Source organism: Lissotriton helveticus, chromosome 1_1 (assembly GCF_964261635.1).
Source record: "Lissotriton helveticus chromosome 1_1, aLisHel1.1, whole genome shotgun sequence".
NCBI lineage: Eukaryota > Metazoa > Chordata > Amphibia > Caudata > Salamandridae > Lissotriton > Lissotriton helveticus.
In genome coordinates this window covers 508,618,168-508,762,346 of record NC_136057.1, presented here as the reverse complement: position 1 = coordinate 508,762,346, position 144,179 = coordinate 508,618,168, and positions in this window count along the sequence as shown.

Below are 144,179 nucleotides of genomic sequence, written 5' to 3'. Positions count from 1 at the left end.
GCTTTATCGGCCGAAAACGGCCGATAAAGTGGCGATAATGGGCTTGATAATATGCTCTATGGATTTCCAATCGAAGCCCATGTTAGATGTCTTCACATCTAACATGGGCTTCGATTGGAATTCCATAGAGCATATTATCAAGCCCATTATCGCCGCTTTATCGGCCGTTTTCGGCCGATAAAGCTGCGATAATTTTATCGCACAGGCTTGATAATATGCCCCAGAGTTACTACTTAACATGGATAATGCAAGAACATTCCAAATCCAAACAAATAGTATGTGGCAGTGGAGGAATAAATCATTGCACGCTTAGATCAGTTCAAACATAATAAACAACCAACCCTTGGAAACACATTCTGGCACCACAAGGACAGGGGGCCATGTCCGAAGGAAACCAGAGAACAATATCTCAGTTCTCACGCCTGAATATATCTCCCATGGAAGCACGAATATATCTTAAACAGAGCAAATATTCTACAAATACTCCACTACATTCCAGAGCTAACACACCTCAAGACAGAAGATCTAAAACGAGTACAATTTAAGGCCATGAGCAAAAATACTACAAGCAAATCAACAATAGCTAAATGGATAACCAGCACTTTAGCACAAATGATCGGGCAAAAAGGACCCATTTTGCGAACTGGGGTATCAACGTACATGATCCAGAAGAGGAAAAATACCCATATAGGCTATGGGGACAACTCAGTGAAAGAACAACACAGATGCAGAGAAAGTCCATCCTAAAAGGTACAACTCCAGCAGCTCCCCCTAAAACATTTTCCAATTTGAGAATACATTTTACACCCACAAATTCTATAATAGGATTTAGAATTACTGAAAGAGTAAAAGTCGAGCAGCGCCCAAATGACCGGGACGGGGTGGTGATGAACCCAGTAGGATGGCAAGCAAACTGCTCCTAGCACAAAGGGACTAAATAGGCCACCGAGCAGAATGGATAAGGCCTTAAAAGTAATATCCTGGAATGTGTATGGGCTTAAAACAACGCTAAATAACAGGGCTGCCTTTTAATTTCTATAGACAGGGATCTAATATGTCTCCAGGAAACCTGGCTACTGTCACCATTGTTAATCCTAGGATTCGAGGAGTTACAATAGCCAGCAAAAAAGCACAATTTGTTTGGAAGGACATTTGGGGGACTATCCTTATATGTGTAAGCCTCGGTATACGAATACAGTCAGCAAAATCCCCCATGATTACGGATATGGTCCAGGCCGGGCATGTACGGGGCCTAAAATGAATGGGTCCCCAAAAGTGATTTTATTGCTGAATGTATATTTCAATTGTAAGGACACAGCCCTCGAAACAGTAAGATGGGGGAACTAGTTGATACACTAGAAGAACTACTCAGTAATTACCCAAACTGCTGGATAATAATGGCTGGTGACTTTAACACCCACAACCTGGCAATGGAAAATGAAGTCACACTACCCAGGGACCGAGCTGGTAACTCGCTAAATTCATTTTTAAATATTCTTATCTTATCTTAAGTGCAATTTGTATAGCGCACTAACACCAAAGGCTTCTTGGCGCTTTAAGACAGAGTGAGTGAGGGTGAAGCGTGAGTGGCGGGGTTTTAACCAAGGGGAGGGAAAAGGTGAGTTTTAAGCAATTTTCTGAAGTTCAGGAGGGAAGGGGTGGATTTGATGGAGAGAGGGAGGAGATTCCAAAGCCCGGGAGCTAGGTGGGAGAAGCGGCGACCACCGAATTTCTTGGTTTTGGCTTTGGGGGTGACTAGTAGATGACGGTGGGCTGATCGGAGGTTGCGCGTTGGTCGATGAGGAATGGTTAGAGATTTGAGAAAAGCGGGACCGGAGCAGTGGAGAGCCTTGAACGTGAGGCAAGCCACCTTGAAAGCTGCCCTTTGGCCTATTGGTAGCCAGTGCAGTCTGTAGAGTAGGGGTTTTGCCGATTGCCATCTAGGAGTTTTATGAATGAGGCGGACCGCTTGGTTCTGGATGACCTGAAGGCTGTCCAACAGGGTTTGTGGGAGACCGTAGTAGAGGGAGTTGGAAAAGTCCAGACGGGAAAGTACAAGTGAGATGACAACCTGGGTAAGTGCAGCGGGCGGGAGTAGGTGACGAACTTTACGGATCTTCCGGAGCTGGTACATACAAGATGAGATTACCGCACCCACTTGAGCTTTGAGGGACAGTTCGATGTCGATAATCACTCCCAGACTCTTCACTGATTTGACCGGGACTGGGGGGGACCTAGCTCAGAGGGCCAGAACTGCGGACCCCAGTGAACATGGCTGAGTCCAGGGAGGAGGAGCTCAGTTTTCCCGGGGTTTAGCTTCAGTTGATTCTGGTTCATCCAATGTTGGATGTGGATCATGACTGCGTGAAACGTATTGATGGCATGAGGTGAATTGAGAGGGAGGACAATCTGTAAGTCGTCGGCATAGTTGTAGACAATAATGTCCCATTTCTGAAGTGAATGGATTAAGGGCCGGAGGTATAGGTTGAACAGAAGCGGAGACAGAGAGGAGCCCTGAGGGACTCCACAAGTCGTGGGGGTTTTTGTTGCGGTATAGGGGCCCAGGCGGACAGCCTGTGTTCTTCCAGTCAGGAAGGACTCGACCCTCTTAAGGGCGGTACCCTGGATGCCTGCCTGTCCGACACGGTGAAGAAGGATGTTATGGTCCACCGTGTCGAACGCGGCCGACAGATCCAGGAGTAGGAGGGCATGGGGGAGCCCCGCATCCGCGTTGCTCCTAAGTGTGTCCAGGACTGCCAGAATGACGGCATCAGTAGAGTGGGCGGGTCTGAAGCCGGCTTGGTTGGGCTCAAGGTGGCAAGAGGATTCAATGAAATTTGACAGACAACGGGTGACGTGGGCCTCCATTAATTTGGAGAAGTAGGGAAGGAGGGAGATGGGACGATAGTTGGATGGTTCCACTGGGTCGGCGCCAGGTTTCTTGAGGAGGGGAACCAGGATGGCCTCCTTGAGGGAGCTGGGAACGATGCCACTGCTGAGTGAGCCATTCAGCAGGGGTAGAATACAATCAGGTAGATTGAGGCAGATATTCCGTAAGACAGATGGCGGACAGCAGTCATTAGGGGAGCCAGATTTAACACGAGTAGCGAGTTCCCCTAATGAGATAGGGTTCAGAGCAGGGAAGGTAGTAAGGGTCAGGGGGTTATTAGAGGAGGTATCCGAGGGGTGTGGGTGGGGTGAGGTCACCGACTGAGGTCCACACAAGATGTACAAGACGTCACCCACGCCAGAATAAAACACCCCCTGCACAACCATGAATCAACTATTGATTATGTCTTAATGAGCAATGTTCTCTATGAACAAGTGGTTGAGTTCTCAAAAAAAGAGCAGCCGACTAGTGACCATCGTCCTCTGCTCATGGCAATCTCTCTGCAAGCATGCAGCCCCAAGTGCATAAACCCCCTGGGTTCATCCACCAGGGAAGAAATTCACACACTATTAAGATGACTAAAGTGGAATAAAATCGACACTTCTGGTTTGGCAGCCTGGAAAACAATTGGCAATCTAACAGCACCACACAGAGGGGAACACATTTTTATAATGGCTAAATGTGGTGTCGGAGTTGGACCATCTACAGTTGGGCAAGTCAGCAAACTTTCGGCTGGGGTCCAAAGAAAGGGCGTGTTGCCAACACCAACCAGACTACACTAAGATCCTGAAAAGTAAGAGAACACTGAGACAAGCTAATCGTAATTATAAACGAACGGATGATGAAGTGCCACATAAACAAGTGGATCTCAGCCAGGAACAAGCACAAGAGAAAAATATGGAATTTTAAAAAATAACACAAAGAATCCCAATGGCTACATGTCTACAGTCTTCTGATTCCAAGCAGACAGGCAGAATTTTGGCAATACAACATCACACTGGCAGGGCATGGCCACGACCAACGAAACAGAGTTTCAAGCAAGACATGATCAATCATGTGAAAACATTGTACTGCAAACCGACCACCAGAACCCTTCCAGACAATCAATCACTCACATCAAGCAGTAGTCAGCAGAACGTCACCGGAATGAAAATTGGGGCAAGGCAAATAACTATTGAAGAAGCAAGCAAACATGATGTGCACAAACGTGTGCTAACAACATTAAAGAACATCAGAAGTAATGGCATCCTGGGTCCCAACGGTCTACCAGGACAACTATTCAAAGAAGACTGTGAGATCTGGGCAACTACACGTACCCTGCTATATCAGTTTTGCATGATCAACGCAACAATTCACGAATACTCGAAAGGTTCTCTACTACATTCTATTCACAAAAAAGGTGGCACTGCAGACCCCACCAATTACAGGATGATAACTCTTTGGGATATTGAGCAAAGGCATATACAAGTCTCCTTTTACAAAAATTACATCACTGGGTTAGTGACTGTTAGGCCTGACATCATTGGCGTGAGTCTCCCTTCCATTTTTGACGGATTGCCTCCTCTGTTTTGACATATTTTTGCTGGTTGTATGTTTTGGGCCCTGTGCCACTGCTAATCAGTGCCACAGTGCAAGTGCTCCCTATGTTAAACTGATATACTGATTGGATTCCATGATTGGCTTATTTGATCTACTGTCAGCCCCTAGGACAGTGCACCATGTGTGCCCAGGGCTTGTAGAGCAAATGCTGCTGGTGGGCTTGCAGCACTGGTTGTGCCACCCACAGAAGCAGCTTGTAAAGTGTGTCTCAGTCCTGCCATTGCAAGGCCTGTGTGTGACTACCATGTCGACTTGGTCAAGTGCACCCACTTGCAGTCCCTAAACCTTCCCTTTGCTTCATATTAGACACCCCTATGGTAGGCCCCAGGGCAGGGTGCATTGTAAGTATAAGGTAGGAAATGCTCTGATGTGTGTAGCATGTTCTAGTAGTGAATGACAGCCATTTTCGTTTTTCACTATTGAAGGCTACCTGTTCTCATAGATTAGAATGGGCAGTGAAGATTGTTACATCCCTACAATCCTAATTGGCTCAGGGAATATGGTAGAAATTCGAGTTTAGTATGCCTGAACTCAGAATAATAAAATACATCTTTTAGCAAAGTTTATTTTAATATTCTGTGTTTGCAAATACCACTTTTAGAAAGTAGGTATTTGCTTGCCTAACGATTTGAGCCCACCTCTGCTGACTTGTGTATTCCTTGTCTGGGTTTGTGTGTGACAGGGCTGGGGAAATTCCAGGAGACAGTCTGGGACAGCCCAGTGGTGATTAGGGAGATTTACCTCCAGATGGGAGGGGGGGAGTGCACCTGGGACCTGAATAGGGCTGGGCCTTCCCTCCACAATGCTGGCTCCACCCCCTGTGGCTTGTCTGATGTCTCTGCCCTGCACAGTGAAAGGAGAAGGGGAATCCTGTCAACAGAGTACTCCAGAGCTGCATCTTCCCTCCCCTGTGCTGGCTCCACCTCCTGTGGGGCGTCTGATGTTTCTGCCCTGCACAGTGAAAGGAAGAGAAGAGTCATGTAAACACAGTGCTCAGGAACTGGTTTAAACTAGGCAGAGGCCTCTCTGCCTTCAGAGAACAAAGGATTTTTGGGTATAAATATTGGGACCCTGTCCCACAGACTTTAGATCACATCTGGAACAAGAAACCTTTCTGCCAAGGAGAAGAACCAAGGAAGCTGCAGGAGTTTGGACTGCCCCTCTGCCAGTGTGCTGTTAGCTGGGTTGGCCTGCAGTGGTTGCTTCATTGCCAAGGGAAAGGAGAAGGAACTTTGTAAGGACTTTCATCTACAGAATATTCTCCAAGGGCTTGAACTGTGCTTGCCTCCTGCTGAAGTCTCAGGGCCAAAAGACTTCATCTCCAGCTCCCTCCTGAATTTCCTTGCTGGGAATTCTGACTCCAGTCACTTGCGTGCCGCTGGGAGCTGGAAGCGCGACACATCGAGAAGAAGCGTGTCGCCGCCGCAGCTGAAATCATCGCAACGCCGGAGAAGCGAGAGTTCGTCGCATCTCCCTGGAAGCGTGGGTTCATCGAAGTTGTCTGCTGTCGCATCGCCGGAGAAGCGCGACGCATCGAGAGAGCTGTCATCGCATCGCCGGAGAAGCGCATCGCAGGGCCTGTCGCAGCTCCAAAGAGCAGAGTCGTCGCAAGGCTCCCAGGGCGTCATCGCATCGTCATCGCATCGCCGCATCAAGGGCGCCATCTTCTCGCATCACAACTGGATCATCGCATCGGCATCGCATCGCATCGCATCAAGGCACCATCTTGCGTACCGCAACAGGTCGAGAATCTACGCATCACCTCCGCACTGGTAAGGCTCACGACGAGTCCCCTACTCTGCGCAAGCATTGAGGAAGGACGCAACCGTTGCCCCAGGTCACGGAACCGACGCATTTCCCCTTTTGCGAGCCTTTTGTTCACTTTGCGTGCCGCATCCAAGAACTTTGTTGAGAACTTTGTCGCATTTACCATCAACTTGAATTAAGAGACTTTTATCATCTTTTAAGTAACCTTTAGTAAAGTATTGTGGATTTTTGTCGTTTGTGGTCTTGTGTTTAAGTCTATATAAAGAATACCTATTTTTATAAAACCTGTGTTGTGTCCATCTGTAGTGCTATCACTGTATTACTGTGTATATTCACAAATGCTTAACACACTGCCTCTGAGATAAGCCTGTCTGCTCATGCCAAGCTACCAAGGGGGTGAGCAGGGGTTATTAAAGAGAGTAATCCCCTTGTCCTGACTTAGAAGTAAGGGTCCCTATTCGGACAAAGGTGATAACCATTGCCAACTAGAGACCCTCAGATCTAACATTGTTGGTCAGCGGTGAGGATTTAGACTTTGCATTTGTGTTTTATATACAGTAATTGGTGTACACTACTAGTGAGTGCAGACCAAAACGCGACCACATACTTTTTTTTTTATAGAATCCTTTTTCCTTGGAACTGTTATTTTTCCTAACAACTCCCAATTCTTACTACCATGAGTAAAGCAGCATCTGTTGCATCTATGGATCTTGATTTTGAGAAAGAGAGGTTGGAAACCTACACTGTGAAACAGTTCAAGTATCTCTGCAGGAAATTGAAAGTTGCTACACCAGGCATTTCTAAAAAGGAAGACTACCAAAAGGCGCTGAGGGCCTGGGTAGAAGCCAGAAATGTCCCAGATCTTGTTGTGGAGCCTGTTGGGCATGCAGATGGGCAAATTGATGGGCTAGAATTACCAGCCAGGGGAGGGGTGCCGTCCCCGCCTGGCAGCAGCATCTCTTCCAAAGACCTGTCCCCCAGAGAACTGGAAGACAGGGAGAGAAATAGAGCACTGAAGCTGGAGTTGGCTAAGCTTAAGATGGAGGGTCAGAGGGAAGCAGAGAATAACAGGTTGTCTTTGGAAAGAGAGAGAATGAGAATGGAGCATGAGAGAATGTTGAGGGAGTTAGAGATCAAGGCCAAGGGCTTAGAGATAAACTCCTCTGGTGGCAGCGCACCATCTGTCCTTCAGAAGGCAGGGTACATATTCCCAAGGATGTCATCAAAGATTTTCACAAAGGTGAAGATATTGGTCAGTGGTTTGCAGCCTATGAGATAGCAATGTTGGCCCACCGGGTCCCTGAGAAGAATTGGGGAGCGGGGTTGTGGGGCCGCTTTGTCACTGAAGGTAGGGACACCTTGTTAGGCCTGCCCAAAGTGCATAGGATGTCTTATAGCCACATGAAGGAAGCACTGATGACAATGTATGGGTTAACTCCAGAGCTCTATAGACAGAGGTTCAGGAATTGTAGGAAACTGGAGGGAACCACTTGGGTAGAATATGTGTCTTTCTTTTGCAGAGCCATGGATGGTTGGGTGAGGGGTAGCAATGTTGATAATTTTTCAGCTCTCTATGATTTGATTGCCAGGGAGCACTTATCTGCTAATTGTTTTCCAGAGCTACGCCAGCACCTTGTTGATAGCAAGTTGACTAATCCTAGAAAGCTTGCTGAGGAGGCGGACCGCTGGGTCAGTACCAGGGTCCACAAGGGTCTTGTGGGAGACTCCGCCAAAGGTAGGCAGGGTCCCCAGCAGAAGAGTGGGGGGGACAAGGGCAAACAGAGGGAGTTCCAAAAAGGTCCCAAAAGTAATTCCCAAGGGAACCAGGGTAAGGGTTCCCAGCCTCCCCCTGAAAAGAAGTCAGGACCTCCAACAGGTAAACCTGTTCATAGGGGGCCTGTTACCTGCTTTCAGTGTAAGCAGGTGGGACACCGTTGGTATGATCCCCAGTGTCCTCAGAAAGGACAGTATGTGCCACCCCGTGCACCACCCCGTCAGATGGCCAGTGTAGCCCTGGGTGGGGAGGAGATGGGTGCCCAAGGTGGGTGAGGTCCCGCAGAAATGTCCCTTGTCTCATTAGGGGATTTTGAGATGGTCTCAAAAACTCAACTGCCTGATAACACTAAAAAATACATGCAGTGGGTGACCATCAATGATCATAGAGTGGAGGCTCTCAGAGACACAGGCGCAAGTGTGACAGCTGTCAAGTGTCACTTGGTCTCTGAGGAGCAGGTAGTCCCTCATGCATTCTTCCCAGTTGTTACCGCTGACAACACAGAGAGCCATTGCAAGGTGGCTCAAGTTCCCTTTGAGTGGGGGGGGTCTCTGGTACTCTTCAAGTAGCTGTGAGGCAGTCCATGCCTGTTGATTGTCTGTTAGGCAATGATTTAGAAAGCTCCCCTTGGGCTAAGGTGGAGAGGAAGGCGCATTTGGAGATGTTGGGTCTGCCTAAGTGGGCATGTGTGACCACTCGGTCTATGGCAGCTAAGGGTGTTCAAGAGACCCTGGAGCCTGAAAGTATGGCCCAGGGATCTGCCTTAAAGAGAAGAGTAATAAAGGTAAAGAATAGCTACAAGGGATTTAGTTTATCTATTGACTTGTGATAAATTTGTGAGTTAGTTAGCAAAAATCTAACTCAAAAGTATCCATAGGATAACATCAGAACTTTTCTAAGATAGAAACAGTTAATGTTACGTAAGGAATGAGGAAAGAACAAGCACACGGAAAAGTAATTTTGTCTGAAAAATATTGTATTGAATCAAACAGCACATAAATGTATCTACGGGGATATAATAAAACAAATCAAATTGATTATATGCAAAAAGCTGTTATGGACAGAGGTATACACAAGACAACAGATCAGTTCATAACAGTTCATCAGCTCCTGTAAATTATAAGCAGTAGCCAAGTCAAATAATGTACAATGGTTAATTCTTGGTGCAAATGAATTGCTTATGGAGGTGATGAAGAGGTCGACGTTTCGGTCTTGGTTGCAGGTGTCTGTAAGACCATCATCAGGACAGAAATGTTTTTTGCAATATGAAGTCTCTGTGGAAGGAGTGTGGTGTTACCTACAAGTTCACCACTCCTTACCACCCACAAGGTAATGGGCTGGTTGAGAGAGTAACCGGACCCTCAAGGGCATGATCATGGGTCTTGAAGAACCAATGAGGTGTAAGTGGGACATCTTCTTGCCATGCCTTCTGTTTGCCTACCGAGAGGTGCCGCAAAAGTCTCTAGGGTTCAGCCCCTTTGAGCTTTTGTATGGTCACCCGGTAAGAGGACCTTTGAGTTTGGTAAAGGAAGGCCGGGAGCAATCTCCCAGGAAACCTCCCCAGGATGCATATAGCTACATGCTGGCCTTCAGAAACCAAACCAGGCGTTTCAGGGCTCTATCTCAGGCGAATCTGAGAGCCAGCCAGGAAGAGATGAAGCGGTGGTACGATCAGAATGCCACTCTGATTGAGCTTCAGCCTGGACAGAAAGTTTGGGTCATGGCTCCTGTGGAGCCTTGTGCGCTCCAAGACAGGTGGACTGGTCCTTATGAGGTGGTGGAGCGTAAGAGTGATGTCACCTATCTGGTGAACTTGCGGTCTCCAAGGAACCCTTTGAGGGTCCTTCATGTTAACCGCCTGAAGCCCCACTTAGAAAGGTCCGAAGTGGGCATGCTCCTAGCAACAGATGATGGAATGGAGGAGGAGACCGAGCCACTTCCTGACCTCCTGTCTGCAGCAGAGCAAGATGGGTCAGTGGATGGTGTCAGCCTCTCTGCCACACTGACCCCTGATCAGCAGCAAGATTGTCACCAACTGTTGGGGCAATTCTCTGATCTATTTTCCTTGGTTCCTGGTGTCACAGATTGGTGCGTCCATGATGTGGACACTCGTGACAGTCTTCCTGTGAAGCACAAGGCTTACAGAGTGACTGACAAGGTTAGGGCTTACATCAAGGAGGAAATCTCCAAGATGTTTGCTTTAGGGGTCATTGAGTCTTCAAACAGTCCTTGGGCCAGCCCAGTGGTCTTGGTCCCAAAGGTTGCCTCGCCGGGTGCCACACCTGAACTCCGGTTCTGTGTGGACTACAGAGGGCTCAATGCAGTCGCCAGGACTGACGCACACCCCATCCCCAGAGCTGATGAGTTCATTGATCGGCTAGGCGCTGCACGGTACCTCAGCACGTTTGATTTAACGTCTGGGTACTGGCAGATCACCATGACCGATGGGGCTAAGGAGAGGTCAGCATTCTCCACACCAGGTGGGCACTACCAATTTCGGGTTATGCCCTTTAGGATGAAGAATGCCCCTGCCACCTTTCAGAGGTTGGTCAACCAGGTGATGGCTGGAGTGGAGGATTTCAGTGCCGCCTACCTGGATGACATTGCAGTGTTCAGTGCCAGTTGGGAGGAACACTTACAGCACCTCTGGGAAGTGTTGATGGCACTGCGCAAGGCAGGCCTCACGATCAAGGCAAGTAAGTGTCAGATCGGGCAGGGCTCCGTTGTGTACTTGGGTCATCAGGTAGGAAGCGGTCAGGTGGCGTCCCTACAACACAAGGTTGATACCATCCCGGCATGGGAACCCCCAAACACTCAGACACAGGTGAGAGCCTTTTTAGGACTCACGGGGTACTACAGGAGGTTTGTCAAAGGGTATGGCAACATTGTTACACCTTTGACTGAGCTGACTTCCAGGAAGCAGCCCATGAAAGTGAACTGGACTGATACCTGTCAGAAAGCTTTTGATGCCCTGAAGACTGCCATGTGCACAGCACCCGTGCTTCAGGCACCCAACTTCTCAAAAGAATTCATTGTACAGACAGACGCTTCAGGACGTGTTAGACCTAACATCATTGGCGTGAGTCTCCCTTCCATTTTTGACGGATTGCCTCCTCTGTTTTGACATATTTTTGCTGGTTGTATGTTTTGGGCCCTGTGCCACTGCTAATCAGTGCCACAGTGCAAGTGCTCCCTATGTTAAACTGATATACTGATTGGATCCCATGATTGGCTTATTTGATCTACTGTCAGCCCCTAGTACAGTGCACCATGTGTGCCCAGGGCTTGCAGAGCAAATGCTGCTGGTGCGCTTGCAGCACTGGTTGTGCCACCCACAGAAGCAGCTTGTAAAGTGTGTCTCAGGCCTGCCATTGCAAGGCCTGTGTGTAGTCTGTGATTACCATGTCGACTTGGCCAAGTGCACCCACTTGCCAGTCCCTAAACCTTCCCTTTGCTTCATATTAGACACCCCTATGGTAGGCCCCAGGGCAGGGTGCATTGTAAGTATACGGTAGGACATGCTCTGATGTGTGTAGCATGTTCTAGTAGTGAATGACAGCCATTTTCGTTTTTCACTATTGAAGGCTACCTGTTCTCATAGATTAGAATGGGCAGTGAAGATTGTTACATCCCTACAATCCTAACTGGCTCAGGGAATATGGTAGAAATTAGAGTTTAGTATGCCTGAACTCAGAATAATAAAATACATCTTTTAGTAAAGTTTATTTTAATATTCTGTGTTTGCAAATACCACTTTTAGAAAGTAGGTATTTGCTTGCCTAACCATTTGAGCCCACCTCTGCTGACTTGTGAATTCCTTGTCTGGGTTTGTGTGTGACAGGGCTGTGGAAATTCCAGGAGACAATCTGGGACACCCCTCCACAATGCTGGCTCCACCCCCTGTGGCTTGTCTGATGTCTCTGCCCTGCACAGTGAAAGGAGAAGGGCAATCCTGTCAACAGAGTACTCCAGAGCTGCATCTTCCCTCCCCTGTGCTGTCTCCACCTCCTGTGGGGTGCCTGATGTTTCTGCCCTGCACAGTGAAAGGAAGAGAAGAGTCATGTAAACACAGTGCTCAGGAACTGGTTTAAACTAGGCAGAGGCCTCTCTGCCTTCAGAGAACAAAGGATTTTTTGGTATAAATATTGGGACCCTGTCCCACAGACTTTAGATCATTTCAGGAACAAGAAACCTTTCTGCCAAGGAGAAGAACCAAGGAAGCTGCAGGAGTTTGGACTGCCCCTCTGCCAGTGTGCTGTTTGATGGGTTGGCCTGCAGTGGTTGCTTCATTGCCAATGGAAAGGAGAAGGAACTTTGTAAGGACTTTCAACTACAGAATATTCTCCAAGGGCTTGAACTATGCTTGCCTCCTGCTGAAGTCTCAGGGCCAAAAGACTTCATCTCCAGCTCCCTCCTGAATTTCCTTGCTGGGAATTCTGACTCCAGTCACTTGCGTGCCGCTAGGAGCTGGAAGCGCGATGCATCGAGAAGAAGCGTGTCGCCGCCGCAGCTGAAATCATCGCAACGCCGGAGAAGCGAGAGTTTGTCGCATCTCCCTGGAAGCGTGGGTTATTCAAAGCTGTCTGCTGTCGCATCGCCGGAGAAGCGCGACGTATCGAGAGAGCTGTCATCGCATCGCCGGAGAAGCGCATCGCAGGGCCTGTCGCGGCTCCAAAGTACAGAGTCGTCGCAAGGCTGCCAGGGCGTCATCGCATCGTCAGCGCATCGCCGCATCAAGGGTGCCATCTTCTCGTATCGCAACTGGATCATCGCATCGGCATCGCCTCGCATCAAGGCGCCATCTTGCTGAAGAACCAGGCCTTATGGGCCTGGCGGCGCAGGGCACGCCTTAAATCTCCGAGTTCCCCTGCCTTGTCGGACAGAGACACGAGACACTCTGTTAAGCGTAGAAAACAAGGTTTATTAGCTGCAGCTAATCACAGTTGTCCCAGAAGTACAAAGTAGGTTCTCAGGAGACTGCCACTTCAACTGTGTGGCTCACAATCTTTTATAACACACATATTTACGACATATACTCCCAATACATACAAAGCTAACCAATAGGAGAAGTTGGAAAACAAGCTATCGAATGTCCCAAATACGCCCTTCTTTCAGACCCTGTGTGTTACCCCTCCCCACAAGTTAATCAATGCTAGTGCCATAATCTAATTTGCAGGTGGCAGGACGTATTTGTGTGCCTCAAAGGATAGTTGTGTTAAAAGAGAATACAAGAAGAGAATAGCGAATGCCAGACGGATAAGATAAAGTGAGGAAAGAATAGGGAGAGCCAAACAGTCAGTCGAGACAGGGATCAATCAGCCCAGACATGGATTAGTAGACTCGGCCAGACCCTGACATCGGCTTCGTAAACAAGGGCAGGGGGTTACTTTTTTTAAAAAAAGAGACACGTAGCAGCTGGAAACGACAAAAACACGCCGATCGCCGTGCTGCCTGAGTGAAGGCAATACAAAATGACGACGGGACACAAAATGGCGGCAAAATGCGGAACGAAGTCGGAAACCAAAGAACCTCAGCCCTCCTTTTGCCATTACTCAGGCAAAACACAAAAGACTCAAGTTAATCTGAGTCAATGTCAATGGCCATGAGGTCGTCAAGCTGTTGCTGCAACATCATTTTAATGTGCTCTGTTCTCTGTGACACAGGTCTTGGGACGCACATGGTGGTACAAAGACCTCAGATGGCAGGACCACATTGTTCACACAGACAACAAGAGAAAATGATGGCCAAAACCATTCCAAGGAAGGTTAATACCTTCCATCCCCATGTGGACAGTAGTCCCCAAAACCATCCCATCACCGACCAATCTCCTACATCCTGGTGAATTGACTCGGAAATTATGTGCAATTTAGAGATGGCTTGGTATACTGTAGGAGCATTATCAGGAATATAAATGCAGCAACTAGACCCGATCAATTTACAGACTCCTCCGCGATCTGCAAGAATAATGTCTAGAACCATCCGGTTCTGCAAAGTCCGCCTCAAGTTCGGCTGTTAAATTACTCAAGGCTCCAGAAGTCACATTTATGGTAGCCTCAACAACACAAACTAACTGTCTAATATTTCTGCTATTGACCATTGGGCCCCAGAAAGGAAGGAATCCTTTGAAAAAGTCCCCTCCCTCTTGTCCTGCGGTGTCTTTAGTATCAATAACCCCTCTGCCATATCTATTTCTATGATGACCTGAAGGAGCAGTGTATGTCGGAGGGAGAAGAAAAGCCACATAACATGTTCCTGAAAAGTTGGTGGGGAGCCACGTGTAGGCTCTGTCGTGGCAGACAAAATAGGTGCCTTGAGATGGTACTAATGGTGAAGAAATCTGTGATGAATAGATGTATGTACGGGAACAAACACTCTTTTCCTGTTGGTTTTTAATATTTTTACCATTTATCTGTAAATACAAATTTCCTCGATGAGATATGGTCCAGATTGGCGGTGATATTCCTTGTTTAGCCTTATCTGTGAGGCTAGTAACATAACGAGTCCCATTCCAACCATCATACACTCATTTCTCATCGACGGGAATCTTACCACTTTCGGCAACTCTAGCCATAGCCACTATTCCCTTTATCACAGAACTATAACTAAAATCTGCTCCACCACCATATGGACCAACAAGAGGATGTCGAAGTTGATTCCGGTATGCATTGGAAAACATAGCCAGATAGGCCCAGGCAGAACCTTCTTAAGAGAACGGAAGGACTAAATATGGCATCCCTTTCTCTGTGTTATGGGGCATGAGTCCACAAACCCAACAGTCAGTTGTATTGACTGGCAGTTGATGCTGATGCAACAGCTGGATAAATGAATTGTTAAAATATTCTGTTCTCCTAGTTTGTTCGTGTTCTGGGAGTGTATGAAACTGATGCGGATAGACAGTAGTGGAAAAAGACAAAGAAACAGAAGTAGGAACAGGTGCTTGCTGCATAGTGTGAACAACCCAACCCACACAAGCCAATAAAATACATGAACATATTAAAACGCACAAAGTTATGCCACATGGACTAAACAACAATTTCTCACATTTACTGTTCATTTTTTGCTTTTTATCATTCTTTCCAAATTCAATATCTATTCTCTAAAGCGTTGCTCACGGTAATCTTCCTAGATCACTTAGTTGTGGTTATTAGCCGTCCTATGACACTGCAAGTCCTGCAGACCTATGTCACTACTCAGGTCACAGCCTAAGACTCCTACCGTGACCCTGCAACTTGATGGATGGTAAAAAAGAATGTCTCTTAAAAGTATAACCGAAAATAGTTCAATTGTTCTTTATCAATCTCGGTCTCAGATTGTACCAAGCCTTGTCAGGTACCGTTTGTGCTCGAAACAAAGTCTCTGGGTTTGTTGTGTTCAACCGCAGATGTGATGGTACAGCTTCTTGCAACACATCGTCATCTTCTTTCTCAGATCTCATCCGATCCAGACGTGCAGTACTGAAAGGTACCAACCGAGGGACCCTTTCGCCTTCACTATCACCTATACCCTTGCGGACCCACTGGTCAAAAGGCAAAGGCAAAGGTACCATTTTACAGTGCACGCCGTGGATCCAATTCTTCTTTCCGACGACCTTTACTGCTGTACGTGTCACCAGAAGAACTTGTCGAGGCGGCCCCCAGCGAGGTTCCAGATTCTTCTTCTGCTGAAAATTCTTCAGACAGACCCAGTCTCCGGGTTGGATGGAGTGGCCTGGGTGTGTGGAAGCCTCTGGCAAAGCGTTTTGTACCTGCTTATGAAGAACACGCAATTTAGTGGTGAGGTCATGCAAGTAGTCAATCAACATAGGATACAGAATATCAGAGTACTTTTTAGGTCGTGGGACTCCCCAGATGTTAGCTGGGCGCCCAAAAACAACCTCGTATGGGCTGAGTCCCAAGCGAGAATGTACAGTTGTTCTCGTAGATATGAGTGCCAAAGGTAAATCATCGGGCCAGGAAAGACCAGTGCTGGCCTGAATGTTTGCCAGTTTGAGCTTGAGAGTGCCATTATAGCATTCTACCAAACCTACTGACTGAGGGTGGTTTGCCGCATGGAATTTTTCCCTAATACCAAGGCCTGCACACACCTTCTGCATAATTTGGCCTATAAATTCACTTCCATTGTCACTCCAGACAACTCGCGGCAAACCAAATCTCAGGAAGAATTCCTTCAAGAGGACTTTGGCAGTGGACAAAGCAGTATTATCCTTTAGGGGGTAGGCCTCTATCCATCTGGAAAAGGCACACACCACCACCAGAAAATACTTTTAAATTATTACAACGTTCCATATGAATGTAATCGATTTGTAATGCCTCAAAAGGATACGTAGGGGGAGCAAAATGACCTGCCGGAGTTGGGGTTCCCTTTCCTGGATTATGCATCAAACAAACGATACAATGTTTCACCACATTTTCCGCACATTTAGGGATTCCTTCATTCTGCCATACTGGAGCCAGAAGTTTGCATATCCCTTTCGCACTGATGTGGGCTGGACCATGCACCATAGTAACCACAGGCAATACATAAGCATCTGATAACAGCCAACGCTGGTGTTCTGACAATTCCGTCCAACACCCTGTCACGTCCAACATTCCCGTACTTTCTCTCTACTTACTCAATTCCTTCTCTGTAGCCTCTTCTTGAATCATTCTCACACTTTCTGTTGTGTCATCACACATTCCTCCTTCTCTTACCCATTTTGCAGGGCCTGCAACATACATATGACTTGTAGGATTTCTCGCTGTTTCTTTCGTTACTTGGTCCGCAAAAGCATTCCCGCGACCCACATCATCAGTGATCCCTTTATGTGCATTACACTTCACAATTGCTATCTGGGTAGGCAAGATAAGTGATTCCAAAAGATCATTCAGTAACTGACCATGCTGTATTTTAGTACCATGTGAAGTAAAGAATCCTCTTTCTTTCCAAAGGCAGCCAAAACTGTGGGCCACCCCGAATGCATATTGGCTGTCGGTCAACACATTTACTCTCTTCCCTTCAGCCAATACACAAGCTCTAGTCAAAGCCATCAATTCAGCTGCTTGGGCTGAATTCTGCCTAATACGTGCTGTCTCTACAACTGTATGCAAAGTAGTAACAGCATAGGCTGCAGCCGTTTCACCATTGGGGAGCTTAAAACAAGACCCATCCACCCATAGGATCCCATCCGGGTCCACGAGTGGTGTATCTTTTAAGTCTATTCTGCCTTTCGTTTCCTCCTCTGTACGGAGAAAACAATCATGCTGTTCTTGGGTATCTTTCCCTTCTGTAATGGGTAACAGTGTTGCTGGATTCAAAGTATTACATCGCTTGATGTGTATATGACTAGCCAAAAGCGTCAGCTCATACCCAGACAAGCGGGCACACGTGAGATGTTGTGTTTTCGTTCTGTTCAAAAGAGTATCCACTGAATGTGGTACCATAACCACGAGGGTGTTATCCAGTACCAATCCAGAAGATTGACGAATGGAGATCGCTGCTGCTGCTGTAGCTCTAAGACAACTAGGTAGTGCCTTGGCTACTGGATCCAATGTAGCCGAAAAATAGGCACATGGCCGCTGTTTGTCTCCAAATTGTTGGGTTAAAACTGACAACGCACAACCTTCTCTTTCATGAACATAGAGTGTGAAAGGCTTACTTTAATCCAGAGTACCTAACACAGGGGCAGAACACAAGGCAGTACGTAAGTCAGAAAAACTCTTCTGACATTCATCAGTCCAGGGAAGAGGTTGGGGCGTGTCTTTCAAAGTAAGTGCCAGCAGAGGTTTAGCCAACAAAGAAAAATTTGGGATCCACTGCCTACAATAAGTGGTAATGCCCAAAAAGGCACGCACCTCCCTTTGTGTGGATGGTACAGACATTCGTGCAATTGCTTTAATACGTCCTGGCGTCAATCGCCTTCCCTCCTTTGACAAGAGATGACCTAAGTAGGTAACCTCTTGGCGACAATATTGTAGTTTAGAGGGTGACACTTTGTGATGCATGTCAGACAAATAACGCAACAATGCAACAGTCACATGCTTACAAACATCCTCCGAATCAGCAGCAATCAACAAATCATCCACATACTGAATACGAGTGGCACCTAGGGGCAAAGTGAAAGCATCAAGCTGAGATTTCAAAGCCTGACTATAAATGGAAGGACTCTCACAATAGCCTTGGGGTGCACATTTAAACCGGAAACTTCGGCCACCGAGAGAGAAGCCAAAAATATCTCTACTCTCCTCAGCAATAGGAATGCTGAAGAAAGCGTTCTTGAGATCGATCACTGAAAACCAGGCAGCCGAAGCAGGTATAATTGTAAGCAAAGCAGTGATATCTGGGACGACAGGAAACTGGGGTATAACAATCTTGTTCACCTCCCGAAGAACGATCACAAATCGATATACAGGAGGCTGAGAAGAAGCAGTACGTTTAAGAACAGGTAGAACAGGACTATTGTAAACATTTCCTCTTGTTTCTTCAACCACACCCTTCTGAACCAAATCATAAATAATAGCCAACAGAGCTCTTTTTCCGTCGCTAGAAATTTTATACTGAGGAATGCGTGGTAACTTAACATTAGGCTTGACAGTGACCACGTAAGGTGGAATTCGGAGCAGACCAACATCATTCGGACCTACAGCCCAAAGCGTAGCAGGAAGGGAATGCAATTCAGGTGGGAATTGGTCTTTGGACAAATAAATAGGAGAAACCGATTTCTCACCTAAAGTAAGATGTATACCAGAGGGGGAACAGTACAATGTTGCATGAAGACGTTTTAATAAGTCCAAACCCAACAAATTCTCGCCGCAACCAGTCGTCAAAATGAGCGGGGCCTCCAAGTCATAAGGACTAATTGAGATAGGCAAAGGGCAAGAAACCGGGTTACGAACTGGGGCGCCAGAGAATCCTACAGAAACATTTGTGCAGCCAGACAAAGGTGCCCCCGGGAGTTTGGAGTGAATAATAGAACTTCTCATTGCACCAGTATACAAAAGAAATGGCTCTGAAACACCCAATGCAACAACTTCAACATAAGGCCCATTCTGATCCACTGGAACTGATACGACTCCCTTACTTAGTCCATGGCTGTCCTAGCTAGAGTGAAAATCCTGATTCTCACTCTCAACACAATAGTCGTCATTATAATATTGAGCAGATTAAGTATTCTGTTGGTCAAAATAGTTCAAAGAATTCTGAGGGGGAGAAGAACGCTGTGTCTGAGACAATGCACCTCGCCCTCTACTCCTGGATGCTGACTGAAAACTACCACGGCCTCGCAGCCCTGGCAATCCACCATTACGCTCAGTAAAACCGGACAACTATTCTTAAAATGACCTTCCTCACTACAATAGGCACATTGATTAGGACATAGCAAAGGTCGCGGAACAAAATATTCAGGTTTTTGTAACAACCTCTGAAACTGAGCAGGCTGTTGAAATTGGCGATCAGCAGAACGAGGAGGATAAGCCTGTTGCAAAAGAACCTTCGTTTTAAATTCTTTAGTCTTTTTCTCGAGTTTATCCTTTTCCTCCTTATCCCTATTCTCGTAATACTGAGCAGTGGCTAATATCTGGGCAGACGAAGAAACAGCCCACGAACTCTCGGAGTCTTTGAATTTATGTGACAATTCTGGAAGTAATTTAAATACGAATTTGTCCACAAATAATCGCTGTCCACCCTCAGTACTCATATCTTGACCACTGTGGTCGATAAACGTCTCCTCGAAACGGGTAAAGAAATCGGAGACACTCTCATCTTTCTTCTGTTTGCACGCAGCTAATTTATCCCAGTTATCACGTAAGGCAGGCATCATCGTTTTCATTAAAGTAATGATCCTACTGGGCAATTCTGTAATCAAAGCATCGGGTTTAGCACCACCTACTTGTGCTGCATCTGCGGCAGTTATAGCAGCCCAAGCACCATCTAAAGCTTGATCGTGGTCCTCCCTACGAATCCGAGCCCATAATACTTGTGGGACTACATTTCCCATCAGCATATCAATATCGGCCAAATACATGACGCACGCATCAACAGTCTGGGACAGCTCTTTATAATACCCAGCAGGATTTTTACGAGGGTCCGGTAAAGACTGTTTAAGCGCCAAAACTTCAGATCGTTTCCAGGGGACATGTACCCATATATGCTGAAAATGAGCAGGGACAGGCTGATTACCACCCAGAGCTGGAACCGCATCTCTCCATATTGGAGGAACTTCTCTCATAGGATAATGTTTCACTTTTTGACTAACTGCAGGATCAGGTTCAAGAGAAGCCTGAGAAGAAAATGAAGACTTAAAGGTGACAAGTGTCCTTACGGCGTTCTCAACCTCAGAACCCACAATAAGTCCTTTATCAAATGTAGCCTGTACATCTAACAGACCCTTGGGAGCTAAACCCAATTCCATATCCTCCCAACCTTTAACAAGAGTGTCACACATAATATTAAAAAACATATCTCTGTCTGGGCGCATCCCACTGGTGAAAGGTGCTCATAATATCCTGCACACCATACTGTGGACCACTCATAATCCATTTGTGGGCAAGATTATCCAACACAATTCGCTCATCGGGACCTGGGAGTTGACTACGGGATTGCCTTCGAGAAAGAGCAGGAGTCAAGTTAAAAGATCCAAAGAGGGGGGAGAAAAGGCCAGAAACAGTATCTACTAATCGTTGACGAGTTGTGGGAGAATCAGACAGTAAAACGGGAGACAAGGTATTAGGCAAAGCAGAAGAGGGACTGTCAGTTACAAGAGGAACCGGGCGCAAAGGAGACTGAAGTACAGGAGTCCGAGGAACGGGAGTCGGTGGCAAAGGAGGCGGGGGTGGCAATACTGGAAGAGGCAATTGTGGAAGAGCCGGAACAAATGGTGGAACGACAGGTGGCTGGACAAGTGGCAACAATGGGGGTGAATTAGCACCTTGTACATAGGGTGGAGGCAATCTCAACAAATGGGACATTAAGGGATCTTCGTCAAGATCCCTGCTCTGTGGGGAAGTAGGCAACACAGGGTAACATTTTTTGATTGCCATACAATGCTCTCTGTCAGAGACTTCAATCGCCTGATCAATCTCATTATTTTTAAACTGTTGGGCAGCCTGTATAATCATCAGACCTTTCTCTTTCTTGTCTCTTTTCGCCTGCTTAATTTCTCTCTGTTTGGCTTCCTTACGCCAGAGGCGGAAAGAGTCAAACATTGCCGGCCGGGCTTTTCTTTTGAACAAAATTGCTTCTAGATTATCTAATATGTCAGACTCAAAGCTACCATTTCGTGGCCACTGCAAAACACCATCTTTTTTTGTGTATCGATCCTAGCTTCGTTAAAGACAATGAGGCCAACACCATGTTTTGAGTAGAGCTCATAAGTGGGAGTTCCAACTGGAGGAATTGGACACGAATCCTCCAACCGGGAATCCTGATTATAATCAAAACAACAACACTTCCTAAATTTGCTAAAACCAGGCATGTTTAAGTCACTGGTCTATTTACGAACTTCAAGGGGATTTAGAGCAAATCACACAGCACAAACGTACTTACCCCTTGGCTTCGGCTATTGCAATAGTCGAATAACAAAACCAAAGAAAAACAAAGAAGCGGGCGCTACCCACAAATACTTAACTAAATGTTCTCTCACGCCAACAGAGGTCCGTCTAACGTCTCGCAATACCAATCGTCACCAAAGGGGCCAAGGCATGGCGGAAGTCAGGGCAGCAGTCGTCAGCAGCCGTCGAGAAGGAGTAGCCGCGCTGCAAAAGACCTTCGCTCCACTTCGACATACAGGGGTCGCTTGACGTGGTTCGCGAATCCTCCAGAATTTTCCTGCAAGGCTCCTCACGACCCTCGGGCTGAACCGCTACCACTGATCCCGCCACATGGGCGCCAGTTGAAGAACCGGGCCTTATCGACCTGGCGGCACAGGGCACGCCTTAAATCTCTGAGTTCACCTGCTTTGTCGGACAGAGACACGAGACACTCTGTTAAGTGTAGAAAACAAGGGTTATTAGCTGCAGCTAAGCACAGTTGTCCCAGAAGTACAAAGTAGGTTCTCAGGAGACTGCCACTTCAACTCCGTGGCGCACAATATTTTATAACACACATATTTACGACATATACTCCCAATACATACAAAGCTAACCAATAGGAGAAGTTGGAAAACAAGCTATCGAATGTCCCAAAAACGCCCTTCTTTCAAACCCTGTGTGTTACTCCTCCCCACAAGTTAATCAATGATAGTGCCATAATCTAATTTGCAGGTGGCAGGACGTATTTGTGTGCCTCAAAGGATAGTTGTGTAACAAGAGAATACAAGAAGAGAATAGCGAATGCCAGTTGGATAAGATAAAGTGAGGAAAGAATAGGGAGAGCCAAACAGTCAGTCGAGACAGGGATCAATCAGCCCAGACATGGAATAGTAAACTCGGCCAGACCCTGACATCGGCTTCGTAAACAAGGGCAGGGGGTTACTTTTTTAACAAAAAGAGACACGTAGCAGCTGGAAACGACAAAAACACTCCGATCGCCGTGCTGCATGAGTAAAGGCAATACAAAATGGCGACGGGACACAAAATGGCGGCCAAATGCGGAACGAAGTCGGAAACCAAAGAACCTCATTGCGCACCGCAACAGGTCGAGAATCTACGCATCACCCCGCACCGGTAAGGCTCACGACGAGTCCCCTACTCTGCATAAGCATTGAGGAAGGACGCAGCCGTTCCCCCGGGTCACGGAACCGACGCATCTCAATCAATCAATCAATCAATCAAGCATTTATATAGCGCACTACTCACCCGGAGGGTCTCAAGGCGCTTGGGGAGGGGGTCCGCTACTGCTCGAACAGCCAGGTCTTGAGTTGCTTCCTGAAGGCGAGGTGGTCTTGGGTCAGGCGGAGGTGTGTCGGGAGGGAGTTCCAAGTCTTGGCGGCCAGGTAGGAGAAGGACCTTCCTCCTGTGTTGACTCTTCGGATGCGGGGGACGGCGGCGAGGGCATGGCTGGTCGATCGAAGCTGATGTGTGGGAGTGTAGAGGTTGAGGCGGCTGTTGAGGTATCTTGGGCCTTGGTTGTGTAGGGCTTTGTGTGCGTGGGTGAGGAGACGGAAGGTGATTCTCTTGTTGACCGGGAGCCAGTGCAGGTCTCTCAGGTGTCCGGAGATGTGGCTGTGTCGGGGATGTCGAGGATGAGTCTTGCTGAGGTGTTCTGGATCCGCTGGAGTCTCTTCTGGAGTTTGGCAGTGGTACCGGCGTAGTGGGAGTTGCTGTAGTCCAGTCGGCTGGTGACGAGGGCCTGGGTAACCGTCTTTCTGGTCTCGGTGGGGGATCCACCGGAAGATCTTACGTAGCATGCGGAGGATGTTGAAGCACGACGAGGAGACGGCAATAACTTGTCTGGTCATGGAGAGGGAGGAGTCCAGGATGAAGCCCAGGTTGCGTGCGTGGTCTGTCGGTTTGGGTGCGCTGCCCAGGGCAGGGGGCCACCAGGAGTCGTCCCAGGCGGAGGGCGAGGAGCCCAGGATGAGGACCTCCGTCTTGTCCGAGTTCAGCTTCAGGCGGCTGTTCGTCATCCACTCGGCTACATCTGTCATCCCTTCGTGTAGGTTGGCTCTGGCGGTGGTGGGGTCGTTGGTGAGGGAGAGGATCAGCTGGGTGTCGTCGGCATAAGAGATGATGTTGAGGTTGTGTTGGCGTGCGATGGCCGCAAGGGGGCTCATGTAGACATTGAAGAGGGTGGGGCTGAGCGAGGAGCCTTGAGGAACGCCGCAGATGACTTCGGTGGCTTCTGATCTGAACGGGGGGAGGCGGACTCTCTGAGTTCTTCCGGCGAGGAAGGAGATGATCCACTCTAGTGCCTTCTCCTGGATTCCGACGTTGCAGAGGCGCTGCACTAGGGTGCGGTGGCAGACAGTGTCGAAAGCCGCAGAGAGGTCCAAGAGGATGAGGGCCGCTGTTTCCCCGTTGTCGAGCAGGGTTCGGATGTCATCAGTGGCGGCGATGAGGGCGGTCTCGGTGCTGTGGTTGGCCCGGAAGCCAGACTGCGAGCGGTCGAGGGATCCGTTCGTCTCGAGGAAGGCGGCCAGCTGCTTGTTGATGGTCTTCTCGATGACTTTGGCCGGAAACGGGAGGAGCGAGATGGGGCGGTAGTTTTTGAGTTCGGAGGGGTCCGCTGATGGTTTCTTCAGTAGAGCGCTGAGTTCGGCGTGCTTCCAGCTCTCCGGGAAGGTGGCGGTGTCGAAGGAGGTGTTGATGATGTCCCGTAGGTGGGGTGCGATGACAGCGTCGGCCTTGTTGAAGACGTGGTGCGGGCAGGGGTCGGTAGGAGATCCGGAGTGGATGGAGTTCATCGTGCGGCGGGTTTCTTCGGTGTTGATCGGGGTCCAGGCGCGGAGGGTGGTGGCGGGGGGTGCAGGTGCGGACGTGGGGTGCGTTGGCTGTGTGATGAAGCTGTTGTGTATGTCTGCGATCTTGTTGTGGAAGTAGGAGGCGAGGGAGTTGCAGAGGTCTTGCGATGGGGTGATGTCGTTGTTTCCGGCATTGGGGTTGGAGAGCTCTTTGACGATGTTGAAGAGTTCCTTGCTGTTGTGTGCGTTGTTGTCCAGTCGTTCCTTGAATGTGGTTTTCTTGGTGGTGCGGATCAGTTGGTGGTGTTTTCGAGTTGCGAGCTTGAGGGTGGTCATGTTGTCTGGTGTTGGGTCTCTGCGCCAGGCTCTCTCGAGGGCTCGGCAGTTCTTCTTGGAGCTCTTGAGTTCGTCGGTGAACCATGGTGCTTTCTTACTGCCGGGTCTGCTGGGCGGGGTCCTCAGGGGAGCGAGGTCGTCTGCGCAGTTGCTGATCCACCTCATGAGGTTGTTGGCGGCCTAGCTGGGGTTCGCTGAGCTGGCAGGGGGGTCCTGGCTCAGGGATGCGGTGATCTGGTCGGCTGTGATCCTGTTCCAGCTTCTGCGTGCAACCTGTTGCTGGTGGTGGTGGATCGTGTTCTTTTTGAAGCTGAAGTGGACGCAGCTGTGGTCCGTCCAGTGGAATCCTGTGGCGTGGCTGAAGGCGATGTCCTTGCTGGCTGAGAAGACGGGGTCGAGTGTGTGTCCGGCGTAGTGGGTGGGGGTGGTCACCAGCTGCTTGAGACCGAGGTTGACGAGGTTGTCCAGCAGGGTGGTGGTGTTGCAGTCGTTGTTGCTCTCCAGGTGGAAGTTGAGGTCCCCGAGGAGGATGTAGTCAGCGGAGGGGAGGGCGTGCGGGCTGATGAAGTCAGCAATGTCTTCGCTGAATTGTGTGCGTGGTCCCGGGGGTCTGTAGATGAGGGTGCCTCTGAGGGTTGTCTTGGGGTCGGTGTGGATCTGGAAGTGCAGGTGTTCGGCGGCTGCGAGGATGGGGGTGTCGTCGGTGTTGGTCGTGATGCGGATGGTGTTCCTGTGGATGATGGCGATGCCTCCTCCGGTCTGATTGCCGCGGTCCCTCCGGGTGATCTTGTATCCGTCCAGGATGGCGATGGCGATGTCGGGTGCTGAGGAGGCGTTCATCCATGTTTCCGTGAGGAAGGCGACGTCTGGTGATGTTGTGTCGAGTAGGTTCCAGAGCTCTACGGCGTGTCTGTGGACGGAGCGGGTGTTGAGCAGGATGCACTTCAGGTGGTTGCTGCTGGTCCTCGGTTTGGTGGGTGCGGGTGCCGTGCAGGAACGGATGCAGGAGAACTTGCAGGAGTGGCAGCTGAAGGGTCCGTAGGTGCGTCTCGGGGTGGCTCGGTAGCATCCGGGGATGCGGCCGACGTTGAGTGCGTAGAGGTCGGTGGCGTCGTAGGTCCGGCGGGTGGGCTGGTGTCTGCGGGGGCCAGGGGTCCTGGCGCTGGGCGCGGTCCAGGCGTGGAGAGCGCAGACGGGCTTACCTTTGGCACGCCTTCGGCGCACAATCGGCGCTCCCGCTGCGCGTGCGCACGGTCTCCATTTATGGCGAAGTGCGAGGGAGGGAGGAGGAGCTGGGAGGCGGGAGCGGGGAGGGCACAGAAGGAAAAGGGGGCGTGTCCGCTCTCACGGCGGCGGGAAGCGGGGCGGGTGGTCAGGTACGGGCACAGCAGCACAGGGGGCCACACAATGACAGCAAAAGGGACAAAAGGTTAAATAACTACAGAAGAAGCTAGATAACAATGAAAAATAAAACACAGGCTGAGGGCAGCGGCAGGCGGGGAGCACACGCTACAGCTGGTGGCCGTGCGGCGCGGGGGTGTCCTAAGAATAGGTCACACTCACCTGTGCCTGTCTCCCCTTTTGTAAGCCTTTTGTTCACTTTGCGTGCCGCATCCAAGAACTTTGTTGAGAATTTTGTCGCATTTACCATCAACTTGAATTAAGAGACTTTTATCATCTTTTAAGTAACCTTTAGTATAGTATTGTGGATTTTTGTTGTTTGTGGTCTTGTTTTTAAGACTATATAAAGAATACCTATTTTTATAAAACCTGTGTTGTGTCCATCTGTAGTGCTATCACTGTATTACTTTGTATATTCACAAATGCTTAACACGCTGCCTCTGAGATAAGCCTGTCTGCTTGTGCCAAGCTACCAAGGGGGTGAGCAGGGGTTATTAACCCCTTCCATGCTGGTGACGAACCCCAGCCGTCACGCTCCACGGTGCTCATGTGCTGATGACGGCTGGGGTTCGTCACGGCCCCGCCCTGTTCGTGCGGCTGCCGCACACGGGGGGAATCGCGGCCGCAAGGAAGGGGATAAAGAGAGTAATCCCCTTGTCCTGACTTAGAAGTAAAGGTCCCTATTTGGACAAAGGTGATAACCATTGCCAACTAGAGACCCCCAGATCTAACAATGAAGAAGGAATACTACCAGAGTCCAATCAGGCTACTGGGCCGGAGCCTCAACACTAGACAACATTCTAGCCCTAACTTACCTGGTCGAACAGGGAACCGAGGAAAAACAGCGTCCTCTTTTTGCCTGCTTCGTGGACTATTCTGCGGGGTTCGACTTCATTATCAGGAACTTACTTTGGCAAAAACGGGGGATCCCGTATGCTGCTGAATGCCATTATCGCTCTTTACACCAAAACCTGAGTATGTATCAAATTAACCCAGAACGCAGCAAAAAAGAAGGTGTACTCGGACAGAGGGCTGAAGCAAGGCTGAATTTTGGCACCTTTGCTTTTTCATTTATATACTGCAGACCTTGGAAATTCAATATCAAAAGCTAACCTGTTAGTGCCAAAAATTGGACAGACTAGATTGCTTTTAATACAGTACGCAGATGATATGGTGTTAATGGACCATAGAAAAACGGGGCTGCAAAGAAAATTGGATACATTAAGCATTTATAACAACGCCAATGAACTAACAGCCAACACTAATAAAACAAAGGTAGTGATCTTTGGAAAATATACCAACAAACTTAAACATCATTGGAGATTGGCCAAGCTGAAAATAATCACTACACACAAATACTATTATTTGGGGGTCTGGATTATGAGCAATGGCAAGCCCACCATACCCATTTTGTCTACAGCTGCAAAAGCTAAGGTGGTGACGTATGCCTTTGTGCAAACTTAACTCCAAATTATATAGTCCATTTACTGAGCCAATCCGAAAGGTTATAAAAGCTAAGCTACTGCCCTCAATCTCCTATAAGCAACTAGTCTTTTCTGGGGCACTGGTCAATATCATGGAGTCTGCCCACTGCTGTACTTTTAAACTGATTTTTCAAATTCCTGCCCATTCATGGAATGCCTTGGTACAGTTGGAGTTCCTACTATTGAGAAATATGTGCAGCGCCTCCAAACTCTGTGAAAGCAACCCTGAAATAACGTTTTATAAAAGGCAAAAACCCTAAGGCAGATTTTCTATCCACCACCTGTACTAAACTAAATCTTGACGTGTCCAACTGTGGAAATTTTATCAAGCAACCGGGTATTTTAAAAACATTATTAAGGAAACAAGTAAGACTTTTATCTAGGCAAGAAGATCTGGGGCTAATAGAGACTTCTAGAAGGAATATTCGGGCCCATCAGCCCTACAAGCACACATTAAGCCAGCCGTATCTAAACTCTGCACTGAATAAATCATTTTTAAAACAAAGTTTGTCAGTCAGACTTATGGTTTTGCCAATAAAAGGTATAAATGCCTGCTGGAAATCCCTCAAGACTGTCACCTCTTGTAGACTGTGCCACTGGTATGAGGAATATTCGGCTCACCTAGTCTGCATCTGCCCACATCGGATGTATGCATGTTGCACTTTATTAAAACCACTGTTTCTAAAATATGACATTATCACTTGCGCAGAAGCAATGGCACTTCTTTTTAATCTGGAATCAATGGAACTGGCAAGGCTAGCAAAATTTGCATGACAACTTCAAGGACTCAAAAGCAAAGACCCAGCTCTGGTCTAAAGGCAGACCTAAAGTTAAATATTGTGGTCATATATCAAACCTGAACAATTTTAATTTTTTCCTTGTTTAATTGTATTATTTCAAAATCAACTAAATGAAATGACACGTTGATGTTTTAACTAAGAACTAATAAGGTTCCTGAAAGGATATACTGTACGGTTTTTATAACAATTTTTATTAATTGAAACAAATACATTAATGTATTCATTCATTCATTCAATCTATGTCTTCAATTGCCCAAGAGAGTGTGCATGCAGAATGCGGAAAAGCTCTTTAAATCCCCCCTGTTGGCAGGCTGCAACAGCTTAGAAGCCATGCCCGGGACTTGACCAATTATTGTTTTGCACCAGATGATTCACTACAGGAAAGAAGTGCTATTACTATTGTGCACTTTCAATCCACAATATTATTTTGCAAGCAGAGGTTACTTCGGAGGGGTTATATGCTTCTCTTTCATATAACACTTCATTTACCAAGATCTCGCAATAGTCCTTAACCCCTTAACTGATAGACCTATCCCTCTCCCCAGTGCTGAGCCCTTTATTTGGCCATTTGGGATAGTTCACACTTATGACTAAATAACTTTTTTCCCAACATCCTTGGGATTCTAAAGGTACCCAGGGTTTGTGAATTCCCATGGAGAGACTGAGAAATAGGCAAAATATAGCTACATTTGAGTTTTGGGGGAAATCGGAAAAACGTGCTCCAAATAATAAAGTATCACACAAAAATTGCCAGTACTGCTGATTGAATTCTGAAGTATTATTTCATTCTATACATACGAACAAAACACTATGTAAGAGGAATTTTTCCTAGAATCAATCTTTTTCAATTTTGCATTTTATTTGCACATTTCTGATTTCAAACATTTAAATATTTTCACAGAATATTTCGAAACACATCACAAAAACAAACATAAATTGAATTCTATCTTCATACCTCATTCCTACTCATCATCTGAGGGACTTATCTATACATACTCAATGCATTCATCCAACTAGCAATCTAAAATGACAGGGTGTTATATTTATACAATTTATATACAATTTTTTTTAAACGAAACCATAGAATATCATTAAAGATATAAATCGCTATCATCAGATTGTTGTTTCTGTTCTCTTATGGTTTCAGTGTGACGACGTTACAAAGGAAGGTCTACGCGTTTCGAACTCTTTAAGTCTAGAGTTCTCATCAGGACCATAGACTGTGAATGGAAAAACAGGGGAACCTCTGTTAGAATGCGTCATTTTATGTCACAGAAGCTGATTTTAGCTCAACACCCGGTTCTCTGCCTCTTACCTCTCCGAGTGCCAAATGGGATTTGTTTCCTAGGTTTGCCAACGTCCGCGGAGAGGGACCACCTACATGATAAATGCACACGCTATTGAAAATGACTAACAACAAGTATTCAATATCAGGCACGCTCTAGGGCATACTTACTTAGAGATAATGCCTTTTCATTTCTTTTCTGTGGACAACAAGGATAAACATGTATAAGGAGATTGATCTCTTTTGTTACTCCCTACGTGATCTTATTATGGCGATTTGGAAATCTTACCGGGTTGATTTGATAGTATTCTTTAAACGCTGTGCGTAGAAAATTCTGCAGATTCGTTACCAGATTTCACAATGCACTTGGGGAGGATGAATACACCTCAAATTATCTGTTTCGAAAATATAGGGGCTTGTAGGTTGATTGTGGACCATTTAGACTATCTAATATGTCATACCTTTCAATTGTGGCGTGTTGTCGCTGGGTCCCGGCTCACGATCTGAGGCATACGGCTGAAAGACGCTGTATTCAATGTGTTTGTGTGTCACATGACATCATGTCGAAACGCGGGCGCCATCTTAGCATGGTCCTTGTTGCTATCATTTCTTTGGGCGTGTATTACAATCACTTGATGGTGTGATGTTTAGGAATTACATATATTCGATATTTCGAACGTTTGGTCATTAGGATGAATGCTGTGGACTTTGGGACATTTCTTCCGTCGTGTGGTAAATTATCTTCTGGGATTCTTCTGCGGCGGCCATCTTTGATAGGGGACTCTCCAATCGTTCGTGTGCTGAATTGAGTGCCTGTCTCAATGTAGAATTATAATTTGAGAGTTATAATTTAAACATCTCAGAAAGTTCGTTTAATCCATTTGTTGCTGTGTTAAATCTTACAATCATCATTGCTTCTTATTTTGAAAGTTTTTCATCAAGATCTCCTCCTCTTGGATCTTGTTCAATTTTTGTGATCACAGTCCAGCGTAGTTCGTTATCACCATGGTTCTTTTGTTGCCAATGGTTGACCAATGGGGCATTTGGTACCTTTCGCTTTATCCTTGATTTATGCTGCTGGATTCTTAAGCGGATCTCTTGGTTAGTTTTGCCAATATACAAAGAATTGCAAGGACACCTGATCCCATAGATAACATATCGTGTTTTGCAGTTTGTAAACATGTCATGTCTCCAAGTTATTTCTTTATGTTTGAAAATTGAACCCTCTTCAGTGGAATCGCAACAATTACACCCTCCACATCTGTGGTGTCCCACAACTGGGGGTAATCCCATCATGCTTCTCAAATTAGATTGTGGTTTCATTGGTAAGGCGGCTCTCACTAGTTTATTGGCCAGCTTGATTCTTTTCTGAAAGCGAATAGTGGGGGTTTCTTCAATTCTTCGCTTAAATTTTTTACCAAGTGCCAGTTGTTGTTGACCACCTTTTTAACATGTTAGAATTAGGGCAGTATGTGGTGACTAATACTGTTCGGTCCAATTTCTTTTTCACTTTTTTCTCCAAAGGATGTTCTCGTGGTGTCCACCACGCTTGTTTTTTTGAACGGCGTAAAAGTTTTTGGGGATATCCACGGTCAATAAGATTGATGGTCAATTTTTCGGCATGTTTTTCGTATTCCTGTTTATCTTGGCAATTTCTCCGGATCCTTAGGTATTGCCCATATGGCAAATTCTCCTTTAAGCTACGCGGGTGGTTACTTGTAAAGTGTAAGGATCTATTCCGGTCAGTTTCTTTCTTGTATAAAGTTGTCATCAAACCTCCTTCATCCGAAGGGTATATCTCTACATCGAGGAATGGTATTTTGTTTTTAGAATACATTAGACTGAATTTTATTTCTTGTGTTCTACTGTTGAGCCACTGGTTGAACTGTTTCAGTTCTTCTTCAGAGCCAGACCATACAAAGAAAACGTTGTCGATGTAACAACTCCAGTGACTAATTGAGTGTCCAAAGGGATTATCTTGGTAAATGAATTTCTCCTCATAGCCTGACATAAAGAGGACAGCTAATTCCGGGGCAAAAGGACACCCCAATAATAAAGTGTCCGTTGTTTTCTCTAAAAATGGCATCGCCAAACAGTTTGCTGTGATAAAGTCCCCATCTTCACAGCGTTCACGAACATGCATAGCTGAATGAATAAAACAATATTTTTACTCCAGTTTTGGCATTTGTAATTATTTTGTTTTTTGTGCTTTTAACCTACTTCCAGTGTGTGGTGGAAACTAGTGTTAAACACATAGGTGATCCAAGAAAGCTATACATTTCTGAAAAGTTGACACAATTCCAAATTTAGCAAAATGAGTAGGAACTGGCATCTCTTCTGGGTGGGGAGCCAGTGGAGGTCTCTCAGGTGAGGGGTGATGCAGGTTCATTTTGGGAGGTCCAAGATGAGTCTGGTTGCAGTGTTCTGTATGGTCTGGCGTCTTCTCAGAAGCTGGGTGGAGATGTCGCCGTAGAGGGCATTGTCGTAGGCTAGGCAGCTGGTAATAAGTGCCAGAGTGATAGTCTTTCTCGGGTTAGTTAGGATCCATCTGAAGATTCTGCAGAGCATGCGAAGTGCATGGAAGCAGGAGGAGGCGACAACGTTGACTTGTCATTTCATGGCCTGTTCACTGTCGAGGATGATCCGTGCATGGTCCGTTACTGAGGGGGTTGGTCCAAGCTGAGTTGGCCAACAGCTGTGGTCACAGGCGGAGGGGTTGTTCCTATGGATCAGTGCTTCAGTTTTTTGGGAATTGAGTTTGAGGTAGTGGTCTCTCATCCAATTGGCTACATTGGTCATGGCGTTAGAGAAGTTGGTTTTGCCATTAGCGGGGTCATTGATGAGTGAGATGATTAGTTGAGTGTCATCTGCATAGGAGGTTATGTTAAGGCTGTGTTATCTGACGACGTCTGCGAGGGGGGTCATGTAGGTCTTGAACAGGGTGGGGCTGAGGGATGATCCTTGGGGTACGCTGCATATGATGTCCTTGGGTGGGGAGTTGAAGGAGGGCAGCCAGATTCTCTATCTGTGACCTGTGACGAAGCAGCTGATGCACTTGAGGGCGTCCTGCTGTATGCCCATGTTGTAGGGTCAGTTGATGAGGGTGTTGTGGGAGAAGGTGTCTAAAGCTGAGGAGAGGTCACAGAGGATAAGTGGCACAGTTTCTCTACAGTTTCTCGACAGTCGAGGAGTATTCTGATGTAATCTGTGGCAGCAATTAGTACAGTTTCAGTGCTGTGGCTGGCACGGAATCCTGATTGTGACTCATCCAGTAGGTGGGTTTGTTCCTGAAATTTGGTGAGCTGCTGGCTGATGGCTTTCTTGAGTATTTTGGCTGGGTAGGGGAGCAGGGAGATCAGCCAGTAATTTTTGAGATCGCTGGGGTCGGCGGAGGGTTTCTTTAGGAAGGGTCTGACATTTTGGTTTCTATCTGTCTGGGCTGGTTCCTGTGGAGATGGAGGTGTTTAGGATGCTGGTGAGTTGTGTGCTTATTGGGTTTGTTGCGAGGTTGTAGAGGTGGTGGGGGCAGGAGTTGGTGGGTGCCCCAGAGTGGATGGAAGACATGATGGCTGAGGTGATCACGGCGGTGGTAAGGGTTTGACTGATGCTCGCTCTTGGTAGAGGTCGTTGGGGTTGAGGGTGCAGGGTTGGATGTTGAAGGTGTTGTAGATGTTGGTGATCTTGCTGTGGAAGTAGTCGGAGAGGGTGTCACAGAGTTCTTGGTAAGGGTGGATGGTGCTCTCTATGGCTGTTAGCTTGGAGAATTGTTTGACTTTTTTGTAGAGTTCCTTTGTGTGGATAGCCGCAGAATCAATGCGGGTGGTGGTGGCTGTTTTCTTGGCTTTTATGTGCTGGTGATAGTTGCTGAGGGCAGCTTTGTGAGCTGCTCTGTCTGCGGGGTTCTTGGTGATGCGCCATAGTTTCTCAAGTTGGTGGCAGTTGCGCTTTGTGGTCCTGACTTTCAAAATAGACACAAGGGTGTATTTCACACAAAATATAACACACAAAATATAGCACTATTTAGGTAATTACACAAACGGAAAATATCTTAATTTTACATAGCCTTAATTTTACATAGCCTGAATTTTACATAGCCTATATCAAACACAACAAAGACATTATGGTGGGATTTGTGAATTGAAAGAATTCCAAGTATTGAATAATCAGTTGATAGTAATTGTGATATACATATACTGACTTTCAGACATATTGCTTAGTATGTTGTTTGCATGCCTATTTTCATGCCAAGCAGTGTAAAAGCCTATCAGCTTCATATTTTCACTAACCAAGTCTGGGAAATATCATGAGATTTTTATTGTTTCACTTTTGTTCAAGGCATACACAAACGATGGTACATAAAAGGTGTTCCACATTGTGTTTTTACAAGAAATATTATGTTTATTAGGCAAATTCTTGTGTTGACAATCTATTGGTGTTCATGTTTAACCAGAAAACAGTGTAATATCAGCTGCTATCACAAACGCTTGCAATGTTTGACCTGGATATTTCTATCAATGTACTGGAATTATATTTTCTTTATCAGAGTGAAACACACATTCTTAGCAACTCTGCCATCAAAGTTCATAGCTTTCTAAATTAAATTCTGCCGGTGCATGGCCGACATTATAAGACTTTGCTTACATTAGCAGTATTGCATGACCAAAAAAAACAACCATTGGCAAAACCAGCACGTCTAGATTCAATGTGCCAACACATTTGAACGCAGGCATTTCACAAAGGCTTATCATATGCTATTCATGACATTAGACGCTGTTGTACTGGCTTTGCTATTTTGAGAAAAAAGTAGCAAAATGTGATTTTTTTTCCTCTATAAAATGCATGCAGGCGATAAAGTATATAAAACAACAAACAGTGTAATGATTGAGCATATTTTTCAGATTGAGTGTTTTAAACAATTCTATGGAAGCATTTCCCGAAAAGCAGAAAAGTACAAAAAATACACATAGCATGAGGTGAGGACGTGATCCTCCTATGGATGGGCAAAATCCCGCTCTGTGTACACTTTAAAGAATTAGTAACATTAGGTATAGAGACAGACTCTCAAATAGACCCAAGAAACAGACCCCATGGCTTTGCCAGTGCTGATTTATCTCAGTGAGGCAAGGTGATTGTCTCGCGTGAGTTATCCGACTACATACTATCTGAAACCGTGTCCTATTCTCTACTGAAAAATAAAGATCTGAGTGCAGTTTGTTTCGGCGATCAGCAGATGTCGACACAGTTCATATAATAATGTATCATGTATGCTTTCAAATGAACTTTTCTGTACATTGCACATTTATTCGAAACTGCAAAAAACACATTATGTACAAGTGAGTATTAGCAGTAGAAAATGAAAGGACGGTTTGTCAAAACAGGGTCCAAATAATGATATTTTCAGCTTTTTTATGTAACTAGAAAATTACGTTTTCCTTGCCCGTCTATCTCAATGCGACTACTGATATGACAGCCTTAGAAAACACGTTTTTGTTTGTGGGTTATTTGCTTCCATGTTTTTAATTAAACATAGGGCGACATCTGTTCAATACACAGTATTAGATTACAGTAAAGCATCCATTAAGAAAGATACTTCCCGGTGGCTTATGCTTGAATTGTCATAAACGAATGATTGTGAACCATGGCAGATTACGCGGTCCACTTTCACCAAATACAAGGTTTACAGTAGCAGTCTGTACAGTACATACCGATGAATAACTCTCACACACTAGTGAACCCTATGAATACATGCTGACTCACTAAGATAATGGTATGGACCTAGGCATAAAACATGGGGTACTCCTTTTACTGACATCTGTCACCTACGATGGAGCTGGATATTTTGCCCATTTGTGCTGTATTGACTGTTGCGTTTACACTTCCCGTGCGTGGCTTGTATATTTTTTTAAATAGACGAGTCCATTAGACACGCATCGTTAACATGATTATATTTCTAATGCGTTATTTTTTGTGGCCACTGGGACTTGATTTATTGAATTAAAATAAAGCATGAGGAATTTGATATATTATTCAAGGCTGTGTGAACATGTGACTTTATTTATCACTGGTATTGCATATTTTGGCATTTGCTCTAAATGGCTTGATGTATTTCGTCCATATCTATGCAGAGTCAAGTGATTTTGTTTATGTAAAAGGCTTATAATAAACATGACGGGCAACGGAAGCAAAGATCATGAAGCCGAGATTCATTGTCTTGTTTCATGTTCGCCGGAATACACCTCGGTACAGGACGGCATCACCTCTCAAATGTCAGCACTATGTCACCTGTATGATCGTAGGTGACAGGCGCTGCCGCGGAATCTACTGCATAGAGGGCCCGTGTTTGCCTTTGGAGTAGGGCTATACAACAAGCAAAGTGATTGTTTTATGGACATGACTAAAGTGAACTTATTGAAAGGAATTATAAGAACTCTGATTTTTATACCTAAAGATGTATTCCAGTTGGATTGCTGTTTATGAAAACATGATTGTATTGATTTTCTATTAAGACCATAATGCATCATTTGTAACTCCAATTAGATGGCGTCTCAGAAGTGCCTTTGGTATAAAGGACAGCAGTCATGTGATATGTTTATTCACCTGCCACACCCATGAGTAAGGTCAGGAGACCGAAACGTGTAGGGGAGGCACTCATTGTGTTATGTCCTAACAAAAATAAATAGATTGCATGCTTGCAGTCGAGTGTCTCCCTCTTTTTCTGTGGGTATTGGGGAAGTGGTATGTGTACATATATATATTCACTGAAAAAACCATAGGTTATAGACCATATATAGTTAGGAATTAGCATTTAAAAAACCTTATTTTACTCACACAAAACCATTGAAATTCCATATATAGTTAGTTGCACTAACTATATATCGCGCACCCGCAATCCACTGCTGATCATGTCACATATTACATCATTCATGACATGGTCAGTGACATCACTGATGACATCTCAAATGACATCACTGATGACATCACTGATGACAACATCCAGTGACTGTATGTTTCTGTAAAGTTAAAATATGTCTTACATATTGAAGAATGAGTGGATGTATAAGTGTCTGGATGAAGGATTTAGTAGGTGCGTGACTGACTGTATGAGTGAGTGATTAAATGTGTCTCACTGAATGCATGGGTTAGTGACTAAACTGTCTTAATTTGTGCATCATTATGTCTGTTGTTCTGTAAACTGCTGCATGTGTTGATCATTAGCTATACGAGAGGCAATATGTGTTATTAATTGGTTGCCCAAGTATTTCTATGGGAGATTGAGTTTGTGTGGGGGTGGCTGGAAGGTGTGTGACTCTATGCATAGATGTGTGAGCAGTTTATTCACTAGGTGTATGAGTTCAAGAGTGCATGTGGAAACAGCTACATGGGCAGTTGACTGTGTGCATGAGTGTATTGATGAGTGAATGGATATCTCAATGCTACATGTCATAGTAACTACATATGTAAAACACAGTACATGTGAGAGTTGGCATATATAAATAACTGTGCATGAGAGCCACTGAATGAGTGAGTGGTTGTATCGATCATTGTGAACTTGTATCAGGGATTGTATAAGAGAGTAAATATGTGTTAGTATATGTTTCAATAAGTAAGGTGTGTTTAACTGTATAGTTGAAGAAATGGAGGTGAGATTATTTCTTTGCATGACTGACTGGGTGTGTGAGTAACTCCATGGATGAGTGGCAGTGTGTGAGTGTCTGTATACACTGAGTGTATCTAAGGTTATATTAGAGTCTGAAGAGGTTTATCGTATTAGCACAAGAATGATGTCAAATGAGATGTCATCAGTGATGTCATCAGTGATGTCATTTGAGATGTCATCAGTGATGTCATCAGTGATGTCACTGACCATGTCATGAATGATGTAATATGTGACATGATCAGCAGTGGATTGCGGGTGCGCGATATATAGTTAGTGCAACTAACTATATATGGAATTTCAATGGTTTTGTGTGAGTAAAATAAGGTTTTTTAAATGCTAATTCCTAACTATATATGGTCTATAACCTATGGTTTTTTCAGTGAATTTTCAAGGTTTTGTAAATGCTAATTCCTAACTATATATGGTCTATAACCTATGGTTTTTTCAGTGAATTTCAATGGTTTTTTAATAGCAAATATCATAAGCTGTCGAATGTCAAGTACGTGGTAAGTGAAAACATTTTCGTGTTTATGCACACTGATCTGCTTTGAATGGTGCCCCCCCCCCTCATTTCTATTAGGAGTACTCTCTCTTTGCAGATAGTGAAAGGTAGTTAACGCAGGCCTTTGCCCCCGTTGTAATCCGTCGTGCCTGCTTCTCTCTCCATTTGATTGATTGTTATCCAAGTATTTACTATTTTAGAATTAGTTCTCTTTGGTTCATTCTCTATTTACAAACAAACACAGAGTCGCAAAACTCTGTTTAGTCTTTGCAGATAACGAAAAATCGTGTAAAAAAAAAGAAAAGGAATCGAGCAAAATCAGTAGGCCACTAATGGGATCTCTTTTTGACCTCGCTAAAATAGAAACATTAGGAACAACCCCTCATGACAAATACAAAACTAGTGAGATGAACTGAACTCCACACAATGATGGCTGCAAAACAGCTCGGCTCCGCCACCCACCCCGCCCAAAATAACGATAAAGAGCGGCTGCCATGATTGGTTGCGGAATGGCCACGACGGAGCTACGAAATGGTGCTGCTCTCATGCTAACCCCAGCTTCAGTCTGAAACATCCAGAAACACTGTAGACTACCAATTCGATCAGTTCCGGTAGCGCCCCAATGTAACCCGGTAGAGAAGAACTAGCCCTCCCCTCTTTGACTGATGGTTCTTGTTGCCTGTCCCTTCTGTTGTCATTTAACAGAACTATTTAGCCTGCTGAAAGGGGTTGTGTTTCGACCGCTGGTTGGTGGAGACATTTTGACTATATTCTGGACCTGCGTTGTCGCGTAATGCGTCATATGACGCGCCGCGTTAGCGCATCCGGAAGTCATCCGGGGCGCGCAGCGCGTAACGTAAGCATAACAAGTCATGTGACTTGTTAATAAAACTTTTCATTGGTTCATTTTACTTTTCTTATTCTAATGATGAAAGCCTTGGTCATATCACCTAAAAATTACGCTTTTAATTACTTCCGAACATTATTTTTTCTTAAATATATGTTATAATGTTCCAGGCTAATGTACTTTCCCGGAAATTTTACAACTGTCCTGCAAGTAAAATATATTCTTTTTTCGAGAAAAAGAGCGTTTCTTCGTCCCATGACGGAGCCGTTGAGCAAAAGAGGGTCGACCTGCTGTCTTAGTCGCCGATACGCCTGAATATGAGATTCTTATCGATCACTTTATGTTGCAGGAATAGAAAACACAACAGCCCTTGACCATTTATCTTTACTGCGTTCCTTCGTATTATACCTTTTACCCTTCATGTAATTGGTCTGCTTTATTTCACTTGCCTTTTAATGATTCTAAAACAGTGACTATTATTAAAAACTTTACCAATGTATATACTACTACCATGTTTTCTTTTAAAAACCTTTATTGTGAAAATTTCATTATACAAATACGAGCCTATAACCACGTGGGCCTGCCACGGAGCAAACTGTAATCGTATATGATGAATAGACATTTACACTGTAGAGGAACGTAACGGGCGGGCCATTAGGTTGCAAGAACTAAGGTGTCTAACAGTTACGGAATCGGTGGACGTACATTTTATAATTAAAATACGACAGGGCCAGTTACAATAAAATTATCTAGATATACATTTGCGGGCAAGTACCATGGGTGACGTTAATTCGAACTTTCAACAGTACAGTAATCAATAACACATCAGAACTTAATATCAATAGGGATGTCGAAATATTCAATCAATTCTCGTCCCCGCCCGCCATGTGCTTCAAAACTGCATACGTATCTCGTGATTTCAAGATTCTGCAACCAGTACACAACAAGGAGTTACGAGTCCCATTTATTCTGGCGCCATTTTGGGCGAGGACGGGCAGGTCCAGGATATAGTCAAAATGTCTCTACCAACCATCGACTATGATGATGTTCATATGCTGTATTTATTAGAGTAACACTCATCTGTCCACATGAAATTAATTTACCACAATCTAAACATGTCATTTTAATCTTTCCAAAGTTCTTCTAAATATTTGGGACCGTTTCCCTTGCCTCTGAAGCTCTCAGTGCCACTTCTTTGATGAATGTACTAGCAGGTCAGGGGTTCTCCTCCAAATCTCTCTTTTATGCAGCACTATAATTAATTGGTGCCACCTCTCCATATGACGATGCATGGTATAGTTACCACAACTATATTTTTTTTCGGTTCCTCTGGAGAGTTCATCGTGGCAGATGAAGCGTGTAACGTACCGGGCATTTACCTTTTTTTGCATGTACAGGAAAGGAAAAAAAAATCGAGCGTCCAAGTTCTAAGGTGTCCCAGGGCCATTTTAGTGGACCAGGCCCAAATCCAAAGAACAGGCCGCCATTTTGAGAGTCCTCTTGCAGCCGCCTGTCGCTGTAGCATCAAGAGCAGCCGAAACTCAGCTGAATGGCAACTGAAACGGTAAATGGGCGCCCCACTACATTTCAGCATTGTAGGATGACCACACCAGTACAGCAACTTGCTAGACATCACCTCGGTGCCATCCGGATCTCGGCGCCCCACTGCAGATGAAGAGCCTCTCAACTATGAAACCACCACGGTGACATCCGGATCTTGGCGCGTTGTGCTGCCTTCGGCCTATTCGCACATCGGTCCGCTACTGACGCCATCTCACAGGCTAATGGGGTGACCCACGCCGAGTTTCAGCATTGTAGGATGACCACACCAACTTGCTAGACATCACCTCGGTGCCATCCGAATCTTGGCATCTCAACGCCTAGTGGTATCTTCCATACAGAAAATATTGTTACGCTGCCTTTGGCCCCATTCGCACATCAGTCCGCAACTTAGACATCACCTCGGTGCCATCCGGATCTTGGCATCTCAGCGCCTTGTGGTGTCAGTCAGAAAATATTGTTGCGCTGCCTTTGGCCCCATTCGCACATCAGTCCGCTACTGACACCATCTCACAGGCCAATAGGGCGCCCCACGCCGACTTTTACCATTGTACGATGGCCACACCAGTGGCACAACTTGCTAGACATCACCTCGGTGCCATCCGAATCTTGGCATCTCAACGCCTAGTGGTATCTTCCATACAGAAAATCTTGTTACGCTACCTTTGGCCCCATTCGCACATCGGTCCGCAACTTAGACATCACCTCGGTGCCATCCGGATCTTGGCATCTCAGCGCCTTGTGGTGTCTTCTACTCCGAAAATATTGTAGAAAATATTGTTGCGCTGCCTTTGGCCCCATTCACACATCAGTCCGCTACTGACACCATCTCACAGGCCAACAGGGCGCCCCACGCCGACTTTTACCATTGTACGATGGCCACACCAGTGCCACAACTTGCTAGACACCACCTCGGTGCCATCCGGATCTTGGCATCTCAGCGCCTTGTGGTGTCTTCAAATCAGAAAATATTGTTGCGCTGCCTTTGGCCCCATTCGCACATCGGTCCGCTACTGACGCCATCTCACAGGCCAACGGGGCGCCCCACGCCGACTTTCAACATTGTAGGATGGCCACAGAAGTGCGACAACTTACTAGACACCACCTCGGTGCCATCCGGATCTTGGCATCTCAGCGCCTTGTGGTGTCTTCTATTCAGAAAATATTGTTGCGCTGCCTTTGGCCCCATTCGCACATCGGTCCGCTACTGACGCCATCTCACAGGCCAACGGGGCGCCCCACGCCGACTTTCAACATTGTAGGATGGCCACACCAGTGCGGCAACTTACTAGACACCACCTCGGTGCCATCCGGATCTTGGCGCGTTGTGCTGCCTTCGGCCTATTCGCACATCGGTCCGCTACTGACGCAAACTCACAGGCCAACGGGGCGCCCCACGCCGACTTTCAGCATTGTTGGATGGCCACACCAGTGCGGCAACTTACTAGACACCACCTCGGTGCCATCCGGATCTTGGCGCGTTGTGCTGCCTTCGGCCTATTCGCACATCGGTCCGCTACTGACGCAAACTCACAGGCCAACGGGGCGCCCCACGCCGACTTTCAGCATTGTAGGATGGCCACACCAGTGCTGCAACTTGCTGGACACCACCTCGGTGCCATCCGGATCTTGGCGCATTGTGTTGCCTTCGGCCTATTCGCACATCGGTCCGCTACTGACGCCGCCTCACGTGCCAACGGGGCGCCCCACGCCGACTTTCAGCATTGTAGGATGGCCACACCAGTGCTGCAACTTGCTGGACACCACCTCGGTGCCATCCGGATCTTGGCGCGTTGTGTTGCCTTCGGCCTATTCGCACATCGGTCCGCTACTGACGCCGCCTCACGTGCCAACGGGGCGCCCCACGCCGACTTTCAGCATTGTAGGATGGCCACACCAGTGCTGCAACTTGCTGGACACCACCTCGGTGCCATCCGGATCTTAGCGCGTTGTGTTGCCTTCGGCCTATTCGCACATCGGTCCGCTACTGACGCCGCCTCACGTGCCAACGGGGCGCCCCACGCCGACTTTCAGCATTGTAGGATGGCCACACCAGTGCTGCAACTTGCTGGACACCACCTCGGTGCCATCCGGATCTTGGCGCGTTGTGTTGCCTTCGGCCTATTCGCACATCGGTCCGCTACTGACGCCGCCTCACGTGCCAACGTATTTTCTCCGCATTTTACACCCTATGCCGCATAACAGGTCATGTGACTTGTTTATAAAACTTTTCATTGGGTCATTTTACTTTTGGTTTCCTAATGATGGAAGGCTTGATCATGTGACCTAAAAACAACACTTTTCATTGGATGAAAACTTTTTTTTTTTTCCCAAACGATGAAAGCCCCACCTTGTTTCTGGATGTTTCAGACTGAAGCTGGCGTCAGCATGAGAGCACCACCATCTCGTAGCTCAGTCGTGGTCATTCCGCGAGCAATCATGGCAGCCGCTCCCCACCAGAAGCCTGCAGGAGTCGGAGCCCCCAAAACTTTTGATGAATTCTCAAGGCGGAGGGGACGCTTTCGAGAATGGGGTCCAAGACCTAGCAGACAAGCGTCCGATTTCCAAGGTGTCCCAGGGCCATTTCAGTGGACCAGGCCCAAAAAGGAAACAGCCTGCCGCCATTTTGAGAGTCCTGTGACAGCCGCCTATCGCTGCACCGCAAGAGTGGGCGCAACTCAGCTGAATTGCGGCTTTTGACACAGTGGACCAAAAACGGACGGAATGGCAACTGAAACGGTAAAGGGGCGCCCCACTACAACAGATGACACTCCACCTGGACAGGCCCGTTCACCGCCTCCCCCGGGGCGCCCCGCGCCGTTATTCGGAGCAGCATTGTAGGATACCAAAACCAGTGCGGCAACTTACTGGACATCACCTTGGTGCCATCGTTCTGCTGCCTTGGAACTATTCGCGCAACAGTTTGCTACTGATGACCCACCCCCCGCGACGCCCCATGCCGTTATTTGCTGGGTGGCAACTTACTAGACATCACTTTAGTGTCATCTAGATTTCAGCGCGTTCTGCTGCCTTGGAACTATTCGCACAACAGTTTGCTACTGATGACCCACCCCCCGCGACGCCCCACGCCGGAAATCTGGACGTTGTGCTGCGTTGGGACTATTCGCACAGCCGACCGCTACTTCGTTGTTTTTCCCTAAAAATGTTTATATGTTATTACTATTTTTGTTTTCTTGTATATATTTATAAATTATTAAAGTTTTATAATCTTACTACTTTGTCGGAGTGCTATATATTTTTAATGTGACACATAATTGTAAAAACTTTGATGTACAAAGAGTCATCCCTGGAATCTTCCGCTTCAGGCTCGGTCCCCTCCCCAATCACAATACAGGATGGTTTTCAGATAATAGCAACGCTTCTGCTGTGACGGATCTCATCGAGTGTGGGCCTTGATCTACTATAACTCCTTTGAAGAGGGGTGATTCTTTACAGCTGTGGCCATAAACTACATCTGCAGGGCTAGCTGATACCCTAGGACCAGCCTGGACAATCGGACACAGAGGAAAAGGAGTATCAGAGGGTGAGGTAGTGAATAGGGCGAAAGGGAGGTGTCGGGCGGGCACAGGGTGTGATTCTCAGGGAAGAGCAGCGCAGATGGGGGGAGGTTTATTACCCATGCATAAGACAGAGAGCGGGGGTGACCACTGCCTGGGGGAGATGCTTGCGAGGGTGGGGAGCCATGCTAAGGATCGACAGCGTGCACAGAGTGGGTCTGGTCAAGGCATCTAAAATGGCTGCCGTGCACGACAAAAGTGTGGCATTTGAAAAAAGACAAGATGGCGCAGACAATGTTTTTCAACACTTCCTGATTTCCTTCGAATCGAACGTTAACAGACGTTGGGGCATATTACCAAAGTTAAGCGATATTTATCCCTAACGATGCTTAGCAACGATTTTTTTACCGTCAGAAATTATCGCAGATAAACCTTGCTATTATCAAGGTTTATCGGAAATACGATAAAAAACGACCGCAATGCATTAATATCGCTGAAAACTCAGCGATATTCATGCATTACCGAGCTAATGCTCTTAGCCATGTTATCCACCTCCCATTGGATAACATGGCTAAGAACTGCTCAGGGCAGGTGGTAGCTTTTGGAGATATTCGCGCTTATCTCGAATATTTCCAAAAGTTGATAATAGGAGATAGCGATGTTAGCGACTGTTTCCAGTCGCTAACATCTTGGCATGCCCACTTTGCATGTCATTAGTGATAAATATCACTCACATGCAAAGTGGGGCCCAAGATGGTCGCTATCTTCTACTAGCCGTCGCTAACTGGTGTTAGCAACAGCTAGGTAATACACATATAATTTTATCTCCGCGAAGCGGAGCGCTGTTACAGATATATATCTTGTTTCTGAACGTTAATTTCTCAAAATGCACTGAAGCACATATATTGAGACCTAGCAAAGGCACATCGGGCTACCAGTCCCTACAATTTTGCCAAGTTTCGTGCAAATCCATTCAGCTGTTCGATCCTACCGAGAGACAAGATGGCGGCCGCTACGGACTGTTTGGAATGTTTACAGACACCGGAGAGCCAATCAGCTTCGCTTCGCAAAGCTCCGTAACGCGAAAAGTACGCAAAGCGGTGCGCTGTTACAGATATATATCTTTTTTTGAACGTTAATTTCTCAAAATCCACTGGAGCACATATATTGAGATCTAGCAAAGGCACATCGGGCTACCAGTCCCTACAATTTTGCCAAGTTTCGTGCAAATCCATTCAGCTGTTCGATTATTATTATTTTTATTTTTTTTTGCCCCGCGGGGCCCTTTTAAAACCTCCACATCAAACCTAGGGGGTGAGCGAATGTAGCCCAATGAAGCCCAATGTAGCCCAATGTAGCCCAAAGATGGCCGCCAGACACACAAAAAAACAAATGTAGCCCAAATATCAGCCAGATGTAGCCCAACTATAGCCCAGTGACAGAATGACCAATCAGCTTCGCAAACCTCCGTTACGCGAAGCGGAGCGCTGTTACAGATATATATCTTTTTTTGAACGTTAATTTCTCAAAATCCACTGGAGCACATATATTGAGACCTAGCAAAGGCACATCGGGCTACCAGTCCCTAATATTTTGCCAAGTTTCGTGCAAATCCATTCAGCCGTTCAATTATTATTTTTATTATTTTTTTTTGCCCCGCGGGGCCCTTTTAAAACCTCCACATCAAACCTAGGGGGTGAGCGACAATGTACTATGCCCCCTTATGGTCATTTGCCCCTTCGCTTTGGCCTCCTCTTGTCTCTCGATCCTACCGAGAGACAAGATGGCGGCCGCTACGGACTGTTTGGAATGTTGACAGACGCCGGAGAACCAATCAGCTTCGCTTCACAAAGCTCCGTTGCGCGTAAAGTACGCGTCCTGGGACGCTGCCAGGTCCGCTGTTACAGATATATATATATATCTCCAAAAGCACGAAGAGGTCCAACACGCTCTCAGAATCCAACAAGAAAACACCATATGCCAAGTCTAAGGGTGTTTATTCACACAAACTACATGTTTCGGCCTGACAAAGGCCTTGTTCACGTTAGTGCAAAGATTGCATGCTTGCAGTCGAGTGTCTCCCTCTTTTTCTGTGGGTATTGGGGAAGTGGTATGTGTATATATATATATATATATATATATATATATATATATATATATATATATATATATATATATTACCTACTGGCGGTCGCCAGTAGGTATATATAGTTAGGATTTTTTCCCTATGGGATTTCTGAAAATTCTATGTCTAATAACTTTGGCGTTTGTGGACGGAATTGGCTGAAATTTTCAGGAAAATGGCACATTTTGTTTCTGAGCAGCCCCTGAAAATTTTGGGGGGGTTCGTCAAGGGGGGGCCGAGAAAAAAGGGGGGTCCCAAAACGCGTTTTTCCCATGTTAATTTCCATAGGGCGGTTGGCCTCACTTTTAGCCCGAACGGCTGAATGGATTTGCACGAAACTTGGCAAAATTGTAGGGACTGGTAGCCCGATGTGCCTTTTGTAGGTCTCAATATATGTGCTCCAGTGGATTTTGAGAAATTAACGTTTAAAAAAAGATATATATCTGTAACAGCGGACCGGTTAGCGCTCTGGTTCGCGGACTTTTCGCGCAACGGAGCTTTGTGAAGCGAAGCTGATTGGTTCTCCGGCGTCTGTCAACATTCCAAACAGTCCGTAGCGGCCGCCATCTTGTCTCTCGGTAGGATCGAGAGACAAGAGGAGGTCAAAACAAAGGGGGAAATAACTATAAGGGGGCATAGTAGATCCTCGCTGACCCCCTAGGTTTGATGTGGAGGTTTTAAAAGGGCCCCGCGGGGCAAAAAAAAATAATAAAAATAATAATTGAACGGCTGAATGGATTTGCACGAAACTTGGCAAAATATTAGGGACTGGTAGCCCGATGTGCCTTTGCTAGGTCTCAATATATGTGCTCCAGTGGATTTTGAGAAATTAACGTTCAAAAAAAGATATATATCTGTAACAGCGCTCCGCTTCGCGTAACGGAGGTTTGCGAAGCTGATTGGTCATTCTGTCACTGGGCTATAGTTGGGCTACATCTGGCTGATATTTGGGCTACATTTGTTTTTTTGTGTGTCTGGCGGCCATCTTTGGGCTACATTGGGCTACATTGGGCTTCATTGGGCTACATTCGGCTAATTAGCAAATAGCTCATCGCAAACTAGGAATGGTAAAGAATCGCTATTTATTCCTTAAAGTTCGCTATTAAGGAAATGCAAATAACTTTGATGATACATATGGCGGTTCATCTCTAACAAGATAAGAAGCATAGGGATAGATTTATGATGACTGGCGCATCACCAGGGATGTGTTAGTCATTCTGTGCCGCTGTTCCGTCACCTATGGTGTGCTGCATTTACAATGCGGCGCATCATGGGGCAAAAACAGCACAGATGCGTGATGTATCTGTGCCGTAAAGGTGGCGCATTGCTGGAGTTGTATCGCAAGTGTGATGAAGCTTCAGCAAGGGTCGGGGGTGCCCCTGTCGCAGGGTTTCTGTTCTCACACAGAACTGTGGACAGAGGATTGGAACCTCGGCGAATTAGGGTGTCCCAAAACTCACGTTAGTAATCAAAAACTATTTAGCAAGCTAGGTACAGTGTCACATTGGATATAACAAACTCTCAATGTTTAGACAATCCAGAATATGAACTTATAGTACCTCAGGATACGTGGAACTCATGAACAGTCGGTCGTTATAGATTTCTTAGAAACCAGAACATGGAGTTAAGAAGAACAGATGTGTATTTGAAATGTTTATTTACTAATGCCGTCTTCTCAGGCGTAGTACCTTAGATAATAAAAGTACACATATTATCAGTAGCAAAATTACCAGCATAGTTACTAGTACATAAAAAGCGAATGGTGACAGTATGTTAACATGCTGTAAATGAATAAGAGTTAGCAACACTTATAAGCAGCCGCGGGCCGTGGAGGGAGTTACGGTGGGGCAGGGAGGCGGGGAGGGGGAGGGGCAAGGTAGAGAGGGCTCCACCCTGCTTCTCCCCCTCCCCGCCTCCCTGCCCCATCGTAACTCCCTCCACGGCCCGCGGCTGCTTATATCTCACCCTCCCTAATACACATATTATATTATTTGCTAAGAAGGTCTCTTTGTGTTGGTTTAGGGCGTGTCCATACTTTAGTGTCTTAGATTTGAAGAAATCACATCAGCATACACCAGCTCTCTCTTCATGTGAACCGCATCAACTGTTGTGTATGTGTGTTCGGCAAAGCAATATAAAACCCGCCTCATGCCCAGAATTGGCAGAAGTTGCACTTATGTTATGAGTATGAAGTCGTGGAGATCAGACCTCATAAAAATTCTGTATCGTGTTGTTCTTGAAACTTTAGCACTCGCTGTACAGATATAGTTTAACAAGTAAAGCAGATAGTAGACCAATAACATATTATCCTCATGTAAACCACGATGAACTACTAGGTGGAAAGCTAAAGCAACAACTAAGTGTCGTGTGCAGAAGTTGCAAAAAAGGAAAAATGGCGTTTAAACCGGTAATGAGCCCATGCTAACTTAACACGGTGTAAAGATATCCAGGACCTAGATGACACCTCCTCATGATCCGGAAACGAACTGAATAAGATAATAGAAGTGCCATCTCATGAGAGCAGATTGCAAGTTTATATGTGGACGGTCCGCAAGGTAAAGCATTAAAAACTAGGAAAATTCAATGCTAAAGAAAAATAAACAGCCAAGTACTTTATCGAGTCTTAAGCCAATAGGCAAGGTAAATAATAAAAACTTGACAAATAAGTCAATGAATTGTCAATGAAATGCTAGTACTCAGCATATCAAACATGAAAAAGGTCTATGACATAACTGTGTATGCAAAATAAGCTGCAACAGCCTCCAATAGGAAGTCACCGTCTTCATCCGAAAACAGTTCAGCCATCCAATTTAAAAGCGGAAAAGAACATACGTGCTCTCCCAGCACCGGATCCTCTATCACCATCAGAGGACAGCTCGGTGGGTTTTCAAGAAAGCTGTGTTCCAAGAAAGACTGTGCTGCCGCCAGTAAATTCCAGGGACCAAGTAGTCCATGCATCAATGCCACAGCCATAATCCTTTCGCCAGGACAAACCAACTCGTGAGTAATGATAGGAGTCATCAGCTGATTAAAGTCGACGTCAGGAGAAACCGGTCCGCAGAGACACAAATCAATGGCCCAATCGAAATCACAGGTCAGGCAGTGAAATACAGGCTGGACACAGGTGAAGTAGGAGAATCGAAAAGATAATCCATATGCCGTGCTTAATATCGCCAACGGCATTTTGCCATAATATTCTAGCATGCGATTGCGGAACAGTGTCAGCAGCTGCAGGGTCGGAGGTTGCATAGGAGGGACATCCATATTTAAAAATGTAAAAAAGCACAAGAGCGTCCGCTGGTAATGCAAGTAAAAATGCCAATCCACGAACCAGAGTGCAGAAAATACAATGAAAGGGAGCAGGGATGACTCCAAAGATTTTCTCAAATGAAGTCACGAGACCACTGGTAACAACTTTAAAAAAGTGTGCCAGGGATTTTGTGGAGGATGCGTTAAAGATAGTCGGAAACATGTTGCTGAAATTGAAAGGCAAACCTGTGTACGGGTGTTCGCTATGTGAAGTACGAAAGTTTCACGGGCCGAACTCAAGGCCACCTCTCTCTGAGACAAAAGAGCTCTTATTCTTGTCATGCCGTTGAAACGTGTCCCAAGGTTGGTATTTTTGGCCAGATTGAAAACTCCCTATGTTCATGTGTGGGAGGAAATAGAACATTTCTGCAGCAAATAACCCGTTCACTTACTGTTACGATAAAAGGAATACTTTTAATTAACTCAGAACAATCTTCATTATTGAGCATCAAATAACTACCATTTTCCAACAACTTGAACGTGGGGATGATAGCAGGAACTGGCGTGCCTTGCAACACGCAAGCCATATTTGGTCGGTGTTTGTTGCATGAATCGTGTAACTGTATGTGCCTACACATTAGTGAATGATCTGGCGTCTCAGTGCATTCCTCTCCATTCAGATAAACTTCTTGATCATCTTTGAAGCATCTGTATGTGTATGGAAGCGACCAGACCTCATGAACAAAAGCACTACCTAAAGGTTCATAAAGACCTATTGGTATATATTTCATACAATTTGAAAACTTATATAAAGCAAAAGGCAGCGTTATTAAACCGTGGATAAGGCATGTTGCCAAAAAACCCGCAATCCTCTGCTGATGATGTCACTGAGCATGTCATGAATGATGTAATATGTGACATCATCAGTAGTGGATTATGGGTAATAGTATCTCTAGTTTACTCCCCTATAGCTGTCTTTCTTTTAACATAAGTGTGTGTTTCCTTCCCTTATACTTACTGTTTTTGGTTCGCTTCAAGTTCGCGTACCAGCGAGCGAACTAGGAAGCGAACTAAGAGAAATAGAGGTTGGCACAGTTCCAAATATTGTACCAATTTTTTAATAACGGGGAGGTAGTTCTGAAAAGAACTTTTTTTTTTATTTTTCTGAACATTTTTTTACTGTTTTTGAATTTTTCGGAACAGTTTTATATTTTTTGGGGTTTTTCTTGGAGGGGGCAATGAAAACGATTCATTGTAAAGGGCTCAACAGGAGCAACAAAACAAAAAAAAGAAGTATTTATTATTTTGGGCGTTTCGGACAAACTTGCATATGATAGTCAATAGCTCTGTTGATCAGAGTGATGCTTCTTTCTCCGTAGGAAATGAATCCATCGCAAAATACGCAGGTGTGTTTTACTTCACCAAATCTCATTTGTATATTTGGCACCATCTCCCTGCCCTCTGGTCCCGTTACTTCCGGTACAACAGATCTTCTGGCCATAATAGGGAGATTATCTAGGTCGTTCCGAAACTGTGCAGCACTGTAGTTGTTAGGATGCCACCTAGTCATATGGCGATGCATTGTGTAGTTTCCGAAACTGTATTTTTTGTCGGTCCCTCTGGACAGTCTATCTTGACATATAAGGCAAGTTACGTATCTTGCATTTACTTTTTTCTGACCTTTGGGAATTTTAAAAAATTGCCAAATGAAGTTTTCTTTCCGGTGAGACGTCTTGGGCTGCTCAGGCAAAAACTGCCTCTCTTCGTGCTCGTCCTCCTGTTCCTCTTCTTCTTCTTCTTGTTGAATTACAACTTGAGCAGGTGGTCCACTCTTCCTTGGATGTGGTGGAGGTGGTGGGGAAGCACCAGCTGAAGCTACTAAAGAAGCCATTGCTCAGTGATCACAAAGGGTCTTTCTCTCACAATGATGAAAGTCAGAGTGAGGAAAGAAGGAGGGATTTTCATCATTTGGGAAAAACAAGAGTTCTCAACCAATCAAAAGTGTTCATTTTAGATTATATGACCTAGTCTTACATCATTAGGAAACCAAAAGTGAAATGAACCAATGAAAAGTGTTATTACCAAGTCACATGACTTGCTGTGTTTACGTTAAGCGCTTTGCAGGGCCTCCCGGTTTGCTTCCAGAAACCTGCGCTTTGGCACTCGCTTCGCGTACCAGTTCGCTAACGTAGCACGTCATATGACGTATCACGCGACAACGTGGAACGTCATGCGGACGGGAGGCGTCACGATGTTGTTTTCTAACGCGGCACTTGCGGTAAAGAAACGTTTACCGGCTCGCGGTCTATTTCGCGGCATCAAGGTCAGCTAACGGGAAGCTTCCCGATTCGCGAAGCGGGAACGAAGAAAAAAAATTATTTTAAAAAAAAATTATTCATAAACATATAAAATATATTTTTGGATTTAAAGAAGAATACATTTTACAGCTACAGATATTAGCTGTTAAAAAACCAATGAAATTCACAGAAAAAACCATAGGTTATAGACCATATATAGTTAGGAATTAGCATTTACAAAACCTTGAAAATTCACTGAAAAAACCATAGGTTATAGACCATATATAGTTAGGAATTAGCATTTAGAAAACCTTATTTTACTCACACAAAACCATTGAAATTCCATATATAGTTAGTTGCACTAACTATATATCGCGCACCCGCAATCCACTGCTGATGATGTCACATATTACATCATTCATGACATGGTCAGTGACATCACTGATGACATCACTGATGACATCTCAAATGACATCACTGATGACATCACTGATGACAACATCCAGTGACTGTATGCTTCTGTAAAGTTAAAATATGTCTTACATATTGAAGAATGAGTGGATGTATAAGTGTCTGGATGAAGGATTTAGTAGGTGCATGACTGACTGTATAAGTGAGTGATTAAATGTGTCTCACTGAGTGCATGGGTTAGTGACTAAACTGTTTTAAATTGTGCATCATTGTGTCTGTTGTTTTGTAATCTGATGCATGTGTTGATCATTAGCTATATGACTAACTATATGGGTTATTGATTAGTTGCCCAAGTATTTGTATGGGAGACTGAGTGTGTGTGTGGGTGTCTGGGAGGTGTATGACTCTGTGCATAGATGTGTGAGCAGTTGATTCACTAGATGTATGGGTTCAAAAGTGCATGTGGAAACATCTGTATGGGCGGTTGACTGTGTGCATGAGTGTATTGGTGAGTGAATGGATATCTCAGTGCTACATGTCAAAGTAAGTACATATGTAAAACACAGTACATGTGATAGTTGACATATATAAATAACTGTGCATAAGAGCCAGTGAATGTGTGAGTGGCTGTATGGATTATTGTGAACTTGTATCAGGGATTGTATAACAGAGTAAATATGTGTTATTATATGTTCCAATAAGTAAGGTGTGTATAACTATATAGTTGAGGAAATCGAGGTGTGATTGATTCTTTGCAAGACTGACTAGGTGTGTGAGTAACTCCATGGATGAGTGACAGTCTGTGAGTGTCTGTTTACACTGAGTGTATCTAAGGTTATATTAGAGTCTGAAGAGGTTCATTGTATCATCACATGAATGATGTCATCAGTGATGTGATCAGTAATGTCAAATGAGATGTCATCAGTGATGTCATCAGTGATGTCATTTGAGATGTCATCAGTGATGTCATCAGTGATGTCACTGACCATGTCATGAATGATGTAATATGTGACATCATCAGCAGTGGATTGCGGGTGCGCGATATATAGTTAGTGCAACTAACTATATATGGAATTTCAATGGTTTTGTGTGAGTAAAATAAGGTTTTCTAAATGCTAATTCCTAACTATATATGGTCTATAACCTATGGTTTTTTCAGTGAATATATATATATATATATATATATATAAATATATATATATATATATATATATATCTCCAAAAGCACGAAGAGGTCCAACACGCTCTCAGAATCCAACAAGAAAACACCATATGCCAAGTCTAAGGGTGTTTATTCACACAAACTACATGTTTCGGCCTGACAAAGGCCTTGTTCACGTTAGTGCAAAGAATCGTGCATACAGAATAAATAAAGTTGCAACAAGAAGGTATGGACATAGAAAGTGGACTGGGACAAAAATAACGGCAGCCATGTTGGAACAGTAAATAAACAGGTACATCACAATAAATTTGATGGAAAATACAAGAGCATAATTGCAAAACGCGCCGCAAATCAGACAAAAATCATAATGCAAGATCGTAAAGCAAAGAAATGTCAGAACCGTGAAAATCCAAGGTATATGAGACGTGTAAAGAAACTGATATGCAAGTTGCAGTAAACAGTCATGCTGTCACACAAGGTTTACACGTAAGAAAACCAGCCACAGAACTAAATGGCCGGACTCAAACCCACACTCAGAAATGAACCTCACAAGGGACACGAGCACCTTCAATCCAAGGAGAGTGTCCAAAGGGGAATAGTGACACAGTAACCAGGTAAAATACCACTATGGCCACAACATGGTGAGACACCTACAGTGAAATACACTGAATGAGAGCCTCGGTACAGACGTGCTAAAAATTGTTCTTACTTGCGTACAAAGCCCCAAAGCCCACAGTACAGTCCAAAACCACCTAGATGGAAGCCCAAAATGGGCTTGCTCATAAGTGATGACGAAGAAGTGACATTCAAGTGGCTGGAACAGTGGTGCTGTGACGTGACCCAGTCCCCACCTTTACACCTATAGGGAAAAAGTAACAAGATGTAAGATAACATGATAACAAGTATGTATGCACTTAAATAAACAAACAACCATGGAGATGCACAGAAGACGAAAGAAAGAAAACCTTAGGTACGCAGGATGAACGGAGGATGTCCAAATAAAAAGACCCTCAGGCACGTGATGGGTATGGTGGTGTCTGAAGCGGTATATCTTGGTTCTCCGCTTATGAATCACGTGTGTGCATAATCATTAGGTCTATTAGGTTATGCAGCCTCCACCAGGAGGTTCTTACCCAAGGTTGGTGCAGTAGTGAGCCAGAGATAGGGAATTCGTTAAAAAACCTTCTCAGCATGGCATCTGCCCTGGCCTTAGCTTTTTTTAAAACCCATGACGGATACCCTCTCTGAGTAAAGCGATCCAGCATTTCAGAGGCAACTTGTTGGTAACCGGCCTCAGTGTTACAATTTCTTTTGCCCTCAGCAGCTCACCATACGGAATACTCCATTTAAGTTGTTCAGGATGGCTGCTGAGGGCGTGTAACACGCTGTTACCGGCCGTAGCTTTCCGAAAAAGAGAAGTGTGCATCTTGTTGTCAATGATGTTGATCTTGACATCAAGATATTCAGCTGTCACTTTGCTAATGTTACTGGTCAAAATTATATTCTTGTCATTGATGTTGAGACAATCAATAAAACTCTGGGCTCCTTCTGACGATCCCCTCCACACCATAAACAGGTCGTCAATGTAGCGCCACCAGGTCGCCACGTGGCTGATGTGTTCTGCCAAAGATGGGTTCGCGAAAATGCTCTGCTCCCAGTACCCCATAAACAGGTTTGCGAAACTGGGAGCAAAGCAAGAACCCATCGCGGTCCCAGGCACTTGTTTGTACAGGATGCCGTCAAAGAGGAAAAAGTTATTCAGGAGGCAAAATTCCATCCTTTCCCACAGCATCTATATATATATATATATACATACATATACACACCTACTGGCTGTCTCCAGTAGGTAGTTATAGTTAGGACCTATTTTCCATAGGGAAATTAGCAGCATTCTATTCCCAATAACTTTGGCGCCGATTGACGAATCTTCGCGAAATTTTCAAAACGTATGGCTCGCTACGGTCTGCTCCTATCTTTAAAGCTTCGGGGTGATTCAGTAAGTGGGGGCCGAGAAAAAAGGGGGTCCCAAAACATGTTTTCCCCATGCAATTTCCCATAGGAAACTTTAGACACGGAGGCGAGATGGCGCCCACGCGAGTGGACGCGTAGGCTGACCGCTCCCTGCCCTGCCCAACCCATAAGCCGTCTTTCACGAAGACAGGAGAAGGACGCGAGAGAGGAAAAATTGCTGGATCAAGAATGCCGTAGGCACTCACCAGTGTATCACCAGTGTATCCCAGCAGCGGAGGCGACAGCTACGGCTGTAGTGGCTGACAGCTACAGTCGCAGGTGGAAAGCGGAGTGAGGTCCTACCGGCGTCTACCGGCGTCTGCTGGCTGTGGAGATTTCTTTTTGCCGCGGAGTATGCGAAGACGAGCGCTGCTGCCACTGCTGAACTGGCGTGAGCGGGAGCAGCTCACAGGTGTGTAGAGGAGAGTTCTCTAATTATTCAAACCGCTCCCTCGGTTTCCTTTGCTACTGCTGCTAAGAGCATTACCGGGATTTTTGCTGGGGAGAGTACTGGGAGAGTACAGGCACCATGCCTCTAAAAGGAGGATAACGGAGGAGCAACCTGAAAATGGACCCCCCAGAGGTGAGCAGAAGTGTGGCTACCCCCCGCAAATAAACATTAAAAACTCAAAAGGTTTACAAGACAATGTGAAAGTAAAAACTGGGGGAGTGGAAAAAAATAAAATTATACCGGCAATTTTTTCTGCTGCAAAGGATAAGTCCAAAGGGGGTAAAATTCAAACTAATACTGGGAAAGAATAGGCTATCTCAATGGTAATAAATGCAGGAATGGATGCTACAGTGCCAGAAGATAATAACTCACATAGTAACAATGTTGCAAAAGGTCTGGTATGTCCGAATCCCGTTGGAATGGTGGCTGTAAACTCTCCTGTGCCTATAACCAGTGACAATCAAAGGAAACAACAGATCTGCAACGATGGAAACTTTGAACAAGATGAGGATGATAATGATAATGACCCCCAGATACCAGCAGGGGGAGAGGAAGGTCTAACTGTACAACAGGATGCGGAATCTGGAGATTTTTACTCTATGTTAGAACAGTCGCTACCCTCATCCTGTTAGGACTTAGTTTTACAATAGGCCCAGCACATAAACATGGAGGGGGGAGCCCTCATAGTAGTATATGCTTGGATGATTCGGTGGATATAGTTGAAGTTAGCCCATCTACAGTTCATAAAAATGTTGAAAAAAAGGTAGATAACGACACCCAGCATCTATCTCAGGATGGATCCCCGAGGGTTTGGACGGAGAAATATCTTTATCAATGACTTATGAATCTATAATGTCTTTGCGCGATGAAACTAGAGAAGAAAGTCAGAGGGTTCAGAATCTGTGTCGAAAACTACAGAATTCGGTGCGTAGATTAGCAAAATCACAAGCGGATTTTACATCTAGATTTAATGAGGCTGAGACTCGCATTTCAAATTTAGAAGATGAGGTAGCGCAACAGAAAGTAGTTACAGAATCACTACAGGCGATAAAGGTGGATACGCAATGTAAGTTGGCGGACTTTGAAAACAGAGCGAGTAGAAATAATCTCCGGGTTCTACAGGTGCCTGAAGGAAAAGAGGGTCAAGACGCTCGTAAATTTATAGTGGACTTATTTAAGAACGCCTTTCCTAAATTACCCAAATGGGATTGGGACAGGGAAATTGAGCGAGCGCATCGGTTGCCTTTTAATACTCGAGTACACACTGGACAACTTGCAGGAGATTCTGGTGGACAAAATATGGCTAGACCTAGGGCATTGTTAATCTCCTTTAATAGCTTCTTGGCCCGTGAGGATGTTTTCAAACTTGTTTGCCCGGATAAGCGGAGATCAGGCCCAGGCTTTGAGTTTTTTGTAAGACCTGACTTTTGTAGATACATCATGGAAAGTCGCTGGCAGCTGCGCCAATTAATTACACCGCTTTAGGCTAAAGAATTGCAAGTTTATTAAATGAATCCCACAAAATTGAAGATAATACATCAGGATCGTACACAATTTTTCTTTTCGGCGGGAGCAGCTAAAGAGTTTTTGAACAGCATTCAGTAAAGGAGTTGCTAATTGCCTGAAATTTGAGCCGAACTAAAGATTTCAACTTTTGTGGGCCTTCTACTTAGTGTTCTTTTGTTGTATCTTTCACTTTTTGGAGATAATGTATCAGGGTTAATGATTCTCAGTTGCGTCATAGATATTATCTTTTTCCTTTTTTTTTTTATCTCTCTCCTGTATGTGAATCAGGACATTTTTTTTCTTCTGCCGGCTTGTGGGCAAGGGTAGGAAATTTGGCAGCTGGCAACTGCAGGACCATAAGTCCTAAAGCCTTGTTAAATGGAAGGGTGGGGTGGGAGGGGGGGGTTTGGGGTTGTGGGGAGGAGGGAGGTAGGGTAGGTCACGGTGGTGGGGTAAAAACGGGGGGGAAATCCAGTTTCAGCTTGAAAATGTTATCGAAAAAGCTACAAAAACTTTCTTGTGGGGCAAGGGTCTGTTTAGATTTGTGCAGTTTTTATTGGGAAAGGTGGTATGATGCCTGATGGCGTCTAGAGATATTCGAATATGTTCTTTAAATGTTTCTGGCCTAAACAATATCAATAAAAGAAAGAGGGTAGCTGCTGAATTGCGTTACATTTATCCGGACATTGTTTGTCTTCAAGAGACGCATTTACCGTGGAGTAAACACCATTTGTTATCCGAGTTGGGATTTTCTGTCCTAGTCTCTTCACAACAATCATTAATGACTCGGGGAGTGGCCATTTTAGCAAGAGCGAATATTTTCACTGCTTGTCGAAAACTAGCAGACAAACTAGGCCGCTGGGCTATAGCTGAACTTGGCGGGCGATTTATTACTTTATGTAATATTTATGGGTCCAATTTAGACGAAGCTGCAATTTTGGAAGAATTGCACATAGAACTTCTATCTAGGACCCTAATTCGATATTCCCGATGTATGCTCTTGTATGGCTATAATAAATAATATCCTTATAAAGGCATAAGAATCATATCCATATTTAGTAATAACCCATGCAGTCCAAATACGGCATGGCTACTCCTCTAGACTCCTAGAAAGTACAACGCGTTCTATAAACAAACCAAGCCTCCAGCAGCCCGGGAAATCCCCCTGCTCTTGTTTTGATTTGCACAAGAACTCCTAGAGTCAGAAAGAACTGTTAGTTCTTGGTGACGTCTTATGTCCAACCTTACGTCAAACCCGGCACCTTTCAGGTATAAATATACCAACGTTGCCTTAAGCAAACACACGGTGGTTTGGAGCAGAGCGGCTATCTACTTGCCCGGAAGCCCAGCTGATGCGAGGAGCTGAAGGAAGCCGCCCCTACCCTTTGACGACCAAGGTAGACGCTGTCTTTTTCTCCAGCCGAGAAAATCCAGCTCTGGTGTTTCCAGCCACCCTTGCGGGTTGCTGGGATATCGAGTCCTGAGAAAGAGATACAAGACCTCCTTCATTCTAAGAAACAAGGTACGGAGCTGACTAAACCCTTAAGAGAATTCTTGACTCAGATTCCTTGGCAAAACCCAACTTAACTTAAACTGCAACTTACTTACTCCTTCCCACGTATTAGGCTTAGGTCAGGTACACCGGGGTAGGCGTAGATTAGAAGCACATGTTGAGTACATTAGTCAATGTTTTTATGTATGTATATATTTTAACCATTTTAAAGTATCATATGGCTAAGAAACCATATCAATGGTTTTACAGTATTATTTCATAATACTCCTTTTACTGTACGCACTTTACTTTATGATAAGTATTGCAATTGTGGCAATTCATTTCTCTTGCATGAGAAAGAAGACTGCTCAATAAATAACACCTTTTATTGAAAACGCCCGTCTCTCTATTTCTCTGCACTCTGGTGAAACTAAGTATGCACGATTGACTGAGCGAAATAGTTGTCTATTGTTTTCACAAAACTCTAGAGATACACTCTTTATTCTGAGGGAGCAAAGTTGCCATGTTATATGGTTGTCCGAAGCTAATGCCTTCTTGTTTATCCAGGGAAGTTAAACTCCTCCTTGTCTACTCGATAAAGTTTCTAGTGACCTCTGAGCTAGCTGGCAAAACTAATTAAGTCTAATATAGTCAGTAGAGACCTAGTCGACCTCAGTCCTACGTCTACACTGCTGTTTATATTATTCCAATGCGCAGAGCCTATTGGGAATATAGGAACTACACTACATGGCGCCCAACGTTTGGTAAGGCGATAATCTAACGCAAGACATTAGAGTAACTCAGTCGTGCTTTTTCACACAGAACCCTTTTTCCCGTAAAAACTCCAAAAGACGTCTGGAGTGGGTAAAAGGTTAAATCCGCCGGAACTTAGTAGGAAGAGATTCCTATGTATTAGTTTTTGGTTTAGTCAACGTTGAAGGATACAGTGTTCCAAAATATTCTGCACCTAATCTTTGTTTCCTTGAAACTTGATCTGCAACAAAACTTTCCTTCAGTAAAATGGTGGAAAGTGAAGACGAAACGGAGAGAGCTAGATTAGCAGCTCAACTCCTAGCGGAAGACACAAGTCTCCAAGATGAAGACCCGAATGCTATTATCATTCCGGTAAATGTAAGAAGAACTATAACTAAAAAACTTATAGCAAATGGAGTATCACCATGAGGTGGTACAGTCATATTCGTGGTAGAGGCCCATGAATATCGGTAGACAGAGGTATTCTATTCATGGATAAATTTTCCAGCAGCACATGCTGTGACACACGAATTCCACTATTACAAAATAGGGGAACCTCCGGATGAATACGCTCCTTTCGAGGACGTTGAAATCCCATTAACTTACCAAGAGCACCTGCTCTGGTTTAATGGCGCCCTAAAACTTCAAAATCACATCAGCAGGCTCGGTCCACTAGGTAGACCAGGAGCTACGTGGCCGGTTCTAGCCAGCTACACACCACATCCAGACATTGAAACAATGTCAAACCAGGAACTTTTAACTCAGCTAAAATTGCTAATTAAAATACATAGACAATTGGTCCAATATGTCATGCGGACTTAAACATTCCAACCAGCAATAAAAATTCCTCAGACCAACCCTCACCAGGGGAACACAAATAAAATCACACCACAAAATATACAATCAGCCATTGGCAAAAACGGGAACAAATTCCATTCTGGTTAGCACATAAAATCACTCAAATAGAGGCAGTATTTCCTGATACTACGCCTACTGAGAAACACAGAATTCTGACTATCTGTCTTCCAATGGGGATAGCACCACATGTGGAGGACTGTGACACCTGGGGCACAGTCTTTGCTTCAATCTACACAAAAACACATGGTGTTCCGTCCATGGCAGTTATACCAGACTTACTAAGACAGATTCAAAATGAATACGGTCCAGAACCTGCTTTAACTCTGGATATGAAATTACTGAAAGACTTCAAGCAGGTCTCGGCTATATTATTAGCCAACATAAAAGGAGAAGCAGCATCTGTGGCGATCCGCCAGAAATTGAAAGAAACAGATATAGCAGAACAACCTTTTGAACTTGCCAGAATCATAGAAAAATCCTATGAAGAACTAGGTAGAGATAGTTTGGGTGGGAAACCAGTAAAACCCCAAATACTTGAAAATCCTGAAAAAACATTTATTAAAAATAATCTAAACACTCCAAAAAAGAGTTGGGATGGAAATAAACAATCCACTCCCAGAGAAAAACGTTTCCAGTCCAGAGGAAGGTCTCCTCAACGGAGAGAAAGATCTCTGGACCGAGGACACAAGTCTCCCCAGAGGGAGCCCTCTGAGAAAAGATACAACCTTAGAGATAGGGATAAATTGAGAAAACCTGATAGATATCAAGATATTGATACACGTCCCTCTCAATCTTTTCAGACTTCCTCACAGAAATTGGAAAGAAGAGGACGGTCAGAACACAAGGAAGAGCACGTCAAGTCCAAAGACAAGGAAGCTGCTCATCAAAGTAAAAAATTACAATTTCCAAGAAAGAAGGTAGCTAGTATTAAAATAATAAAACATGCCGATGATACTGATGACACAACTGAAAAACGGAGAGTGGGCCCAGACAATGCTAGACAGCGCAGCAGAAGTGACCATAGCTCGCAAGATCTTGATGAATCTTCTGGAGACAGTGGACACGAATGAGTACATTCAAGTGGAAACTGCAGACACCAGAGTTAGCAAACCCCATAAATTATATGAAATAACATTACGTACAGAGGGGGAGAAGACTGGGAAACTAAGGGGTCTCTTTTGGGATAACCTTTTGAAAGGCTATGACATCCTGTTAGCTGAGAAAGACTGGCCACCAGAGTTTGTCAGGGAGTGCCCTCATGCCGAAGAAATGATTATGCCTGCCTTCTCAAATCATATTCCAATTCATAAAAAATACACATTAGCAAGAAAATGGGCAGTAGCTCAAGCTCCTGCATTATCATGTAGGATGGGATGAGGATTCTCCTCACCATAAAATCCAGTTAAAAAATCAACCCACGGCACAAAGGCAGTACCCAGTTAATCAAGAAGCTAAAAAGCAAGTCAGGGAGATTTGAGATCAACTTGAATATCAGGGGGTGATTGAAACATGCACCTCACAAATGAACAATCCTTTGTTTCCTGTCTCCAAGCTAGACGATTCATATCGTCCAGTTTTGGACTACAGACACCGAAACGTCTGCTGCAAAACATTTGCAGTACAAAACTCACACAGTGCAGCACTAATGAATAACATTGTGCGCAAAAAATATAAAACGACATTAGACATCTTTAATGGATTCTTTTGTCAAAACATTGCACCTGAAAGTAGGTATTTGACCGCTTTCTCAATAATGGGGTCGCAAAAACACTTCTGTCGACTCCCACAGGGATTCAAGATTAGCCCAGGATTATTCTCAGCAAGAGTAACAGAGCTACTACAAATATATGATGATGAGGCATTATCTTATGTCGATGACATCTATCTCACAGATGATGACCTGGAGACTCACTTGAAAAGAGTGAACACCATAATACTTGGGTTCGCAGCTGAGGGTTACAAATTCAACTTTAAAAAGTCAAGAATTGCCCATCTAACTGTCCTGTTTTTAGGATATGAATTATCAAGTGAAGGCAAAAGCCTAGCAGACAACTTCTTAGAGAAATGTGCTGTACTCCAAGCTCCAAAAACACTGAAGAACTTACAATCAATACTAGGTTTCCTGAATTTCGGAAGAACATACATTCTAAATTATGCAGAGAGGGTTAAACCTCTCTATGAATTAATAAAACCTGATTTCAAACCAATAAATTGGACTCAGAAACACACAGACATTTTAAGATCATTGCAAACAGACATGTTAGCTAAAACTAAATTGCAAACTTGCGAAAACATACACAACCTTGTAATCCAAGTCATCACAGGAAGATGCGGATTCATGTACCTAACCTCTAATGAGGGAGAAACGGTACCAATAGCTTACAAATCACATTTGTACACACAAGCTGAAATGAAATTCAGTTCTACTGAAAAAATTCTAATAGCGGTTCAAACTGCTGTAGCAAAAGAAAGAGCCCACGCCGAAGGCAGAAGAATAACTGTTTTAACAGCAGAATCAGCCCTTGAGGCATTAAGAAGCCCACAAAATTTTAATGCTGTGGCATTAGACCCAAAATGGATACAATGGGAAAATTCTCTTGCTGCAGAAAATGTGAAATACTATTTTGACCCGAAAATGAAAAAACTAGAAAATCTAGAATATGAAGAAGAAAATCCTCTGCCAATCGAAATTCTGCCTCTCGAACAGTACACATGTGTAATCTACATGGACAGATTTGCACAACACTACGATGTAGAGAAAAAATCCTACAACGCAGCGTGCGCGATTGTTAAAGGTCGCTGGCGCTTTGGTAAATTCAGACCAATAGTCACCAAAACTGAATCACTGAGAAACTGTTCAACTCAGCGAGCTGAAATAAGATCTTTAAAGATGGCGCTTGAAAATGCTGATCGCAAATTCCCCACTCTAATAGTGTGCGATTCGCATTACTGCGTCAAGTTTTACAATAATGACATACAGACCTGATTCAAAATGGTTACAGATGACACAGGTGCCACAATAAAGCATAAAAAGCTTTGGGAACAGGTAGTTCTTTTGCAGAAAGAACTACGAAAGACTCACGTGATACATACACTGAGTCATCAACGTGATGGCGTTCACGTTGTAGGGAATTCATTGGCTAACAGAGCCACAGCGGAAGCGGTCCTACCGGCTTCCGTAGCCACAAAAAAGCGTTCTAAAAATTACATAAACGGAGAAACTATGCTAGCGGTAAAAGCCTCATTAAAAGGCGACTATGCAGCATTACCTCTCGGCTATCCACTCAATAATACATACATAATTGATGCAAACTCGGTTCCTTTTGCTCAAATCCCTGGAGTGGGGGATAGAGTAATTCCAAACATGAACAGGAGAGTCTTTTTAATAGCAGACGCACACATGGGATTGGGTCTAAGGCACCAAGAGATCGTGAAATCTCTAAAAGAATTACAATCAGAATACTGGTGGCCGGGGATGAACTTGCAACATTACAAATTTGCAAAGTATTATCCAGACTGCAACCGAGATCGCAGTCGTGAACCGGACCAGACTAGTGCCAGGATACCTCTATTAGAAAGCATAAGGCTATCTATACGCAAAAATCCAGCAGGAGAAACGCGATCCCATAAATATTAAGACTAGATTCACTTAAAATGCAGACACCAGTGCTCGGCTGACGCCAGAACTGTTATAAAAGATTTGCGAGTCTTTATGGGCATATACGCAATTGGCATGCTACATTCTGACCAGGGTCCTGCGTTCAGCTCTAGGGCTTACAAAGAGGCCATGGCCAGCATGGGCATTGCATTTCGGTACTCTTCTCCCTTCCATCCTGAGGGAAATGCGGTAGTGGAAAGAAAAAACCGTGACATAAAGCAATCTATAACGGCGAGGGTATTAGGTTCGGGTGATCGGTGGGTCAAACATTTAACAAGTGTCCTACGTAGTCTTAACAATCTGCCAAGAAATTCTCTAAAAGGTCTCACTCCCTACGAACTATTGTTCGGTACTAGAATGCATATCCAGGACTTAGATAGTCACACTTAAGTGGTAGAAGAAAAAGCCTTTGATATCATAGACCGTTTGGCTGTTTTACAGGACTTAAATGAAATAAGAAGAAGTCTGAGTAATCTAAAGCTAAAGCCAACGGCCACTGAAGAAAAACCACCTGTCCCAGCAAGACCTGTCTGGATTCCAAAGATTGGGGATCTGGTCAGAGAAAAGATCGCGGTGAAGAAGGAATTTGGGCCTTCTTATAGAAAAGCAGTACCTGTCTTAGCTGTCAGCAGAAAAAGATCAGTAGTACTACCGCCCCTTGCTGGTAAAAAGGAGAACCGAGTTGTATCCATCAACCTGGTAAAACCACAATCATGTGGCCAATAATAAGTAGTAGGCCAAGTGGACTCCCAAGAAATAGTAGAAGACCAAATCTTGCTACAATCGAAGAGGTTCAAACTGAGAGACTAATCACATTTGATAAACCTGCAGTGAATAAAAAAGGACTATGCAACAAAGCCATGAAACTTGTGCCTCTCGAAACCCAAATTGCAACAGTTCGTCAAGAAACACCTGTCTACAATGATGTAGCATCGGACTATACTAATGTCCCAAAGAAAGATTCAAAGACTAAAGAAAATACGGAAGCAATTCCAACAATTGACAGAACTGCATCTGGCTACTTCATCAATTTCAATGACTTTTCTGATGATCCAAGTGAACATGAAGAAACGCCAGCAACAAAAACTTTCAAAGACAAAGTAACTGAACTCTTTCATCAACTCAAAGAAACCTATCTGATTTCTCCATGGATTGAATTTTGGATTGTGTTAGGTGTACTTTTCCTCCTGCTTTGGCTCATCATGGTTCTTTGTTTGTGAAAATTAATTGAAGGAAAATACAGTACAATGGACACAGCAAGTCAGAACATCAACTTGGTCATAAAGCCTCACAAGTCATCTCACATCGAGAAAAGAGAACTGTCATCAGTGAACATCACAGCCAATCCAATTCCCGGTGGGGTAGCATGGGAAAAAACGGATTATGAAATTTATGGCCCGATTGAGCTCTTGAAATATCCACACCAGTTTAAGGTTTCCTTAAGTGACTTTGTAAAACCAAGTACTTTTTCTGATGATTGGGACTTTGAAAATATTAATAATATGATGTCAGATTTAGTAATGTCAGCTAAATAAACAGAACATGATTATTTGCAGGGTTCATCAAATTATGAAGAGCTGTACTGTTATAATCACTATGGTCATCACTATTTGCATAAATCTGCTCAACCTAGAAATGTTTTAAATTATAACCAATGGGAACATTGTCCAACTCCGCCAAAAGGCAGCTCAAAAACATATTATGAGAAATTCCAATACTTCTAAGGGTTTAACAATAGTGATCCAGAAACGTTTTATTTTAAAATGTTAAATAAGACAGGAATGAAAACAATGTTGACAAATACTAAATTGATTTATTCTGAAACATTTTATGAAAAAATGACTACATTTGGTTTTGAATTCTGGAAAAACAACATTAAAACAAAAACCATCTGGGGTAAAAAGAATGGCAGGTCCAAGGTTTAGAAGCATTATTTAGAGCCTGCATGATCCCAGAACAATAGATATTCTTGAATGACACCATTCAACAGACAACCTGTCTTGGCCTAGCCAAGATAACAAGATAAAAGACTTAAATAAACCGTCTATTCCGAAGCCCATACCTGATAGTAATAGCACTACAGATGTGGAGATAGACGTATCCCATATTTTACACCAAAACAGAACAAATCCTGATTGGAAAAAATGGTTGACCTGGCCCACAGACACAAATAACTCTCAAGATAGATTCCTGAACAAAACACAGGGGTTTAAACAGACCAGGCCAGTCCCTAGATACTCCCAGAGACAACATCCAGGCATAGTCACAACATACAGTGTAGGGAAACTCTGCCTCGAATGGCTACAGAAATCCACACTGGCTGAAATTAAGCAACACTTGACTTTACTTAAAGACGGTGCTGACTTGCGTGATTTCATACTGGGACCACGCAAACAGCATCAAAAACGTTTCATATACGCCGGTATATACGCTGCTTACAACGAGGCTTGGAAAGTAACACAAATTGAAACAGCTGAAAAAATACGAGAAATTGATCGTATTAATTTGGAAAAATCACTTTCTGTAGTGGACAATGGGTTAACGACTCTGTCCTACAGAATATTTTCACTGGACAGCCTTGTATCATCTGCTATTGATATAATAGAGCAGGACTTGCTATTGTTACAACATGGTCAGTCCCAATTACGTTCTATTGTACAGCTTGGCTGGACGTTGCAAAATCTGCGTTCAGGCTACGTGCCATGGCGTTGTCATGGGAATTACCTTATACACACAAATGTTATAGTGAAGGGCAAAAGGAGGTATTTCTTAGTGGTAATAATTGTAAAAAATCACTAAGTGGTACACTTCTGTGTCAAGGTATTAACTTGCATGGAACCTGCGAAGGGTCTTCAAATAACCTTTCATGTCACCTGCACGGCACTCCTGCAACTCAGATAGAGCCATTTTTTAGACAGCTTTCCAACGGCAGCTATGTTCTAATAAGTGACCACAGCTGTTGTGGCATGGTGCCAGGAAAAGCCTATCTCGTGAGCGTTAGTTCCATGGTCACTTGCTGTATGCAAGTATTGTATCCAAACAGCAATCCAGACATGAAGGCGGCAATATGGCCTTCTTTGAATATCTCTTCTATTCGAATTGATACTTTAAGCAGAATGAAATCCATTCTTTTACAGACAACTGTGCCTTTAACCTCGTCCAAAGAGACGTATGATCTGCAAGTTGCAAGGACAGCAGCAGAGATACATTCACTATTATCAACAAATTGCCCCGTGCATTTCGTAGAAATGTTAGGTCAAATTTTAAACATGTCTGATACCAGTGGAATCGCACATGTATTTAAGACAACTTTTTCGGGACTGTTAGCACCCTTTGGAACAGTTCTGGGCATTATCCCGAATTTTGTGCATTCATTATTTGGCGGTCTGCCTCTTCGTTTGGGACTCGTAGCAGGAATTTTATTTTTGATCCTTCTGCTCCGATATGCAAGCCAAGCCACAGACAGAACTCCAGCTACAATGGAAGAAACGATCCTAGATATACGCTACCGGGACCGCATCACTAAAGTCCTCGGATTTGCCCGGCTAAGAGATCTAAGTACAACTTGGTTTCTTTCATTCAGACCAATCTGGCAAGATTGCATCTTACCTGTGCTTTGATGTATGCTATGCAGAGAAGAATGCCTGTTGGACGTCTGTCTTACACTACCATCAGCAGTACCAATGGATACAGATACCTTGCTAGGTCCGGTAACGACTCATGCATCGTGTTGTCCCCAGCGGTTACCTATTCTGATGACGGCATACGTTGAGACTTCACCACTACGAGTAGGTGGCGGTGAAGTACGAGAGGAAAGCAGCACCAAACAGGTACAACCTTCAGTGAGCATTGCTGATCCTGACATCGATGATAGCAATCATTCTCACATATGCAGAATTGCAGCATTTTCAAACTTGGTCGAACTTTCACCTGATGTTGTAGACCAATTTTTTGCAAGCCTGTCTGAAATGATGTTCTCCCCTGAACAACGAGAATAACTTTTTAAAACAACGAGCACACAGCGTTCCCTGAATTCTGAATTTGGCCTTCAGTTTTTGATAAACACAGCTACTGAAAACATTTGGAACTATTTTTTTCCCTGAAAGCGAAATAATTTTTTTTTCACTTCCAAAATATTTACCCTTTTTTCTGGCACAAAGTACTCTGCTTAAAGTAGAACTATTCTTAGAGAACAGAGCTTCTATTTTAGGAACTGTAGAGACAATATTTTACCTCAGCCTCTAGCACATGTACAGCATTTGTATAAATATGTGATGGAATGGTCTCGACCTTCTTTTCTGTATTCAGAGCTATTTCATGTGTAATTTTCGCAATTCATTCAGCTGATATATATACGCATTTAACTGAATGATAACACTGCTTGAAAAGCGTACAGTACCAATACTCCTTTTTCGTGTATTTGCCATATACCATTTCAAATGCAATTTATGTATTTTGGCGGGTTGGAAAACACACATGCATCGTTATGTTTAATATTGCTTAGCTTTTAGTAATGATGGACATTAATTCGTGGAGTGGGTGTTGTGTTTCTATCTAGGACCCTAATTCGATATTCCCGATTTATGCCCTTGTATGGCTATAATAAATAATATCCTTATAAAGGCATAAGAATCATATCCATATTTAGTAATAACCCATGCAGTCCAAATACGGCATGGCTACTCCTTTAGACTCCTAGAAAGTACAACGCGTTCTTTAAACAAACCAAGCCTCCAGCAGCCCGGGAAATCCCCCTGCTCTTGTTTTGATTTGCACAAGAACTCATAGAGTCAGAAAGAACTGTTAGTTCTTGGTGACGTCTTATGTCCAACCTTACGTCAAACCCGGCACCTTTCAGGTATAAATATACCAACGTTGCCTTAAGCGAACACCCGGTGGTTTGGAGCAGAGCGGCTATCTACTTGCCCGGAAGCCCAGCTGATGCGAGGAGCCGAAGGAAGCCGCCCCTCCCCTTTGACGCACCAAGGTAAACGCTGTCTTTTTCTCCAGCCGAGAAAATCCAGCTCCGGTGTTTACAGCCACCCTTGCGGGTTGCTGGGATATCGAGTCCCGAGAAAGAGATACAAGACGTCCTTCATTCTAAGAACCAAGGTAAAGAGCTGACTAAACCCTTAAGAGAATTCTTGACTCAGATTCCATGGAAAAACCCAACTTAACTTAAACTGCAACTTACTTACTCCTTCCCACGTATTAGGCTTAGGTCAGGTACACAGGGGTAGGCGTAGATTAGAAGCACCAGTTGAGTACATTAGTCAATGTTTTTATATATGTATATATTTTATCCATTTTAAAGTATCATATGGCTAAGAAACCATATCAATGGTTTTACAGTATTATTTCATAATACTCCTTTTACTGTACGCATTTTACTTTATGATTAGTATTGCAATTGTGGCAATTCATTTCTCTTGCATGAGAAAGAAGACTGCTCAATAAATAACACCTTTTATTGAAAATGCCTGTCTCTCTATTTCTCTGCACTCTGGTGAAACTAAGTATGCACGATTGACTGAGCGAAATAGTTGTCTATTGTTTTCACACGACTCTAGAGATACACTCTTTATTCTGAGGGAGCAAAGTTGTCATGTTATATGGTTGTCAGAAGCTAATCCCTTCTTGTTTATCCAGGGAAGTTAAACTCCTCCTTGTCTACTCGAGAAAGTTTCTAGTGACCTCTGAGCTAGCTGGCAAAACTAATTAAGTCTAATATAGTCAGTAGAGACCTAGTTGACCTCAGTCCTACGTCTACACTGCTGTTTATATTATTCCAATGCGCAGAGCCTATTGGGAATATAGGAACTACGCTACAGGCCTACCCCGTTAATTATTTGTGGGGACATGAATATTAATTTAACCAGTCAAGATTTTGTTGGAGGGCCAAAAAACTATAAAGGGTGAAAACCACAAGTGTTTAAGGCCTTGGTTAACATATTAAAGGATCATGGCCTGACAGATGTATGGAGCACATTATTCTCGACAGACCCCGGATATACGTTTTACTCCTTTCCCCATAAAAAGATGGTGCGGTTAGATTACTTTTTTTAGGCACCGCTTCTCTGGCTAGGGCTGGAATGCAGATCTATCCTAGAATTTCATCTGATCACTCCCCTATTGTATTAATATTGTCTGGCTGGGGGGAAATCAGCAGATCTAAACATTTTTCCTTGGACCGGAAGCTGTGTGTTAACGATAATTTCAAAGAGCATATGTCTAGGTGGCTAAAGGAGTTTTTTGATAATAACAGTGGCTCAGCTAGTATTAATATAGTTTGGGATTACTTTAAAGCTTGTTTTAGGGGGAGGTTTTGAGTTTTGGGTTATCTCATAAAAAAAACTTAAAAGAGAGCTAGAGAATTATTACTCTGATCTGCAAAAGTCAGAGGAGAAAATGATTCAAGGTATTGTGATCAGGGCAATATTTCTGATTTAGAGGATGAGGTTGTCAGAAAAAGGGCTAAAATAACGGGGGTCTGGGATAAGGAGATTGCAAGAAAGTATCTGACCCACATAAAATTATGTCATGAATATGGGGAGTCAGTAGGTAGATGTCTAGAGCTTAAACTCCGTATGAACGAAGCTAGTCGTAACATTGTAGCATTAAAGGACAATGCAGGGATATTAAGGTCGGACCCAAGAGAGATTTTACACTGATCTCTACACTAGCCAACAAGGGGGGGTTGAGGATATAGCATCAACTCGGCTAGGGGAGCTCCTTTGACTAGATTCAGAGGCAGCAGATACGCTGGATGCCCCGATAACTATGGAAGAATTAGCAAATGCAGTGAAGATGCTTGCGATGGGGAAAGCAGCGGGTCCTGATCAGCTACCTGGAGAGATATATAAATTCTTTTTTGAGTATTTGAAGGAAATAATGTTGGCTACGTTTAGGGCCGCTCAAAGTGGGTTAGCTCCAAAGTCTTGGGATAAAGCTACAATTGTAGTCTTCAGCAAAAAGGGGAAAAGATTCAGAGCTACCTGGGTCATATCGCCCTATTTCACTCTTAAATTGTGACGGCAAAATATACTCAAAAATTTTAGCTAATCGTCTCTCCAAAGTAATTGCCTTTTTGGTATCTCAAGACCAACATGGTTTTATACCTGGGCGGGGGACGGTATCACATATTAATAAAGTACTTACTTTGTTTGATATAGCGGAGGTAGAGAAACAAAAACTAGGGCTGATTCTGTTAGACGCAGAAAAAGCGTTTGATCGTGTAGAATGGCAGTATCTATGGACATTAATGGAAAACGTGGGAATTCGGAAAGGTTTCATGACCGCATTGCAAGTTTTATATGCTTCACCGGTAGATGGAATAGCGGTAATGGGATCAAATTCAGAAATAGTGCGGATTACCAGAGGGAGGAGACAGGGATTCCCCTGCTCTCCTTTACTTTTTGCCTTATATATCAATCCTTTTATAAAAATGCTTTCTAGAAGCCAGTTAATTAAGCCCTTTCTGGTACATAGCATCCCCCATTCAGTATTCGCATATGCGGATGATATTGCGATTACATCAGAGGACCCGGCTACTGCAATACTAGAGATTGAACGGTTAGCTCGGAAATTTGGTCAGATGTCGGGATATAAGCAGAATGTCACTAAAACGCAACTTGTTTGTACTAACACTGATATTAAATGACCCAAGAGTTGTGACTGAAGCAACATATTTGGGTGTAAAAATTAGGGCCTCAATGACCGCAGTTGTAGACGTAGACTGGGGATCACTATGTAATAATATTGCAGATTCTTTGGAGAGATGGGGGAGGCTACATTTTACTTTGATTGGTCGAGTGAACATTTTAAAAATGAATATTCTTCCATGGGTATTATACCTATTTAGAGCAATACCGCTAGAAATATCCCCATCCCAATTACAGAAGCTACAGGCACTCTGTTCTAAATTTTTGTGGGCCTCTGGGAAGCCTCGTAGAGCTATGAGATTCATGTCACTTCCAACTGCAAGAGGTGGTCTAGCAGTACCAGATTTTGTTCTATTTTATTATGTTTGTTTTGTACAAAAAATGGGTGTATTATTGTATGGGGCAGATGGGGGCAACATAATAACAACCAGTTCTATTTACTATTTACTTTTAGGAATCAAAGCTAACCGTAGTTTATTTCTTATCAGCAAACTTAAAAGTACAAAATGGTATTTAGATTGTATTATACCCCAGCACGTATGCAAAAGTGGGGGGACCGTTATGATGGTAAATGTTTTCGTTGTGGGGACAACAATGCTGATATGGTACATATTTTTTTCAGTTGTGTTAAATTGAATAGGTTTTTATATGATATTGAAAACTTTTTATCCATTATGTTAGGGACTATGTTTAACATCACTCCAGCTTTAATGCTTCTAGGGATGGGGCACTTACTTACAAGAGGGAGTATCTTGTATCAACATCGATTTCTATTGTTTGTAGCAATGACCATTGCTCGATTATGTATTGCTGCGGACTGGTTATGTCCTGAGCCTCTAAGGTTTGAGCTTTGGAGGGCTAAAATGTATTGATTAGCTAATTTAGGATCAAGTTTATACTCATTAAAGGGGGCAATGAAACGTAAATTAGGAATGACTATCTGGGAGCTTTTTATTGCCCATATGAATGTATGAATCTTGGATTTACGATGCATGGATCATTAGTTTGTTAAATGTGTTAATTCCTTTTTTTTATATACATGAATGCATTAGGGGCCCGATGTAGGTAATTAGTATTTACCGATTCGTAAATACCGAATTTTACCGATTCAGTATTTACAAATCGGTAAAGGCTATGTAGGTATTTTTACTGAATTATTTAACAAATCTGTAACATTCGGTAATTACCGAATTGGTATTTACCAATTCGGTAATTGCCATTGATTCCTATGGGCCTTGAGGCCCATAGGAACCAATAGCAATTACCGAATCGGTAAATACCGATTCGGTAAAATTACTGAATTGACAAGAGTGTCACTATGACACCCTGTTGCACCCCTGATTCAGGCTTGTGTGCCACATGGCACAGGTGTACATGCACAGATGTGCATGTATACAGGAATTTGTTATTTACCATCAAATAGTATTTGATGGTAAATAACGAATTCTTAAGGGCTTGTGGCACTGTTTTCAGTGCCACCTACATCCCACATTACCGATTCTGTAAATTTACCGATTCGGTAAATTTACAGAATCGGTAATTTTTAGGCCCCCTACATCAGAAACTACAAATACCGGACGGACACGGCCGAAATCGGCCGTTACCGACCGGTATCTGGCCAACTACATCTGGTCCTAGATTCCTTATATTCTTTGTAAGTTTGGATTTATTTGCGACTTATGTTTGTCACTAATATGCTGAACTGTGGAAATAAAAAGGGGGAAAAAAAAGAAAACTTTAGACACAGCCACAGCCCGAACTGCTGAACGGAATGACACCAAATTTGGCAAAAAGGTAGCCCTTCGTTCAGAAAGAACCCTTTTTGTTAAATGGTGTAAATCCGTTCAGTAGTTGCTGAGAAATTTAAAAATCTTTATATATCTATGGCCGTGGAGGATCCGCTCACCCTCCCTATCACGAGCTGTATGCTAATTGGCTGTCAACACTCCAAACCAGGAAGTGTTGGCAGCCATCTTGTGCCTCGGTAGAACCGAGGCACAAGAAACCAGTCATACAAGTGCGCAAAACGCAAAAAGGGGGCAGGGTAGAAACACCCTGACCCCCTAGGCCTGCTCAGGGGGTCCCAGAAGGACCCCCAGGGCCCCAATTTTCTATTTGTTTTTTTAAAACTGGAAAATCCACGGATACAGCCGTGAAAAAAAAACAAAAGCACACGGGCTCCCACGCTTCGTTACTATTTAGCCCCCCGGGGGGCCAAGTCCCAGGGGCAATATGTTTAATGTAATGGGGTCCCAGAGGGGCCCCCCAGCCCAGGGGACTGCCACCCCCCGGGGCTTCAAACATAAATGGGAGGGGGGCTCAAAGGCCCCCAAAGCCCCGGGGCTCGCCACCCCCGGGGCTTTCTGAATATATATGCGGGGGTCTCACAGCCCCCCCAGCCCCAGGGACTGCCATGCCCCACGGCTTCTAAAATCAATGGGTGGGTGGAGCTCAAAGTCCCCCCAAGCCCCGGGGACTGACAGCCTCCGGGGCTTTTCAAAAACATTTGAGAGGGGTTCACGGCCCCCCGCATATAAGCAGGCCGGCCCAGGGGATGTGGTCCCCGGGTTCATAATAGGCCAGAGGAGGGGGGCCACGCAGCCACACAGCCCCCCTTCTTGAAAAAAAAAGACAGGCATCGCACCGGAGGCCCCACCCTCTCCCTGCAGCACTCTGCAAACGCGGCCCCTGGCACGTTTGCAGATGGGGAAGTAATTCCCCTTGAATACTGGGGGTCCCTGGGGGCCAACTAGTACACCAGGAACATCCAGTATGTGCCAGGGAGCTGCGTTACAGAGAGGTGTTTAGAGGCCATGCCCCTTTTTACACCTCTCGGCAACGCAGCTCTGTGGCGCTTAATGGAGGTACCTGGTGGGCTAGTTGCGCCCAGGGACCCTTAGGATTCAAGGGGACTTAATCCCCCAACTTAAAATGCACCACGGGGCGCGTTTGCACAGTGGTACAGGGAGGGGGTGGGGCCTGAGGTGACATGTGTGCAAACACGCCCTGTGGTACATTTTTAGTTGAGGAATTAAGTCCCCTTGAATCCTAAGGGTCCCTCGGGTGCGACTAGCCCACCAGGTACCTCCATTAAGCGCCACAGAGCTGCGTTGCAGAGAGGTGTAAAAAGGGGCACGGCCTTGACCACTTCTCTACAACACAGCGCAGTGGCACTTACTGGAAGCAAGTGGGTGGTTTTAATCCCTCTGCCCTATTATGTACCCGGGGCTTACAGAGGAGGTCATGCTAATCACAGGAGTACCCTAACACATAGTGTTCCCTAGTGTATGTAGGTGTTTTAACTGTATTCTAAGTGTCTTTAAGCATAGCACTGGTTCTCGGACTGGTTAGTCAGAGTCAGTTACCACCAGTATCCATCTGAAAAAGTTGAGGGTACTGGATGAAATTGCAACCAGGCCTCTTTCTGCTCCTCTGTTTCTTCTTTCTGCACGTCTTCCTTCTTCCTGCACTTTTCTTCATCTTTAAGGACTTCTGTTGCTTCTTTCTGCATTTCTTTTTCTTCTTTCTGTGTGTTTTTTCTTCTCTCTTTACATGTCCTACCTCTGTAGGCATAGTTAGAAACTAGCTTTTAAAAAACCTTTGAAATTAACTGAAAAAACCATAGGTTTCAGGCACATTATAGTTACAAATTAGCATTTAAAAAACCTTTGAAATTCGCCGAAAAAACCACAGGTTTCAGGCATGTTATAGTTAGGAATTAGCATTTAAAAAACCTTTGAAATTCACTGAAAAACCATAGGTGTCAGGGGCGTTATAGTTAGTTGGACATTTCACTCGTACAAAACCATTGCAATTCTGCCGTTATAGTTAGTTCAGCTAACTATAACTCGGCTCCCGCAATGCACTGCTGATGATGTCACATATTACATCACCCATGACATAGTCAGTGACATCACTCATGACATCACGGATGCCATCTCAAATGACATCACTGATGACATCGTTCTTGTGATAGAGTGGCAGACCTCCTCTCACCCTAATCTAACCTTTGATACACACACTCAAAGGTTGCGACTTATGTTTGTCACTAATATGCTGAACTGTGGAAATAAAAAGGGGGAAAAAAAAGAAAACTTTAGACACAGCTACAGCCCGAACTGCTGAACGGAATGACACCAAATTTGGCAAAAAGGTAGCCCTTCGTTCAGAAAGAACCCTTTATGTTAAATGGTGTAAATCCGTTCAGTAGTTGCTGAGAAAATTAAAAATCTTTATATATCTATGGCCGTGGAGGATCCGCTCACCCTCCCTATCACGAGCTGTATGCTAATTGGCTGTCAACACTCCAAACCAGGAAGTGTTGGCAGCCATCTTGTGCCTCGGTAGAACCGAGGCACAAGAAACCAGTCATATAAGTGCGCAAAACGCAAAAAGGGGGCAGGGTAGAAACACCCTGACCCCCTAGGCCTGCTCAGGGGGTCCCAGAAGGACCCCCAGGGCCCCAATTTTGTTTTTGTTTCTTTTAAAATGGGAAAATCCACGGATCCAGCCGTGAAAAAAAAAAGCACACGGGCTCCCACGCTTCGTTACTATTTAGCCCCCCGGGGGGCCAAGTCCCAGGGGCAATATGTTTAATGTAATGGGGTCCCAGAGGGGCCCCCCAACCCAGGGGACTGCCACCCCCCGGGGCTTCAAACATAAATGGGAGGGGGGCTCAAAGGCCCCCAAAGCCCTGGGGCTCGCCACCCCCGGGGCTTTCTGAATATATATGCGAGGGTCTCACAGCTCCCCCAGCCCCAGGGACTGCTATGTCCCACGGCTTCTAAAATCAATGGGTGGGTGGAGCTCAAAGTCCCCCCAAGCCCCGGGGACTGCCAGCCCCCGGGGCTTTTCAAAAACATTAGCGAGGGGTTCACGGCCCCCCGCAGCCCCAGGGACCGCCACCCCATGGGGCTTCTATTTAAAAAAATAAAACCTGTGGGAGGGCTTCAACCCCCCCACACACCCCGGCAACTGCCATCTCCCTGGGGCACTAAATAATTAAATTGGGGGGTCCGTGACGGACCCCCCAAGCCCCAGGGACCAACACCACCTGGGGCTGTGTACATGGTGGGAGGGGGGCCGCGCGGCCCCCGCACCTGGAGCCCTCGATGGCCCTGGGTACCGCCACCCCCCAGGGCTGGCTCCTGCAGTGTCCCAGGGTACTCACCCCCAGGACACTGTAGTTTGCTATGGCAGGGTGGGAGCCTCGCAGCTCCCACCCTGTCATAGCAAACTGCTTTGGTTTTTGGACGAGAGAGCAGGAAACCTGCTCTCTCTTCCAAAAACCAAAGACGATTGCTTTCCCACACGGGGAGCTGCCTCTTAGCAGCTCCCCGTGTGGAAAAGCAATGCCTGCTCCTGCAGGAGACGGGGAGCCGGTGGGACCATGGGGGGAATGGGGACCCCCCCACAGACCCCAACGGAGAGGGCCAACCCCGGGGTATGGTATCCCTGGGGCTATTAGTGTCCCGAGAGGGGGGTCACGCAGCCCCCTCCTCTTAGAATAAAAAAAAATATAAGTAGGCCGGCCCAGGGGATGTGGTCCCCGGGTTCATAATAGGCCAGAGGAGGGGGGCCACGCAGCCACACAGCCCCCTTTCTTGAAAAAAAAAAGACAGGCATCGCACCGGAGGCCCCACCCTCTCCCTGCAGCACTCTGCAAACGCGGCCCCTGGCACGTTTGCAGATGGGGAAGTAATTCCCCTTGAATACTGGGGGTCCCTGGGGGCCAACTAGTCCACCAGGAACATCCAGTATGTGCCAAGGAGCTGCGTTACAGAGAGGTGTTCAGAGGCCATGCCCCTTTTTACACCTCTCGGCAACGCAGCTCTGTGGAGCTTAATGGAGGTACCTGGTGGGCTAGTTGCACCCCAGGGACCCTTAGGATTCAAGGGGACTTAATCCCCCAACTTAACATGCACCACGGGGCGCGTTTGCACAGTGGTAAAGGGAGGGGGTGGGGCCTGAGGTGACATGTGTGCAAACACGCCCTGTGGTACATTTTCATTTGAGGAATTAAGTCCCCTTGAATCCTAAGGGTCCCTGGGGTGCGACTAGCCCACCAGGTACCTCCATTAAGCGCCACAGAGCTGCGTTGCAGAGAGGTGTAAAAAGGGGCAAGGCCTTGACCACTTCTCTACAACACAGCGCAGTGGCACTTACTGGAAGCAAGAGGTAGTTTTAATCCCTCTGCCCTAATATGTACCCGGGGCTTACAGAGGAGGTCATGCTAATCACAGGAGTACCCTAACACATAGTGTTCCCTAGTGTATGTAGGTGTTTTAACTGTATTCTAAGTGTCTTTAAGCATAGCACTGGTTCTCGGACTGGTTAGTCAGAGTCAGTTACCACCAGTATCCATCTGAAAAAGTTGAGGGTACTGGATGAAATTGCAACCAGGCCTCTTTCTGCTCCTCTGTTTCTTCTTTCTGCACGTCTTCCTTCTTCCTGCACTTTTCTTCATCTTTAAGGACTTCTGTTGCTTCTTTCTGCAATTCTTTTTCTTCTTTCTGTGTGTTTTTTCTTCTCTCTTTACATGTCCTACCTCTGTAGGCATAGTTAGAAACTAGCTTTTAAAAAACCTTTGAAATTAACTGAAAAAACCATAGGTTTCAGGCACATTATAGTTACAAATTAGCATTTAAAAAACCTTTGAAATTCACCGAAAAAACCACAGGTTTCAGGCATGTTATAGTTAGGAATTAGCATTTAAAAAACCTTTGAAATTCACTGAAAACCATAGGTGTCAGGGGCGTTATAGTTAGTTAGACATTTCACTCGTACAAAACCATTGCAATTCTGCCGTTATAGTTAGTTCAGCTAACTATAACTCGGCTCCCGCAATGCACTGCTGATGATGTCACATATTACATCACCCATGACATAGTCAGTGACATCACTCATGACATCACGGATGCCATCTCAAATGACATCACTGATGACATCATTCTTGTGATAGAGTGGCAGACCTCCTCTCACCCTAATCTAACCTTTGATACACACACTCAAAGGTTGCGACTTATGTTTGTCACTAAAATGCTGAACTGTGGAAATAAAAAGGGGGAAAAAAAAGAAAACTTTAGACACAGCTACAGCCCGAACTGCTGAACGGAATGACACCAAATTTGGCAAAAAGGTAGCCCTTCGTTCAGAAAGAACCCTTTATGTTAAATGGTGTAAATCCGTTCAGTAGTTGCTGAGAAAATTAAAAATCTTTATATATCTATGGCCGTGGAGGATCCGCTCACCCTCCCTATCACGAGCTGTATGCTAATTGGCTGTCAACACTCCAAACCAGGAAGTGTTGGCAGCCATCTTGTGCCTCGGTAGAACCGAGGCACAAGAAACCAGTCATACAAGTGCGCAAAACGCAAAAAGGGGGCAGGGTAGAAACACCCTGACCCCCTAGGCCTGCTCAGGGGGTCCCAGAAGGACCCCCAGGGCCCCAATTTTCTATTTGTTTTTTTTAAAACTGGAAAATCCACGGATACAGCCGTGAAAAAAAACCAAAAGCACACGGGCTCCCACGCTTCGTTACTATTTAGCCCCCCGGGGGACCAAGTCCCAGGGGCAATATGTTTAATGTAATGGGGTCCCAGAGGGGCCCCCCAGGCCAGGGGACTGCCACCCCCTGGGGCTTCAAACATAAATGGGAGGGGGGCTCAAAGGCCCCCAAAGCCCCGGGGCTCGCCACCCCCGGGGCTTTCTGAATATATATGCGGGGGTCTCACAGCCCCCCCAGCCCCAGGGACTGCCATGCCCCACGGCTTCTAAAATCAATGGGTGGGTGGAGCTCAAAGTCCCCCCAAGCCCCGGGGACTGACAGCCTCCGGGGCTTTTCAAAAACATTTGTGAGGGGTTCACGGCCCCCCGCATATAAGCAGGCCGGCCCAGGGGATGTGGTCCCCGGGTTCATAATAGGCCAGAGGAGGGGGGCCACGCAGCCACACAGCCCCCCTTCTTGAAAAAAAAAGACAGGCATCGCACCGGAGGCCCACCCTCTCCCTGCAGCACTCTGCAAACGCGGCCCCTGGCACGTTTGCAGATGGGGAAGTAATTCCCCTTGAATACTGGGGGTCCCTGGGGGCCAACTAGTACACCAGGAACATCCAGTATGTGCCAGGGAGCTGCGTTACAAAGAGGTGTTTAGAGGCCATGCCCCTTTTTACACCTCTCGGCAACGCAGCTCTGTGGCGCTTAATGGAGGTACCTGGTGGGCTAGTTGCACCCAGGGACCCTTAGGATTCAAGGGGACTTAATCCCCCAACTTAAAATGCACCACGGGGCGCGTTTGCACAGTGGTACAGGGAGGGGGTGGGGCTTGAGGTGACATGTGTGCAAACACGCCCTGTGGTACATTTTTAGTTGAGGAATTAAGTCCCCTTGAATCCTAAGGGTCCCTCGGGTGCGACTAGCCCACCAGGTACCTCCATTAAGCGCCACAGAGCTGCGTTGCAGAGAGGTGTAAAAAGGGGCACGGCCTTGACCACTTCTCTACAACACAGCGCAGTGGCACTTACTGGAAGCAAGTGGGTGGTTTTAATCCCTCTGCCCTATTATGTACCCGGGGCTTACAGAGGAGGTCATGCTAATCACAGGAGTACCCTAACACATAGTGTTCCCTAGTGTATGTAGGTGTTTTAACTGTATTCTAAGTGTCTTTAAGCATAGCACTGGTTCTCGGACTGGTTAGTCAGAGTCAGTTACCACCAGTATCCATCTGAAAAAGTTGAGGGTACTGGATGAAATTGCAACCAGGCCTCTTTCTGCTCCTCTGTTTCTTCTTTCTGCACGTCTTCCTTCTTCCTGCACTTTTCTTCATCTTTAAGGACTTCTGTTGCTTCTTTCTGCATTTCTTTTTCTTCTTTCTGTGTGTTTTTTCTTCTCTCTTTACATGTCCTACCTCTGTAGGCATAGTTAGAAACTAGCTTTTAAAAAACCTTTGAAATTAACTGAAAAAACCATAGGTTTCAGGCACATTAAAGTTACAAATTAGCATTTAAAAAACCTTTGAAATTCACCGAAAAAACCACAGGTTTCAGGCATGTTATAGTTAGGAATTAGCATTTAAAAAACCTTTGAAATTCACTGAAAAACCATAGGTGTCAGGGGCGTTATAGTTAGTTGGACATTTCACTCGTACAAAACCATTGCAATTCTGCCGTTATAGTTAGTTCAGCTAACTATAACTCGGCTCCCGCAATGCACTGCTGATGATGTCACATATTACATCACCCATGACATAGTCAGTGACATCACTCATGTTTTTTTCAGTGAATCGATATATATATATATATATATATATATATATATATATTCACTGAAAAAACCATAGGTTATAGACCATATATAGTTAGGAATTAGCATTTACAAAACCTTGAAAATTCACTGAAAAAACCATAGGTTATAGACCATATATAGTTAGGAATTAGCATTTACAAAACCTTATTTTACTCACACAAAACCATTGAAATTCCATATATAGTTAGTTGCACTAACTATATATCGCGCACCCGCAATCCACTGCTGATGATGTCACATATTACATCATTCATGACATGGTCAGTGACATCACTGATGACATCACTGATGACATCTCAAATGACATCACTGATGACATCTCACTTGACATCAATGATCACATCACTGATGATATCATTCATGTGATAATACAATGCATCTCCTCACACTCTAATATAACCTCTATTACACCCAGTGTTAAATAGAGAGTATAATTTTTGAAACCATTGACACACCAATACTAGTTACTACATACGCACTCACTGATTCCTATGTCTACACACACATTCACTCATACAATCATTCATACATACAATCACTCATCTTTACAACACTATCATATGCACTCATACACCTATACAGACACTCACACTCTGCCACTCATCCATGGAGTTACTCACACACCTAGTCAGTCCTGAAAAGAATCAATCACACTTCCATTTTCTCATCTATACAGTTAAACACAGAACACCTTACATTTTTGAAACATATACTAACACATACTTACTCTCTTATAGAATCACTGATACAAGTACACATTGATCTGCACAGAGTCACACACCTCCCAGCCAGCCATACACACACTCAGTCTCCCATACAAATACTTGTGCAACCAATCAATAACCCATATAGCTACTTATATAGCTACTGATCAACACATGCAGCAGCTTGCACAACAACAGACATACTGATGCACACTTTCAGACAGTTTAGTCACTAACCCGTGCATTCAGTAAGACGCATTTAATCACTCACTCATACAGTCAATCACGCACCTACTAAAACCTTCATTCAGACACTTATACATCCACTCATTCTTCAATATGTAAGACATATTTTAACTTTACAGAAACACATAATCACTGGATGTTGTCATCAGTGATGTCATCAGTGATGTCACTGACCATGTCATGAATGATGTAATATGTGACATCATCAGCAGTGGATTGCGGGTGCGCGATATATAGTTAGTGCAACTAACTATATATGGAATTTCAATGGTTTTGTGTGAGTAAAATAAGGTTTTGTAAATGCTAATTCCTAACTATATATGGTCTATAACCTATGGTTTTTTCAGTGAATTTTCAAGGTTTTGCAAATGCTAATTCCTAACTATATATGGTCTATAACCTATGGTTTTTTCAGTGAATTTCATTGGTTTTTTAACAGCTAATATCTGTAGCTGTAAAATGTATTCTTCTTTAAATCCAAAAATATATTTTATATGTTTATGAATAATTTTTTTTTAAAATATTTTTTTTTCTTCGTTCCCGCTTCGCGAATCGGGAAGCTTCCCGTTAGCTGACCTTGATGCCGCGAAATAGACCGCGAGCCGGTAAACGTTTCTTTACCGCAACTGCCGCGTTACAAAACAACATCGTGACGCCTCCCGTCCGCATGACGTTTCACGTTGTCGCGTGATACGTCATATGACGTGCTACGTTAGCGAACTGGTACGCGAACCGAGTCGCAAAGCGCAGGTTTCTGGAAGCAAACTGGGAGGCCCTGCAAAGCGCTTAACGTAAACACAGCAGGTCATGTGACTTGGTAATAACACTTTTCATTGGTTCATTTCACTTTTGGTTTCCTAATGATGTAAGACTAGGTCATATAATCTAAAATGAACACTTTTCATTGGTTGAGAACTCTTGTTTTTCCCAAATGATGAAAATCCCTCCTTCTTTCCTCACTCTGACTTTCATCATTGTGAGAGAAAGACCCTTTGTGATCACTGAGCAATGGCTTCTTTAGTAGCTTCAGCTGGTGCTTCCCCACCACCTCCACCACATCCAAGGAAGAGTGGACCACCTGCTCAAGTTATAATTCAACAAGAAGAGGAAGAAGAGGAACAGGACGACGAGCACGAAGAGAGGCAGTTTTTGCCTGAGGAGCCCAGGACGTCTCACCGGAAAGAAAACTTCATTTGGCAATTTTTTAAAATTCCCAAAGGTGAGAAAAAAGTAAATGCAAGATACGTAACTTGCCTTATATGTCAAGATAGACTGTCCAGAGGAACCGAGAAAAAATACAGTTTCGGAAACTACACAATGCATCGCCATATGACTAGGTGGCATCCTAACAACTACAGTGCTGCACAGTTTCGGAACGACCTTGATAATCTCCCTATTATGGCCAGAAGATCTGTTGTACCGGAAGTAATGGGACCAGAGGGCAGGGAGATGGTGCCAAATATACAAATGAGATTTGGTGAAGTAAAACACACCTGCGTATTTTGCGATGGATTCATTTGCTACGGAGAAAGAAGCATCACTCTGATCAACAGAGCTATTGACTATCATATGCAAGTTTGTACGAAACGCCCAAAATAATAAATACTTTTTTTTTGTTTTGTTGCTCCTGTTGAGCCCTTTACAATGAATCGTTTTCATTGCCCCCTCCAAGAAAAACCCCAAAAAATATAAAACTGTTCAGAAAAATTCAAAAAAAGTAAAAAAATGTTCCGAAAAATAATAAAAAAAATATAAAACAACAAAAACAATAAAAAAAAAGTTCTTTTCAGAACTACCTCCCCGTTATTAAAAAATTGGTACAATATTTGGAACTGTGCCAACCTCTATTTCTCTTAGTCCGCTTCCCAGTTCGCTCGCCGGTACGCAAACCGGAAGCGAACCAAAAACAGTAAGTATAAGGGAAGGAAACAGACACTTATGTTAAAAGAAAGACAGCTATAGGGGAGTAAACTAGAGATACTATTACCCGTAATCCACTGCTGATGATGTCACATATTACATCATTCATGACATGCTCAGTGACATCATCAGCAGAGGATTGCGGGTTTTTTGGCAACGTGCCTTATCCACGGTTTAATAACGCTGCCTTTTGCTTTATATAAGTTTTCAAATTGTATGAAATATATACCAATAGGTCGTTATGAACCTTTAGGTAGTGCTTTTCTTCATGAGGTCTGGTCGCTTCCATACACATACAGATGTTTCAAAGATGATCAAGAAGTTTATCTGAATGGAGAGGAATGCACTGAGACGCCAGATCATTCACTAATGTGTAGGCACATACAGTTACACGGTTCATGCAACAAACACCGACCAAATATGGCTTGCGTGTTGCAAGGCACGCCAGTTCCTGCTATCATCCCCACGTTCAAGTTGTTGGAAAATGGTAGTTATTTGATGCTCAATAATGAAGATTGATCTGGGTTAATTAAAAGTATTCCTTTTATCGTAACAGTAAGTGAACGGGTTATTTGCTGCAGAAATGTTCTATTTCCTCCCACACATGAACATAGGGAGTTTTCAATCTCGCCACAAATACCAACCTTGGGAGCAGATTTCAACGGCATGGCAAGAATAAGAGCTCTTTTGTCTCAGAGAGAGGTGGCCTTGAGTTCGGCCCGTGAAACTTTCGTGCTTCACATAGCGAACACCCGTACAGAGGTGCAGACCCTTTTCAATTCAGATTTGCCTTTCCATTTCAGCAAGATGGTTCGGACTATCTCTAACGCATCCTCCACAAAGGCCCTGGCGCACTTTTTTAAAGTTGTTACCAGTGGTCTCGTGACTTCATTTGAGAAAATCTTTCGAGTCATCCCTACTTTCTTTCATTGTATTTTTTCCACTCTGCTTCGTGGATTGCCATTTTTACTTGCATTACCAGCGGACGCTCTTGTGCTTTTTTACATTTTTAAATATGGATGTCCCTCCTATGCAACCTACCGCCCTGCAGCTGCTGACACTGTTCCGCAATCGCATGCTAGAATATTATGGCACAATGCCGTTGGCGATATTAAGCACGGCATATGGATTATCTTTTCGATTCTCCTACTTCACCTGTGTCCAGCCTGTATTTCACTGCCTGACCTGTGATTTCGATTGGGCCATTGATTTGTGTCTCTGCGGACCGGTTTCTCCTGACGTCGACTTTAATCAGCTGATGACTCCTATCATTACTCACGAGTTGGTTTGTCCTGGCGAAAGGATTATGGCTGTGGCATTGATGCATGGACTAATTGGTCCCTGGAATTTACTGGCGGCAGCACAGTCTTTCTTGGAACAGAGCTTTCTTGAAAACCCACCGAGCTGTCCTCTGATGGTGATAGAGGATCCGGTGCTGGGAGAGCACGTATGTTCTTTTCCGCTTTTAAATTGGATGGCTGAACTGTTTTCGGATGAAGACGGTGACTTCCTATTGGAGGCTGTTGCAGCTTATTTTGCATACACAGTTATGTCATAGACCTTTTTCATGTTTGATATGCTGAGTACTAGCATTTCATTGACAATTCATTGACTTATTTGTCAAGTTTTTATTATTTACCTTGCCTATTGGCTTAAGACTCGATAAAGTACTTGGCTGTTTTATTTTTCTTTAGCATTAAATTTTCCTAGTTTTTAATGCTTTACCTTGCGGACCGTCCACATATAAACTTGCAATCTGCTCTCATGAGATGGCACTTCTATTATCTTATTCAGTTCGTTTCCGGATCATGGGGAGGTGTCATCTACGTCCTGGATATCTTTACACCGTGTTAAGTTAGCATGGGCTCATTACCGGTTTAAACGCCATTTTTCCTTTTTTGCAACTTCTGCACACGACACTTAGTTGTTGCTTTAGCTTTCAACCTAGTAGTTCATCGTGGTTTACATGAGAATAATATGTTATTGCTCTACTATCTGCTTTGCTTGTTAAACTATATCTGTACAGCGAGTGCTAAAGTTTCAAGAACAACACGATACAGAATTGTTATGAGGTCTGATCTCCACGACTTCATACTTCAACATAAGTGCAACTTCTGCCAATTCTGGGCATGAGGCGGGTTTTATATTGCTTTGCCGAACACACATACACAACACTTGATGCGGTTCACATGAAGAGAGAGCTGGTGTATGCTGATGTGATTCCTTCAAATCTAAGACACTAAAGTATGGGCACGCCCTAAACCAACACAAAGAGACCTTCTTAGCAAATAATATAATATGTGTATTAGGGAGGGTGAGATATAAGCAGCCGCGGGCCGTGGAGGGAGTTACGGTGAGGCAGGGAGGCAGGGAGGCAGGGAGGGGGAGAAGCAGGGTGGAGCCCTCTCCACCCTGCCCCTCCCCCTCCCCGCCTCCCTGCCCCACCGTAACTCCCTCCACGGCCCACGGCTGCTTATAAGTGTTGCTAACTCTTATTCATTTACAGCATGTTAACATACTGTCACCATTCGCTTTTTATGTACTAGTAACTATGCTGGTAATTTTGCTACTGATAATATGTGTACTTGTATTATCTAAGATACTACGCCTGAGAAGACGGCATTAGTAAATAAACATTTCAAATACACATGTGTTCTTCTTAACTACATGTTCTGGTTTCTAAGAAATATATAACGACCGACTGTTCATGAGTTCCACGTATCCTGAGGTACTATAAGTTCATATTCTGGATTGTCTAAACATTGAGAGTTTGTTATATCCAATGTGACACTGTACCTAGCTTGCTAAGGGGTTTTTGATTACTAAGGTGAGTTTTGGGACACCCTAATTCGCCGAGGTTCCAATCCTCTGTCCACAGTTCTGTGTGAGAACAGAAACCCTGCGACAGGGGCACCCCCGACCCTTGCTGGAGCTTCATCCCACTTGCGATACAACTCCAGCAATGCGCCACCTTTACGGCACAGATACATCACGCATCTGTGCTGTTTTTGCCCCATGATGCGCCGCATTGTAAATGCAGCACACCATAGGTGACGGAACAGCGGCACAGAATGACTGACACATCCCTGGTGATGCGCCAGTCATCATAAATCTATCCCTATGCTTCTTATCTTGTTAGAGATGAACCGCCATATGTATCATCAAAGTTTTTTGCATTTCCTAAATAGCGAACTTTAAGGAATAAATAGCGATTCTTTACCATTCCTAGTTTGCGATGAGCTATTTGCTAATTACAAATTACCCATTCATTTCCTTCATTTCCATAGGACGGTTGGACTCACTTTTAGCTCGAACGGCTGAATGGATTTGCACGAAACTTGGCAAAATTGTAGGGACTGGTAGCCCGATGTGCCTTTGCTATGTCTCAAGATATATGCTCCAGTGGTTTTTACGAAAATTTACTTTGAAAAATATATATTGGGCTACATTGGCCTATATATATGTTGGAACCCAAATGTAGCCCAATGTAGCCCAATGAAGCCCAATGAAGCCCAATGAAGCCCAATGTAGCCCAATGTAGCCCAAAGATGGCCGCCAGAGACGAAAAAAAACAAATGTAGCCCAAATATCAGCCAGATGTAGCCCAACTATAGCCCAGTGACAGAATGACCAATCAGCGTCGCAAACCTCCGTTACGCGAAGCGGAGCGCTGTTACAGATATATATCTTTTTTTGAACGTTAATTTCTCAAAATCCACTGGAGCACATATATTGAGACCTAGCAAAGGCACATCGGGCTACCAGTCCCTAATATTTTACCAAGTTTCGTGCAAATCCATTCAGCCGCTCGATTATTATTATTTTATTTTTTTTTTGCCCCGCGGGGCCCTTTTAAAACCTCCACATCAAACCTAGGGGGTCAGCGAGGATCTACTATTCCCCCTTATGGTCATTTGCCCCTTCGCTTTCGCCTCCTCTTGTCTCTCGATCCTACCGAGAGACAAGATGGCGGCCGCTACGGACTGTTTGGAATGTTGACAGACGCCGGAGAACCAATCAGCTTCGCTTCACAAAGCTCCGTTGCGCGAAAAGTACGCGTCCTGGAGCGCTGCCCGGTCCGCTGTTACAGATATATATCTTTTTTTAAACTTTAATTTCTCAAAATCCACTGTAGCACATATATTGAGACCTACAATAGGCACATCGGGCTACCAGTCCCTACAATTTTGCCAAGTTTCATGCAAATCCATTCAGCCGTTCGGGCTAAAAGTGAGGCCAACCGCCCTATGGAAAACTCAATGTTAAAAACACGTTTTGGGACCCCCCTTTTTTCTCGGCCCCCCCTTGACGAACCCCCCCCCAAATTTTCAAGGGCTGCTCAGAAACAAAATGTGCCATTTTCCTGAAAATTTCAGCCAATTCCGTCCACAAACGCCAAAGTTATTAGACATAGAATTTTCAAAAATCCCATAGAGAAAAAATCCTAACTATATATACCTACATTATATATATATATATATATATTACCTACTGGCGGTCACCAGTGGGTAGTCATAGTTAGGATTGTTTTCCATAGGAAATCCGCAACATTCTATTGGGAATACCTTAGGCGCTGGTGGACGAATCTTCACGAATTTATCAAAGAAGATGGCCCGCTCCGCTCTGCTCCTTCCCTGAAAGTTTGGGGGGGATTTGTCAAGCGGGGGCCGAGATAAAAGGGGAGTCCCAAAACGTGTTTTCCCCAAGTTTATTTCCATAGGGCGGTTGGACTCACTTTTAGCCCAAACGGCTGAATGGATTTCCACCAAACTTGGCAAAATTGTAGGGACTGGTAGCCCGATGTGCCTTTGCTATGTCTCAAGATATGTGCTCCAGTGGATTTTTAGTAATTTAGGTTAAAAAATATATATATCTATAAGCGCGCCCCGGTACGCGCACAGGGCGCGAACCAGCGCGCTACGCGAGTTCGCAAGCGGAAAGTTGATTGGCTCTCGGGTGTCTGTCAACATTCCAAACAGTCCGGAGCGGCCGCCATCTTGTTTCTCGGTAGGATCGAGACACAAGAGGTGGCAAAAACAAAGGGGGAAATGACTAAAAGGGGGTAGGGTAGAACCCCCCCTGACCCCCTAGGTTTGATGTGGGGGCCATAAAAGGGCCCCGCGGGGCGAAAAAAAAATAATATTTAGCGTACCGGGGAGCGTACCATGGGGAAAACCCAGTGAAACAGTAAAATAATAATTTAAAGTGCTTAGAGGTAGGGTAGCTGTGAATAGAGTTGTTGTGTTGTGTGGGTGATTTAAGTACCAACATGTAGGTACCAATGCAGAGTCTTAAATGCAATGTACACCGTCTCCTCTGTAGATATCTTGCATGTTTTTACAGAAGTTATTGTGGTATATGGAATCCATACCATAGTCTGTCAGGAAAGCAGAAACAGATCCTTTAAGCACTCCTTGAGAAAGCCTATGGGATCATGGGTAGTCTACCCTGGTCCCTTATGATGTTTTGAAGTATTACATTTTACTCTCTTCTGAATCTACACAAAATTGGTGGTGATATTGTGCATTAGAGACAGACAGTGAGAGAAAGGAGGCTGGAGATCAAAAAGAGATGTCAAATACACATATGAGATAATATAGTTGGAGAAAGGAAGTAACTATGAGCAAACTTATCATGTAACACAAAAAAGTTGCACAGTATACTGTAAGTCTCACTTTATATTATAATCATTTTGGTACTACTTCATGAATTACATATAAAAATGAATAATGTCTCAAACAATTTTTAATTATTAAATATACATTTATTGTTCTGAATTTTCATAATTTAATAACACTTGCAACATTTCATTATCCGGAATCTCCTCCAAATTTGTATTGCATGATTCCATATTATCTAAACAGTCAATGAATTGTTGGTCAAGAGACTCATCCAGGAAGTCAAGAAAATCTTCTTGAAGAATCTCCTCATCGGTAATTTAGAAAAGAATCTCCTCATTAGTAATTTCGAAAGGAATATTGATGGTCTGTGGTGTATCTTCCATTTTCTTGCTGTAAATTGCATAAAAAATAACTATATCAGTAGAGTTAGGGCACTGTTGGGTTTAAGTTCAGACAGGTACTTCTGAGTTTTTAACAGTGAAGTTATCTTTGGGCAGTGTATGGTATCAGGCAGGAAGTAGAAATATAAAAAAGTGTATGTGAAGAAGCCTAAGTAAATTCATAATTATACCAGAGAAGCCTAACTCAATCTATAACTATAACAGAGAAGCCTATCTTAATCTATAACTATAACAGAGGGACAGTAAATAACTATCAGAAAACGTTTTTACAAATTAACTTAAAGTGCCCCTTACAAATTAACAACTTACCTTATAGAAAGGTGATGAAGATAAATGAGAAAATCCTTTAAAGATGTACCTCAGGTAGTTGTAGTCAAAATGGCCGTGTTTCCCTCTCATTTTTCATTTATATTCATGTACATAACCAATCAAATGTCAGGAAATAAAAGTAGAAAATGAAAGTAACATTTTAATTGGTTATAAATTCTAACACTTCATATGTGTTTTTGTCATGTAATTTACCTCAGGATATTTAGACAGGGCTACAGCCCAAATGGCTCAATGGTATTCCACCAAATTTGGGAAAATGGTAGGGACTGGTATGTAGTAGGGCCTATTCTATATTTGGTGAAAGTCTCTCCAGTGGTTTTTATGTAAATTAACTTTAAAAAATTTTGGGGAGCGATCACCGGTGCGCGCCCCGGTACGCGTACCGGCAGCGCTACGGGAGTCCTCCATCTTGTGTTTCGGTAAATTTTAGACACAAGATGGAGGACAAACAACGTTGGGAATGGGTAAAAGGGGGTACGGTAGACACCCCCTGACCCCCTAGGTTTTTTACTTTTTTGTGGGGTGAGCGCCCGGTACACGTACCGGGGAGCGTACTGGGGAGCGTACTTTGGTGAAAAACAGTGAAAAAGTTAGAGTAAAGTAATCATTTTGAGTGATCAGAGGTAGGGTAGCCCTGAAAAGAGCTTTTGGGTTCTGTGGCTGACTTAGGTACCTACAAGTAGGTTCCAATGCACAGTCTTAAATTGAGGAGGAATATTCTATTCCCCTCATCTGAGAAGTGCACACCATCTCCTCTGTAGATATCTTGCATGTTGTAACGCAAGTTATTGTTGTATATTGAACCCATTCCATAGTCTCTCATGTAAGCAGAAACAGATTTATTCACGTTTCCGTGCTTTCTCAAATTGTGGACAAAATTGGTTGGACCACTTCCATTTCTGTCTTTGGCATATATTGGAATATAACAAGGCAGTTTGTGGAAAAAGTGTCATAAATTGCCCAAAGGTGTCCTTTAAAAGCATTTCCAGACCTACCCCAGTCAAAGTGCCTAGGTCATTTCCACCACAGTGCAAAATTATGAGGTCAGGGTGTGGCAGATGGTAAAAGGTTTTCACCAATGGTATCAATTGATGACATCTCAATCCTCTCTGGCCAATCCACTTGATGTCTACATTTGGTAAATCAAGGTTGTGAAAATTTCTGATAGCTGCATACCTTTGAGCCCAGTGGATGTAGCTATGTCCAATAATCCAGACAGAATACATGGTGAGAGGAGGTTCTGGTGCAGTCAGATGAAGTGTAGGAATTAAATGGCAGTTGGAACAGTAGGAGTTTGCAAAAGAAAAACTGTGGAGTTTCAGTGCTCTTGAATCAATCACAAGCAATGGTTGGTGGATTCAGATAGTTGAAAACTAAAAGTTAGGGTGCATGCATCTGTTCTGTGAAATAAGTCATTTGAATGGTTAAGAAAAAGTCATTTAAAGAAACATAGCACCGGATAAGCTGGTGTATTGAGAGGTCAAACATCCTTGCTGAGTTCATTTGCAACATTGTAGAATAAACTTTTAAACCTGAGAGTTCAGTGAGGAGGGAGTTGCTATGGTAACAGGTAGAAAGGGCTGAGGGGGGGGGGTGTTGGTTTGAAAATAGAGAGGGAAGAGTTTTAATTGGTTAACATGAGGGATATGTGTGTAGTATTAGAGGTTTTCTGTGCCATTCATGGTTGCAGTGCCTGGAGTACATACCTTTTGCTCTGCTAAAGAAATATTGGTGTGTGTGTCTGACACTGTTCTCCATCTCCCAAAGCATTTGTAAAGGTGAGTAATGATTAATTTAATATAGATAGAGACTTGTATACTCTATGGAGAAGATTTGGAAGCAAAATGTGGTTTTTTAATGTTGCTTTGTGTCATGTTTTTTGATAATGCTTGGTAGAATGTTTTTGCTGCATAGAGGAATTGTATTTTGTAAAATTGTGAAGTTTCAGTAGTGACATGGAATGCTTGTACATAGGACCTGTGCTGTGTTTCTTAAATGTTATTTAAAAAACGATTTTGGGGCAAATGAATGGCTTTTACATGTTTGAGAAGGACTAAATAGTGTCTGCATGATTAAATAAATATATTTGAACCTTTCACAATCATGTCAACTGTGTTACCTCAGATTAGGAAGCAGATTGAGCTTCTTTCTTGTTGGTTTGTGTCATGTTTTTTGATAATGCTTGGTATGAACATTTGCAAGATAGAGGATTTGTATTTTGTGAAATAGTGAGGTTTCAGTAGTGAAATTGAATGCTTGTACATAGGACCTGCGCTATGTTTCTAAAATGTTATTTAAAAAACGATTTGGGGGCAAATGAATGGCTTTTACATTTTTTAGAAGGAATAAATAGTGTCTGCATGATTAAATAAATATATTTGAACTTTTCACAATCATTTTACCTGTGTTACCTCAGATTAGGAAGCAGATTGAGCTTCTTTCTTGTTGGTTTGAGTCATGTTTCTTGATAATGCTTGGTATCAACATTTGCAAGATAGAGGAATTGTATTTTGTGAAATAGTAAGGGTTCAGTAGTGAAATTGAATCCTTGTACATAGGACCTGCGGTCTGCTTCTAAAATGTTATTTAAAAAACGATTTGGGGGCAAATGAATGGCTTTTACATTTTTTAGAAGGAATACATAGTGTCTGCATGATTAAATAAATATATTTGAACCTTTCACAATCATGTCACCTGTGTTACCTCAGATTAGGAAGCAGATTGAGCTTGTTTCTTGTTGGTTTGTGTCATGTTTTTTGATAAAGCTTGGTATCAACATTTGCAAGATAGAGGAATTGTATTTTGTGAAATAGTAAGGTTTCAGTAGTGAAATTGAATCCTTGTACATAGGACCTGCGGTCTGCTTCTAAAATGTTATTTAAAAAACGATTTTGGGGCAAATGAATGGCGTTTACATTTTTGAGAAGGAATAAATAGTGTCTGCATGATTAAATAAATATATCTGAACCTTTCACAATCATGTCACCTGTGTTACCTCAGATTAGGAAGCAGATTGAGCTTGTTTCTTGTTGGTTTGTGTCATGTTTTTTGATAAAGCTTGGTATCAACATTTGCAAGATAGAGGAATTGTATTTTGTAAAATAGTAATGTTTCACTAGTGAAATTGAATGCTTGTACATAGGATCTGCGCACTGTTTATTAAATGTTATTTAAAAAACGATTTTGGGGCAAATGAATGGCTTTTACATTTTTGAGAAGGAATAAATAGTGTCTGCATGATTAAATAAATATATTTGAAGCTTTCACAATGATGTCACCTGTGTTACTTCAGATTAGGAAGCAGATTGAGCTTTTTTCTTGTTGAATTGTGTCATGGTTTTCGATAATGCTTGGTATCAATGTTTGCAAGAGAGAGGAAATGTATTTTGTAAAATAGTGAGGTTTCAGTAGTGAAATGGAATGCTTGTACATAGGACCTGCGCTCTGTTTCTTAAATCTTATTTGAAAAACGATTTTTGGGCAAATGAATAGCTTTTACATTTTTGACTAGGAATAAATAGTGTGTGCATGATTAAATAAATATATTTGCAGTTTTCACAATCATGTCACTTGTGTTACTCTAGATTAGGGAGCAGATTGAGCTTTTTTCTTCCTGCTTTTTGTTAAGTTTAATGATAATGTTTGGTATCAACATTTCCTAGATAGAAGAATTGTATTTTGAAAAATAGTGAGGTTTCAATAGTGAAATGGAATGCTTGTACATATGACCTGCGCTCTGTTTCGTAAATGTTATTGGAAACACGATTTTGGAGCAAATGAATGGCTTTTACATTTTTGAGAAGGAATAAATAGTGTATGCAAGATTAAATAAATATATTTGAACCTTTTACAATCATGTCACCTGTGTTTCCTCAGATTAGGAAGTAGATTATGAAGATGAGGTGAGGCATGTCCAGGGGTGCAAAGGAGGTGTGGCCTGTGTCCATGAGTGCAGTGTAGAGGACTCACGTCCTCTGACTATTGGACAAGACTCATCTCCTCTGTGCCCCCTGGACAGGCCTCAATGTATTGGGTATAATTGATGGTAACAGGGTGCAGATGCGGTGAGGCGTGTCCAGGGGTGTAGATGAGCTGAGGCCTGTCTAGGGGTGCAGATGAGGTGAGGTCTGTTCAGGGTTGCAGATGAGGTGAGGATTGTCCAGGGGCGCAGAGGAGGTGAGGCCTGTGTTCAAGAGTGTAGTGGGAGAGAAGCCTGTCCAGGGGTGCAAAGGAGGTGAGGCCTGTGTCTAAGAGTGCAGTGGGGGAGAGGCTTCATGAAGTCCATTCCACTGCCCTCTTAGACACAGGCCTCAACACCTCTGCTCCCCTGGACAGGCCTCACTTCATCTGCACTCCTGGTTAGGCCTCACCTTATCTGCATCCTGTTACCATCAATTATACCTAATACATTGAGGCCTGTCCAGGGTGCACGGAGGAGGTGAGGCTTGTTCAAGGGTCAGAGGATTTGAGTCCTGTCCAATGCACTCTTCGACACAGGCCTTACCTCCTCTGCACCCCGGGACAGGCCTCACCTCTTGTGCACAATGTACTTACTAATCTGAGAAAACACAGGTGAAATGATTGTGAAAGGTTCAAATATATCTATTTAATCTTGCGGACACTATTTATTCCTTCTCAAAAATGTAAAAGCTATTCATTTGCCCCAAAATCGTTTTTCCAATAACATTCAAGAAACAGAGCGCTCGTCCTATGTACAAGCATTCGATTTGTAAGCATATTGTGCAGATGAGGTGAGGCCTGTCCAGGGGTGCAGAGGAGGTAAGTCCTGTCCACAGCACTCTTGGACACAGGACTTATCTCCTCTGCACCCCTGGACAGGCCTCACCTCATCTGCACAATCTGCTTACTAATCTGAGGACGGTAACTGCAAACACAACAATGATGGACAGAATGTGGATCAATGTCCCACATTCACCCCAGTCCAAAGATCTGGGCCCAAATCCATCGTTTTTCCACTCCACACCACCCTGGGTTAGACAATGGCGATATGCAAATCAGCGCTGACCCTGTGCCCCATGGGAACAGTCCAGTCCGAACTACAAAAGCCATGTCCTTCCCAGAACGGAAACAAGCATCCAAGGACCGGCCCGGTTTCGAGGTAACACCTCTCTTCAGCCCGGCTAGCTTGATTCCAGTGGTGTGGAGTAACTGGGACTCACGTCTGAGCATCCCCAGTACACTTAGAGCGGTAACTGCAAACACAACAATGATGGACAGAATGTGGATCAATGTCACACATTCACCCCAGTCCAAAGATCTGGGCCCAAATCCATCGTTTTTCCACTCCACACCACCCTGGGTTAGACAATGGCGATATGCAAATAATTTACTAATCTGAGGAAACACAGGTGACATGATTGTGAAATGTGCTAATATATTTTTTTAATCATTCAGATACTATCTAATCCTTGTCAATAATGTAAAACCAATTCATGTGCCCGAAATCTTTTTTTAAATAACATTTACAAAACAGAGCACAGGTCATATGTATAAGCATTTCATTACACTACTGAAACCTCAACTCATTTAGAAAATACAATTCCTTTATGCACCAACATTTCTTTAACAAGCATTATCAACAATGTATTAGTCTCTATTATATTCTCTTCCTGACTTACTCTATTTTTCCACCTGTCCCCTTCTAACACCCTCTCTCTGACATTCCTTTTTACATCCTTACTCTGTGTTACACTCTCTTACACTCTCTCTTTGACTTACTTTCTCTTACACACTGTCTCTAATTTATTCCCTCTCTCTCTTTTTTACAGCAATTTGTAAGTCATACTTTCTCTTACATCCTCTTCCTGATTTACTCCGTCTTACAACCTTTCTCTTTGTAACATTCTCTCCCAGACTTACTCCCTATTACACCTTTTGTCTGTTTTACACCCTCTCTCCCTCTTTCTGACTTTTTTATTCTCTTCCTCTCTTCCTGTTACACCCTCTGTCTGACTTACTCCTTGTTACATCCTCTCTCTGATTTACTTCCTCTTACACCCTCTCTTAAACTTACTCTCTCTCTCTCTTTTACAGCCGCTCCCTGCTTTAGTCTCTTTTACATACTCTCCCCTTCTAACACCCTCTCTCTGTCTTACACCCTGTTACATCCTTTTTCTGACTTATTCCCTTTGTCCCTTTCTTTGACTGACTCCCTCTCCCTATTACATCCTTTTTCTGTCATACAACATATTATACACTCTTTCTGTCTTACTCCTTCTCTATGTTTTACTCCCTCTACCTGTTTCTTTGTCTGACTCTCTCTGTCTTTTTGTGTTAGTTCCTCTAGCTCTTTTTCTCTGTCTTACTCCTAGTTACATAGTTGCTGTGATATAAACGTACATATGTTGTAAACTAGTGTTTATATTGTTTGCTTATTGTCATTGCTTTGTTGTTTGGTAATAGTGGTCTAAAATGTGTTATCTTTTTTCTTTAACACAGATTAAAATCAAGATTTCAATAGTAAGGAAATATGCCCTCAAGGCAGAGGAGAAGAAAAGATGCCAAGCGGAAAAAATCTAAAACAGCAACGGAATTAAAGCACTCCTCTACAACAAATACTTCAAAAAACAGGAAAAAAGCTCCTGGTAAGACAACTAAGTCTTTCTTTCGGAACACATGTAGATCAAAAAAAAATCTTGATGAGAATGTGAATAAACAGAAGGAGAGAGCAAATTTGAAAAGGAATGAGAGGCCCCCCAAAAATGTTACTACTGGAGCAGGAGAGAATAATATGTATAGTAATAGAAAGCAAAACCAATTTAGGGACATTCGTAAATGAATGTTTCGCAATAGGGTGGTTTTAAATTTGTTAAAAAATATCAAGAAAGGTAAACAGAGAGCTGCTTTTTATAAGAAAAAGAAAAGTGTAGAGAAGATTGTTGATCAGGCTTTTGAAGTTAAGAAAAAATTATTTATTTTAGTAATCAATAGAATTAGGACACTTAACAAGACAATTGATGTTTTCAAATCAAACAGTAGATGCAAAAGAGTAATTAATCGGACTAATTTTTGTAAAGTTTTTTCTGGAGAATGGATGCATAGTTCAAGTTGTGAGCCATTTTTTAATGAGGAGAGTTACTTCCAGGAGAATGATTTGGTGCATGCAGTTGACACCAGTGGTCGAGCATATGAGGTGAAAGACGGTTGTCCGATTGAAAAAGAGAAACTTGTGTCTAGAGATGCAGAAGAGGTGTTAACTGATGAAGTTTTAGGGAGACGTACTAAGGGTCCAGTGTACACTTGAAAGTGTAGTAGTATTTGTAGTGTGCAACAGGATTCAATCGATTTGCTTCGTAATTTCTTACGTACATATAGTAAGAAAAGTCTAAAACAGAAAATGAAGATGTTGCAAGACTTAGATCCTTGCAGAGTGAGAGAAAACACAGGTTTGCAAGGGCATTCACTGGCTTGTCTTTCTAGAAAAGTATGTCAGAGTGTTTTTCATCATTTTAGGGTGTTAGCAGTGCATCATAACAAAATGAGGAAATTAGTGAGAAGGTTGTATTATGCAAAAAGTCCAGCACTTAAGCTTAAACAATTAAACAGTGCTCTTTTGCATGGAACTGAATTAGATGGGAAGAAGATTTGTGAAGAAATTGAGATTTGTTATTTTGGTGAAAAAGAGGACAGTGTAGAAATTGACACAGTAATACAAGGTAATGTGGAAGATAATGTACAGATGTAAAGTACAGAAAAGTTTGACCAGGAAATTACCAAGTTTAAGGTGAAATCAAGTGAAAGGCCTAATTTTACTTGTGTGTGTTGTCGACGGACTCATTATAAGATTCAGACTAGGTTAGTTGATTTATATGCAGAAAGTGAAATGGAAAATAATAATGAATGGAAGAATTTGGCAACTTTTTTGTTGGTGGAGAATTCTTTTGATTTGAGTTCTGATCAGCGTATTTGTAAATATTGTTATAATAAATTAAATGAAAACAGAATGCCTGCTAGAGCTGTTCATAATAATCTTGAGTTGGTAGACATTCCTCCTGAATTGATGGATTTAAATACATATGAATCTATTTTGATTCAATGTGTCCATCCTTTTCAGGCTATTGTTCGCATGGAGCCTAAGATAGGGAAATTGCCTCCTTCAGATTTACAGAGAGGATTAAAGGGAAGAGTTGTTTATTTGCCTCTAGATTTCAAGAAAAATATTGATACAATTGGTGTAGAGAAAGTGGAAGAGGAACCTCTGGTTATTCTAGTTAATGGGGCTCCGACAAAGAGTAAGACAATCTGGCAAGATTTAGTGGATGTTAGGGAAGTCAAAAAGGCAACGTTGTATTTGGTCAAAAACAATGAGTACTACAAAGATGTATGTGTTGGAGCAGAGGAAACAGCTGCAGAAGAAGACAGTGATTGTTCAGCCGGCCAAATTGAAAAAGTTGATGTGTGTAGAAGTGAAGAAATATATGAACATTATACTGTTCATCCTTTGCATTCCAAAGAAGTAATGGGGAATGCAATTGACTTGTTTCAAATGAAAGCAGCAAAAGGAAGTCCCATTAGTGTATGGGAAGAAAGTTTGGAAGCTCGTTGTTTTCCACAGCTATTTCCAACAGGTCGAGGTGGACGATATGACAATCGACCACTTCAAATTCCTGCATCTGAATACCGGACTTTAAGATTATATGCTGAAGATCCAAGGTTTCGTCAATGCATCCCATATTTGTTTCATCTACTGTATGAAAGTGACTTGTCTGGGCTTTCTTATGCAGTAAACCATATACTGAAAAGTGGAGCACATCTGCAAAATATTTCGGCGAGGGACTTTATGGAGAAAGTCAATCTGCAAGATAATATTTTGGAATATCATCTAATCAATCTCATGGCATGTCAGCGTGGTACAAACGAGTATTGGTACCGTCGTCATGGGGAATTGAAATGTATGCTAAGAAACTTAGGAACTCCTACATGGTTCCTCACTCTTAGCTGTGCTTACTTCAATTTCTACGAGAGGCAAATGCAAACATACAAAATATAGAATTGAAAACACCTGGAGAACTGTGTTCTTTGGATCCAGTGAATGTATGCAGATATTTCAATCATAGATTTGAAGCTATGATGTCTTTCATTACCAACAAAAACAAAATCCTCCCCTTGGAGAGGTTTTGGATTTCTTTTGGAGAAAGGAGTATCAAGCGAGAGGTGCTCCTCACATACATATGTTGTTATGGATTAAAGATGCACCCAAATTTGGAACAGATTCGGATGACACAGTGATGAGTTTCATTGAAGAGTATTCAACATGTGCTGTTCCCGAAAACTACCGAAGAAAACAGTTTAAGGCAACAAGTTTTACGCATTCAATCCTATCGTTGTGGAAAGTACTATAGTCGAAAATTCAGAAACAAGGACAAGTTCTACACAAAATGTCGTTTCGGGTTTCCACGACAAGTGATTTCTAAAGGAAGAGTAAATAATTTGATGCCTTCTCTGCGACATACTATGACGAGGAAATCACCCAAAAATACATACAATTTAAAAAGAAACGAAGAATCCAAGTACATCAACGACTACAACCCAGTGATTTTGTCCATGTGGAATGCGAACATGGATATTCAGTTCGTTGCTGACAACTCTATTGCTGTGGCTCAATATGTGACGTCTTACATCACAAAAAAAGAAAAGACAGAACTGAAGGAAATGTGGGAGGACATTTCACATGAAAAGAGTATAAGTAAAAAATTATACAGTTTCAGTTTGAAGATGTTGTCGCATCGAGAAATTGGAGCATATGAATGTTCTGATCGGTTATCATCAGCAAGTCTCTACGCCAAGTCTAGAACAATTATTTGGGTAAGTCTAGGTCTTGCTGCAACACGAAACCGAGTTTTGAAATCTGTACAAGAAATTGAGTATTTGGCGGAGAAAGAACCAAACAGTACAGATATTTTGAAGACAAACATGTTGGATACATACTATCCAAATAGAAGTAGTCATCTTGAGAACAGTTGTTTGTATGAAGTTCTGCAAAACTATATTTATAAGAGGACCATCAGAGAAGATATCAATAATGGAATATATGCTATCATTGGGTGCAAAGGATGTATAGTGAAGCAGAGAAAAGGCCATTTGACTAATCATCGAAAATGAGGTGCGAAAATCCAGAGAAAAGGGAATTTTACTATTTAGCTCTTTTGCAACTCTTTAAGCCATGGCGTACAGAAGAGGAACTACTTGGAAATTTTCTCTGTTATGAAGATTCTTTTAATGCAACCAAGGATACCATAGAATGTCCTGATTTTCCAAATTATCTGCAAATGTTGAACGAAGAAATAGAGCAAGAAGCCACAATTGCTGTAGAGATTGCTAGAGACAGTTCTCAAGACAGTCAGAGTTCTGCTTCATTGAGTCAGGATCCACTAGGAGGACCAATTATCCAAAATGAAGCTGCCACTGCCATGGATGAGGTGGAAAGAGCTATGGAACAAGCTCAAGATGATGTAGTTAACTTAGAAGATTTGGTGAAACAACTAAACCTTGAGCAGAAACAGATATATGACGAAGTCACAGAACAGGTTGAACATGGATTCAGTCATGAGAAAAAAGAGTGCTCATGTACATCATTTAAGCCTGTCCGACTGTACGTGAGTGGAGAAGCGGGAACTGGAAAAAGTTTTCTGATTAATGCAATTGCAACTTATCTGCAGAAAAGGACTGAATCACCGCTGTCTTGTGTTGTTACCGCTCCAACTGGGCTTGCAGCACATAACATTAAAGGGATTACTTTACATCGTTTACTGATGCTACCAGTGGAGCATGATAACAAATTACAATACCACAAGCTATTTGGATATGCTTGTTCTGAAGTTTCCAGAGTCCTGAAGAAAATGAAACTTCTTAGCATTGATGAAGTAAGCATGGTCTCAAATCTAATGCTTGCTTTTGTGCATTTGAGAATGCAAGAAATTCTTAGAATAGAGTATGATGTCTTATTCGGAGGAAAACACATTATTGTTTTTGGAGATCTACTGCAGTTGACTCCAGTGAAAGGACAACCAGTGTTTAAAATGCTCACGCATGAAGATACCAGGAAGTGCCTAGGAAGCATTGGAAACGTTAATATATGGTTACATTTCAAATATGAAGAACTGCTTCAAAATATGCGACAGGCAAAGGATGAAGATTATAAAAATATTCTACAAGATGTAAGAATCTGAAAAGTAAGTGAGCATGGGAAAGAAGCATTACATGCACGATTAATTTCAAATTTGTATCCAAATGAAAACATTCTTCCAGAGAATATTTTTAAGAAAATTACTGAGAACAAATCTGTGATATGTTTGATGCCAACTCTGCAAGAATGTTCCATGTTCAACAACAAAATGTTAAAGTTAGAAAATGAAGAGATTGTGAAACTGGAAGCTATAGATAAAATAGAGCATATGGGAGCAACAATTATTTTGTCAGAAAATTTGAAATCAAAATTGGATTTATTAGAGAAGAGTATATCTAAAACTGCTGGTTTTAAAAAGACTCTGAATGTGTGTTTAAATTGTCGTATCATTTGAGAAGGAATTTAAATGTTGAAAGAGGTCTGGTAAATGGAGCAATGGGTCATGTTGTTGATTTTGTGAATTACAAAAATAGAGATGGAATTGAAATTTTAAAAATTAAATTTGATGGCATTGACAAAATAGAACAAATTTGTCGTTGTTCAGCTAGATTTTTGCTTGTGAAAGACTTATATGTTCGCCGAAAACAGTTTCCTGTTTGTTTGGCATATGCGGTGACAATTCATAAATCTCAAGGTTTAAGTGTAGATAGTGCTTTGGTGAACATTGGAAGTTCTGTGTTTTAAGAGGGTATGGCATATGTGGCATTATCACGAGTCAGAACTTTATCAGGATTGTACTTGATTGAGTGTGATGAAACAAAGATTTGTGCAGATCTAGATTGTGTTAAAGAATACAATAGGTTAAGAAGAGAGTATGCTCCACATTTGCCTCAATATCCTCTATTTGAAAAACGTGTGGTAGGCCGAAAAAGAAGAAATGAGAATAATTGCAGTGAGGTAGTAGCAAAAAGACAAAAAGTAGATGAAACTGTAATTGTAAGCAGAAAGAAAAAGGATTCTGTTGAAGATGTTGTTGGATTTCAGTTTGAAAACAGTTCTGGTGTCAACTGCAATGCTAATGTAGTGCTTAATGTTGTTTTTTTTCTTAAAAATTTACAAGAACAGATTGTTGAAAATCGGGATCAAACATTCTGCTGTTTATTGAATTCTGTGTTTGAGAAATGTAGCAGTGATAGAGCAAAAATAGAAAGTGTTTCAGAAATTCGAAATCTTCTAGACATATGTTCTGGTCAAAATCAATTTTCACAGAATATTCAGCAGGATTGTCAGGAATTTTTAATGTATATGTTTGATGTATTGGAAGATGAAGGTGTAGATATAAAAAATCTTTTTAGCCTTTCTTATCAATGGCAGCATGACTGCGACAACTGTAGTTTATCAAGTAGTACTACAATAAACACCGAAAGATTTATATATTTGACTTTACCAGACTGCAAATCAGTGCCTTTTAATAATCTAGTTAAAGCAGCTGATCACAATATGGTGTGTACCCAATGTAAGTCTGCAATGCTGTCCACATTATTTATACAAAATTATGGTCAGTATGTCATTTTAATGTTCCAACGATGTAGACCTGATGGAACTAAATTGACAACTTCTATAAAAAATTTCGTGGCTTCTCAGTTATCAATTTCAGGAAGAACTTTTGCAACTGTAGCTATTATTTATCATGACGGTCCTTCAACAACATCAGGGCATTACACATGCTATTTAAAATGTCGAAAAGGTTGGACTAACCGTAATGATACTCATTTGACTTTCAAACAACGTTTGCCTTTCGACTTAAAAAATTCATACCTAGTGTTTTTACAACCAAAAGTTAAGTAAAGGTAATTGGCCTATGAAGACGGGAGCAGTTAATAAAAGTTAGTCTGCTGTTTAAAATTATATTGTGAGTAAAAGTGATGAAGATAATATAAAAATTATAGTTCTCATAAAGGTACGGTAAGTGGATCGCATAGTAAGTGATATCAGTACTATAGGAAATGTTCAACATGAGAGAGCCAGAGATGGAATTATGAATATTTAAATATTGTGAAAATGTTGTTTGAGCCTTTCTTTCAGAACGTCGGGAAAACGGTAATTTTAGAGTTTGTTTTAAGTAATTTGAAAATATACTGATACATCTGACACTATTTGGCCTTAAGGAAAGGTGAAGGAATGAGCAAAGAGTCATGACTGAACACAAGGAGTATATGAAAACATTGAAACATATTTCAGATGTTCTTGGAGCTTTTTTTCTAGAAAGTCAATGAAATGGAATTTTTAGAGAACAGCAGAGTACCTTCCAACGAAAAGGGCCTTCATGATGTACTATTTGGCCTAAAGGAAAAGTAAGTGAATCAAAGATTAGTGTACATATGTGATTTGTAAGTTTATATGGTTTTTTTTAAACACAATCTTTTTGATTGTGTTTTTTTTTCCCGCTGTCATATGATGAATAGTTTGAACTCACTGTTTTTAGTGAAATTCAATATGTTCTGAGAACAGCAAAAATAAACTATCTAACATGTTGTACAAATTATTCTATAGTTTGTATTGTGTAATTTATATTGTATTCCCATTGTCTCACACTCACTTTCCTTTTCCCTCTCTCTTTCAGCTCTCTTTACTCACTCACACTGCCTTTCTCTCACTCTGTTTCACACCCATTCGTTTACTCCACTTCTTTCACAACCCCTCATTTCCATTTCAACTGTCTGCATCCCCTCTCTCTCTTGCACCACTTTTCAGCTTTCAGTCTCTCTGCTTTACTTCCCTTTTCCGTCTTTTCCTCCTTTGCTCTTTTAGAAACTGCTCTTTACTCACTCACCAGTATTGTCGCATTCTGTCACTATAACTCACCCACTCTCCCTCGCTTATCTTTGTTTGCTCCTTTCTTTTGACCTCTTCTCTCTATTTTCCGTTCACTACCTCTATGTCCTCAGTCCCTCACTCTCCTTGTGTTATGTTCACTTGTGTTTATCTACCTTCTATCATTTCTCTTACAACAACTTCACTGCTCCTCTCTCATCGTTCTTCACCCCATTTCTTTTAGTCCGGTTCCATTACTACCCCTCATTTCCTATCTTTCAATGTCCTTCTCTTTACTTTCATCACGAATCACTTTCTCTCAGTACCACTGCTTTAGTCCTCTTCTCCTCTCTTTCCTTCTTTTGCTCCCTTACTCATTTTCCTTTCCTCACTCATTGTACTCCACTTCACTTAGTCCTTCCCTTAGTCTCTCTGTCTACTAACTTCCTCACTCCTTTTCCCTCAATCCTTCTATATTATCTTCTCTCCCTTCATCCCTTCACTCTATGACTCTCCTTCACTTATTCTCAGTTATCTTCCATTCCTCATTCTTCTAAATGCATCCTCAATCAGACTCCTTTCCCTCTCAGTCATTCTCTTTTTACTTACTCCTGTTTCCTGAGTTAGTTTTGCTAACTCACATTCTTTTAGTATCTTTCTTACCTTCAGTTCATTTCTCTCTTCTTCTCTTCCTCTCTGTCAGTGAATCTATATGCCTTATTCTTAGTAATTTGCTCTCCTTCTATTTCTTTTACCCTCTTTTTGTCCTTCTACATTACTTTATTTCCCTTTCTGTGTCTTTCACTCGTACTTTATTTCTTAATACACTGTTATGATTGTTAACCTCTTCATTTGTATCTTTTATTTTAAAATATATATTTTACTAATTATAACTTATTTTTTCTTCTCTCTTTCACAGATACAAAGTGTAGTAAAAAAGTGTAATTAAAGTTACATTAATTATATGGTAAGTGTGACTAAAAGAATTTAGTTTGTCATCACCCTTTGCTTTAACCTCACTACTATTTTCTCACCCTACCTCACTCCTGTTTCCTTACTCTGCTTCCCTCACTTATTCTTATCCTCCATGTTTACTCCCCTTTCCCTAACTCCCCTCCCACATTCAACTTCTTTCAGTCCCCCTGCTTTACTTCCCTTACCCTCTGTTCCCTTCCTTTGCTCCCTCACTCATTCCCTTTCCCTTACTCATTTACTTCACTCCTCTCACTCCTTCTCTCAGTCCGTCTGTCCTCACAGTTCCTCACTTCCGTTCCCTCACTCTGTCTCTCTTACCGTCGCTGTCTCTGTCCCCTCACTCTGTCAATACTCTTTCGTCATGCTCACTCCCTACAACTCACCCACACTCCCTCACTTACCTTTCTTTGCTGCTTCACTCACTCCCTTTCAGTCACTCCTTCCTTTACTCTCTCTCTCCTTTCTCTCTGTCACTCCCCATGTCTTACCCTTATTCACTTTTATCCACCCTCTTTCACCACTCTTTACTTACAGTCACTGCTCTTTTCTAACCCTCCCTCACCGTTGTTCCTTTACTCCGGTTCCGTCACTACCCCTCATTCCCCATCCTTTACTGTCCTTCCCTTTACTTTCAACACCCACTCACATTCTCCCAGTACCTCTGCTTTAGTTTTCTTCCTCTCTCTTCCCTTGTTTTGCTCCCTTATTCATTTTCCTTTTCTCACTTACACCCTATTACACCTTCTCTCTGTCTTACTATCTAATACACAGTCCCTCTGTGTTGCTCCCTCTACCTCTCTTTCTCTTAACATCACTCTCTCTGTGTCCTTCCCTCATGCTCACTCCTTTATTATTTTTTTTATTTTTTTTGGTGCGCGCCCCGGTACGCGCACTGGGGAGCGTACCGGTAGGTGTACCCTGGAGAAAAAAGAATGACAGAGTTTTCAAAAAATGTAGCATTTTTTTATACATTAGAGGTAGTTCTAAAAAGAACTGTTTTTTTTCATTCTTTTTGTTGTTTTATATTTTTTTTATTGTTTTTTTAAATTTTTTTACTTTTTTGGGCTTTTATGAAGAAGTTTATATTTTTTTGTATTTTTTATGGGGACAAACAAAAAACAGGGAATTGTAAACGGCTCAACTGGAGCAAAAAAAAACAGGAAGAAATTAAGGCTTCTTTCGGCACTGGTGGTTGTCACCAGCAAGGTTGATGAGATTAATACTTTGCTCACCATAGGTAATTGTTTTTCCACAAACAATGCAAACGATTTTGTACCCACCAAACTTGGTTTGTATGTTTGGCACCATCTCCCTTGCCTCTGGACCCGGTGGAGTGGGTTCTTTGGTTGTTGAGGTTCTGGAAGACGATTGGGGAAGGTTTCTGCACAGTTCTCTCACCTCTGCTTCAGAATAGTTATTGGGATGCAATCGTTGCATGTGGCGAATCATTGTGTGATTGCCAAATGAATATTTTTTGGCAGGGTTCCCCCTGGATAGTACAACGCCACAGATGAGACAGGTCACCTTTGCAGCGTTTACTTTTTTGGAACCCCTTGGGATTTTATAAAACTCCCATATAAAGTGCTCCCTAGGTTTGTATGGGGGATTGTCTTCTGGCAGGAACTGCCTTCTCTCTTCCTCCTCTTCCTCCTCCTCCTCCTCCTCTTCTTCTTGACCACCAATGTGATGTTCTGGTGGTCCTTGTGGTGGTGGTGGTGGTGGTGGTGGGGCAGATGCTCCAGCTGCTGACAGTACTGTAGCCATATCTCTAAGAAAAAAGCAGGTCTTCCTCACTCAAATAACAAAGTGAGAATGAGGAAAAAAGGTGGGGCTTTCATCATTTGGAAAACAAAACTGTTCTGAACCAATGAAAAGTGTTATTTTCAAGTCACATGATCCTGGCTTTCATCATTTGGAAACCAAAACTGTTCTGAACCAATGAAAAGTGTTATTTTCAGGTCACATGACCCGACGCGCTTACGCTACGCGCCCGGCGGCGCTTACGTTGCGCGATCGTATGCGCTCGGGCGCTTCCGGGTGCGCTTACGCCGTGCGTCATAAGACGCATCACGCGGCTACACGATACGTCAGGATGTTGTTTTCGTTCGTGGCAATAGCGCTATCGGGACGCTCACTGGTACGCGCACCGGGGCGCGCCATAACACTGCGCTTACCCGTGTGTTCACCGGTACGCGCACCGGGAGCGCACCAAGGCAAAAAAAAAGGGAAAAATATACATTAAAAAAAAGTATTATATAAATATACAATATAGGATTTATTATAAAAAATATTATATTTCATAGCTATAGAAATTAGCTATTAAAAAACATATGAAATTGACTTAAAAAAAATTAGGTTTGAGGCCCTATATATAGTTAGGAATAAGCATTTACAAAACCTATAAAATTCACTGAAAAAACCATAGGTTTCACACCAGTTATAGTTAGGAATTAGCATTTAAAAAAAACTATGAAATTCACTGAAAAAACCATAGGTTTCACACCAGTTACAGTTAGGAATTAGCATTTAAAAAACCTATTAAATTCACTGAAAAAACCATAGGTTTTACACCAGTTATAGTTAGCTGGAAATTTTACTCGCATAAAACCATTGAAATTCCCACGTTATAGTTAGTTGGACTCACTATAACTTGCGCGTGCAATGCACTGCTGATGACGTCACATATTACATCACTCATGACATGGTCAGTGACATCACTCATGACATCACTGATGACACCATCCTTGTGACAGAGTGACAGACCTCCTTTCACTGTAATGTAACCCTTGAAACACATATTCAAAAATAGAAACTAAAATTTTCAAAAAAATGGAGATACCCATACCAGTTACAACAACCAATTCAATAATTCCACCATCTAAATACACATCCACTCATTCACCAACAGTTCTATATAGTCACTCATACATATACTCACTCATGATATGTAGTGCTACACCTATACATCCTGTTACACACCGACAGTCATCCAAAAGATACTCTCACACATACTCACACATGCAAATAAACTATTGAACATCCATTTATTTACATATACAGCTATACACACACTACCACCTTACTTCTAAGGAAACTTACACATACTTACTCTCTTAAACAATCACTTATAGAAACACATACTTATTTAAACAGGAACTCTTACAATCCCTCACTCTCACATATACTCACTTATATTCATCAATATTCACATATACTACATTAGAACATATGTAGTTACTGATAAAGACACTAGTGAGACAGTCATTCACTCACTAACACACACATATACACACTCATCCACCCATACAATCCTGCACATATGCTGTCTTCAAAACACATACAAAGAGAGAGTCAGTCATTCATGCATCTATGTGCTAAGCAATACCCCCACTAAACCATACCAACACTCATACTGATACTAAGAAAAACATCTAATAACCCATATACATACACATGTAGCTACTCACCAACCCATGCAGCCACTTATACACAAAGTGAAACACTAATACATATATTTAAATATTTAAACATTACTCTCTAATATATGTATTCACTAAGATACACTTAATAAACCAGTTAACCAATTAATTTTTTTTTTAAATCTATGTAAACACTTATTTAAACATTTATTCTTCCATCATCTTTTACATATACTTATATAACACATATTTATTTTTCAGAAAGACACACATTCACTGGATGGCGTCATCAGTGATGTCACGAGTGATGTCACTGACATGTCATGAGTGATGTAATATGTGACGTCATCAGCAGTGCATTGCACGCGCAAGTTATAGTGAGTCCTACTAACTATAACGTGGGAATTTCAATGGTTTTATGCGAGTAAAATTTCCAGCTAACTATAACTGGTGTAAAACCTATGGTTTTTTCAGTGAATATATATATGTATATATATATATAAATATATATATATATTTCCAAAAAGTATAGGATTCATTCCCCAGTTACCGGAGCTCTTGGTCCTTCAGGGTGGTCTCACAAATGTGGGCACGGGGCAGCCCACCAACACCTTCTTTAGATAACAAACAGGTGAGACCCAGTGCAGCAACAATGGCTTCATTTCGAAATCACAGCACCTGCTCCATATGTCTAACGTTTCGGCGTCGTGCCTTGCTCACAGACTGGATCGCAAGCCCCCAGGTGCGCTAGAGTCTCATTTAAGTGGTGCATCACGTGACTATGAGGATGTACTTCTATACCCACAATGCATAGTGCGAGTCAAATCAATAATCGGCAACAGTTCCTTCTTACCGCACATGCATGATTTTAAACTGGGGTTATGTTTCAACAGTCAAGAAATTGCAAAAATTACCGCTGCTCTTTTCTTAATGCATTTGACTCCGAAGAGCCCATTAGTGGCCGCAAGATCATGACAGGATGTGCCCCTGTCTGAACCCCTTCCACGCGCCGACCTGTTTCCTCAGTGGCATTCCTCAGTGGGTTGGGAGGCGCGAGTGGACCAGTCTCCTCATTTAACATTTCCAAAAAGCATAGGATGCATTCCCCAGTTACCGGAGCTCATGGTCCTTCAGGGTGGTCTCACAAATGTGGGCACGGGGCAGCCCACCAACACTTTCTTTAGATAACAAACAGGTGAGACCCAGTGCAGTAACAATGGCTTTATTTCAAAATCACAGCGCCTGCTCCATATGTCTAACATTTCGGCGTTGTGCCTTGCTCACAGACTGGATCGCAAGCCCTGAAAACGTGCTTTCGCTCTGACACTCCCCAATTTTGACAGTCCTGACACAAACTACCTAACCCAGAATTCAGCACGAAGACCTTATTTAAGGAGCCCATCGGAGGGCTGTTGATTATGCAAAATTGGGGAGTGTCAGAGCGAGCACGTTTCCAGGACTGCCGAACCTTTGAGGAAGGAGCACTCATAGCTCCGAAACGCGCCAGGTTTAAAACGACAAAAGGAAACTGTTAATTTGTATTGGTATGCTGGTGTATGCCTTTACCCATTAAATGGCTTACTGCTGACTCGTGTTGGAGTGCGTGCCCGACCAGATGGTCAGCTTGGAGCTGTTATGTTTATATATATATATAGAAAGATATATATCCCAGGCAGCGAAAACTCCTCCCAGTAATCTTGGACCCGTGGGGGGTGGCGCATTGAGCCGATGGAGCACATGGCATGTAAATCCAAAATCACCAAATAGATGCGCACTCAGAAACCCCCGCCAGGCAAAAAGCCATACAGGAAAGATTTATTACTTCATAAATCTGACATGACGCGTTTCGGCAGTCCCGCTGCCTTGTTCACACAAATGATACTAGTAAACAGAGCTGGTTTTACATATACCAAGAGAAGTAGAAAGAGGACTACATGTGTAGATCCTCGGTGCAACTGAGTTTTGAGGCCATCTTTGAGTGTGAAATAGCATAGTGCTGAGTATCATCATATATTACATCCAGCCATAGAGCTGGCAGTGACTGAATAACACAGATGTGTAAAACAATGGCAAGTAGCGTAATCCTAGACATAGGGGACCATTAGGATGGCGGGCTGATTGCCCCCGCCAGGCTGGCGGTATCTACCGCCAGCCTGGCAGGGGCAATCCGCCCGCCATCCGCACCTAGATTCCCCCCGTCATATTAGGATGGCGGGGGGGACCGCGGTGGCCGGAAAGACCGTCCTCCGCTTTTCCGCCCCGGTCGCCTTGCGACCGCTGCAGAAAAGGTTTAATATGGTGGCGGTGTCTAATAGACACCGCCAGCCATATTATGAAGGGCGTCTTTAGGTGCCTTGGCATGCGTTCTTCACTCTGGGGGCCCCCTGTGGGCCCCCAGAGTGAAGGAGAGGTGGGGGTGCACATGGGGGGGTACCTGTGGTACCCCCTTCATTTGCATAAACAAAGCGGCAGGCACCGCAAGGTGCCTGCCGCTTTGTTTATGCAAATGCATCAATGCATTTTTAGCATTGAGGCGGGTGGTGCAGAGAGCACCGCCCGGCACAATGCTAAAAATGCAGGATGTGCCCGCCACTGTGGCAGGCACATCATAATACCCCCAACGGGACCCCCACCCTTATGGCGGGCGGTCCCGAATTCCGACAGGATGGCCGGCGGACAAAGTCCTAATGAGCCCCATAGTGTCAGTAGTAGTCAGGTATCAAGGTGAATGTCGTAAAGTACAATAGCCATCCAGGGAAAATCACAGACGCTATCCCAATCATAACCCCGGTTGCTAATATTCAACAGCCAACGTATGTGATACACATATAGTCACAGGCAAGTGCAATTGTGTGCAATGTCCAAATGTACAAAAAACAAACAAACCATGGCTGCCTGGCAAGTATAGGTCCCCTGATGGGAGAATCAACTCTGTTTACATAATGCTATAGAAAATTTGTGAAAAACAAAAAATAAAAGAAAGAACATTCTGATCTGAAGGACCAGATGTGATAGCAAGTCAATGTGAAGAAAAGGGTATGGATCCCAAGAGCCGAGAGTCCTGTTCCAGGGGTCCCTACTTTTCCCCCTGAAGAGGTAAAAGAAAACAAAAACGAAAAGGCATTGAAACAACGAGGAGATTATACCATGTGTTTACATCCATATAATCATATAGGAAATACAGAACATATAATGCATATAATCTCAGAATAGATGTATTGATGTTCTGTGAGCATGGGCATAATCAATTGGTATGTAGATGTACTGATATTTACTGCTCAATGTTATGCCCTTCAGGATGACTGGTACCCAGATAAATAATGTGCATAGATTCACGTTTGCGCAACTGGAGTAACCTGTTGCCTCCACTGATGCCCATATTCACCTGTTCGATGGCAAAGTATTTTAACTTCGAACTGTCAGAAAAGTGATGGGACTCAAAGTGGCGTGATATGGGGTAGTGTGGATCTTTTTTCACAAAGGCCCTAGGACTTGTTTCTTAACCATTTTTTTCGTACTACCCACACAGCGCATATTACATGGACACTCCAGCACATACACAACAAACATGAAACAACAGGTAAGAAACTGGTTGATAGATATGTTGGCTGAAATAATCCTTTGTCATAGTAGTGTTTCTACAGGCCTTACAATTACTGAAAGGAAAAAAATCCTTTAAGGTTCATGCTGTTAGACTGAACCTTTGATGTATTGTCATTGTGCATAAGAGTGTCCCTGAGATTGCGATCCCTCCTGTAGGTTATCCTAGGTCTCCTGGGAATGAAATATAACTGGATCTTTCATTAGTAGATCCCAGTTTCTCGCAAGGATTTTGTGTATCTCTTTAGATTCATTGTTAAAAGTGAGAATGACTGGCTGTGGCAGTCTCTTCCTCAGGGATGGTAATGTTCTCCTGTAGTGACTCAATTCTAGTCACTAGTCTGACCTTTTCTACTGCTTTGCGGAGAACCCAGCCTGGATAGCCTCTCTCAATGAATCTGCCCAACATAATCTCTTGTTCAGCAATAAAATACTCATCAGAACTAAAGTTACGTTTAGCCTTGAATAGTTCCCCGTAGGGGATGCTCCATTTGAAATTATCAGGATGGCTACTCATTGCGTGCAACAAGCTGTTGTCCGCAGTAATTTTCCTGAAGAGTTTAGTATATATTTGATTGACAAGTATCTCCACCTTAGTGTCAAGAAATACAACAACTGTATTGCTGATGTTATTGGTAAGTGTTAGATTACGGTTGTTACAGTTGAGCTTATCAATAAAGGCCATGTCTTCCACTACGGCCCCCTCCAGACAATGAATAAGTTGTCAATGAAACATATTATAACAACAAAAGCTTGACGGTCTGTGAGGCTGAGTAAGAGAAAACACCAACAGAGAGATACACAAACTACGGTGCCAACTCGCGGTGAAGGACCATCAAGTGTAAATAAATCCTATCAGCCCACCCATCTGGCGGAACATCGTCATTTAGGACCTTTGGAACAGGTTCTTTTTGACTAAGCCCAGGAGTAGTGGCTTTTCGTCGGTAGAACCTTGTTCAAAGCAGAGATGTATCCTCACCGCAAGTGGCACTGATAAGGTGCAGTGCTCAAAAAAAGGAAAATATGGCGTGGTGATTAAAATGGCGGACAGGGTAAGAAAATTTGTTTATTAGTATCTACCTTGGCGCCAAGTTTAAAAACAGTGTAATGACAGTGTGAAAATATCACTGTGCAGTAAGTTTGAAATTCTAGGCCACCATGTTTCTGCCGTCTCGGTATCAGTTTACCGGCATTCTTCAGGGCCTGGCTGGAAAATTAGCTACTGCAAAATACACCATGAGTTAGTGTGAGAAAAGATACAATGAATTAATCAAAAGGACATGATTTTAGGAAGAAAGAGGGGTGTGGCCAACTTGACCACCCTACCGTATCCTCGTAATAATCTGTCTTAACAAGGAGTCCTTTCCCAGCTTTGTGTGGGAAGAAGGCCTCACCTCATCCGGCAATCGGCTCGGACAAAGAGGCTCCGCTCTGTCCGTCGGTACCTCCGGAAGTGTTCCTGAGCCGAATGGGAGGAATTTCAAACTTACTGCACAGTGATATTTTCACACTGTCAATACACTGTTTTTAAACTTGGCGTAGAAGGTAGATACTAATAAACAAATTTTCTTACCCTGTCCGCCATTTTAATCACCACGCCATATTTTCCTTTTTTTGAGCACTGCACCTTATCAGTGCCACTTGCGGTGAGGATACATCTCTGCTTTGAACAAGGTTCTACCGACGAAAAGCCACTACTCCTGGGCTTAGTCAAAAAGAACCTGTTCCAAAGGTCCTAGATGACGATGTTCCGCCAGATGGGTGGGCTGATAGGATTTATTTACACTTGATGGTCCTTCACCGCGAGTTGGCACCGTAGTTTGTGTATCTCTCTGTTGGTGTTTTCTCTTACTCAGCCTCACAGACCGGCAAGCTTTTGTTGTTATAATATAGTCTGAAAGGGGTACTAGCTTGATAGGTCGTTAAACACAGTCCCCTAGACCCTCTTTTTACAGTTTTTCTCTTAGTCAATGAAACATAACCATAAAATGACCTTTTCAAAGTCTTGTTTGAGATTCGGATCATCAGTGATGCCAGCCTCCCATGCCCACAGGAACAGATTAGCAAAACTAGGGACAAAGCAGGTACCCATTGCAGTGCCAAGGGTCTGCTTATATAGGTTGCTATCAACGAAGAAATAGTTGTTGGTGAGGCAGTAGTGTATCATCGCTAAAAGCATATTAGTGTGCTCTAGTAAACGTATGGGTGTTGTGCAAGATATTTTTCGCAAGCCCTTATACCGTCATTGTGATCGATAATAGTGTGCAAAGAATTCACATCCAAGGTAACCAGCAAAATGTCTGGCTGCCATTGGATGTCTTGAATCTTGGTAAGGCAGTCTTTAGTGTACCTAATATGGGAGGGTAAGTGTAGGAGAGTAGGATCTGCTTACTATGGTTACCCCCACTTTTTGCTGATGTTTCAATGTTTCTCGACTTTAGTCAGGCTGGAGCCTTGCTATTCAGGACCCCAGTCTAGCTGCTTCCTCTCTAAAATGATTGCATGTACTTTATGTACACTCCAGATTGGTTACTGGGTTACCCTTGTGAGTCTCTAGTATATGGTACCTTATGTACTAAGGGCAAAGGTACCCCAGAGGCCTACCAGGGGCTGCAGCATGTATTAAGCCACCCCTGGGAAGCCTTCCAAATTGGCACCACAGGTCTGCTACTGCAGCCTGGGTAAGGTGGTGTTTGCACCCCTAAGATATAGGTTACCTATATCTACCTTTAATCACTGACACATATAAACCTATAAGTCAATCTTATGGCAGGCCTTAATATTCTGGAAGGCAGAGTGCTTGGTTTTGTGTGAGGGGCCCATTAGGATGGCGGGCGGATTGCCCCCGCAGGCTGGCGGTAGCCACCGCCAGCCTGGCGGGGGCAATCCGCCCGCCATCCGCACCTAGATTCCCCCCGCCATATTAGGAAGGCGGGGGGAAAGACCGTCCGCCGCTTTTCCGCCCGGTCGCCTTGCGACCGCTGCGGAAAAGGTTTAATATGGTGGCGGTGTCTAATAGACACCGTCAGCCATATTATGAAGGGCGTCTTTGGGTGCCTCGGCATGCGGTCTTCACTCTGGGGGCCCCCTGCGGGCCCCCAGAGTGAAGGAGAGGTGGATGGTGCACATGGGGGTACCTGTGGTACCTCCCTTCATTTGCATAAACAGAGCTGCAGGCACCGCGCAGTGCCTGCCGCTTTGTTTATGCAAATGCATCAATGCATTTTTAGCATTGTGGCGGGTGGTGCAGAGAGCACCGCCCGCCACAATGCTAAAAATGCAGGATGTGCCCGCCACTGTGGCGGGCACATCCTAAAACCCCCAACAGGACCCCCACCCTTATGGCGGGCGGTCCCGAATTCCGACAGGATGGCGGGCGGACAAAGTCCGCCCGTCATCCTAATGAGCCCCATAGTGTCAGTAGTAGCCAGGTATCAAGGTGAATGTCGTAAAGTACAATAGCCATCCAGGGAAAATCACAGACGCTATCCCAATCATAACCCCGGTTGCTAATATTCAACAGCCAACGTACGTGATACACATATAGTCACAGGCAAGTGCCATTGCGTGCAATGTCCAAATGTACAAAAAACAAACAAACCATGGCAGCCTGGCAAGTATAGGTCCCCTGGTGGGAGAATCAACTCTGTTTACATAATGCTATAGAAAATTTGTGAAAAGCAAAATATAAAAGAAAGAACATTCTGGTCTGAAGGACCAGATGTGTTAGCAAGTCAATGTGAAGAAAAGGGTAGGGATCCCAAGAGCCGAGAGTCCTGTTCCAGGGGTCCCTACTTTTTCCCCTGAATAGGTAAAAGAAAACAAAAATGAAAAGGCATTGAAACAATGAAGAGATTATACCATGTGTTTACCTCCATATAATCATATAGGAAATACAGAACATATAATGCATATAATCTCAGAATAGATGTATTGATGTTCCGTGAGCATGGGCATAATCAATTGGTATGTAGATGTACCGATATTTACTCCTCAATGTTATGCCCTTCAGGATGACTGGTACCCAGATAAATAATGTGCAGAGATTCACGTTTACGCAACTGGAGTAACCTGTTGCCTCCACTGATGCCCATATTCACCTGTTCGATGGCAAAATATTTTAACTTCGAACTGTCATAAAAGTGATGGGACTCAAAGTGGCGTGATATGGGGTAGTGTGGATCTTTTTTCACAAAGGCCCTAGAACTTGTTTCTTAACCATGTGTTTCGTACTACCCACGTAGCGCATATTACATGGACACTCCAGCACATACACAACAAACATGGAACAACAGGTAAGAAACTGGTTGATAGATATGTTGGCTGAAATAATCCTTTGTCATAGTAGTGTTTCTACAGGCCTTACATTTACTGAAAGGAAAAAATCCTTTAACGTTCATGCTGTTAGACTGAACCTTTGATGTAATGTCATTGTGCATAAGAGTGTCCCTGAGATTGCGATCCCTCTTGTAGGTTATCCTAGGTCTCCTGGGAATGAAATATAACTGGATCTTTCATTAGTATATCCCAGTTTCTCGCAAGGATTTTGTGTATCTCTTTAGATTCATTGTTAAAAGTGGGAATGACTGGCTGTGGCAGTCTCTTCCTCAGGGATGGTAATGTTCTCCTGTAGTGGCTCAATTCTAGTCACTAGTCTGACCTTTTCTACTGCTTTGCGGAGAACCCAGCCTGGATAGCCTCTCTCAATGAATCTGCCCAACATAATCTCTTGTTCAGCAATAAAATACTCCTCAGAACTAAAGTTACGTTTAGCCTTGAATAGTTCCCCATAGGGGATGCTCCATTTGAAATTATCAGGATGGCTACTCATTGCGTGCAACAAGCTGTTGCCCGCTGTAGTTTTCTTTGATTGTCCAGTATCTCCACCTTAGTGTCAAGAAATACAACAACTGTATTGCTGATGTTATTGGTAAGTGTTAGATTACGGTTGTTACAGTTGAGCTTATCAATAAAGGCCATGACTTCCACTGTGGCCCCCTCCAGACAATGAATATGTTGTCAATGAAACATAACTATAAAATGACCTTTTCAAAGTCTTGTTTGAGATTCGGATCATCAGTGATGTCAGCCTCCCATGCCCACAGGAACAGATTAGCAAAACTAGGGACAAAGCAGGTACCCATTGCAGTGCCATGGGTCTGCTTATATAGGTTGGTATCAACTAAGAAATAGTTGTTGGTGAGGCAGTAGTGTATCATCGCTAAAAGCATATTAGTGTGCTCTAGTAAACGTATGGGTGGTGTGCAAGATATTTTTCGCAAGCCCTTATACCGTCATTGTGATCGATAATAGTGTGCAAAGAATTCACATCCAAGTTAACCAGCAAAACGTCTGGCTGACATTGGATGTCTTGAATCTTGGTAAGGAAGTCTTTAGTGTCCCTAATATGTGAGGGTAAGTGTAGGAGAGTAGGATCTGCTTACTATGGTTACCCCCACTTTTTGCTGATGTTTCAATGTTTCTCGACTTTAGTCAGGCTGGAGCCTTGCTATTCAGGACCCCAGTCTAGCTGCTTCCTCTCTAAAATGATTGCATGTACGTTATGTACACTCCATTTTGGTTACTGGGTTACCCTTGTGAGTCTCTAGTATATGGTACCTTATGTACTAAGGGCATAGATACCCCAGAGGCCTACCAGGGGCTGCAGCATGTTTTAAGCCACCCATGGGAAGCCTTCCAAATTGCCACCACAGGTCCGCTACTGCAGCCTGGGTAAGGTGGTGTATGCACCCCTAAGATATAGGTTACCCATATCTACCTTTAATCACTGACACATATAAACCTATCAGTCACTCTTATGGCAGGCCTTAATAATCTGGAAGGCAGAGTGCTTGGTTTTGTGTGAGAGGGTCTCCATGCATGAGCAGGACCCCTCTGCAGCTTTTGTAAACTATTCTCTGAGGCTGTTCTGTGATGCAGCCAGGCCATATACTCTTAAGTGCATTATAACCTCGAGCTAAATGCTAACTTTGGAATGGCTGCATGGAAACATGTTGTGTTTGGTGTCAAACACTTTGGAATCCTACCCCCAGGGCGGCAGGGGTAGAATTCCACCCTTCTAGAGGGAGAGACATGTACACACTGACCTAACTGATAATAGTTTAAAAGAGCTTTGGCATCACAAAATCGATGCCATAGACACGGGTCTGACCTCCTGCTGCTGGATGAAACTCCGGCAGGGGAGGCCTGGACAATAGGTTTCCAGTCACAGGGAGGTGTAACCGCCTCCCTGACAGGCTTTAGTGTATTGGGGCTGGGTGGATGCATTAAGAGAATGCTTTTCAGACAGTGCTGGGGGCACACTTGGTGTCCCTGTGCATATCCCAGTTCAAACCGGTTGCAGGGGCACTCAGGCCCTGCTCTGGCCCGAAACTGGACAAAGGGAAAGGTGTGTAACTACCCCTCTACCCAGACCCTCCCATGGGTGGGTCCCCAGAGTATGTCCAACCCCTTAACTTAGTATAAGTATGGGACCCCAGTCCTTAGGACATCAGATTACAGATTACACCTGGAAGAAATTCTGCAACACATATCCTGGAACTTCGACATTCTACACGACTAGAAGACGGAAGAATCTCCCTTGGGGTCAAGGAGTGACTCCCTTGTTCAAATAGGCATCAAAGAAGCATATTTCCGGTCTGCATTTCCAGAGCTCCCATCGGACGCCAAAGTATTTGCAACTCAGGACATGGACTTTCAGACTTCTCAGAGGCCGACACGAGATACCAGCAAAGCTGAGACCCGTAGCCCTCACGAGTGACGTGGAACCGGAACTCCTGGACACCGTGCACATTTGCTAGTGCATCAACTTCCCAAGCTTTTCCAAAGTAGTGCGTTATTTCTTCCGGTGTATGTCCTCCATAATTCTTCAGTCTCGTTTTGATTTTGGTCATGAATCTACTAATGGTGTCATGCTCGCTGCTCTTCTCAATCTCATCCATTAAGCATTTAATTTCATTGACGACTACCTCCCTGTCTTGTTTAGCATACTTAATCAAGATTTTCATCATGGTTTGTGCGCTATGGGCCGAGTTTGCTGCCCACTCTTCCTGCATGCCCGGGTCAGGTGATTCGTAAGATGGGGTGATATAAATTCGTTACCGCCTCGGGACCATTTCCTTGGTAATATAATCTTGGAGGGAGGTAGACTCCGACCATTCGGAAATTTCATTTTTATGTAATTTTTCCAATTTTCTTAATAGGTCTAGTACAGTAGATATACGTGTGACTGATACATCTGGTCCTTTGTTTTTTCCTGGGGCCCTCGCAAATAGGGTCAGTGCCACCGCATGCCTATCAGTATCGTCCTCCATACATATATATATATATATATATATATGTGTATATATATATATATATATATATATATATATATATATATATATATTACCTACTGACGGTCGCCAGTAGGTAGTTATAGTTAGGGCCTAATTTCCATAGGAAAGCGTTTTTTGATTTGCCAATATCTTTGGCGCCGTTAGGCGAATCTTCGTGAAATTTTCAAAACTAATGGCCCACTCCGGGCAGCTCCTGTCTTCAAAGTTTTGGGGTCATTCGTCAAGCAGGGGCCGTGAAAAAAGGGGGGTCCCATTACATGTTTTCTCCATGTTCAGTTCCATAGTAAACGTTAGACAAAGCTACAGCCCGAACTGCTGAACAGAATTACACCAAATTTGGCAAAAAGGTAGCTCTTGGTTCAGAAAGAGAGCTTTTTTGTTAAATGGTGTAAATCCATTCAGTAGTTCCTGAAATATTTATATTTAAGAAAATGATAATCTGGTGACTGCGATGGATCCACGAACCCTCCCGAACATGAGCTTGATTCTGATTTGCTGTCAACACTTCAAACTAAGATGTGTTGGCAACAATCTTGTGACGCGGTTGAACCGAGTCATAAGAAAAAAGGTTAAAAAACAAGAAATGGGGGCAGGGTAGAAATACCCTGAGCCCCTGGGTGAGCCAGATCCCGGGGCCAAAATGCAAAATACATGCGGGGGTAGTGCGGGTTCCCGCAGACCCGGGGACTACCACCTCCCCGGGTCTTTTCCTAATTATGGGCTGGGGGCCTCATGTGCCCCCCAAGCCCTTGGGACCACCACCTCACTGGGGCTTTTTGTGAATTATTCACGGGGGCCTTTGGGGGGCCCCCCAGGCCCCGGGGACCGCCACCTCTATTATGAATAATAAGTGTGGCAGGCTCGAGCCCCCCTTCACTGCCCCGAGGATCACCACCTCCCCGGGGCACTAATTGTTGAAATACGGGGGTCCGTTCCGGGCCCCCGGCCCCGGGGACAACCCCAGTCTATGTTAAATTGGGAGGGGGGTTGCGCAGCCCCCCTCCTGGAGCTCCCTGGCCCTGGGGACCGTCAACCCCCAGTGCCAGCTCCAGCAATATCCCGGGGTGCCCACCCCCGGGACATTGCTGTTTACAATGACAGGGCGGTATCCATTGCAAACTTCTCCTTCGTTTCATGGAAGCGAGAGCAGGAAACCTGCTCTCGCTTCCATGAAGCGAAGCAGAATTGATTTTGGACAAGGGGAGCTGCATGTCAGCAGCTCCCCTTGTCCAAAAGTAATTCCGCCTCCCGCAAGAGGCGTGGAGCATGCAGGGACCCCGGTGCCAGAAGTGGCCCGGGAGGGAGGCCACTTGGCCCCCTCCCGTTTAATTTATTTATTTATTAAACGGAAGGCTGGTCCCAGGGGATGGGGTCCCCCGGGCCGTAATTGGCCTCAGGAAGGGAGCCACGCGGCCCCTCTCTAAGATAAAAATAAATAAATAAAGGCTGGCCAGGCCCCGGGGATGGGGTACCTGGGACCAAAAGTGGCCCAGGGAAGGTGGCCATGTGGCCCCCCACTTGTATAAATATATATATATTTTTTTAAGCGAGGCCAGGCCCCAGGTAATGGGGTTCTCGGGGCCAAAAGTTGCCCAGGGAAGAGGGGCCACGCGCCCCCTTCTTGTATATGTAAAAAAAATACACAAGACCATACCCCTGGGGATGGGGGGCCCGGGGTCGAAATCGGGCTCAGAAGGGAAACTGAGTGGCCCCCTTCCCGTTTTTACTTTTTTTTTTAAAAATAGGTCAGGCACTGGGGGATGGGGTCCCCAGGGCCCACAAAATATTAAGCTCCTCTTCTAAGAATAATTTTAAAAAAGCAGTAGCAGGCATCTCACCGGTGGCCCCGCCCCCTCCCTGTACCACTGTGCAAACAGGCCCCCTGGCACGTTTTTGATTGGGGATTAAGTCCACTAGAATCTTAAGGGTCCTTAGAGGCCAACATGTCCACTAGGTACCTCCAGTAAGCCCCACACAGTGGGATTGCTGAGAGGTGGTCCAATGCCACACCCCTTTTTACGCTACTCTGCAAACGCTCCTCTTGGTGCATTGCTGGTGGGGTGATTAGGTCCTCCTGAGGACCTCAGGCGTAAAGTGGACTTCATCCCCCGAGCAGCAGTGCACCAGGAGGCGCCTTTGTAGGGTGGTGGAAATAGGGTGTGTGGCCTCGGACCACTCTCAGCAATCCAGCTGTGTGGGGCTTACTGGAGGTTCCTGGTGGGCTAGTTGTCCCACAAGGACTCTTAGGATTAGAGGGGATTTAATCCCCCAACTCAGAACGCACCAGGAGGCGTGTTTGCAGAGTGGTGGAGAAAAGGGGCGTGGCCTGTGCCCACCTGTCAGCAATCCCACTATCTGGGGCATACTGGAGGTATCACGTAGGTTAGTTGGCCCCTAAGGACCCCCAGCATCGAAGGGGACATTAAACCCCATCCAAGAGCGTGCCTGGAAGTGCGTTTGCAGAGTGGTGGGAAAGGGGGTGTAGCCTGCTATGGGAACTTAGCAATCCTGCTGTGTGGGACTTACTGGAGGTAACAGGAGGGGTAAGTGGCCCCAAAGGTTGACCTCCTGGTACCTCCTGTAAGTCCTACGCAGCGGAATTCCTGAGCACTGGTTGGAGACCCAGGGCCCTCTCTGCACCACTCTGCAAATGCGACTACTACGTTATAGTTAGAAATTAGCATTTTAAAAAACTTAGAAATTCACTGAAAAAAACATAGGTTTCAGGGACATTATAGTTAGACGTTGGCATTTAAAAAACCTTAGAAATTCAATGTAAAAATCATAGGTTGGGTGTTTGCCAAGATGGCTGACGAGTAGGACGATCCTGCCTGCCGCTCCATCCTACCGTCTGGGCCCAGCTAAAATCACCTTGTGAAGCAGGGTTGGAGAGACACCAAAAGTCCTTAGACCTACCCCATACAACCTCGGCGATCGTCTGCAGCCCTTTTTGGCCGAGTGTGACGGTGGTGACACTCCGAAAACTGCACAGCTAGCGTGGTGCCGTAGGCTATGGCCGGAAAGCGGGCCTGATGCCGGCAGGAAGATGGAGCTGTGCCCATCCGGCTTCATGGTGGTGGGACACCCTTACCCGGCTGTGACCTAGAACGTGACGGTAGGCATCAGAAAACGAGAGGAGTCAGGAAGACGCGGAGAAAGCTCCCAGAGACAGCGCTGGGATGAATTCAGGTGGAGTCCCACGAGAGAGAAGGTGCGACTGGCCCTGGGTCAGTAGAGATCAGTTTTGGGGTGGCTGTGAAGGTTGCCAAACAACTGTCACAGGCTTCGTTGCCTCTCGGGCGTGCAGGTGCATCACCAATAGCTCGTCAGCTACGGAGGCTCACGGGAGCCCATTAACATGAAACAAAGATGGGAGCACACTCATACCTTCCCAGCCGGATCGCCCCTTTGCATTCTGGTACATGCAGTTCGTATGGCTTGAAGATGTAGAAAAAAGTTTGTAAGTATTTCACCAAGGTTGGTGCAAGTAAGTACTTGGTATCTCTAGACACGACTCGTGTTTCAGGATCATATCCTTCATCAGTAGAGATCAGTTTTGGGGTGGCTGTGAAGGCTGCCAAACAACAGTCACAGGCTTCGTTGCCTCTCGGGCGCGCAGGTGCATCACCTCACTGTGCCACTGGATTCAAGCTATCCTGGCTGAAGAGGGGTACAATCTCAAAACCTGTCCTAGGATGCTTGTTTCTGGTCCAGGGAGGACCTGGCTTGGCAGTTCGGGCTGGACTGTTCCCTTGAGGCACAAGGCCAAGACTGATTTGCATAAGGCCAGATCTAAACTCGGGTGGAATGGTGAGCAAAAGAATGATGGATTTAACCCATATCACTTGACTGGGGGTGAATGTTTTGATTGGTTCTACCTTCCGTCCATCAATTGTGTGTCTTTTGCTTTCTTGCCCTAAGCGCACCGGGTATGCCCATACGTGGGTCCCGGGCTCACTGTGCCACTGGATTCAAGCTATCCTGGCTGAAGAGGGGTGAAACCCCGAAACTGGTCCTAGGATGCTTGTTTCCGCTCCAGGGAGGACCTGGCTTGGCAGTTCGGGCTGGACTGTTTCCATGAGGCACAGGGCTGAGACTGATTTGCATATGGCCAGGTCTAAACTGGGATGGCATAGTGAGCAAGCGAATGATGGATTTAACCCAGATCTCTTGACTGGGAGTGAATGTTTTGATTGGTTCTGCATTTCGTCCATCAATTGTGTGTCTTTTACTTTCTCACCCTAAGTGCGCCGGGTATGCTCAGACGTGGGTCCCAGGCTCACTGTGCCACTAGATTCAAGCTATCCTGGATGAAGAGGGGTGAAACCCCGAAACCGGTCCTAGGATGCTTGTTTCCGGTCCAGGGAGGACCTGGCTTCGCAGTTCGGGCTGGACTGTTCCCATGAGGCACAGGGCCAAGACTGATTTGCATATGGCCAGGTCTAAACTGGGGTGGCATGGTGAGCAAAAGAATGATGGATTTAACCCAGATCTCTTGACTGGGGGGTGAATGTTTTGATTGGTTCTGCATTCCATACATCAATGGTGTATCTTTTGCTTTCGCGCCCTGAAGCAGGAAGGTGGCAGAGAGTCAGAATCCCCTGCATCTCTGGCTGGATCCCGAGACGATTGCTGAAGAACGGAAGGCAGTCATTGCCACCCTTGAGAAAGACACTCTCAATGCAGACTGATATCTAGCAAGCCAGGCATCCATGGACCTGGGGGTTCTAGGAATCTTTCATAGAGGACTCTCCTGCCATACAGGACGCTGTGTACTGGGCGGGACGGGGTGGCGGCATGGGTCTTTCTGACATCTCACACCCCAACCATTGGATCTTCCACCCAGGACTATTGTACCATTTTTATCCAGTATGTTGTTTCTTTGTTCTTGAAGTGTTTGGGGATTTCACATCCTTCCTCCTCCCTCAACTCTCCTACTTACCGCATATACACAGTCCTCCAGAATTAGGGTAAAGACGAACAAATGTTAGACTCCCCACAGACTGCTTACACTCTAGGCTCTTTAAAAAACGCATGCCTGAACACAGAGTAGGCACCACCCCACCCACATGACCACTACGCTTAAAATTATCACATTGATTGTGAAGGGCCTCAATATCCTGGTTCATAGGTGGGCCATCCTTTCGTATCTGGAATACACAGATGCACACATCTGTCTACCCCCAGAGACACACCTTGTGCCAAGGACATCTTCAAAGTGCGCACTAGGGCACTTCCTCAGCAGCTTTTCTCGTCCCATTCTACTAAGACTGAGGGGGTGGCCATTCTTGTGTCCTCTAAGTTCCAGGGCAAACTTGGTCCCAAACGAGCAGAGATCAAAGGTAGACTTTCGGCACACATATTCACGCTAGGCCCCTATACCTTCATTGTAGGCACTGTCTACGCCCCAAACGAGGCCCAGGAGAATTTCCTTCGAGGAGTGGTGCTGGACTTATCCAAGTCTCCTGATAGGGCACTGATAATAGGGGGAGACCTTCATTTTTTTTTTTACAATGAGGTGGACAGGTCAGGTCAGCGATGTGGGCAGACTCGTTCCCTCAGCGCAGAGGGACAGATATACCTTGCTGAAGGGAGGCTGACAGACATATGGAGAGCCCATCACCCGGTGGGCAGGGAATACTCTTTTTATTCACATTCCCATAAAACATACACCAGACTTGACTACCTCCTTACCACCCACTTGTTAACTCAACAGGCGCACCAGGTAGAAATACTCCCTTGACCAATATCCAATCACTCTGCATTATGTATGTCAGTGGCTCTCGCGGGCTCCCAGACCGCACGCTGCATATGGAGGCTCAAGGACACCATGCTCCAACGCCCAGCGGTTGTATAGCGGATTACGAAAGCAGTAGGTAACTGTCTGGCTATCAATGATACCCCTAAGACCCCAATTGCAGCACTATGGAAAGCCTTGTAGGCAGTGATTAAGGGTGAATTTATAGCTATCGCCTCATTCAACAGTAGGATGCGGCGGGGAAAACAGGAGCAACTCACTGTTGAGGTGAGGGAGTTAGTACGCATTCACCAGAAGATGTGCGCCCCACGAGCCTGGAGGCAGCTTGAAACGGCACAAACCCAATTGGCAGGAATAGATATGGACAGGGCGGAATATTCTGCACTACACCTTCGACATTCCTTTTATATGGAGGGACAGTGGTGGGAGACTAATGGTTAACAGACTGAGGGCACAAAGACATGCCTCTAATTTATCCACTATTCTGGACGGCATGGTACAGGAACAGAAGACTGACCAGGACATTGCGGAGGTTTTCCAACAGTATTATGCAGCCTTGTATGAGGCACAAAAACTTCCTGAAGGATCATTTATATAACATCGATGACCAAAATCTCCCCATACACAAATATCGACACAAAAATATTGTTTGCCAAAATATCGACATCCTTTCTTTATAATGTAAATGACTAAAATATTGAAAAAATAATATAGATGTAAAAAATATTAATGAAGAAAATATTGTTTTTTTAGTTATAAAAAGAATGTTAAATTAATTAAATAATAAAATTAACTTGAAGTAAATGATTTACATGTAATGTACATTTTAACAAATATAATACATTTAATTAAAACTATTTAAACATACATATATAAAAAGTAAAATATAAATGCGTGGGTCTATTGACATCAGGGGGAGGTCTGCCCTTACTGAGAAACGCTACCCCTAGCCGTACCCGCTTCACGGGCGCCGCGTCGCCTGTTTCATCAAGGAGCTGATCACTTGAACCCCACCTGTGTTCCTGCTGCCGTTTGTTCTGCGGGGGTGTTGCTGGTTGCTGGCTGTGAGGAGGGCTGTGCCGGTCCTCGCAGGGACTCAAAGATCCAGGAGGCCCTGCTCAGGGCAAGCGGAGACACCTGAGCACGTTTGCCAGCCCCTCCCACTGGACGCCTCACGAACTTGGAGGTGCCCAGTTTCGGTTCCTCTGCGGTCGCCTGCGTGGGTCTATTGACATCGGGGGGAGGTCTGCCCTTACTGGGAAAGGCTGCTCCTAGCCGCACCCGCTTCGCGGGCGCCGCGTCGCCTGTTTCGCCAAGGAGCTGATCCCTTGAACCGCACCTGTGTTCCTGCTGCCGTTTGTTCTGCGGGGGTGTTGCTGGTTGCTGGCTGTGGGGAGGGCTGTGCCGGTCCTCGCAGGGACTCGGGGATCCAGGAGGCCCTGCTCGGGGCAAGCGGAGACACATGAGCACGTTTGCCAGCCCCTCCCACTGGACGCCTCACGAACTTAAAAGTGCCCAGTTTCAATTCCTCTGCGGTCACCTGCGTGGGTCTATTGACATCAGGGGGAGGTCTGCCCTTACTGAGAAACGCTACCCCTAGCGGCACCCGCTTCGCGGGCGCCGTGTCACCTGTTTCACCAAGGAGCTGATCCCTTGAACCCCACCTGTGTTCCTGCTGCCGTTTGTTTTGCGGGGGTGTTGCTGGTTGCTGGCTGTGAGGAGAACTGTGCCGGTCCTCGCAGGGACTCAAAGATCCAGGAGGCCCTGCTCGAGGCAAGCTGAGGCACCTGAGCACGTTTGCCTGTCCCTCCCACTGGACGCCTCACGCGCTATATACCCAGCGTATGATACACGCTGCGCGTGAGTGCGCCGGGCTAAGCCCGGGCAAAGGGCGGGCCCTCTGTGGCCCTCAGAGGCCTGAGGAGACTGGACTGGCCCACGGCCCTTGTATCTTTTGGTAATATTAACAAGTGTGTCTGTGGCATGTTCTGCTAAGTCTTAAACCTCTGGTTAGCTTTGTGTTGGCAATTAGTATTGCTTGCTGTTCCCCCTGAGGATATCACTCTGTTCATTGTTAAGTCCTTGCACACTGCCTTTTGTTAGGGGTGAATTTATCTCTACCTTAGATAACTATCTTCTAAAAGTTGTTACTAAAATTAATAATGACCGGAGAGTCTCCTTGGGGAAATCTAGTTCACCGGGAGTTTCTCTTCTGGATTCCGTACTTGTAACATCGCCTGTCACTGTTGTGGATAATATGGATTTGGGTTGTAAGGATGTTTTTGCTGCAGATGTTCAGGTTCACCCTCCCCCACCAGCATCTAATCTAAGTGTTGACATAGAGGTGTGCGTAGATGACCCAGTGGACACTGAGGAGAACAGCTCTAAAGGTGCGAGAGCAGTTCGAGCCTGTAGGAAAATGCCACCTAAACGTGGTGGCGGTAGACCTAGAAAGGCTTTAGATAGTGTCCCCCCCCACGCAAAAAGAAAGGTAAACAGGTAGATGCAGAGTTGTTGGATCCTGTTCCTAGCTGCAATACGGACACAGTGTCCTTGGAACGGTTGTTGGGTGTTTTAGAAGTGAAATTGTTGGCAAGAATGGCAGAAATCATCATACCTTTGGAGAAAAAAATAGATTTACTAACACTGGAGGTTGATAGATTAAGTAACCTCGTTTCAAGACAGCCAGGTCAGACTGATGAAGGGAGTGCCGTTAACAGGGCCCATGATGAGAGGCCGAGTCAGGCGGCCTCTAGTTCAGCTCCACTGTTACAGCAAGCGCCAATACTTGGTAAAGTGTTTCAACATAAAGCCAAGATTGTTCCAGCTACCCAAGGGCCAGTAGTGTTTAACAAACCTAGTGATTTTACTCTAGTGGTAAATAATGGCACTCAAACTAGAATAGATCTTCCTCCAGAGGCAGCACCCTTTGTGTGTATTTTCTCAGGGGTCCCCGAACTTAAAGAAGGGAATACTGAAAGTCTTCAGGAGTTAAAAAACAAAGTAGCTTTCTGGCTTACAAAAAATAGACCACTCCCCCCTGCAATTGATGGTCGTATTCTAAATGTACGTAGAGTGGGGTGGTTAGGCCATTTGCCTAAAGATATTCCAGGGGACTTGATTATTATAAACTTTAGTAATAAGTATGTAGTACCCTTTCTTAGAGGTTGGAATTCCCAGGCCAACGATGGCCCTATCGTAACATGGGTACTCTCGGATTTTTATCCAAAACCCCGCCCCTGTCCTACGGTGTGCCCTTCTTTGCCACCACGGCCAAACATTTTCCCTTCTCTGGGCCCTGTTAATACGTTTTGCATGGAGTCCCTGATCGCTGTGGGGAGATATGCACCATTGACCAATTTGGATTAAAACGATTGACTCTTTGTTGGGCAGGCTTTAGGTACCTCGGGGGTAGAAAGGGGTCCCGTTAATATTGTTAAAATCACAGAGGTTCCATCTGTTGCCCAATGTTCGGATTCCACCATTACAGCTATTTTACCATTGGCATATGATGATAATGTAGTTCCTCTATTACAGGATGTAGTACCCTCCCACTCTAAGGCCGAAACCTTTGTCCTGGCGGTTTCAAACGGCACCAAGTTTGGTAGTTGGAATATAGCTGGGCTTGAGTCCCGTATGTGTATCCTGGACTGGGTGAATTTTATACAACAAGGTGATGTTTGGTCATTTCAGGAAACCTGGGCACTCTCATCGGTGTTCCTTGTGGGTTATTTAAACTTCAGTACACCTGCAACTAAAGGACACAGAGGGCGTGCTATGGGAGGCTTGACTACCTGGGTTCGCCAGTATGAGGGCGTCAGAGTGGAGGAGGTTCCAATTGATAGCCCTGATATATTAATGGTTAGTATAAGATCTTCTAAAGGCCTTAATATTCTTTTGATTAACATATACGTTAGGGGCATCCAGGGCGGAAGGGTCTCTCCAACCCTCCGCCTCCTGGATGACTTCTTATCAGGAGCATCTGTAGACGGGTACACGGTTGTGATGGGGGACTTTAACACCTGTTTTGAACCTCAGGCTCACTCACCGAGGTTGAAGATATGACCTGGGGGATTCCCCAGCTTGAGTTATCCCCGATTGGGAAATGGACACAATCCGCAACATTTATTAAAGGGTTGTGTCTGGACCAGGGACTGCGAGCATTAAATGGCAGAGTGCGATCAGATAGGACGGGTAGGCATACCTTCAGCAACGGCAGACACAGTAGCCGTATTGACTATATTCTAGTCGATGTGAAGCTGTGGGCTGCAGTTGTGGATATCATGGTCATGACCCGCCCGGAAAGTGATCATGATCCGCTGGTGGTGGAACTAAGGGACCACAGTTTCCTTGGGTCTGAGAGCTGTAGGTCTAGCGCCGTTCAGGATGAAGTCGTACTCAGTAACGATATGAGAAGGGTACGGTGGCCAAAAATTTCTGCTAATGTAGAGGCACGTAAGGAGATTAGATCCCTGGTGTCTAACTCTCTGGAAGAAATATCTAGTTGTGGGTCACAGGATGATATTAATGCTATAATCACTAATATTACCATCAGTCTATTTTTGAAATTGAAAAAGCTGTTTGTGAAGTCTATCTCCAAGCAGGGTAGGAGGGGGGAACCTAAAGTTATAACCTGGTATGATGAGGAGTGTCGTCGGACTCATGGGGATTTGTTTAAAGCAATAAAGCAAAAAAACCATAGCCAAATTAGGATTTGTAGGAAGGCATATAAAGATGCTAAGCACAAAGCCAAGATTAATTGGGATGAGGAACGGTGGTTATCACTAACCGAAGCATGCAGCTTTCAAAATATGCAACAGTTTTGGCATCTTTTAAAATGGGGTAAAACCCAGGAAGATCGCCCAAGCCCTGCTTCGGTTGGCCAACATCAGTGGGTATGTTATTTTGAGGAGAAATGTAGGAACTATAGTAGTGCCCAGGTTGACATTCCCTGTCTTGCCCTTGTTGATCCCCTTAAGTTTACGAGTAGTGAAGTAAAACATATTTTGCAGTCTATTCCAAGGGGTAAGGCACCAGGCCCGGATTGTATACCTGCTGATTTATTTCAGCAGGATCAGGATCTCTGGGTCCCCTATATAGTCCATTTGGCTAATGCTCTGGCCTCTGGAGCTAAGGTTCCGAGTCCTGGTTTGGGGCAGAAATTCTGCCAATTTACAAGAAAGGCGATCGGTCGGTTCCTTCCAACTACCGTCCGATCAGCCTCATAGATGCGGTGCAAAAAATCTCAGCCCGCCTTGTTCTTGGCAGGATTCAGGACTGGATCAGTGAGTTTGACATTTTTACACCACTCCAGGCTGGTTTTTGGTCCCATGTGAGTACTTTAGACCAGGCTTTTCGGAGCATTCTTCTTTATTGGAAGACTGTTATCCTAGGTAAAGGTATACTCTACGCAGCCTTTGTGGACTTAAGGTCCGCGTTTGACCTTGTCCCAAGGGCAAATTGTGGGATTGCTTAGTGAAGCTGGGTATGCCAGCTCCCCTTGTACGTCTCTTGGTGAATTTACATGCCCAAACTTTTGCCCAAGTACGCTGGGGAAAACCAGGGGAGGTAATCGAGAGATTTCCAGTCGCTAAAGGTGTAAGGCAAGGGTGTGTCTTAGCTCCTACCCTGTTTTCTTTATATATAAATGGGGTTACTAATTATTTTGCTAATCACCCCACTGATGCCCCGTCCCTGGCTGGAATGAAAATCCCTTTGCTCATGTTCGCGGACGATACTCTTTTAATCTCCAAGACCAGACAGGGTCTTCAACAGGCCCTGACAAGGTTTGAATTGTTCTGCTGCGAGCATGAGCTTGAGGTGAATGTGTCCAAAACAAAATTCATGGTACTAAGAGGACCCACTCCGATTACAGCTAGGGTTACTATGGGGGGCACAACCCTGGAACAGACTAAATTGTTTACCTACCTTGGAGTTACATTTAGCGAGACCCTTAGTTGGTCTCAACAGGTTGACCTATTGGTATTAAAGCATGCGCAGATAGGAGGAGCCCTTCTTAAAGAACATAAAAGTTCCTATACCCGGCCTTTGTCCCCATTAATGAAGATTTATGGAACGAATGTTCTACCCTCTGTCTTATATGGGGTGGAGCTCTGGGGCTATAGCAATCTCGATCCTCTGAAAGTTGCCCAAAACAAATTCCTTAGGGTGGCCATTGGTCTCCCGCAGTCAACACCGCGGATCCCACTTTTGTACGATCTTGGGTGTCAACCAGTGGAGGACCTAGCCAGATTGCGACCGTTAGCGTTCTGGCGCCGCCTTTGGACAACGCCCAAACTTTTGCTTTATGCAAGAGCATGCATTGAGGTCAGGGATCTTCCTGGCTCCTCTAACATAGGTTGGTTCAAAGATTTAAGAACTACCTTGTGTGCCATGGGGCTAGGAGAACTATGGTTAAACCCCGATACTGCAACCTTCCCCCCCAAAAAGGAGTTGAAGTTACGATATTGGGATTGGGTTGTAGGAAAAAGACACTCAGGATTAACCGTTAGTAACCTTATTGGTACTTTTGTTGTTATGAAGGATGTCGCCTGTCTTGAAAAGTACTGGGATGTTATAAACAAGCCCCTGGACCGTAAATTATTTCACCAATACAGATGCGGTTCATTGCCATTAAGGGAGTTCACTAAAGCGTGGGGTAAGGGTGGGTCTGGGTACTGTCCTATGTGCTCAGGGCAGGGTGAAAGTGTAAATCATTTTCTTTTTGTTTGCCCGCTGTATGTTGCCCCAAGATTAAAGTGGTTAAGTCCAGTTTGTAGAAGCTTGGGAACTCACTCAGCAGCAACAGCCAGTAGGATATTAAAGACAGATCTGTCGCCCGTGATTGTAATTGGAGTAGCAAAATACTTAGGCTGGGCTTGGATCTTAAGAGCAAGGTTTATCAACTCGACTTATCGAGGCCTTTTCATTGACTGTGTGCAAATGTGTAATTAGTTACTGTGCCCGAATTTACTATGGTTATTTAACTAAGGATCTATTGTAAAAAATTTTAAATAACTTTCAAACGAAGTTCTGTATAAATGATTTAATATGGTCTTAGATTGTTTTTAATACTATTTTAAATTATTTTTATAAATAATACATGTATTTTAGCCATTGTAAATTGTGATGCATGTCTTTTATGATGTAATAATCGAATAAAGACTTCCTTGAATTGAATTGAAATGCATATTTACTTTACTAAACATTATATTATAAATTAAAACATTAATATGTTTAATAATTTTTAAACTTACATTTTGCACTCTAATGGGTGCAACAGTAGGGAAAGTGTTGGATAGCGGAAGGGAAAAAATTACTATTCCCACTCCAGTGAGTGCAACAGTAGGGAAAGTGTTGGAGAGTGGAGGGGTAAAAATTACTATTCCCACTCCCGTGAGTGCAACAGTAGGGAAAGTGCTGGATAGCGGAGGGGTACAAATTACTATTCCCACTCCAGGGAGTGCAACAGTAGGGAAAGTGTTGGATAGCATAGGAATAAAAATGTATATTCCCAGTGAAGTCAATAGAACATGAAAAACAAACAAAATATCAACAACAATTCAAAAGATGTTAAAAACTAAAAAAATATAAAAGTAATAAAAATTACAAAAGATAGAAACATATTATAATGTTAGAAAACTAAAACAATTACCTACAAACATTATTTTATACAAATTAAAAAAAATATTTTCAAACAAATAAATATATTCAATAGAAATTAATTATAATCAAAAACATTTAATTGTTACATACCCTTTAATACCACACCACACAATTCACAACACATATCTAAATTTCAAAAAAAGTGTACCACCATAATTAACATAATTAATGACCAAATAAACAAATATTATTAATCAAAAAATGATTTAAAACTGTTAAAAATGGGGGCGTGGCCAGGCGCCGTCGGAGATGGCCGCATACAGCCTGAGCTCCGCCGGGACCTCTGCTGTCCCCTAAAATCCGGACTCATATCCTCGCTGAGGCGCAGTGTCATCGGCGCCCCAGCTCCCTCAGGCAAGGAGCCACAACTGTGTTTTTGAACGGAGCCCCGGGACCTACGGGACGCACAGCGCCGAGGTCGGAGTTTTTGACGGCTGACCGGAGTTGAGACCTGGAGCCCTGGTGCCGCCTGCCGCCCTAATCGAGGTCGGGGCTCGCGGTCTGCGGCGCGGGCTGGGCCTGTGTGGCGCGAGTTCGGAGGGGCGTGGCCACGCTTGTGGCGCTGTACAGAGGCCGTGGTCTGGAGGAGCCCGGAGCGTTGCCGGCCCAGGGCACGTACAGCAGCAGTGAACCCGGTGCCTCGGACAAGGAGCCACGCTCCGACACAGCCCCGGGGGAGGACCACGTGAGTGAAGACTGCCCCCCGCTGAGTGTTGCTTGGGCGCATATATAGGACGAGCCAGGCCGCAGCAGGCCAGAGGGGGGGTCGGACATACCTGCCTCATAGACGTCGCCCCGCGCACTCACTCGGCTCACGGCGCTACACCTTGGCGCAGGTAGGGGCCGCAGAGGGCCCTCAAAGGAAAGGGGCTACAGCGATCATAGCGGGTGTTGTGAGAAGGGCAGCTACGCAGTTATATATGACCAGTCATTGCCTGGTGCAGCAGGACATCCGTGGACAGGCCCGGGCCTCTGGGGATACTCCGACAAGGGCTCTCCACGGCGGCGGCTGCTAGCCTCAACACAGTGCCTAACCCTGAACAGTGCAGACCCACCTGCTACAGCTGCTGCGTACAGACGGCATCTCCGTCGGCCTCGTGAACGCCCTGGTCAGCCATGCGGCCCAAAGGGGGAACGGTGACCCAGGGTCAGCCATGATGCCCAAAGGGGGAACGGTGACCCAGACCAATAAACTGGACAAATACACAGTGCCAACGCCACAACCACAGGTCGGTGGGGCGGCGAAGGATGGCGAGGCCCAGGCGGAACCCTCCCTAACCTCCATAATGACCGCAATCCAGACCCTCGGCACCAACCTCGAGACGAAGATGGACAAAATTTCGATCGAGGTGAACCTTCTGCGCGCGGACCTGGGAAAAACCACGGACAGATCCAAGACCAACCAGGCAGACATTAAGACGCTACAGGCCTCTGAAAAACGGCTGGAGAGCAGGGTAAATGAGCTCGTTCACCAACATCGACAGATGGCTTTGAAGCTCAAGGACCAGGAAGGGAGGGCCCGGAGGAGCAACATATGCGTGGTAGGTGTGCCGGAAGAACTTGAGGGGGAGAGTATGGAGCTTTTCCTTGAAGACCTGGTCCTCCATCACCTGAAGCCTAACAGATTATCGAAGATCTTCACCATTGAGCGGGCTCACCGTGCCCCAATCCCGAAACCCAAACCGGGGGTCCCACCGAGAACAATAATTGCCAAAGTACTTAACTATCGGGATTGGGATGCCATCCTCCAGGCCGCTAGACAACAAGGTGACCTTCAATATGAAGGGGCTACGGTCTGATTCTTTCCGGACTTCACGCTTCAGGTTCAGCGGGAACGCCGCTCCTTCCAGGGGGTGAAAGCGACGCTACGTGACCGTGGCCTTAAATATATGATGTTTTTCCCAGCAAAACTGAAAATTATCGCGGGAGGCAAATCCCTCTTCTTCACGTCACCAGCAGCAGTGCAGGAATGGCTGGATACGGCGGAGCGGGAGGTGCCGGTGAGGCACAATGGCGGCGAGTGGCGGGATCCCGGGGCTCCCTCACCAGGATCAGCCTTGGAGCGCTCGGAAGGGGATGTGCAGAGCCAGCGTTCCTGGCGCTCCAGGTCAAACAGTCCCCGTTGGGACTCAGCTCGAGACAACATAGCGCGTTGAAGATCTGCACACTCGCCTCAGAATCCAGTAACGTATACACGTAAACTTTATGAATCCTTGTGACAATGGGACTGGGCAGTACTAGTATTTACCCGGGGGCTCCGAGACTTCTTTCCGGTTATTAAATGCCCTGTGACCTGAGGGATTAGAATTCCAGGGACACGGAGGGTGTGGCGGCCAGGGAGCGGCCAGCCTCGTTTCCCACATTGAGTTTCTTCGGAGGGGGTCTCACTCTCCGGGCAAGGTTGGGCGACAGGCGCTCTGCTAATTGGGGTGGTGGGTAGTTTGAAACCCATGGAGCAGGGAGCAGGGAGGGGGGTATTGTTTTTCCAGGGGACGGGAGGGTTTGGACGAACAGGTGGGGGGAGGTAGAAGGGGGGGGGTCGTGAGTAATGTGTTTAACATGACCACCTGTATTGAACTTGGAGGCTGGAAGGGAACCAGGGAGGGTCGGGGAGTTTGGGGTTTGTTATGGTCGTACAGAGTATGTGTTCACGGAGTCTCTGGCAGTTCCGAGGTGCTGAGACAAGAATCCTTGCAAAGTAATGGTTATGGCTGAGAGGTGGGAAAAAAGTCTGAAAATCATGAGCTGGAATGTTAATGGGTTGGAGGACAGACTTAAACGCACCATAGTCTTGCAGTTTATTAAAAGGTACCAGCCGGATGTGGTAATGCTACAAGAAACACATCTCATGGGTAATACATGCCAAGCCCTCAACAGATGGGGCTACACTCTCGCAGCGCACTCCGGCTTCACCTCAGGTTCAAGGGGGGTGGGAATCCTGGCTCACTGCCCCTACATATAGACCGCACTGACTCCGACCCGCAGTCTCTGGACGATGGGAGGGATACACACTGAATCTGCTTTCAGCCTATGTCCCGCCTGGTCTCCAGACTCAAGCATACACAGACCTGGGCAAACTGCTGCTTTCCCTCCCTGCCGGTCAGTTGGTTTTGGGCGGGGACTTTAATTCAGTAGTGTCAGGAACCCTGGACAGGCGACCCCCCAGAGACCTGCCCCAGGGGCATCAGTGGCTGGCGGACTTCCTTGAGGCCTTCGGACTCACCAATGTTTGGCGTCTTCTTCATCCCACAGATAGCCAATATACCTTCTTCTCCGGGCCACATCATTCCTTCTCACGCCTCGACTACATCCTCACCTTACTGCAGCATGGCACTACAGTGCAGGAGGCAACGCTCTTAACTCGTGGCATATCGGACCACTCACCGATCTCTGCCCATATCACATTTGGAATCAGGCGAGAGGGCTGCATAGCGCCAATAAGCCCCTGGCACCTAAAAAACGAAGACACACGGAAAACACTTACCACCTCAATTACCCAATACTTTGAACACAATGTGGGATCTGTGGACTCCCCTGTCACTGTATGGGAGGCGTTTAAGACTGTGGTTAGGGGGGAAGCGCTGTCCGCCATCTCCGGCAAACGGAAAGAAAAGCGCTGTCAGGTCATAGCAGTTGAGGCAGAGCTTGCAGAACTTGAGAAGGAGGCGCTCGCAAAAGGGGCCAATACGATACGACATAAGTTGCAGATCAAGCTGGCAGAATACAAGGCGCTGGTTTCTCAGGAGGCCCAGGTGGTGGCTAGGCATAGGATGGGTAGGCTGTATGATCAGGGAGACAAAGCTGGGAAACTAATAGCCTGGCTCGATAAAAAGCAGCAGGCCAGAAAGGTAGTGCCGGAAATACACACGGTATCTGGGGCTGTACTCTCAGAGCCCAGGGACATAGTGGAGGAATTTGCTAAACACTATAAACAGGTGTATACCCGGGTGTCTGACCGTCCAGAGGAGGACTCCATAGCCCTCCTCGCGGACATACGACTGCCATGTCTCACAGATGATGATCGTAAAGCCATTGATAGCCCTCTCACAGAGGCCGAGATACAGCGTGCAATAGTGGAACTCCATCCAGGGAAAGCGTTGGGTCCCAACGGCCTCCCGATAGAACTATACAAGCTCAAACCTGATACTATTAGCAAACACCTCAAATCCATGTTCGAAAAGAGCAGGGAGACGGGAACACTGCCGCGTGACCAACGCATAGCTACTATAGTGGCGATCCCAAAAGAAGGGAAACCCAAAGAGTCCTGCGCCTCCTATAGGCCAATCTCCCTCCTCAACGCGGAGCCCAAAATACTGGCAAAAACACTTGCTAATCAGCTTAAGACGGTGCTGGCTACATTGGTCCACCCTGACCAGTCAGGTTTTATGCCACACCGCAACACAGCCCTCAATATTCGACGCCTCAACAGGGTGATAGGACAGCGACATAGATTGCGGGAGGACGCGGTTGTGGTCTCCCTGGACGCCACCATGGCATTTGACACCCTAGAATGGCCCTACATGTTCGCTGTCCTACGCAAATTGGGCTTCGGACCTCACTTTATAACTTGGATCCGTCTTCTTTATTCCGAACCGCTGGCACAGGTACTGGTGAACAACAGGGTGTCAGAGGTCTACACTTTGGAGAGAGGGACTAGACAGGGCTGCCCCCTTTTTCCCCTCCTATTCGCCCTTTCCATGGAGCCGCTAGCGGCATGGATCAGACAAGACGTATACTTGAAAGGCATAGCCTGGGCGGAGGGATGGGAAGACAAAATATCCCTCTACGCAGACGATATTCTTCTGTACCTCTCCAAGCCAAGAAGGTCGATACTTGCTGCGCTTGACATCTTCGCAAGCTTTGGCCGTAACTCCGGCTTCCGAGTCAACTGGAGCAAATCGTATCTTTACGTCCTACGCGGGGACCCCCTCAAGTTCCCCGACACATGCCCCATCACAGTAGCGAAGGACGGGTTCCAATACCTGGGAGTATTCATCTCCACAGATAAGACCTTGTCCTACGAGCGTAATCTTCAACCACCTCTAAACCGACTTCAGAGCGAGGCCAAGTCCTGGCAGAACCTGCCATTGTCGTTACTGGGCCGGGCGGCCTTATTTAAAATGATGGCGCTGCCACGGTTCCTCTACGCCCTCCAAAATTACCCTGACCTGGTGCCTGATACTTACTTTGCAGCAATTGAGGCGGCTCAACGTGACCTCCTGTGGGCAGGCGCAGCACGCATTGCACTGTCTAAACTCACACTGGGGTGGTATGACGGTGGCATAGCCCTCCCTGACATCCGTAAATACTACTGGGCAGCCCATCTCGCAGCAATAAATCAAGGGACATATGGGGATGGTAATGATCCGGCCTATGGGATGGACAGATGGCTGCTCCCTGGGGGGAACTATGAGACTGCACTTTACTCTAAGGCGGGCAAACATCAACTCACTGGGCCTACACAACACTCTGTACAGATATGGCACATAGCCCAGAAGAAACTCGGATGGTCTGGGGTCCTCACCATGGCAACACCACTCTGGGCCTCTGAGAAATTAGGCAACCTGGGTCGCACAAAAGGGTTCCGGAACTGGGACCTGATTGGAATCTCCTAAATAAAAGACATTTGGGGTCCTACAGGAATACACACATTCGCTCACCTGCAGGCAACGTATGAGCTGGCTCCCACCAAATACTTCAGATACATGCAGGTGCGGCACTCCCTTCAGGCAAATATTCCACCTAACACTAAGCTGCCGCAAATCTCCCCTCTTGAGGACAGGCTACTGGATGGCCATATGCCGGAACACGCCATATCTCTCACATACAAAAAACTGATCAATAACCCCCCCTACCTGCTCCTTTCCCTGAAAGAGAAATGGATTGCAGATGGGTTGGAAATTGACGAGGAAGAATGGGTGTATGCTCTTGCCTCACCACGTGAGGTGGCGATAGCAGCCCGAATGCGCCTAATTCGACTGAAAATATTGCATAGAATATATATTTCTTGTACGAGGCTGCAACTGATGGGGAGAGGGGGGGACGGGCTCTGTAGGAGGGGGTGTGGTGCAACAGGTACCTTTTTCCATATTCTGTGGGGGTGCCAGAAAGTGCAAAAGTACTGGAGGAGCGCTGCTGCGGGACAGGCTCTCCCCACTCGCCGCCATCGGCGAACCTCCCCGCAGGCCACGCCCACCTGCCCGAGGCCACGCCCACTTCCATACTTAACGAGGAGCTGACAAGGAGCTCGGATTCTCACTAGACTCTCCCGAGGCTTTTCCGGGAGCACAGCTAAACCCCTAATCCTGCCACTTTTTAAAGAACTCGCGCCTGCCTGACTGCTTTTTAACTTACCTCACTCACTTTCTTCTGGGATTCTTGCTCGCCCCCTGCCCCCTGCGCAGCCGAGGTGAGCGCTGCTGCGGGACAGGCTCTCCCCATTCGCCGCCATCGGCGAACCTCCCCGCAGGCCACGCCCACCTGCCCGAAGCCACGCCCACTTCCATACTTAACGAGGAGCTGACAACGAGCTCGGATTCTCACTAGACTCTCCCGAGGCTTTTCCGGGAGCACAGCTAAACCCCTAATCCTGCCACTTTTTAAATAACTCGCGCCTGCCTGACTGCTTTTTAACTTACCTCACTCACTTTCTTCTGGGATTCTTGCTCGCCCCCTGCCCCCCGCGCAGCCGAGGTGAGCGCTGCTGCGGGACAGGCTCTCCCCACTCGCCGCCATCGGCGAACCTCCCCGCAGGCTACACCCACCTGCCCGAGGCCACGCCCTGAACCTCGCTACAAATCATGTGTCTCCTCCGTTCGCGCAGCGGGCGCGCCGTTTGCGCACCGAAGGCGCGCCTAAGGCAAGCCCGTCTGCGCCCGTCCGCGACCGGCCGGGACCAGGGGCCACTGACCCTGCCCGTCCTTTGGTCTACTCTCCAGCCCAACTCTCCGCACTCCTGGCCCCCCTCCTTCTCCCCTCTCCCCTGCTGCAACGCCTTGAATCTTTCGGCATTCTTGCCCCTCACTCCCCCTGCTCACCCCCTCCCACGCACAGCCCTATTCCCGTTTCTCTTGGCCTTCCGTCTACACCTTGTTCTTCACCTATCCCTCTTGCAGCCGCTGCCTGCCTACTCAACACTCGCTCGGCTGTCAAGCATCAGATTGAACTTTTCAATCTTTGAGCACTGATTCTCCTGATTACTTATTTCTCACTGAAACCTGGTTTTCTGCCGATTCCCTCCCGGATCTTTTGGTCATTCTCCCTGACACCTACTATGCCCTTCAAACGGATCGCCCGGCTGGGAAGGCTGGGGGTGGTGTGGCGTTGATTATTCGCTCCACCCTGAAATTTCAGCTTCTCAATCACTCACCCATACCTAATGCGGATTACCTGGTGGCCCGATCCCTTAATCTCCCTGACCCTCTCACCGTCGTCCTCATGTACCGTCCACCTAAACCCACGCCTCTATTCGTAGCTACCTTGCAGGATCTCTTGGCTACTCTGGCGGTCAACAATTCATCGGTCATCTTACTAGGCGATTTTAACTACTGGCCAGGTGACCCCAGAGAAGATTCCTCTTCCAAAGATTTTTCTGCCACCCTCCAGTGTCTGAATTTCTGGTCTCACATTTTGGCCCCTACCCATGTCAAGGGTCATACCCTTGACCAAATCTGGTCATTGCGTCGTGATGTCTCACCCCCTTCTATTCTTCCCTGTATTTGGTCCGACCATTCTATTATTTCCTTTTCCATTCTTTCTGACTCTGCCATCAAATCGCCCCTTCCTAAAAACGTATTAGCTCGCAGCTGGAACCACACGGATCTCAACCTACTTTCGTCTTCCCTTGCCTCCTCAATGCCTGATCTTTCTGGTCTTTCCATAGACTCCCAGACTGAAGCCATTAGCACCTGGCTCTCTTCCTCTTGCGATCAGGTTGCCCCGTTCAAAAAGGTTAAATCCGTCCGGCCCTACGACGCACATAAATGGTTCACCAGGGAGCTCAAAGATCTTAAACTTGACCTCAGGCGTTCGGAACGCCATTGGAGACGAAACTACTGCCCCATCCTCCGTGCTAAATATAAACTTCTTCTAAATGATTATAAAAAAGCGATCTTGAAGGCTAAATCCAACTACTTCACCGAGAGAGTTGCTCTCTCTGCTAACAAACCCCGTGAAATCTTCTCTCTGGTCCATCATCTCGCCACTTCCGACCGCACCAGCACCTGTCTTGTCCCTTCCCAGTCCCTCTGCTTTTCACTTAATGACTACTTCATTGACAAGATCGCCAACATAAAGGCCAATATTCCAGTGGTGCGGCAACCTGATGTTTCCTGCCCCCTTCCTCTGCCCTCTTCTTCACTGGATTACTTTCCCCAATCTCCAACGATTGTTTTCTTAACTTGCTCGCTAAAGTCAAGTCCGGCTCTCCGGCGGACTGCGCTCCTGCACGGATCCTCAAAACCCTCTTCACCAGTTGTCCCGCTCCCCCCCTTGCCCTTCTTAACGCCTCCTTGGCCCTGGGCTCTGTTCCTTCTTCCTTTAAAACCGCTATGGTTCTTCTTATCCTTAAGAAACCCGGACTAGACCCTTCCCTTCCCTCTAATTTCAGGCCTATCTCCCTTCTCCCTTACTTGGGGAAGATCCTTGAAAGTTATGTTACATCTTGCCTGTCCTCCTATGTCGAGGAGAACCACCTTCTGGCCTCCAATCAGGCGGGCTTTCGACCAGGACACTCTACGGAGACAGTGATCATCGCCGTCCTGGACGAACTTAAGGGGAAAGCTGACATCAATCTTCCCCAAGCCCTGGTTCTCCTCGACCTATCCGCTGCGTTTGACACGGTCGATCATGCCATCCTTCTCGACCGTGTCAGCGCAGCGGGGATTCGGGGCGTAGCCTTTTCCTGGCTTGCGTCCTTTCTTTTAGGTAGGTCTCAGGCGGTCCATCTCTCTGCACCCCATCGTGCAGTCACTTGCGGGGTCCCTCAAGGCTCTTCCCTTTCCCCTCTTCTTTTTAACCTCTATATTCACCCTCTTATCATTTCTCTTCGCGAGCTGGGGGTCTCTGTGTACAATTACGCAGATGCCCTCTAGCTCGTCTTCAATCTTTCCTCCCCCCTGGATTCTCTCCCTAAATTCTGTTCCACTTTAGTTTTTATTTCTGAATGGATGAGCTCCAATCACTTAAAGCTCAATCCTGATAAAACGGAGCTTGTCCTCACGGGTTGCCCCTCCAATCCCTGGTCCTTGATTCACTGGCCCCCTTCCTTTGGCCCCCCTCCCTCTCCGGTTCCCTCCGTCCGGACCTTGGGCATCAAGGTCAGCCATGACCTCACCATGCATGCCCAAGACAGCTCCGTTGTTTCCTCTTGTTTTTTGTCCCTTCGTCTCATTCGGAAGATCTCCCGGTACTTCTCAGCGGACGCCCTTAAATCCATAGTCCTGGCCCTCATCATCTCTCGCCTTGACTATGGGAATGGCCTGTAAGTGGGTATTCCTGCTTATGAAGCTCGACGTCTACAGGCCATCCAAAATCAGGCCGCCCGACTCATCCTTCGTCTTCCCAAATCTTCTCATATCACCCCTGCACTTAAGTCCCTCCACTGGCTCCCTGTGCACCTCAGATACTTTTTTTAACTGGCCTGTCTAGCCTTTCGGGCCTACACCCATTCTGCCCCCCTCTTTATTTGCTCTATGATCACTCCTTATACCCGACCCGCATTTTGCGGTCTTCCTCTCTCTCTTTGTTGCACGTCCCTCGCTTCCGAAAATCCAGAACGGGTGGCACCCGCTTTTTGGTTCTAGCCCCCCGGTTCTGGAATACTCTCCCTTTTTCTATTCGCTCTATCCCCATCTACACTCACTTTCGTAAGGCCCTGAAAACATTCCTGTTTTCTCAGGCATTTCCTTGTTAGCTTCCTCGTTTTCCCTCGCAGAGTTAAGTCTAGTCTCAGCGCCAGGAAGCCGCTTGGCCGCAGTGCGCTTTACCAAGTTTCTTTTTCATTTCATTTCATTTCAGGAGGGTGGTGCAATGCATGCAGGAGGTGTGGGAGGCGGAGATCCGCCTAGAGGCCAAGAGATGTCTCCTGAACATATGGGAACCCACGGACCTATCGCCAAAATGGAAACTTTGGGTAATGCTTGGGCAAATGGTGGCAAAAAGGAACATTGAAAGATTGTGGGGTGACCCTACTCCGCCGAAGCTGAGGGACTGGCAATGTGACATGGACTGGTGTATGTTGCAGGAAAAGACAGTATATGTCACGAGAGGATGTCCTCGTAAGTGGGTGGACGTATGGTCCAGTTGGAACGATTACAGGGGTAACATCTGCGAGCCCCCTTATACCACACAGACTAGCTCGTTGGATATATAATGTTTTTTCATCACTAACTGACTCTTAGCGCTTGAACACGATTAGCTGTCATCTCCACACCGGAACTGCACTGTACTTGACTGTGTTATAACTTAACGACCATGTTAAAGGGGGGTTGGTTCTTTGTTTGTTTTATTTAGATATTTACAAAACTGTTGACTTGATCCTATGCTATGGAAATATGAAAATTAGACCTCCATCATCCTGTCATATAATTCGAGATCTCGGACACGTGCACTTTACAACGCCGCCGTACCCCCGGGTTGGCGGCACAGGGGCTGTGTATTTCATGCAACGATATTAACACTGCTCAATTGTTTGGCCGGCCCGACGGGTTGTAGGCGGAAATGGTGTATAATGTGAACTAATTGAATAAAGGTCTTTAATAAAAAAAGAATTTAAAAAAAAAGAAACCCGCAAAACTGTTAAAAATGTATTTACCCACCAAACATTACCCCTATGAAACCATAATCCACACACAAAATAAAATTAAACAATTACCATAAATATTTATCAATTAATAAATGAATAATAATGAGCAACTAAATATTAATGAATAAAACCTAAAATACTTTCCACCCTCTACCCCAGTAAATACCACAAACACACCTAAAAATTATTACACTATTTCCATAACAAATTTGACATTATTAAATTATCAATTAACAACTTATTAATTAATTGAAAATAATTTACTTCCCTCCATTTACCACTATACACCCCACAACTGACATCTCAAACTAATTACCCAATTGCCATATTTACTTTATAATTATTTAATTACCATTATTTAACAATTAATTATTTATTAATTTTAAATAAATCACTTACCACCCTATTCCCTATAAATCCCACCACCCATTCCTAAATAATGACACAATTAACATAATGAATTACCAAATAATTAATTAATCCATATTAAATAACAAACAATTGATAAATAATTATTAATAAATTAATTCCCACAGTTAACACTATACATTGTAAATTAAATAAATATTAATATATACTAATTCTAAATAAATGTAAAATTAAATTACTTCCCACCCTATTCACCTATAATCCCACAACCCGCTCCTACAATAATGATACCATTAACATAATGATCAATTAATTATTAATAATTAGCAACCAAGTAATAATTAATTAATAATAAATTAATTCCCACAGTTAATACTATGAAATCTAAATTAAATAAATACTAATAAATAAAAAATATTAAATAACTTTTTATAATAAAAT